This window comes from Hetaerina americana, unplaced genomic scaffold (assembly GCF_022747635.1).
Source record: "Hetaerina americana unplaced genomic scaffold, ioHetAmer1.1.p SCAF_11, whole genome shotgun sequence".
Lineage (NCBI taxonomy): Eukaryota > Metazoa > Arthropoda > Insecta > Odonata > Calopterygidae > Hetaerina > Hetaerina americana.
In genome coordinates, this window is record NW_027286181.1 from 31,127,101 (window position 1) to 31,271,279 (window position 144,179).

General features: G+C 37.4%; 3 protein-coding genes and 6 non-coding genes across 9 annotated transcripts; 3 read left to right on the forward strand and 6 right to left on the reverse strand.

Moving 5' to 3' along the window:
* Nucleotides 1-373: 373 nt before the first annotated feature.
* Nucleotides 374-31,916, reverse strand: Sec63 (translocation protein Sec63). The gene is made up of 16 exons (XM_071599553.1): nt 31,745-31,916; nt 31,365-31,467; nt 31,156-31,270; nt 30,957-31,062; nt 29,404-29,534; nt 25,125-25,217; nt 24,293-24,454; nt 21,429-21,657; nt 19,768-19,913; nt 14,566-14,713; nt 14,233-14,426; nt 12,451-12,600; nt 11,219-11,320; nt 10,517-10,648; nt 9,984-10,187; nt 374-7,159 (listed from the first exon to the last, which is right to left on the reverse strand). The coding sequence occupies exons 1-16, from the start codon at nt 31,866-31,868 to the stop codon at nt 7,019-7,021; spliced, it is 2,280 nt and encodes a 759-aa protein (XP_071455654.1). The 5' UTR covers nt 31,869-31,916; the 3' UTR covers nt 374-7,018.
* Nucleotides 31,917-38,615: 6,699 nt separating this feature from the next.
* Nucleotides 38,616-83,087, reverse strand: LOC139701116 (ionotropic receptor 25a-like). Its single transcript, XM_071599692.1, has 16 exons — nt 82,806-83,087; nt 75,317-75,532; nt 74,379-74,545; nt 74,009-74,245; nt 72,373-72,555; nt 70,350-70,616; nt 68,301-68,495; nt 67,485-67,584; nt 66,387-66,564; nt 64,952-65,135; nt 63,180-63,301; nt 54,064-54,211; nt 53,136-53,305; nt 45,228-45,349; nt 40,317-40,558; nt 38,616-39,002 (listed from the first exon to the last, which is right to left on the reverse strand). The coding sequence occupies exons 1-16, from the start codon at nt 83,026-83,028 to the stop codon at nt 38,796-38,798; spliced, it is 2,961 nt and encodes a 986-aa protein (XP_071455793.1). The 5' UTR covers nt 83,029-83,087; the 3' UTR covers nt 38,616-38,795.
* On the reverse strand, nt 60,537-60,608 carry TRNAD-GUC (transfer RNA aspartic acid (anticodon GUC)). Its single transcript has one exon. It is a non-coding gene; the product is annotated as a tRNA-Asp (tRNA).
* On the reverse strand, nt 61,371-61,442 carry TRNAD-GUC (transfer RNA aspartic acid (anticodon GUC)). The gene has a single exon. It is a non-coding gene; the product is annotated as a tRNA-Asp (tRNA).
* TRNAD-AUC (transfer RNA aspartic acid (anticodon AUC)) lies at nt 73,251-73,322 on the forward strand. The gene has a single exon. It is a non-coding gene; the product is annotated as a tRNA-Asp (tRNA).
* Nucleotides 80,033-80,104, forward strand: TRNAD-GUC (transfer RNA aspartic acid (anticodon GUC)). Its single transcript has one exon. It is a non-coding gene; the product is annotated as a tRNA-Asp (tRNA).
* TRNAD-GUC (transfer RNA aspartic acid (anticodon GUC)) lies at nt 82,189-82,260 on the reverse strand. The gene has a single exon. It is a non-coding gene; the product is annotated as a tRNA-Asp (tRNA).
* Nucleotides 83,088-90,495: 7,408 nt separating the features above from the next.
* On the forward strand, nt 90,496-90,567 carry TRNAD-GUC (transfer RNA aspartic acid (anticodon GUC)). The gene has a single exon. It is a non-coding gene; the product is annotated as a tRNA-Asp (tRNA).
* Nucleotides 90,568-97,550: 6,983 nt separating this feature from the next.
* LOC139700999 (knob-associated histidine-rich protein-like) lies at nt 97,551-118,645 on the reverse strand. The gene is made up of 5 exons (XM_071599554.1): nt 118,342-118,645; nt 112,623-112,872; nt 107,056-108,005; nt 103,569-103,721; nt 97,551-100,170 (listed from the first exon to the last, which is right to left on the reverse strand). The coding sequence occupies exons 1-5, from the start codon at nt 118,363-118,365 to the stop codon at nt 99,988-99,990; spliced, it is 1,560 nt and encodes a 519-aa protein (XP_071455655.1). The 5' UTR covers nt 118,366-118,645; the 3' UTR covers nt 97,551-99,987.
* Nucleotides 118,646-144,179: the final 25,534 nt, after the last annotated feature.

The following is a 144,179-nucleotide window of genomic DNA, read 5'->3' on the forward strand; positions in this document are numbered from 1 at the left end:
ATTACTGTGTGAATGGTTTTTTTATAATAATGAAACAATGAGTGTACTCAAATTGTCCTATGACGACAGTTGAAAACACTTACCTCCAGATTCTCCTCTTCTTATGACATTAACACAGTCGACATGCAAACAGAACTAGAGTCTGAAGTAGGCTGATGGACAAATAAAAAGTTGAAAGGATTTAAACTGTCAAGTGGGTGGGATAGTCAAACAATGTCTTCAACCTTAGGAGTGAAAGTAGAGATTTACAGTGAAAGAGATTTACCTTTCTAATTTCAAACCAGATTGATGAAAGACATTTTAAAGTTAGCAGTAGCATAATTCCCTCCGACAATGTTTTGTCCATAGGAATCATTTAAGAAATGATGACATCTGTTTACAAATCATATTTATATTAAAATAGACAAGAGTAACAAATAAATACCAATGATGAATAATTATAAAATTTGGGTCAATCGACATGCCTTTCCAAATTATTACATCTGGAATCAAGATGCTACTTAGAAGCACTTAATAATGATTGACTCTCCACTCTGCAAGATTCACAGTTGAGTCCTGGTTTTAAATTTCAACAAAAATAATTTGAAAACTTTGATCATGACATAAAACTCTTAGCACAGTTCTTCTTGACTATTTTTCTTGTCTTCTTGACTTCACAACTCACTAAAAAATTAGACATCACTCTGGTATGAGAAACAAAAGACAGGAGAGAGAAAGTGTAATAATGATAACAAAATATGCTTCTCTTAAAACTGACCTTGGGAATCAGTGGTGTGCAAAGAGATGTCTGGGTTTTTAAATTGACATACCATATTTACTCATGCTCCATTTTCTCCAAAACAACTGTCAAAATATAGGCTGTGTCCTCCATTTACAAGAGGACAAAAAATCCTCCTTTTCACTAGTTCCTCTCTCTTTTGCGATGCATCACTAGTAATTTTTATCAGCAATTAGATTATTTTGTAACTTTACAGGGTCTGTCCAAAAAATGAGTAAAAATAAGCACATTGTCTTTTCCAACTCAAAAGAAGCCATCCACAAAGAGTTTGTGACTTGGGGACAGATAGTGAACAACAAGTTTCATTAGGAAGTCCTTCAAAGGCTGTGGAAAAGAGTGCAATGCATCAGGAAGGGGATGTTTGCCAACTGGAGGCTGTACCATAACAACATCCCATCCCACACCATCTTTACCCAAGTACCTAGCCAAGCACAAGGTGGCAACCCTGCCCCAGCCACCCTACCACCCTGATATGACACCAACAGACTTGCTTTTGTTCCCTAGAATAAAAAGGAGCTAGAAAGGCAACCATTTTGGAACACCAGGTAACTGGGAAGCATAAAAAGGCCATGACTAGGTGTCTGAACAACCACAAAGCATACCATAATTGGCAGAGGTACTCGCATCATTGCATCAATGTAAAAGGGTGCCATTATGTAAAGGTTCTTTGATCTGCAATACATTTCCCCCTCAAATTCATTCTACTTACTTTGGGGAGCTTCATTGTATGCTTCACATTTTATGATTTACTCCCTCAAAATTTATAAAAGATCATAGGAAACGAGGATTTTCACTTCTGGCTAGGGACTTCAAAATACATAATCCATAAAAGTTTGGGATATTAAAAAAATTAACATTTCACCCAAACGTGCATTGAAAACGCACTGAATTTTGAATATATTCATTTATAACCTCCCTTGATAACAACCACCAACATTTTAATCCACAACTTTGCAAATCATTTTTATTCACAATGAGCTTGAAAAAACTGAAATTTCATTTCTTTATTTTTATTGATCATTCAGCTGTTTCTCTCATGAAATGTTGCATTATCATAACTCTTTTATGTTCCATGCATTACGATTAGTGAAATTTGCCCCTGAGAGTTTTCAATATTTGATTTTGATACAAAACTTCTTTGACATACAGATTTTTTAGACATTCTATCACCTTACTACCGTTAACACTCATTTGCCATCTCTATATTTTCAAGTGCCCACCCAAGGAGAAAAATTGCACCATCATTAAAAAAACTGCGGGAGATGCCCCAACAATAACTTTGACAGAGTCATCTGTTAATTTGCATTATGCCAAAATTTCAAAGGGTAAAAATCATTTGCATTGATGTGGATTCAAACCCTGATCACTCAATATCCAGCAGGGAGTTTTAGATTTTTAAGCTCCCTCTAACATGGAAATATCTGAGTTTATAAGGATGTCTGTAGGGGAACCTGTTTGAGGCACACCAATAAAATATGTAGCATATGAAGCATTCCTAAAACAGGATATTCTTTCATACATAAGAGGGGAGATCCAAAAGTAACAGGAATTGGACTGAGGTGGGGAGCGAGAGTGGGGGAAGCCTTTATTCAGCCGGTCGTATATCAGTCTCACGCAACCTGCATCAGTACGTGCAGCGCCGTCGCTGTGACTGAATCGTTCCATCCGTGAGAGCTGTTTCAGTGAAAAAACTTCTTTCATTTAGGCAAAAAACGTGATGGCGGATTATCAAGAGCAACGTGCTGCAGTGGAAATTTGTTTCCTGTTGGGGAAATCGGCCACCAAAACTATTGTAAGCTGCCCTAAGCAAAACCAGAGTCTACGAGTGGTTTACACATTTTAAAAATGGTGAAATGCCAATTGAAGACCAACCACATTCAGGCCACTCTTCAACATCAAGAACTGACAAAAACGTCAACAAAATCAATGCCCTCATTCGAGAAGATCATCGCAGAACCATTGATAAACTTTGTGAGATTTCTGGAGTGTCATGGAGTTCAATTCAGAGGATTCTAGAGCAGATCTTTGGCACACAGGCGACTGGTTCTTCCATCATGACAACTCACGGAGAGGGCTCATACCACCCTCTCCGTGATGCAGTTTTTGACAAAAAACGACATGACATCAATTATCCACCTCCCTACTCACGGGATTTAGCTCCCTGTGACTTCTTTTTGCTCCCCAGACTCAAAATGGACATGAAAGGAAAGCATTTTGATACTGTGGAGGTGGTAAAACAAAAATTGCTAAAGGCCTAAAGGTCATCGCGATAAATGAATTTCAGAAATGTTTCGAACAATGGAAGCATCGTTTGGAGAACAGCATTATGATCAATTAGGAATACTTTGAAGGTGAACAAATTCAATGTAAATATATCGAGAACTAAAGAATCTATAACAACATTCCTGTTATTTTTGGGTCCCCCCTCGTATAAGTGATTTAAGATAATATTACTATGGCAGTCCCCATATAAAGAGATTAATCAATGAAATGCAATCACACAGAATGAAGTAATTACCAAGAGTAGCACACATCCTTAGGAAAGAAAAATTTGGTTATCAAAACACTTTCGCACCAAATTAGTTTTCCTATTTCATTTACCCAAACAAGGATATTCAGCCAATCATAGGAGAATTGATGCATAGGTAAATTATTATTAATTGGTAGTTTATGATTTAAGGAAAGCTTTGGATGGACACAAACTTAACACACCTACATTAGTATATTGATGAGCATATCATTCCTTGCACGAGTAAATATGGTATACTTTTTGCTTAGTGTAGCTGACAATAATTTTTAAATTTCACACCACACCACTGAAAAATATCATGTTCACTGGGCATTATAACAATTAGAAATGTGCAAGACTTATTTCTTTGGGTTTTCAAGTTCCTGGTTAAGTTAACACGAGAAACAAGTCTCTAAATATTGGGAATTCTGAAATATACATGTACGTACAAGCTTTCAGGTGTACCATAGAAAATATGCATCACAAAACTGAGCCTTACATTATTGACCTCAAGAAGAATTTCTCTGCCCATAGCTGGTAACCTCAACTCTTTGTAGCTTCTTTATAACTGTGGTCACGTAAACCAAAAGGTAGGAATTTTGAATTATTTTAATTGGTATATTACTTAAACTAAGTAAAACATCATACAAGCAGGGACTGTAAGAATAAAAAAGTGATGCCTGTGGATTTTAAGAAAATAATTCAGATAAATAGAGGCTAGACAAAAAGAAATACATAAGATTTGAATGAAAAATGTGAGTTTCATGGGCTATAAAGGTAAAACAAATTTGGAGAGATAAGAAATGAATTCTCTGATCACATTCACCAAAACCAATAAGTATTTGAAAATGCAAAGAACTCAAATACTTGGCTTGCAAAATGCATCCAACCTGACTTACTTACAGGTTCCAAGTTGGCTAGTTTTTATGTGCCTTAATTTTTGTGTTTTGATGAACTTGTTATTAAAAATTACTGAACCACTGATGAGAGGAATCAGTATCAATATAAACCTTGAATTTCCATTGCGATATGCAATTTTCATTTGCATTTATCAATAGCAGATTGTATTTATGAATGTGATTACAGTATACCTTGTCCTTATGTCACATATCCACCACAAAAAATGGCAATCAACATTTCTTGGCTAACCTGATCTGGGTCTAAAACAATTATTCTTAACATCGATATAACCATAGCCATTGGATTTCACAAATAAAAGTAACTGAATCCCTAACACCTATTCAGTGGAACATGAATTAAGGAACATCCTGTGGCACCAAAATAATTACTCATTTTATCAAATTCTCCTTCAATAGGGTAAACGCAAGAAGAAATGCCATAGAATACATAATCTCTACTTCCTCTTGGAAAGTACAGTTATGTAACAATTCTCAGGCATTTCCCTTAAACAAAATTTATTCCAATTAATAATTGATGACACTGCAGAAAGTGACATGGAAATGTTGCCCATCAAATATCTAGATGAATATTCGATGTTATATTAATTGCAAAACAACATGCCATGGATATTGAAATAGTCAAGAATGTTATTTTAACAAATTTTAAAGAAAATAAAGTTTATTATAAGACAAAGTGGCTATCAATTTTTCATGACTTAACAATCCATGCATACTCTTGTAATAGCAAGCCTAAGGAATAAAGAGAGCTTCACAAAACAGTAGGGCGCAGCTTATGATGGGCTAACAATGAGATAAATTCAGTATTTTAAGTGCTCTGTGAAAAACAACTTCACAATTTGAAAAGAAGCACTTGTGGTGTACTTAAATTCTCACTGATTTAAATCTTGCCAAATCAGTTCCACTATTAACACTTTATAAAAAGAGTTCACTCGATTTACAGGAAGTTACAACAAACATGTCTTTCTACGCTAATCTTTTCATCTATCCAAAATTGAAGTTGCCTACCCATACCAACTAGATCATACAATTACTGGATTTTATGAGGACTTAAGCAGAGAGATCAGGGGCAGCCCACCAAAGACTGTCTCAAATCTCAGGGACAAGGTAATGTAAAAATGCATTAACTGTACCCTTAAATTTTCTAGGAAGGGATTGTTGATTGGCATAAAAATTATTAAAAAGCCCCAATATGAAGGAAGCCAACTAAAAACAGAACTGAGGATAATTTTGCACTATCCCAGGGCAAGACTACCCACATTTTGAAGAAAATGAAAACATGGGAACATTAACTGAGTGTGAATCAAAATCGTATTACCCTTATGAAGCATTGAGACAATGCAGGAATAATATATGCTTTACTCAGATTTTAACTTATACAATATCTTCGTTTTCATTTATAAATCAAATCCCTTATGCTTATGAGATGTTAAATCCATCATGCCACCATTTGGTCCTTTTACTTGCATTGAAACGGATGAAAACAGGAAACAAAATCCAATGAAATGTAACACGCAATCTATTATTTATAATTCAATATCAATATTAGCATGATGTGATAATAGTAGCTCGTGGAGAACCATTAAAATCATCACAGGAGGCACTATAAAAGTTCATTTTATTTAGAATATCCAGCCACTACTATCCCCATTTCAGTAAAATGTAACAGTTCATGCACCATAAACTACCTAAATGATGTTCTGAGAACATACTGCAAAAGTAAAAAAGTACGTTTTATAAAACTATTGATTTGTGGCTCAAAAAAAGCTCACCTGAGATCGGGTTTACATAAGCTGGGCTTATACAAGTTGGGAAGAGGGTTTGATTCCAATTCCATTACGCATAATGCATAGTACAACTTAATACAGTATGGTAAAGTATGTTCCTTTGGCTTGTTAACCACCATTCAGTTCTACAATTCAATTTGAGATAAAATCTTGAGGTGTATGATATGAACCACACCGTTATATTTCCAGGGAAATGTTTTAAGGTATGAAAATATGTTTGCTTTCATCCCACAATTCAAAGTTAAATGTTCCTCAAACAAAAACCCAAATAATCATGTCTTGCACACATCTAATAAAAATGCATTTCACCTTCTGAAGCACCTTATGAAAAACCATATTTAAAAATCATGTTAAATGCATAAATTAAAAATCCATAAGTTCAAATGGGCGTTGACTATAAACAACCAGATTTGAAAAAAGGTCACACATGAGGTCAAACCCATTTTCAACAATTAAATAAAACCATTAACTTCGCCAGAGAGGCATAACAATGTAGCATTATACGCATGCTCATATAAAATCAAAGAACCAAGTCGGCCGAAATAAAGAGGTGTGCCATGAATTCACTACATTTACACAGAAAACAACTAATCCAAAAGTAAAATATTTAGTCCATTCTGTACTGAACTGATAGCTTAAGTATAATTTATGAGCTCATATTCTGAAGACCAAAGTTCAAAAAATATGCCAAGATTTCCTCACATACAAAATATATAATATAATGACAGGATGTGTTGTGTCAACTTATTAAAGTGAATGGAATGATTTCACTTAAGTCTGTCCACAGCTTTTGACTGAAGCCAGCTGCCTCCCAAGTATGCAGCGATAGCTGTCCCACAGATGAAACAAAAATTTTCCCCCCCCAAATTGTCTTGCATCCCTTGCACGACTGGCCTCTACAAGGGAAGGCTCATTTGACCACTAGCAAGATGCACAATGCATTCGAGCTCGACGAGTCCAAACAGCATCATTTGCAAAAACTCACACAACATACTTTTGCAACAGCCACAAGTTCGCAGTGACCTCATTACTCTTGCTCCTCTTCAACATCCTCATCCGTAGTGAATTCGGACGGATCGCTACCCTCTCCCTCCATCTCTTCTTCCTCTTCAGACATGTCCCATTGCGGATGCTCTGTGGGTACCTCTGGGGCTTCCTTCACATCCAACTGCAATGAAATCAACAACCTAAATGAATAATATCTACTCATCTACATTAAATTCTCAAAACTAATAAACATTTCCAGCATACGAGGCCGGTAAATTAAGTAATGGGACTGGCAACGTAGCGTTCTCGCAATACTGGAGGCACTGGGCTTGGAGGGGCGGCTGGAGAACACATGTGATCCGCCATCAATATGGGTTTGAACTCGCTCGAGTTATTTGGTTGCCCGTAGCGATTTTTTTGTGAAAGTTTTTTCTATTGTGTTCTAAAAATGAATGACATCAATTTCAAGCAACGGTGTGCTATCAGGTTTTGCTTCAGACTTGGGTACAGTGGAAACAAGGAAACTCTTGCTAAACTTCAGCAGGCCAACGAAGATAGTGTTTTGTCGAGAGCCCAAGGTTTTTCAGTGGTTAAAGGTATTTTCAGAAAGAAGAGAGTTGATTGAAGATGAACCACGAAGCAGAAGACCTTCATCTTTAAGAACCGAAGAAAGTATCGACAGAATCTGGGATCTTGTGGGTTCAAGATAATCTGTTGACAGAATGACCGGGGAATAGTTGAATTTGACTCACTCCACTGTTCATTCATTTTGACCAATGAATTGGGGATGGGAAAAATCTGAGCAAAAACCTTTCGCAAGACCAAAAGGACCAGTGGTTTTTGGCCAGTAGAAACATTCCCTTGGCTCCTCAGCCTCCTTATTCGCCTGACTTGAGTCCTTGCGACTTTTTTCTCTTCCTGAAGTTGAAAAACACCTTAAGGGAACTCAATTTGGGACGGATGAAAACATTCAAGCGGCTGTAACCTACCAGCTGAAGGCTATTCCAGTATCGGAGTTCCAGCACTGCTATGGAGTGAAAGAACTGTCTGCAGCACTGTGTGGCTTCAGAAGGAAGTTATTTTGAGGGTGACAATATAAAATTGTAATTCTATTTGAATGAACAAATTTAAAAAAAGCCTGAAATGCAGGATATGACAGGAACAAAATCTGTGCTATTATCCAGAGAAAGAAAGAGAGAATTCTTTTACTATAGCTGCTCTTCCAACAAGAGGGGCATCCCCTTTCTTGGGGTATGGTGCATGCATGCTCAAAAGTTGTTTTAAGGGCTAAACATTATTGAATAGGAATCAAAACTTTTACAAATCTATATTTTTACACATTTCCTGGAGAATTCAAGAAAAGTGAAATAATATAAGTTAATTTTGATGAAAATTATTTACCCCTAAACATATTCTCCACTGATTAGAGAAAAGAGGCATACAGTTAAACAATAAATGAGCATAGAATAATGGGTATACTTGCTTTATTTAGTCCCACCATTATCCATGCTACTTTGTTATGAAGTTTTAAACCCGCCCAATGTTACCAAACCCTTAATCCCTCCTTAATTTTTAAAGTTTCTATGAATACTATATACATTAGGTGGTATGAAAGCTACATAATACAAGGAAAGGCCCAGAGGTGCCCGGCCTAACTTAGAGATGGCGATAGTTGTTTGAAAAATATCAGTTTTATTAGAAAGTATCCTATCGATAAAGCAGATGTTTCAAGTTTGAAATTGCCATGTTGTTTAGTATTTGTTTGGCAGCCATCAATAGCGAACGTTTTCAGTGAATTTGTGAAAATGCAGAAAATTGCTCATCTTTATGTGATACAATACTTTTATTTGAAAGGCCTCAGCCCAACCAACATAAAAGTTAAACAGGATTCTTCTCTGGATGAGTCTACTCCTTCGTTTATAACAGTAAAATATTGGGTGGCTGAGTTTAAAAGAGGCCATACGAGCTATCAAGACGAGCATCGCATTGGTCGACCAAATGAGGTGACGACTCCAGAAACGGTGAAGAAAATCCACAAAGTGATACTGGATGATTGTTGACTAAAAGTGCACCAGCTAGCTGACAGTCGGCATTTCAAAAAGTGCGGTATATCACACATTAACTGAAAATTTGGACATGAAAAAGCTGTGCGCAAGATATGTGCCATGCTTGCTCACACTCAATCAAAACCAGTGTCGTGAAAATGTTTCAATTGAGTGTTTAGCAAAGTTTCACAGTAACAAAGCAGAATTTTTGCGCAGTTTTATAACCATGGATGAAACATGGGTCCATTACTTCACACCCGAGAATAAAGAACAATCAAAACAATGGATTCAACATGGAAAACCAGCTCCAAAGAAGGTGAAGACCGTATCATCTGCAGGCAAGGTCATGGCGTCAGTTTTTTGGGATGCACGAGGGATAATTTTCATTGACTATCTTGAAATAGGAAAAACTATCAACGGTGAGTATTAAGTGAACTTATTACAATGTTTGAGCAAAGAAACCAAGCTAAAGCAGCCGCATTTGGCTAAGAAGAAAGTGTTGTTTCATCAAGACAATGAACCAGCTCACAAATCTGTTATTGCAATGGCCAACACTCATGAATTTTAAGTTTATTTGCTACGTCATGCACCCTATTTGCCAGATTTACCTCCCTCATTATTTTCTGTTTGCAAACTTGAAAAAATGGGTCGCTGGTCAAAGATTTTCCAACTGTGAAGAAGTGATGTCGGAAATTAATGGCTATTTTGAGGAGCTAGGAAGTTCTAATCGTAAAAAGGGTATCGAACTTATTGAACATCAGCGGAAAAAGTCGTAAAGCTGAAAGGAGATTATGTTGAAAAATTAATAAATTTTTTTCCAAAATTTTTGTGTGTTCTTCATTAGGTCGTGTACTTCTGGGATTACCCTCATACAAGGAGGTTTATTTTTTTATCATATCAGACATTCTAGCCATCTAAATAAATAGAATAAATACAAAAAATTAAAAATCCTTCACATACCTTAATATCATGACTCTGATCAAAACCAAAATATGAATCTGATCGAAGCCAAACAGTAAAGGTATAAACACCAGGCCACCGAGGAGCGGTGAATTTTAACTGAACTTCTTCATGATCAACAAGGGCAGTAATGTGACAAGGAGCTGTGAGCAGAGTGCGTGATTTCCGATCACATATGTAAACCCACCAATACTCTTGCTTATCCTAGAAAAAAAACAGGGCAATCAGTTTAAAAGATTCAATTGACTTTATATTGAATCAAAGTTAAAATAATACAAAAAAATTGTCAGCATACACACTAAATTGCCATTTAATTCCAATTTTATGGAACTCCACGACAATTAAAAGATGAGTAAAAGAAATAAGATATTTTAAATGGTTAAAATGAACATCTTGTCTTCACAATTACTGACATCAGGTCATTAGTTCAGAACTGACATTCAGTTTCTACATCAACAAAAAAATGTACATGCTTACTCATCAAAAGAGAGGAGTAAATGGGCAGTTAAATTCACTACAGCATATATACTTACGTCTGCAAAAAATGGGCAGTGTACACTATGAGACTTCTTACTCCTTCCCTCTAATACTTTCTCCCTTTTGGCTAGCCTTGACTGAAACTTCTCCCACTCAGTGTCTTCATCATCTATGGAAGAATTTCTTCCCTATAATAGAATTAAAAATTTATTAAATCAGACCACAGAAACCATACCTGGAGAGAATTGCAGTTCACTAAATTCAATAGTTTGAAGGAGCATTACGGGATTCTTGCAGTATCCATTTAAATATAACACTTAAAACATAGCTTTTCTTATTTATGAGTTTACTAAATAATTTACTAAATTAATTAACAAAAAAAAGAAAATCCCTGTTTAATTACAACATCAATATGCCAGCTTTAGATTACCTTAATTCTCTATAATAAACTCACAATTGTAAAGTTTCTAATATATTTGAAGTAGTGTAGTTAGCACTTACTTAAAATGCCAAACCCTATCGAATATGATGTCTCTTTACCCAGTAGTGCATTATTTTGGTTAACTAAAAATAATATCACCATCGCATCAACCCTTTCCTGTATTAGATTTGTAGCATAAAACTGCACATTCTATTTGCTTTCATAGAAAAGCAAAACATAAAAAAATGCACTAAAAATGGAAAAGTGAATAATTTATAGCAATAATGAGCATTAGTACAAAGAATCAAAATTGCACATTTGTTCTAGCTAATTATACCTTCTTCTCATCCTCGGATTCAGACCTTTCCCCTTCGTCTTCTGAACATTCACTGTCATCTACAGCTTCAGCTTTTTCAGGCTTCTCAGCCTTCTTTGGTTCCTAAATAAAAAATTGCACACTGATATAAGAATATCCACTTAGGGCATGAATATGAATCAAGCAAAAATATCAATTTCCATTAATCAAATACTTTTCCAATTAGGTAACCAGGGTAAATCACAAAACAACGTTTAGTGACCTACAATATTGTGGCATAAGTTTACTAATTTAAATTATTTGCTTAATTTAATTTTAAGTAACTTAATCAACATCCATTAATGTTCCAGAAATATTTTACCAAGCCTTTGCCACTCGTAAAATACCAAATACATTGAACACATGAAACTTGTAAAATTGAAGTCTAGATTTCAGATTAACAATACCATAGCCACATACAAAAAGCCATACCTACAACAGTTCTGACATGAAGAAAGGTTTTCTTCACAGATTCCAATAAAAATATTTAATGATCTATGGTAAATTTTTGTTAAGGTTCTTAAATTTCTCTTTTTTATTTACAAGGCAAACATATCCAAGAATTACACTACGTATAATATAGTGAGGTGATAGTAACCTAGAATTAGGTGTATTAATAGAAGTCATCAGAATCGGACAATAAACATGGAATTCCACAAATGGGAATAGAAAATAGAGGGGGAAAACATAAAAGAATTCTTGGGTTGGTTAAGTAGGTTGAAAACATTCTTGACTTTAGTAATCAATATAAGACATTCAAGCCACAGCAGGTTTTTGGTAGTTCTCCGCTAACAGGTTTTTCACATTTAAACATACTATATCTGTTATCTACAAGTAAAATTTGCCATGGCACTTAAAGCATTAAGTTTGTAAGTTTTAAACTGTAGTTTTCAGGTTTGTCATTTAAATATCAGGTTTGGAGTGATAAAGAAAGAGGAAAAGATAGAAAAAATTTTCTACCAGATAACAAACACAGAGTGTGTGTTATGAGAGAATCTCATATGGTCATGTCTGGCTGATAGAAATTCAATTAAGAATAATCTCAGACTTGAAAAATTATTTGATTTAATTTACTAGTAAATAATCATTAAACATTTATTCATAACTTGATTTGTTGCAAAAAAAAGGAACTTTCTCCATACTCATCCCAAAAAAAATGTTCTATGATTGTGCTAAAAAATATTAAGGACTATATATGTGAGCTAATGTGTTACCTCTTTGACTACACCTTCTTCGGTACCTTTCTTGGGGGGAGGCAGAGGTTTTGAGGGTTGGGAGGCAGGCTTCTTGGTGCCAGAAGGGCCTTTCTTACCCCCCTTTTTCCCTTTCTTCTGCTGCTTCTGCCAAACAGGCCTTTTAGAAGCCTAAAAACAGACATAGATACAAAAACAATAATATCATTAAAACATGCCTAAGACATGAAAAGCATGCTTTCTTCAAGTTATGTACCATATGAAGGCAAGACTTGGAGATACAGGAAGGCCAAAAGGAGGTCACATATCTTACATTTATCACCAACAAATAAAGAAAAGAAGGGTTTTTCTCTGGATTCAGCACAAAATATCAATAAAAATTTTCTAGTTCACCGTTAGAATGAGAGTATGAGGTAGTTTAGCAGATAGAGCTTTGGGTTACAGACCTGAGGGCCTGGGTTCGATTCTGGGTAATTCTCAGGGTACCCTCAAGCTTTGCCCATGCTGTGATTTTTTAGGGACTAGATTTTCCATAGGAAACCACAGGCAACACAGGTAAAGGAACTGACACCCCTCATACCCTCTTAAGACAATGTTTACATACCATTGGTCTCAGTAAAAGTTAGGCTCTATCCTCCAAACCAATCTCAGAGTTGATTACTGTGGTGGTGATTATAATGAACATATTCAGAGTGTATGTTTTGCTCTGACAGCTGATTCAATTTTAAGATAGCAAATTTGATCAGCAATTATTGAAAATATTTTGTGGTGGTGTATTTAGCTGAGAAAATTAAAAGTACAATCAATGATTTATCCAAAAATGACAAAAATTCATAAAAAATGGAATTGTTTCACCAATAATTTGCACATAACCCTCATTTTTAATTTTAAAAGAAAATTTTCATCAAAAAGTACATTCATTTAAGGAATTCTGGTATTTATTTCCAGTGTTAAATGGAATAAAAAATTGGAATTTTATCATACATAGAATAGACAATGATATTATTACTTGGAAACAATCAAAATCTAGTGAACCTTTTCAAACTTACCTATACAAATAGATACTCACTTTTGTAAATAGTAAGTATCAATTTTGTAAATAATAAGTAACATGGGTATGAAATAATAAACTGTTTTAAATCACAAATGCTTAGCCAAAAATTTTTAAGATTTTACAAACTACTACATTTGAAATCACTAATGTGGCCCACAACACAAAAGGATAGAGCAAGAATCTCTAAAATTATTTAAAAAAGTTTAGATTTGAAGTTGTGCTTGCTAAAATGAGTAAAACACATGGTGTATAAATAACACCTGGAGAGAGCTTTGGAGGAAATGTAAGCCCCTGGGAAATTTACAACTCACAGTATCTAAAAGTTCGTACAAAAGATTCAGAGTTAATCTTTAAGCCTTTCTCAAGAAAGGTTTAAAGATTGAAGCACAATTAACACAAAGCACACTACAAAAATCAACCTTAAATGAAGTGGACTCTGATCAGGATGCTCTCTGATATCACGTCTATTTCTCCAGGTCTCCAGTTAGAAGAGAAGACAACCATCAATTATTTGTCAAGAAGCCAGGAAGTTGCCCATCCTCACCCAAAAATATTTCTATCCACCTCTTTCATTTTTTATTATTCCCTTTCTCATCAAAATTCCTATTATGCTATTTCCCAGAACAGAGCATCTTCTGACTGAGCTTCACAGCCTTGTGATAGAACACTGGTTAGTATATTCCAAATTCTATGCCATTTAAAAAATATCCTAACAAGAGTCCACTGAATATCAAGAATACAGTATGTACCTGCTGTTGGTCTTCCTTCTTTTCACCTTCAACACCCTCTCCTTCCTCCTCAGCTGGCACTTCCTCTGTATTTTCAGTCCCTGATGAAATAATCTTCTTATCAAAGAGCTCACCCATGTTCCTCCTCACTAGGGAAACTGTCACTGTCACTATGGCTCCCGCTGTGTAGACCGTTGGAGCTTCATCATCAATTACTGTGGATTATTTAACATATAATTTTCTTCAATCACATATGATCACAAGATGAACTACATAGCAATGAGGGCACTTACAAAAAGGCTTGAAAAATGTTTTTACGAGATGATCAAATATTCTAAAGACAAACAAATTTACCTTCTGATCTCACTTGGAAGTCAACAAGAGGCATTCTTCCCACAACTTTCAGTACATTTTCATACTGTTCATCAGACAAGAACCTAAGGCATGCTCTACGATCATCGGCTTTCATCTGAGCAAACTGCTGTATGCTCTTTATGTGTCTCTGAAAGAAAAGAATATTAAAAGATTATCCGAGAGATATTAACTCAGGGGCCTGGCTTCTAGCCAATTGCTTCTCTCATGTACTTTTTTTGTAAGTTTTGAATTGGAGTTTATGGAAGTTTTTTTGAATTTTCACTGCCCTCTTACATGCATTCAAAAGTGATAATTGCCTTAATTTAAAAATTTCTGCGACTGATGTCTGCTGGGCTGAGAATCTACGATCCACTAATGAAAATTTAGATCAGGTTACTACAAGAGCCATTCTATTCTAATAATGCATCATAATGATGCAGAGGTGTTCCGTAGAATGCAGGCCAAAATTATTATGTAATTACATCAGAAAATTCAAACACTGGCATTTGAACATCTAAATTGTTAACAATAATAAGCCACTCTCAAGGTACTTGGTTTTGAATTTATCACAGAACAGATAAATTTAATACTCTAACTGAATTTTCTATTACTTCACCACAATTTACCTTTTAAATAAACAAATCAAATGGTTATATTATACCTCACCAAAATTGCCATGAGTTGGCTCAAGGAAATAATCAAGCCATAATGCTCTGTTTAGGGAGTTTCCAAGCTGAGCATTATTTTATCAATGATGAAGTAAAAGAATACATATGCATATTCTTCCAAGAAATAAGGAGGTTTAAATTCAACCTAATGACATCTAATTAAAGCCATATAAAATACTTGTCACAAGGTACTCAGAATTAGTAAATTCTCTTATGAAAGGCTTAAAAATGTAAATATAACTTTATTGTAGGAAGTGGTTCTTTCGGGTTTTCTTCCGCGTGTATCCATTTTTCGGACGATATTTCGCCAACGTTCCAGTTGGCTTCCTCAGGTCCACTGAAGTGCCGATGCAGGTTTTGGTCCAATATATATACCCTCCGTTTGGCGCCTATTTTTAGGAGGTGTGCTCTGATTCGTTGAAATCCTTGAGGACACGTTTCCACGCGCTGGCGAGGGGGTAGCCGTCCTCGCGGTTGAAATTTCTGGGCGTTTTTGCAATTTCAATTGCCTCTCTGATGATCCTTGGGTAGTAGCGGCCTTCTTTATTCAATAAAGTGGCGTTGTCAAACTCAATATTATGTGTCGGTCCACTCCAATGATGTTCAGCCACCGCTGACTGCTGGAACTGTCTATTTTTTACGGCCCTTCTGTGTTCTTGGACTCGGCATTTCAGCGCTCTTGATGTTTGGCCGATGTAGGAGTTGCCGCAGCTGCATTTGATTTGGTAGATTCCTCCAGAGATGTCTTTTGGGAGGCGGTCTTTCGCGTTGACGAGGATATTGGCCACTTTGGTTACGCATTTGAACCTGGCTGAGACGTTGTGTTTCCGGAGGGCCCTCGCAATTTTTTCCGTTGTTCCGGCGACGTACGGCAGGATAGCGTGTGCCGTCGCCTTTTCCTTAGGGCTAGTCTCGTCGGTCCTCTCCAGGGCCATCCGCTTCTTTCCTTCCACCCTGTGCATTATCTTCAGAATGTTGTCACGCCGGAAGCCATTCATCTGGAACGTTTTCAGCAGATGTTGTTTTTCTTTTCCAATGGAGGCAGCGTCAGAGAGGGAGCATGCTCGGTGGAGTAAGGTTTTAATTACTCCGGCTTTTTGTTGAGGGTGGTGATGGGAGTCTGCATGGAGATATTGGTCCGTATGGGTCTTTTTCCGAAAAACGGAGTGTCCCAAAGACCCATTTTCTTTTTTCTCGACCAGGACATCCAGAAAGGGCAGTCGGTTGTCCGTTTCCATCTCCATGGTGAATTTAATAGCACCATTTTGTGCGTTGAGGTGTTGCAGGAACTTCTGGAGTTCTTCTTTTCCGTGGGGCCATATTACAAATGTGTCGTCCACATATCTCACAAAGAGTTTGGGTTTTTTGCGGAAGGATTGCAAGGCTTTTCGTTCAAAAGCTTCCATGAAAAGATTGGCGATCACCGGTGAGAGTGGGGACCCCATTGCAGCGCCATTTGTTTGCCTGTAGAATTTTCCGTTCCACGTGAAGTAAGCGTTTCTCAGGCAAAACTCCACCTTCTTTGGGATGTCTTTCGGGAGGCCGTCACTCGTGAGTGATTTGATAATCTCTACTGCTTCACCGATCGGGATGCTTGTGAAGAGAGAAACTACGTCAAAACTCACTAAAATATCCTCCTTGCTTATTTTGGTCTCTTTTATAATCTCAATGAAGTGAGCGGAGTTCTTCACGTGCGTTGACGACTTACCAGAGAACGGTAAGAGTTGCTGGGACAAATATTTGGCGAGTTTGTGGCATGGAGAGTCTATGGCACTCACGATGGGTCGTAGAGGGACACCTGGCTTATGGATCTTAGGTAGGCCATATAATCTAGGTGGTTTGGGAGCCGATTCGACGATCCACCGTCTCTCTTCTGGAGGGATCGAAGACTGTGTAATTATTTGCTTAATCTCTTTTTGGATCCTGGAGGTGGGATCCCGTTTTTCTTCCGAGTAAGTCTCATCGTTCAGGAGACTGTTGATTTTTCTATTGTAGTCATCCTTCTTCATCAACACCGTTGCGTTCCCTTTATCCGCTGGAGTGATTATAATGTCATCGTTCGTCCGGAGATCTCTCAAGGCTTTCCTCTCCTCTCGGGTGACGTTGGGTTTAGGAGTTTTAGCATTGAGCAGTATACGGCTTACTTCTCCTCGAAGTTCCTCGGCCTCTTCCTTAGGTAGCTTCCGGACGGCGTATTCGACTTCAGTCACTAGTTCTTCTTTTGGTAGGCGGGCGGGAGCAACGGCGAAGTTCAGTCCCTTGGAAAGTACGCTGATGGCGGCGTCACTCAGATGAATGTCAGTTAGGTTCACGACTGTACGGTCCTTTTTAGGGCCATGAGACTCCAGTCCAGGGTGTTGAAGGCCATGGAGGCGTTCGTACTTTTTCACTTGTTTATCTCTAGTTGAGACGAAGGCTGTTGTAGCGGAATTCCACGTAATTCTATCCAATGTGTCCCAATCCGTTATGTTCAAGACTGCACTAAGTCTTAAGTGCAACTCGTACAGCTCTTCCGTGCGTGTTTGGATGGTCCATCTCGTGTGCTGCACCCTTTCCCTTAGGAGGGCTGTGCTGGCTCTCCGGAGAATCCTTAGGGCTTTCTTCGACTGGATATGGTGTTTCACCTCGACAAAAGACGGGATGGTATCGGAGTCTCTGCAACGCTCAAGAAAGGCCAGAGAAGAAAGCAGCTTGTCCTTCCTCTTACGAAGTTTCTCGAACCTTCTGCTCTGCCTGGCAATTTCTTCCCCGTAGAAATGTTTAAAGTTTCCATGTAGGCTTCCGCGGAGATTATTGATGTAGGAAGTGGTTCTTTCGGGTTTTCTTCCGCGTGTATCCATTTTTCGGACGATATTTCGCCAACGTTCCAGTTGGCTTCCTCAGGTCCACTGAAGTGCCGATGCAGGTTTTGGTCCAATATATATACCCTCCGTTTGGCGCCTATTTTTAGGAGGTGTGCTCTGATTCGTTGAAATCCTTGAGGACACGTTTCCACGCGCTGGCGAGGGGGTAGCCGTCCTCGCGGTTGAAATTTCTGGGCGTTTTTGCAATTTCAATTGCCTCTCTGATGATCCTTGGGTAGTAGCGGCCTTCTTTATTCAATAAAGTGGCGTTGTCAAACTCAATATTATGTGTCGGTCCATTCCAATGATGTTCAGCCACCGCTGACTGCTGGAACTGTCTATTTTTTACGGCCCTTCTGTGTTCTTGGACTCGGCATTTCAGCGCTCTTGATGTTTGGCCGATGTAGGAGTTGCCGCAGCTGCATTTGATTTGGTAGATTCCTCCAGAGATGTCTTTTGGGAGGCGGTCTTTCGCGTTGACGAGGATATTGGCCACTTTGGTTACGCATTTGAACCTGGCTGAGACGTTGTGTTTCCGGAGGGCCCTCGCAATTTTTTCCGTTGTTCCGGCGACGTACGGCAGGATAGCGTGTGCCGTCGCCTTTTCCTTAGGGCTAGTCTCGTCGGTCCTCTCCAGGGCCATCCGCTTCTTTCCTTCCACCCTGTGCATTATCTTCAGAATGTTGTCACGCCGGAAGCCATTCATCTGGAACGTTTTCAGCAGATGTTGTTTTTCTTTTCCAATGGAGGCAGCGTCAGAGAGGGAGCATGCTCGGTGGAGTAAGGTTTTAATTACTCCGGCTTTTTGTTGAGGGTGGTGATGGGAGTCTGCATGGAGATATTGGTCCGTATGGGTCTTTTTCCGAAAAACGGAGTGTCCCAAAGACCCACTCTTTAATATAATAATTTAAATAATTTCCCAAAATATATTGATGTCGACCAATTGCCGATTTGCATACTAGATCAGCCATGCTCACACCTAGTTCCAGATTTTCAATGATTTTACTTTTCATTCCTACAGTTCTTTTTATTTTCTCATGGCTTTCTCCTTACGGATTTTTCTCCAGCGATTATTTTTAAAACTATGAACAAAATTTTATTAAACTTTGGACAAAAAATCAGCAGTACCGTTTTAGCACAAGTTTGGATCACTAGTAATGTTAAGATGCTGGTAGAACGAGTGCTAGAGACAAACTGCAGTAGAAGACACACCATGAATCCAAGAATTACCCTCTCCTCTTCACTTGCTATGGGAAAAGTTGCTCGTAAAACGAGTGGTTTTTGAGACCAATACTTTGACTAGTTATGCAAACTGCTTGCTGTGGGTAGTACTCATTAAGTGAAGTTCCACTCAATAAGTAGACTTCAGAAAATCTAAACCTTCATGTTAACTTCAATGTTCATATAAGCGTAACAGTTTCAGGTTTAACTATGTGGAATTCCTTCATGATAGGGTAAAAAAAGAAAATTTGCACTTCAACATAAAGATTTAATTCTTCAAGGCATCATCATCAGGTCACCTGATGATGATGCACAGCATTGAAAACCATGGTCGTGCAGTATTAAATCTTTATGTGTAAATGCAAAGTTTCTTTTTTTACCCTCATCTTCAATGTTCATACCTGTGGCCATTGTTAAGATGCAAGCAAAAATGGTGAATATAGAAAAACATTCCTAGCATTTAAACCCACCTTTTTGGAAATGAAGCATTTAATGTTCTCTTCATTGATGTACGGTAGCTGAAACAAGGGGCCTTTATGCTCCCAGAGGGCCTGTACCACCATTGGACACAACTTCATGCAATTCTCAATTGTTTCTATGTTGGGTAACCTGGATACTGGAAAAAAGAAAGTTCAATTTGAAAGCTATTGCATACTAACATTTCTTAAAGGAGTTATCAAATTAACCTTTGGGAGATCATATTTGACGATATACAAGATACACTGCCAAATAAGATACAACCTCATTTCAGCAGGGCATATCATACACAAGAAAAAAGTTCCAAAACAGTCTCCGCAAAAGTGCAGGTTATTTATTAGGGTAATTTTTTTCAAATGAAAAATTCCACTTGGTCAGAGTGCACAATATTTTGCTTTGATCAGTTTCAATAAAATACAATCAAGTTAGTGTGATATCTCTATTGCACCTCTTTCAACATCGCAGAAACAATCAACGGAGTACTAACTTCACAATTTCATACAGCTTAATAATAACAATCCCAACTGTAACATACTGCAATTGAACATCAAATATTATATATAATTAAAGATAATGATCTAAATATAATGGATAGGTATTACTGACCAACTGGGATAATTATAACATTCAGTGTTGAATGTTAACCGATTGAGTTCAAACTTTCACTTATCAGAAGTAAGTGATACTTTGAACCATGATTTTATAATAAGGTGCATCTTATATGTCATGAAATAAGGCATATAAAATTATTAATAGTGTGAGGAGACCTTAAAATTTTTCAGTGCCTATTCTTGTGCACTTTGTTTGAGGATTCCTTCACTTGACTAAAAAGACTAGCACTCACTGGAGGCTGTAAGTTCCAACACCATTTACATGATCCTGCAAAGTCAGCCATAATACTGCAGACTTATGAGGAGATATGACTTACAACATAATCTACTCCATACTAGTCTCCTTTTATTTATCCATTCAATAACCACAAATTTAGTAACTCTAGGTAGTATTTGAATTAGAACATATAAGTATTTTCTCCACATCATCCAGTTCAGGAAAGCCAACCAATTTCGCTCACAGATATCAAGTTCTGATTCCATTTCATTTTTAAGATTATAAACCATTACAATTATAGTATGGATATGATATTTTATATTAATTACTACAGATGTGGATCTTCATTGAAAATCAAATGGAAACATCAGTATTTGAAGCACAGAAAATGCATTTAAAAAAATACAAATGCAAGAACCATGGTCTTGTAAAGAGGGACAATGCTGAAATTGGTGCCAAAAAATATTTCTTCCATTATAATACAGGGTGCAGCAACATAACTTCCTTTTTTAAAGGATTTTGCATTTGAAAAAAGGAAGCTATGTTTCCGCACCCTGTACAATGAACGAATAATCTTAATATCATAAGGGAGTTGCAGAAGGAAGGGGCATTAACTTCTGGAGCAAACATATCCTCTAGGATGCAAAACATGCTCGACGAAATATTTGCATTGCCAAAGCTTTGTAACCAAGGATTAAGAGAGAAAAATATTCCAGGTCACACTAACTTAACTTTCCAGGAGTTCATCCTGAAACACTGTATTTCTTGAGTATACGATTATCTTCCCCCTTGTTCTACTTAAAAAAGAAAGTATTAATCAACTTACTGCGCCTAGCATAGGCAAGAAGAATGAGCTGTGAGACACAGTTGACCATTTCTTGAATGAGGTAAGGGCACTTCCGCACCACTATCATCCGATCCTTGTCTAATGTTTCTCTTGGAAGTACAATGCGGGAGAGGTGAGCATGAAGTAAAGCACGAGCCTTGATTGAGTAGCCAAAACATAATGGCCGCTCCTTATTCTTTTCACCCAAATTAGTGAGCTGTTTCATAAGCTAGAAATGAATAAGTACAAAAAGGAATATTTAAAATATGCCTTAACTTATTTATAAAACATGTGGGTATGATGTTAAACAAAAACAGTGATTTAATAGACCAAAACATAATATCTAATGAACTCTTCGATGAGTGTACTGAAATACATAATATATATTTTCAACATTTACAGATTAATATTTTAAATAATATGTACATGCCAACCAGAATTGTATTGAATGAATGAAAAAAAATTCAATAATATGTTTACAATACCACATGCCTCCATCAATTTGGAAGTTGAAAATGCCCCAATAGTCAATCAATTATAATTTGAAAAAAGCTATCTGTTGAACTTTTTCCTTTAACAGGTATTTTTACATGCATGCCCTTAAGGGCATAATGCTTTAGCACATCTTCTGGAATACTCATTAGCTCCTCTGTCAAATTTGTCTTTCTCTCTTGAATGGTGGCGAATTTTTTTCTTGCTTTGGGTGGGGTGGTTTGGGGAACTGGAAAAAGTCACATGAGGCCAGGTCTTATGAATAGGGAGGATGAGGAAGCACAGTGGTCTTGTTTTTGGCTAAAAACTCACGGTTTCAGAGAGACAAATGAGCCAGTGTGTTGTCGTGGTAAAAAAACTACTCATCACTCCTCTTAAGTTCAATCTGAATTTTAAATACATTTTTGCATGATTCTCTCTCTTAGGTGTTTCTTAAGCCCCAGATAGTCCTCCGTGTTGACTGTCTGGCCTTTAGGTAGGTATCCTAAATGCACAACCACATTTACATTGAAAAAAAACAGTCAACATCACCTAGATATTCCAGCCAACTTGTTGAGCTTTTTTGAGGCAGGGGGATGTTTAATCAATCCATTGTGAAGATTCCACTTTTGTTTTGATGTCATATCCATAAACCCATGACTCATCTCTTCTCATGATTTTGGAAAAGAAGGTGATATCTTCTCCTGCTCGATCAAACATTTCCTGAGAGACTAGAACTTGACGTTGTTTCTAATCTGCTGTCATCGGGCGAGGCATGAATTTGGCGGTGACTTGATGCATCCTCAATTTTTCAGTCAGGATTTCAAAGTACAAACCAATTGACATGTCACACTTCTGTGAGTTCCCTCAGTCAACTGTTGATGGGCATGAATGAGATCATTCACTTCCTTGACATAGGGGTTATCAGTTGATGTTACCGGTCTTCTGGAATGCTTGTTTTCCACCAATTACCACCCCTTTTGGAACCAGGTAAACTCATAATATGCAGCATGTTTCATAGCATCCACACCATAAGCCTTGTTAATCAACTCGAAAAATTACCGTGAAGGATTTACAGAGTTTCACACAGAATTTCACAGAACAATGCTGCTCCTTCTAAGAGAGCATTTCCGTGGATCCAATTTTTTGTCATACTCCACGAACAATCCTTCGCATAAATGGTCGTAACTAATCAACAAAACCAGATATGAACGAAGTGGTTGAAGGTGGTTATTCTGAAAGTTTCCATGGACACAAGGCCTCCAAGCAGATACAAAATAACAAACGATACAAAATAACAGACTGGAGTTGCACTATAAAAAGTTTGGGAAGGATTCGAATAGACCAGATACACTTGAAAAATGTATGTTTATGACATGATAATTTTCCGTAATTAATTCATGAAGGTGCAGTATTGACAAAAAGCCTAATCAACCCCAACATGAAAATTCTGAAATATACATGCACATACATTCTCTTATGGTTTCATGTGGTCATGAAGGTAACAACATTGGCGGCTAAATTTATGGAATTATTCACTATGATGAGGCTGCCACCAGTTATTGATATATTGAAGCAAAGAAGTAGTTTTAGTACAGTTCAATTTTACTGTAAGCCCTTTCTACTGTAATTCTTTAAAAATTATTTGAATGACAAAAAATTCAATGAAGAATTTTGAATAAATGAAACAAACAAGTAATATGACATATGAAGTAATTTAAAAACATAATTATGTAATTAAAGATTAATGAAAGACAAAAAATGACCATTTAAAATAAACATGAGCTGAATTTTTGAAGACATGTAGAAAGATTAAGCTCAATACTTTTGATAATTATATACTGGATGAGTAAAATTATTGCATTGAGTTTTTGAGCATGAAGGGAACCTTGCTTGGAGGGTTTCTGAGGAGAGAGATCCCGGGCTCATATCAGTTCCAAAGGAATTAAGATAGTGGGATTTGATAAGTGAGGAGACTGCCGGTGACTGTTGGCCACCAATGCAATTCAAATCATGAAGCAATGCCGGGATACCAGAGTTGTTACCCAGGTGGTGTGACCCAAAGGTAACAAAGGCTCTCCAGGGAACACAGGCAATCAGTAGTTGGTCAAAAACCATGGTGTAAAAGGTGTAGAAGTTGGTGTATACATGTTTACTGCACAAGATGGAAGGGCACACCGGTATTCTTCTCTCATTCTACAAGGTCAAACACCAAGACGTGTTTCATAATAATTTTTTAAAATACTTGTTTAATATTTTACATAGCGTGTTTCCCAAAAACTTAAAAATCATAAAATTCCACATAAGAAGTAATTACAAATATGAAAATATTAATAGAAAATCGCCTGTAAAATGAATAAGAAAACTATTTAGTATTAATAAAACCAACTTACAAATGGCACTTCAGTGTTGTCAGTTGGCCTTTCCTGAATTTCACTATTGTGTTTTTTCTCAAATTCAAGTGAAGCCGCAAGAATCATTATGACCCTTTTCAAAGTCATTGATGGAGTTTTATGGAAGAAGAAGTAATATATTTGAGTTGTATCTAGAAGAACCTGAAATAAACCAATGGTATTGTCAACACAAATGTTTATGACAATTGAATCAAATATACTCAAAGAGGAACAGGACATCACCAGAAAGCTTATACTCGGTTATGAAAGATTATATGAACACTAATGACAGTATAAATATGTGCTATTTTGTGGTTCAGGAGTGGGATTCACATAAAAAATGCTTTTAAAGATCAAATTAAGAATATTCCTAACAATGGAATTTCTTCATAACAGAATTAGAACTGTGAAACCCTAAAAAGTATTTTCCACTGAAAATTTAACTGGCAGGGAATAGACCTTTGAATTAATTAAATTACATATAAAAATGTTTCCATGGATTTGACTTATCTAAAATTTAATGTTTTGCCCAGGGAAATGTTTTACCATTGTCCTCACAGCTGATCTGTTTAAACATCCATTTTTTGCAATTTATAAATAATTCAGCAGAAAAATGAATCATGGAAACTACATTAGAAATAAACCAAACACTGAATGAGAGAGCCATTAAAACATAGAATATCCTATAATGTACTAAGAGATTAAAACCTAAAACGAAGAAAAGATTTTTGTAATTAATGATTAACATAACTTCCAGAAAAGTCTTATAGCATCTAGTGAGTACATTTTTCTCAAGTTTTACAAAGATTGCATTGGAAAAGTTAATGCTCACCTGATCTCCTGAGTATCGTATTGACTTGTACCACCACATTCCTACTACTGTAGGTAAAGCAACCATAAAGACTAGAGCATATAGGCCCAGGACCTAAAATATCAAAAGAAAAAAATATGCGCTTTAACTAATTGGATAAAGGAACCAAGTGAAAAATTTTCAAAATAGGATACCTATAAAACTCATGGCGAATAATTATTAATCTAAGTATAACCAGCAATATGACTGGGAACAAAATACAGACTGAATCACACAGTGAAAGGCATAATATATGGCACAGAAAATGTAAGGGTGGATGGATTCATGCAGATAGGATTTAAATGTGGCAAAAGCTCATGCCACATTTAAAATCCAAGATACAAAGCCATTTACCATATCTTACCAAAGTAGTTCTCTCTCATTTCAAAGGAAATACAATCAACAAAGCTTACGAAAAGGGCTTTTATTTTGATTTTTGATTAATGGATTACTAAAAATCTATTCAATACCAATAAAGCTGATAATTATAAATGGAGAATCAAGGTGAAAAAGGATAGTTTTCAATGTGTAGGAAAAGAATATACAAAAAAATCACAGCATACCCAAGTAAAAGTGATCGGGAATTGTGTGTTTGAATGAGATTGAATTTGGGGAAATAATGGTCACAGACAAAAATGTGAGTTCCCTACTCAAGCAAGCCAAATTTGCCCCAACATATCCAATGCAATAGGATGACGCATAAATGTGCTATGGAAAACTTATACCCCACTGCATATGCTGGAAGATGGGAGATTCCTTGCCACAAAGCACTGTTTTCGTACAAAGTTGTAATGAACTAATAGCATCTCGAAAAATCAATCCATAAAATTACCATCAGAAGCATTGCATCAACTATTAGTTATTTTAAAAACCCTGATATGTATGGTTGACATGGTCTCACATTAACAAGGGCATTTAAGCACAATACTTTTTCCACCTTTCCCTAACCCATTTACTTTAGTTTATCACAGCAGTTTTAATTCCTATACGCATTCACATACTCTAAGCTACTGCAGACCTGTATCTCTGAGGTACATTGTGACCATTCATGTAACTTTATGAATATTCCCTCTAGCTTATGGAATCTTGCCTCCTCACTTCACATAAACCTAAAATAACTATTTCCTATTTCCATCTCTCACTTCACGTTCTCTTTAATTTTGCAGTCCTCAATATTGCCCTAACATTCCACGTTCCTATTCCAACCAATTCGGTCTCCTCCTACATCTTCTTTGCTCCTGCTGTCAAAATTGCTGGTCTAGGGTTTGTGAGATGATGACTATCGAAGCCTTGCCTCTGCCGCAGCTGGGCACGGCACATGGCCGATTGTGCTGAATCCTGTAGTTGCCAGGACTCATTTTCTCTGTAATGTCCATTAAAGTCTTGGGAATAATAATTGAGGTGGTTTCCATTGCCTTCCTCAAGTGTTTTTAACTTGACACCATCCCTCAATGGCCAACCCACTGGGTTCAGACACCTCAATGCCACTTACAGACACTTAACAGCCACCTCACTGAGGAACAGATGCTGCGCCGACTACTTTTAGTCTGGCTCCTATCCTTCTACCTATCTGGCATGGGTGACCCTACCAGGAGTAATTATTATTGCTCCCACCAGCACAGCTCCAGGGATTATCAGAACGCACAAGCCCTTCCACCATGTCAAGCTCGTAGTTCATGGGAGAGGTTGCAAAAAATATATTGGCTGAAATGTTACTTAACCCTCTTAGTGCGGCGGGCCGATATATCGGCTTTCGTATCCCTGGCGAAAAGTGCGGCGGGCCGATATATCGGCTCTTGCGTAGGCTATTGTTTAAATCGCTGTAACTTATGGTTTTTTCTTTAATAATTTATGGTTTTTGTGCTATCGATAGGTTGAATTCCATAGAATTACGTAACTAATTTTTTAATTTTTTATTAGCAATTTTAAATGCTTTTCAAAAAGTATAATTCTTACTATAATTTTTCGTTCAGTTTTGTACATGTCGGGAAGCTCAGCCTAATTGTTTGCTCGTTTTTTTTTCTGAGTGGTCTTTCCACTATGAAAAGCCACTGAAAGGATACTAATCTGTTTTTATCTGTAATCTCTTGAATGTGTTGTGGTGTTGATATATAGCTGCTTATTCAGACTTTGTTGAGACGATGGAAATACTGCTTTGTAATCATTTTGGTTTCTCTTGCCCTAATTGCGCCCCGTGTAATTGATTACATTGTCAGCAGTTCTCTGTGAGTTAGAACTTGGTTTTTTTTCTGCCTTTAGATTGTAAGCACATTGCCGCAGACTCAAGGAAAGGGGAAAAGTCCCAATTTGACTCAGTGAGATCAGCCTTTTCAACAAAATCGAACTATGCAGAAGCTGACAAAAAAATTTGCAATTCACTGGTTTTTCTTTATTTATTTATAATATTTTCTGCATGTCTTTTTGATTCTTTATTATATTTAAATATCGTAGTTTAATTGAAAAATGTTTTTAAAAAAATATTAGTTTTGTGTCTAAAAATCGAAATAAAATTGCTAAAAAATATTCTTCAAATTTATTATACTGTAGTAATTAAATTTATTTTTCAGATGATGTAAATGTATTACATCATTATTAACTACAATATTATATTTTAAAATAAAAAAACTGCACATGGATAGCTAAACAAATAACTTCATAATGTTTTATTTTCTAAGGTGATACATTTTCTTAAATTACCCTTCGCACTTCTCACTAGTACCCCTGAAATCCCCGCCGCACTAAGAGGGTTAAACTGTTGTGTGGTATTTCTAAATAAAAGGTAAATTGAGGAATCTTATATAGCAATGTACCTGCCAAAAAGAGAACTATATCAGGCCCAGTGAAGTTTGTTGTCTCAGGCGTAACTTTATGGAATTTGCATAACATATTGCAATGAAATGAAATAATACTTTGTAATTCCACACTGAAGGTGTGAAGGTCATCCCCAGTGAAGGTGGCAGCAATAAGGGAAAGAATTGGATCTAACTCAAAGTAGGAAGTAAAATCAGAAATGGGAGACCAATTAAAAAAGTCAAGTATGATAGAACATTTCCCAATGAATTACACAAAATTAAAATTAGATTGGCAGAATATTTGTTTTCTTACCCTTCCTTGGAAGTTTTAAAAAAAAATAATCATTTGGAACATCCTTACTCAACATCCCTTTCATCACATCCCTCATTGTGAAACCTCTTTGCTGATGCAAATCATCTTCTTATCCCTACTAATTTGACCATTTTCGCCCAGAACACTTCCAAGATGGGTTAATTGTTACACCGGCCCTAATTTTTGTCCTCCTGTCTTAACATTTAGATAAGCCTTTCTCTTTCACAAAAACCACATCTTTTAAATTTATTCTCATCCCATAACTATGACAATGACCTTCTAATGCACTCAGCCGTGTTTACAACCCCTTGGCTGGCTGACAAATGAAAGCTTGGTCATCTGGAAATTAACCGATTTCATGAATTCCCTACCGATTTTCATTCCTACCTCGTTCTTTCCATGGCTCTTTTAGCATTTCCTCCACTAATGCTTTGAAAAGCAGAGGTGATTAAGGACACCCCTGTCTTAGTCCCTTTACTAACATTGCTTATCCGGATGTTCTATTCCCCACTCACACCCAAGTTGTCAGTCATGTACATGTTGCAGATAAGTCTCCTTCCCTTCAATCCACTACTCTTTTCGGAGATAGATACATTTTGTCTACCTAATTTAATGATATCAAATGCCTTTTGGAAGTCTACATAACCTACAAATACATCCTGATTGCATTCCATGTTCCTCTCTATTAGTGACCTCATTACTGCTATCACATATGCCCTTCCTGAACTGATCATCCCCTAGGTAATCATTTAACTTCCTCCCTATCCTCATGTTGATTATTCTTAGCACCACTTTAGCTTTCAGCAAAATCAAATTCATTTGCTTAAAATAAACAAAAATTTGAGTAAAGTGAGGCAGTTACTATGTGTTGATGGGTTTGACTAGTAAAAGTTGCTTGAATGATGGACATAATATATTTCAGAAAATTTACAAAATTAAATTAACTTACAATTAACAAGCTGCTTAGTTTAAATGTAGTAGAGCAACAGACATGATTCTATTAACAAGAGTGCTTGTTGCATATTTAATTTCAGAACTTTTTATGGGAAAATAAATGAAAGAAAAAATTTATATTATAACATATATATCTGGTTTTAAAATTTAACCCATGGAAAACTACAATTATTATAGAATGAAAATAAAAAAATTCACTCACCCACACCGAGTTTTCTTTCTCTACAATCCATGACGGTAAGGCTATGCCAAAACTCATAGCACCAGGACCATCTGGATTCCCATATTTTTCCCAATTCCTACGAGCATCTTCATCTGTCAGTGCTTGGTAGGCTGATTAAAAAAACCCACCAGTAACAAAATTAAAGAAAAGATTTTACATAGTACCCAGGAAGTACATTACTGTCTATCTACATGACAATATACTGTAATTAATTATAACAACATACAATGCAAGAGAAACGAAATCCACAAATTAAATTATTTTGGCATCGCTTGGTTGACTCCTCAAATAAATATGCTTAATTCTACAAAACTCCAATGATGGTATCAGATACATCCAAATGTGATTTACAAGGGCAAGAAACTAATAGGACGAGCCAATGCCATTGCCAAATAAAAGGTTGGAGACAGTTGAAATGAGATATTCTGCCAAATGTAAAGAGTACCTAAACATTTTATGTTTTTATCCCATTCCAAAAATAAATAGAGGGATACAAGTTGAACAGGTTTTCCCATGTTTTCAGACTTAACTTTGTGGACATCCACTATCACTGAAATAAAAATAACAATGAACCTTTCCGCTCAAATTTATTCGTTAAAACTAGTTTCGACGCATCAGCAGGTACCTGCAGATGACGCCGATGAAGTGAAACTAGTTTTACCGAATAAAATTGAGTGGAAAGATGCATTGTTATTTTTACTTCAGTGAACAATATTTCTTTACAATGGATACTACAAGACATTGTATTCTACATGTGACTTATGTGTAATAAATAAAACTCAATTTCAAACACAACACACGCCTGGAACATATAACAGACTGGAGGATGATTCCAACCATCCTGGAACCAGAATGTAATTCGACAAGTGGAAATGTACGTCACAGTTCTTAATTAATTATACTGTCATCAAGTATTCCTTTTTTATATTTCACATTTGCTGAGGTTAGAGACTTATCTCACGGTCTGGTGACAATTTGGACATGGGAAATGATTTCACGCACAACTACTTCTTAAAATAAGCTCTTTATTATGCAATTCAGAATCGTGTATTAGTGTAACTTCAACTCAATTGACCTAACAAGGGGCAGACCAGGCAAGTGTGGTAGCTTTGGCTGAAACTTGACTTTGAATACATTTAATACTTGATTATATTTTCATCAAAAGACTTCAGCTTTTATAACTGGTTAGACCTATTTTTAAATTTATCATTGCAAAGATAGCAGAAAACTGTCCATTATTATAAAGTATTACATTTTTCCCGATAAATATTTCCAGCAACAGTTGGTACTGGCTAAAACGTACTATGAAACAAGGATTCGTTAATATGTGCAACAATGAAAAAGAACTGGTGAATGAAGCCTTACACAGTGAAACCATTCATATAACGGTAAAAATATTTGAACCAGCTTTTACCAATGTTAAAAAGCATACTTTGTGCTGGTTCATATTGGTTATATAGTTGAAAAATATGACCCTACCAGATCATTAATAATTCAAGCCTCTAATGCACCCATTTCAAATCAATTCTTACCCTTCGTAAGTTTCATAAACGCCTTCTCATTCCCAGTCTCCTTATCGGGATGAAGTATTAGAGAGAGTTTCCTGTAAGCTTTCTTGACTTCAGCTTGTGAAGACCCCTACAATTGACGCAGTATTCAGGAATTTTATTGCATGTTCACATTTATATCAATTTGATAGGCATAATGGTTTATAAAAACATTATCACTCACCAATGGAATCCCCAAAATTTCATACGGATCGAAATTGGCATACTCATAATCAAACTGCGACACTTTATAGGCCAGAAACAGTAGTATAATCCACCCTCCGATGAGAAGAATTTTTCTAAAATTTTGAGAGCATGAAGAAAACAATATTAAATGTATTAAATATTCCGGAATACGGCAATTTTAACTCTTAAGACAGTTTAAAGACTTACATAAAAATTTGTTTTGTCACTTTCCACGGTTCGTTTGATTGTAATATAAGTTTCTTTTTTAGACAGTTGTCACACTGACATTCTTTGTCAACGTTCGAAGGATCTGTGAAATGTTAAAGTCAAAATTATCCTAATGCAGTCTTAGTTCTTACTCTTGAACGAGCAAAAGTATTTGTAGCATAAATTCCAAAACAGTTACCCTACACTCAAATGTCATATAAAGCAAAACTAAAAATGAAAAAGTCAATAAAATGCAAGGATGAAAAGTAGGAAGGAATGAATTCATTGTAAAAATAAAGCAAAACTTTTAAATCATCATACTATGGAATTAATTGCTACTATATACAAGATTATTCTCGGGACCGGGTAGGATTGCTTACCATTTTTTTTCTGGCGGGGCCACCAATAATACGTGCTAGGTATTAACAAAAGGGCAAGAAACGATAATAAAAAATAGAAAAAGGTGCCCCCACTCTCATCATATTGAAATTTTTGTCCTCCCATTCTGACAACTTTAATCTACACTTCGCCACATAACGGAACGTTTTACTGGACGACGTGTTCCTTAGTGACCAACGTTGCCACATCAACGATATTTCTGCGAGTCTTTCATTACCAATACATTTTCGCCCAATGAGTTACAATGAAAATAAAAGATATCTTTGACTTGTATTTGCACAATTCTCTTTTATTTGATGCATGATTGTAGCATAATCGCTTTTTGACATCATTTCATTTAAAGTGTTTTGAGACGACAGAGTGGCATCTGAAGTTCTATCGAAAAGACGGAACTAAGCGACTTAATCGAAAGGCCTCTCGAGTAAATGTTCGTGGCTTGATGTTTTAGTAGTTAGCAGATTCACATGATTTGGACGAGGAGTCCAGGGTTAGACTCTCATGTGGGACCTAATCTTTCTTATTCGTTTTACCAATTACTTTTTATTTTGCATTTTAGCCCGAGGGATGATATGCTTTATTTATTTCGTGATCGAAACTTGTTAAGCGAAACAAATTTCTTTCATGGAATAACAAACGTCTTCATTTGATTATACTAGGTTCAAGTAGTGGACTATGATTGATTTGTGCTAACTGTATAAATCAGTACACTGTAAATCCTAAATGCGAAAAACGCCGATATTGTTATAATTTAACTACCCTAAAAGATCATTTTTTACTCTAGGTGATGTACCGTTTCAACGATTTCCCTTAAAACATGGAGCATTTGGCTGGAACGAAAAATTCTATGTACGGAGAATAGTATTCAGCCGGTTATGAGTTAATGTTCAAAAATATATTGGGACAGTCTGACACTGGAAGAATTTATTGCGGTCCCTTTGTATTTGCGCGGAATCTGTTCGGTCTTCTATTTCCTATCTTGCGGCGAAACATTCGCAGGACAGAAAAACATCTGCGTCGGGCTTTATATTTTATTGAACGGAGGAATGCATGCAAGTTCAATTAAAAAACACAAATTATTAATTAAAAATGGACTTCACGTTTATATGTATATTTTCACAACAAGTCTTACAAAAGAAATGCCAATCTTGGGCAGATAGCACTAAAATCTTCCAAAGATTCTTCCTCATTTTTTGTTCCTGGCTCTACGATAAAGAGGAAGAATTATGTTAGAATTGTGGTCTTATGAGAAATGTACATGAAATCTGATCAATTAGCAATTGAAGAATTTTTTTACTGAATACTTCCTTTCTACATTATATTTTCGTTTAAATTAGAGAACAATACTGGGAATTTAATATGACACATTTGGAGTAATGTCTTAGGTCTTGATACACTTACAAGTCAGGCACAATAAATAATTCAGACCAATTTTCTGTTGTAAGTTAACAAGTATTAGTGCTAAGAACATCGCTTCTCTCCAGATTAACTTTCTTATTTTTTTAAATATATTTTTATCATTTTAATTATAACTCTAGTAGTATAATCTTCATCACTTATGATATACAAAGAATTAAGACAATCAATGCAACGTATAATTACAGGCAATCTTTATCATGTACCAGCGTGATATGATCTTCATAATATACAATAGTTGTATGCATTAAAAATTTATACATTGAATAGTCATCCTGGTCCAGCTAAGCCAGTCAGTTCTGGTTTGACAGCAGGTGTCACGTAAACAAAAATGAGAACTAATAGTGTATGCAATTAATTATAAGCTACATATTTGTGTCACATTTTGTTCCAAGCTTTCTTTTCAATAATTTATGAAATTAATGACTATGATTGCTGCAACCAACATGAAAGTAATTTAAGATGACAGCATTATAGAAAAGTTTTAAAAGCAAATATTATAGCAGAATATTCCACTAACACCCAAGAGATAGTCATCTTGGCAGTATTTCTCTTATTTCGCAGGAAAAAATGTGGAAAAGAGATCCCAAGGAGTCACATGAAAAAACCTTTGAGTAGTGCCAGTACATTGTGTACTGCCTAAATAATGTGATGGTTATTAGCCACCTATCCTGCAAAGGAGGGTGGCCTGCCTTTTTCTTTCCCAGGAATTCTCATTGCCTAATTTTGGCAAAGGCTGATTGCCAGTGATTCATATGACTCTCATTCATGACAGCCAACTTCAATGGTTTCATGTATTGGTTGTCCATTTAAGTTATCAAAAGGACAATCCACTTCCATCAGGAATTATGCTGTAACCAGCTTATCTATGCCCAAAACACCTATAAGACCACAAGAAAGATGTACATGAGGGTTAACTCTAATAAATTGCATTAAAAAAGGAAATAAATTCTAATAACTCACCTCTTCCAATTAATAATGTATTCCTGTGGCAACATTATTACTAAAAATTGGAGCCACTAAATTTACACGTATATTCTGGAATGATGCTGGGGACAAATTAACCTATGTGAGGTAAAAGGCCCTCCATAAATTAAATATGTTACATTCATCAAACACAAAGCTATTATTGCTTATCAGATTATAATAGCAACGGAAGTAAATAATTATAAAATCAATTTTGAACCATTATACCATAAAAAAGGCTGCAGGATGAATTGATTAACTTTTTCAAAGCTCATTAAAATCACATGGACAACTTAACAAAAACAAGTGACACTCCAAATCTGCTAATATTTATGTATATATATATATATATATATATATATATATATATATATATATATATATATATATATATATATATATATATACAATTGCACAATTATGTGTGGGTCCAAGGGTGTACAGAAGTCCAGGGGTAGAGCGTTGGACTGCTGACTGGAGGGTCCCGGGTTCGATTTCCGGGTTTCTGGTCTCTGTCACCTACAGCTCCACCCTAGCTACATATGTGATTTTTCAGGTACCAGATCTTCCTGGGAAACCATTACTGGCACAAGGAAAGGAACTGGCCCCCCTACCCTTATATGTGAATTTCACACGCCATCGGGCTTAGTACTGAGTGAACTTTACCATCACCTACCAAACCAACCTTCGGGTTGATTACTGTGTTAAGGTTATATATATATATATATATATATATATATATATATATATATATATATATATATATATATATATATATATTTATTTATTTATTTATTTATTTATTTATATGTGTATGTATGTATTGTGTGTGTTTATCTGTACTTCTACCCATGAAATAACTTTTGATTATTATTAAAGCTGAAATTGATTCCATACTTGACTGGCAACATGTGCACATGAGTTCACTAGGCATGAATCTCATTATACAACTTACTTACCTCTAAATTACCATCAGAAAGTTCACCTGTTTTCCTCCTCTTGAGTCACAGCCCAACATTCAACACCTTCTAGGTGCCATAGCTGAGGTATGCAGTATTCAACAGGATAAGATCACAGAAAACTCAACTTCTTTTGAGATTCAGTTTGAAGCAAAATTGGATCCTTTCCCATGAAGATGCTACATCCCTCCCACCTCCTCATTTTGGAGGTGGGTGGTCTGTTGGGTTCTTTAGTTGGTAACCCTCTTGCAGATGGCCTGGAATAAGGCCGAAAAATGGGCAGGCCACTGCCACTGGTCTGATTACCACTGTAGTAGAGTCATCTGTTATCTGTCAGCAGATGTTTAATTATCTTGCTTAAACTTTAACTGGTGAAATAATTGAGTTAAACCAAATTGTTCAATGTTATTTAGTTTGAATGTGACATGATGCAAAACAACCCATTGACATAAGAATTGTTATCATTATTTATTAATTCATGCAGGATTAAAATAAAGATAATCTTTATGTTTATTTTCAATCACATGCAAATATCTTTTAATTTTAAAACAAAGAATTTTGTTATGCCAGAATTGACTTCTGACTGGTAAAATCTTCAAAATATTATCAAAATAAGTGATTATACAAAGGATAATGCCAAAATTTACTATATCAAATATAAGAATAGAAGTAGTTGCATTCCATTTTCTGTGTTTAGCTTTTGATCTTCTCACAATTAGTATTTATTACAGTAGATATTTACTTTTTCCATTTTCATAACCCCTGCATCTCGATGTCCTGCCCTTTATTTCCTATTTGTAGTTAAGAAGTGCAATGCATGCATTTGTTAATTTTTCTTGTTAAATAGATTGCAAAAAAACTATAAGTATAAAATTTAATCATGCACATACATATAAACAGTTAATGGGAAAAGGAAAAAAAAAACACTACAAACAACACAAGGTAGTGGGGAAGGTAGAAAGGTGTGAGTTTACATTGAGGTTTATGCAACTTAATGCCCAGATTCTTGGACCAAGGTATGGTTCTCAAGATCTATTTCATCCATATCAGAAAAATGGAAGAAAATGACAAGAGGGAAGAGGAAAGCAGTCATACCTTGTCATTAAGAGTTGGTATGGTGCATTTAAAGACATGCATAGCCAGAAGTTGGAAATTAGCCATTTTGGCCAACTATATATGCAAGTACGAAAATCCACCAAAAGACAAAAATATATTCATACATTCGTATAGGTATAGGGGAAAAGGATAGAAACAAATAAAAGACAGAGCACAGTTGATGGGGATAGTAGAAGGGTGTGGATTCAAAGCAGTGAAAATTCTAGAACTATCATTGAACCAAGAAAATCTCAATTGTCATACATTTTTTCAGTAAGTTATAAGCCAGTTACTTGTCAATCTTATGCGTGAATTGCTCAACTAAATTTTGATAAATTTATTTTTGCCAGATGATTGGAAAAATGCATCATACCTTTTCATATTGGGGAGTGGATGGAGAGTAAGAAATATAGCTCTATGGACTAATTTCACAAGCAATTAGTCTTTTGAGTATTCTTTGGATATCCTTTGGTAATATGCTGATTTAAAGAGTTTTGAAGATAATATTGGACAAAATCTGAGGATTTCAATTTGAATTTAAATGCGGTAAGGAATGATTGAAAAGTCTTTTTTACATTTCAGCCATTTGATACTGGGTAAATGTATTGTCATGTAGGTTGGGATCATGGCTGTTCAATTTTATTAATGGAAAAAAGTTTGAGAAATGATTACAAGGGTAAAGTTTCTGAAGGATTGCAGATAAGAATGTTCCTCAAACCACGTTAAAATGTTAAGAAAAATTTAGGGTAAAATTCCTAGCTGTTTAGCAAAATTAAGGTGATTTTCTTCAGAATAATTTCTTGTTAGAGTGTATGTTGGGTAATATACTTGGCTTAGTTTATAGGTTGCAGACAGTGGTGATTGGATACGGAAGAGGCAAGTATTTTTGCTGTTGTAGATGGTTTCTCAAGTTTCATTTAAATAATATCTATGCATGTTTGAGAACTTGCTGTGATGTGAGTGGACATATATTTGTTGTGCACAATTTATTACAATTTTATATAGACATAAATTCACTTCCTGCACCTAAATTTGGCAAAATGCTTCGATTTAAGTCACCTGTCATTATGAAACATTGATTATGGGAAGGATTAAACATTCTACCGAGGAGAGAGTTCAATTTTTTATCAGGAATTTGACAAAATTTGGGAAGGAGATAAATACACTGATGCTATGAAAATGAGAGATTGGCTTTATTTCATATCCATCATCCAAATATTTAAAAATTCTTTCTTTAATCAAATGTAATTCTGTGAAATATAGTATGCTTTATTTGCTGACATTGTTTACTAGCGGCTGCCTTGTGAGAATTAATACACTAAAATTTTTGTATATTGAGTGGCAAAAGATTCCCAAGAGTTCATACCCAGGGATATTAACTAGTCTCACTTCATATTTTTGCATCCAATGTTTACATTAATACTCAAAACTTGGCTTCTTTTCAGTAATAATTAATTCTAACTCCAATAGCTAATTTTTAATAATCTGGATATTTAAGTGTAAAACTGTTGGTACACTATCCGTTGAATACTTTGGAATTTATTCAACTTGAGCTAGAAATATCAATCTTATTTCTGATAAATCTAAACAGGTCCAAGCCACATTGTTTGACCATATTGCAGCATTTAGAAGTTCATTACTGAGTGAATTTTTGGCTGTGATTATGAATGGTAGAGAGTATGTAGAGCTAAAGAATGATTTATGTAGTCTATGGTGTAAGGACATTTTATACCAGGGTAGTTAAGATTAGTAGTCTGTAACATCAAGACTCTTCAAAATCATACCGTAAGCCAGTAAACTAATACTCATACAAATAAATATTAAATGCATTTCTTGAAGGGCTTATTTCTGAACAAAGTTTACTTAAATGATCAATCCAAGGGAAAGCTAAATTGAGGTACCATCCTGTAAATCACAATGTGCTTCTTTCAAATATTTATTGATTTTATTATTTACTTAAAAGTGGTGGAATGCTTTTAATGGATTTTATATGAATTTTGGACCTGGATATGCATCCCCACTTAGAGCAAATGATGAATTATTATACCTATAGCAACTCTCCCAGCACTTCCATTCACACCCTATTCTTTTCAGCCTCTGACCTGACCACAGTCTGAAATTCATATGAAAGTTGTCAGCATTATTTGTCTCTGGCTGCCCTGAAGAGGCATATTGCCTATAGCAGGGCTTCCTTGTCAGTTGTATTGTTATAATTTATAAAAATGTTACTGTAATCATTGTTACTGATAAAACTATGTACAACTGCTTGGACAAATAAAACACCTTTTGAATTGAATTGACTCCGGCATACCTATCTTCTTGATCTTTCTAAAGTAAAAATTAGTGTTATGCATTAATTATGGTGGTACATAGCATTTAAAGGGTAGAAAACATTAACTTAAAAGATTATGATCATTTTTTTATTGAGATCTAAATAACAACTCTTATTACATAGAATAAACCTTATTCTTCAATTACTCTTAAGCAAACATAGTTTTCCTACACAGTCATTGGTAAGCAGAATATACATAGTCTATGATTATTTACTATATGTAACTATAGTTTAATTATACAATAGATAAGAATGCCCTTAGTGCTCTTACCAAAAATAATTATTTGAATTATATAGATTTCTATTTTGTCTTCTATCATAGTAATCCTGAAAGACAGGCTCATTTGAAATTTGAGTGAGTCGATTTCGTGCTGGTTGAACATAATTACCATGGCTAAAATCATAATCTAATTTGTCTGGTTTCTCAGTTTTTTGGTTAATGATGGATATTGCAGGAGCTGGAGCAACACTTCTCTGTAAAGGAAATTAATGAATTTAACTAAAACATATGGGACCTTTATATGAATATATTAATAATTATTATACTGAGTCAGGGAACTAGAGCAGTAGTCTATTTTTAGTATTATTGCCAAATTAAACTTGTTTATAGAGAGAAAATCACATGCGGGCCTCTATAAGTTTAGATATAAGTGGTTTTAAGGTACTTGGGGTCCTTATGAGGATCTGTTGACTAAAGTAAGCTCAGTGATTTATTGATTTCCTTCTAAACTGATTAATTAGATAAATTTTACATGGATGACAAAAATGTCCATCTCTATCAGAGGTCCACCCTTTTAATTACCTAAGGTAATTTTTGACTTCTTTACCCCTTCCTTTATAAATATCCAAATATCTTAACCTTCCTCATCCTCTTTTGTAATTATTGACACTATCATTAATATCAAACAGACACATTTTTCTAAAAAAAAAGAATGAATTGTATCAATGGTATAAAGAAACATTTTTCACTAAATTACTAATTAGTTTGTGAATGTGTTTGCCTTGAAATATACTGCTATTGGAGAGATTTAAAAATATTTTTTGGAATTAATATACATAAAGTGGAATTAAGCAACTTTTCAAAATTCTTTTATCGGTTGGTAGATGTTTAAGTATATTATTCTGAAATGAGAGTTTATCATTTATGTTGACACAATGTCTTCTTTGATGAATAAGGATTGATGTAATTTTTTCTTCATTGACTAATGGCTAAAATAATGCAGAAATAAGCCAGATTCAAAATGAATCCCATGAAAGGAAACTTAAATAATGACACCTTCGTTCCTCTCTCAAAGAAACTTATGTAATTAAAGGACAGTAACTAGAGAATGCCATTTCCCAGAGGGAGCTCTACTTTAAATGCAAATTCTGCGTTAGTGGCTAATTTTTGTCATTACTTTGATGGTCATTAAGAAGTGAAAGAGGTTAACGACAGTGTATTTTTAAACACTTATATAACACTAATATAAATATAGGAATTATTTTTCTCTAGGAATCGTCCTAATTCAATAATGTATTTGAGAAATTTTAATAATACTCAATAGAATGCAGTTACATGCTTAGTATAAATCAGTTGCACAATTAATGTAATGAGGTAATTTTAATTATAGTTAGACAGATGGAGAGCACAAGATCCTTTGTTAAACAATTCACGTCTGTTATGGTGCTAATGTGAATTCATAGCTTTTGGATGATTAAGAAAATGTCAAAAAATAATCACACATGACTAGAAAAAAATCAATGAGTGATTATACGTTTCAATTGGAAGTGTTGGTTGTGTTTACTGACCTTTCTCTTTCTGTGCTTTGATGCAGCTCTCTCTTTCCACAGCTGTCCCAAAACTTTAGTCTTCGAGCCACCTTTGTCGTTTTTAACTTTTACTTTCTTAGCATCTCCCTGTTTTGTAACCCATCCGGCTTGCTCCAAAGTCTTCTGAGCAAGCGTTCTCTTTCTCTTATAATAAAATATCTCACCTGCCAATGTAACCATGGCCAAGGCCAATCCAAATAATGTTGCAATGAAGACACCACCTAGAGTAATTGAAAATACAGGTTTCATCTTCTTTCAAGACCACATAAAAGAAGTTATAAACGGAAATCTTTATTTATGGTAAATATTATTCCTAGTTCATTTCTTAATGGACTGTAAAGTTTTGCAATGGAGCTTATTTTCGCAATTGGCAAGAGAAAAGAGGAAATAATCTTGACTCTATGGTGCTTTGATATTGAGAGCTAGTTATTTGTGGAGAATTCAGGAACAAGCACTTGATTTTTTTATTCCATATAATAAAATATTATTTATTATATTTTATTATTGTCTTAAAAAAGTTGAGTTACTTTGGTCAATTGGTATAGTTGCATTGAAATTGGTTGGTATGGTTATAGGTATGGTCGCACTGAAATAACATAGAAACATATTTTAAGACATTATAGACATCCTCCGTAGATGCGAAAATACAATAAATGCATTAAAAAATGGCAACTTATTTTTTCTATAAAAAAAGGACAGCAAACACGTAATACTAAAAATAAATTAAGCTAAAAATAATCTAAACACTTGGGATAAATGTAAGAGACAATTTTTCACTGATGGTGTATTACATAATTCGGAGCGAACTTAATAATTAAAAAAACTGATATACTCACATTTACAGACTCCTAAATAATGAGAGTCAAAAACGTTGGAAATAATTTAACACTCCAATGATTTAATCATTGGGGTAAACTGCGCAATACCGTGCAATAAATTACTACTACGAAATTCGATGCATTTGTCTAAAGTACTGCAAAATCGCGTGCCCACAAGTAATATTTATTGTACACTAAGGGATCCTCTCTGCAGAGAAGATGACTATGAATGGTAATTGAATTTGAGAGTCTTACTGCAAAGTTTATAATTTTAGTCCTCTTGAATTGAATTATGTTCTTCATATGGATGCATTATATGATACAGGTAGTTACTGTCCTTAGATGCCAGGGAGCATAGGGAACGAACACTTTTTTAATTGTCGTGGAGGACTGGAATTCATAAAAAATCGTATCCATAATGTTAGGCACGTTGGTGGTGCATTCAAGCGTGACGTGTTGCATAACACATAATCTTACTCGATCGTTTCTGTACCTTCATGCTTGGGAACTGATTTTTCAATCAGTTCCCAAGGCGAGACGCCAGATACAGGACCGTCAGGAAGTCGGTTTCTCGACTTGCAAACCTATGGATTTTAATTCAATGTTATCGATTTTAAAGTATTGGTCCTTAGCGTTTCTGTTGTATTTAGTCACTGATATTTCATACAAATATATTTTATATTGGACAGTCAATTGAACATTATTTAAATATTTAGATATATGAGTAGTAATGACGCCATTAATGTTGTGTCTGATTATCAGACTGCATAATTGTAGATAGCTAATGGAGAAGAAAGATGGGTAGTGCTAGTTATGGGGTGAGACAGGGTCGTCCATCATTTCCCGTACTTTTCAACTTGAATACGGAGGAAATGGCCAGACAAGTTGGAAAGGGCTGGGAGAAGAAGTAGATTTGGAAGTAATTAAGAATTTCGGGTAATTATGCAATTTAAGCATTGATTAGATAACCAAATGATTGCACCAATTGTTTAGTTCATCATACAGAAGGAGCGTGGTTGGTATGAGATGAGAATCAGTCATCGGAAAACGAAGATAATGAGATTCTCAAGAAATAAAAAGGCTAATATTCAAGGAAATTAATGTACAGGTAATAAATTAAAGCACGTCGAATAGATCATCTATTTAGGGAGAGTTTTAGAATGAAATGGGCAAAGTAGTGAAGACATTAAAAGAGGAAATGCATTAGGGAAAGACTTTCACAAAAAGGAGTCGGTTGATGACAAGGAATATGGGAAAAGAAAACATCAGAGGAAATTTCGAAACGTCGCTTAGTTTTATATGGCACTAAAATTGAGTTCTTAAGGCAAGGGAATGAATATAGATTGGCGGGTCCCGATATATAATGGCGGAGAAGAACGGAGAAAATAAAATGGAAGGAAAGGAAAACAAACAAGTAAATGAGGGGTGGGATAAGGTGGCTAAGAGAAATTCGAAAAAGACAGTACAAGTGAATGCGGAAGGTAATGAAAGGCAATGGGATACTGAAGACTGCAATAGAGAGAAAGTTAAGAAAGAGGGGGGAAAGTGAGGAAAGAATAGGCATTTTTGATGGAATTTAGGTAGGGCTAATGTATTCGGAGCTAAAAAAAATTTATTGTGATATATAATACTAGGCTTGAGTGTATTAAGTATCGTGCTGGGCAGGCCTTAGAAGGATAGTAATGCGGAATACCCGAGCTCCTTGAAAATCTAACCAAGCTGGTGGACTACTAATAATATTGTCCCAGCTATCAAAAAATATTGTTTATTGCGACAGTCGTCTTGCAGAACATTTCAGATCATTCCCAAAAGAAATCGTTTTAAGAATTAAAGGGCATATATTTGAATTATTTTTGTACAAAATAAATGTCATAGTTTCCATTTCACATTTTTTCGCTGACAATATATATTATTTTCTCTCGAAAATGAGAACTATACACTTTTGACGAGTACATAGGTACGTACCAGTTTTTCTCATCACATTGGTATTTATTGAGGACGGAAACATTTTAGCCAGAGAATTAAAATAGCTTACAATATAGATGCGTTATTTTTCGAGAATTGTTTCAGAACGAAATTAATTGTTGCTCAGTTATAAGAGAATTTTGAATGTTTGCCCCTTAATTATAAAGAGAGTGAGCTAGACTAATTAACTTCTCCAAGAATATACGAATAATAATAATGTCCAGTCATTTAGTGGGCGAGTTGCCCTCGAAGTTGATTTTCGATTATTATTTGCGAGTCTACCATTTAAGATTGGTTTAGAAGTTACACAAATATATCATCCCTACTTTATTTTAACATCTACTGACCAGACCACCTGACTTCATTGAATGCGTTATAACTGTCATCACTTTTCAATGCCTCTATCCCGCCTTACCCTGAACTTCACTTCACCCTCCCTTGATGTATCCTGAGAGTTGACCTTCTTTTAACCCAATGCCTCATCCGCGTGGCTTATCTTAACCCCTTTCTTACCCTCGGGACCCCCTTTCCCTACCTTAATCTCTCCCCAGATTCTCAATCTCCGATATCCTCTGTCGAGACATCAATTGGTTAAAATATATCACTGGGTATATTGAATAGCAAGGATGTTACAGCGTTGGGCCACGCGAAGGAAATTAGCAAATATATAGCGATGCCACTCCTTCATTCTTTGCGTTCGTTATCCCTTCTTTAAATATCACCTAAGCAGTCTAAAATACCTACGAAATTAACTCTATGGAATGTATCTCGGAGCTGTGCCCTTGGAACAATTTTTTATGCAATGTGTCTGTGAAATCAAGTACATTTTTGGATTTTTTTGCGGTTAATCACGCCGTCATGTACTCATTGCGCAAATATCGGGGCAAATTGTTCAAATGCCAGATTGTAAGCAAGAAGTTGGCTCATAATTTAATAAAGAATTGAGGTTTGAACACTTTTTGGAGTTACGTCTCCTCCGAGTCCAACCCGGCCAAACGGCCGCATGTCACAAGTCCGTATTTTCTTCAAGAGCATATAAGTGAAATGTCTGTATGCAATGACATAGTTTTTGCGACCAAAGAGATTGTACATCACGGTCAGAACCCGAGGATTTCCGGTGTGAAATTTTTTTTATGCCGAGTGAAAGTCAAGACAAGGTCATTGCCACTCTTGGCTGAGCGATGCCAGCTGTGTAGAATACTGGCGTAATGGTAGTCTTGGTGATTAAAAAAAAGAGTGAAATTAATAAGAAGTTGAGAATGAAGTGACTAAGCGTAGTTATGTATAACGGGGCGTGTTCATGAGCTTATCTTTCGTCCACCTTTAATTAAAAAAGATGGCCAATTTAATCATTTCTCTGCTATTCACGAGTTTGATTTCGCGATCTGACCATATCTTCTCTTCTCTAGCTGACATTTGCGTGCGAAATGAAATTACCATTTCAAATTTTATATAAAGTCTATTTAAATTAGGATAAGAGCAGGAATAGGAAACTTATTAAATACCACCTCGGATGGGGTAGGACAAAAAGGAACAATAGTATTTTTACTGGTAAAATATTGGAAATTAGTGTGAAACTTCGTTTTTTGAAACATTTTGTACTTTGGTTTTCCCTTTCGCATCTCCCGCGGCAACCTTAAACTTAAATAATGCTGTTCTTACTTACAAATTATAGTTTTAGGACCGATTTTATCGAGAGAAATGAATAAAATATATAATATTCAAAATAGAAAAAAGCTTAAGAAAGGCACTATTGAAAAATTATTTGAAAAAAAAATATTTTTGTGCATAAAAATTTGGAATCGGAAATCGTTTGAATTTTGCCCGTAATAATTTCAATGTAAAGACTGGAAAGAAAACTAGACCCCTTAGATGTAACAATTTTTTCCAATTAAAGCCTTTCAATATTTATTTCATATTAGGATTTGAATTACTATGAGCTCATGCTTTCAATCTTTGTACAATAAAATCCCAGGTTTGTCTTCTAATCCTTGCTCCGTCATGTTTGTTCCAGAGTTGGGATATAAAGTGTAATTTTATTAATCTTTTATGGTGATAAGAATCCTAAAATATATCAAGTTACGAGTTTAACAATTTAATATATTACCAAGACTCTCCAACGTTATTCCCTCCGTGTCGTCTGTATTTGGGCATTCTCCTTTTGCCGATGAGTTCCAATATTTTCTCGTGATTCCCTCAAAGAAGCGATCTTTTTGTAGGTCAAGAATTCTGAAAAGTAAAGAACAATAATATAAAAATATAGTTAATAATGTAATCCGTCAACCCAGTTGATATCATTCAATTCCCATACTACTCGATGGCGTCATTTCAAACTTGTAAGCTATATCATTCCAAAATTGTTACTCTTAAAGGAAGCTTTACGCTAACAGTTATCAGACTCCACTAAATCAGTGTTTTACGTTAGACATAGAGAAAATTGTTTCAATTGAAAGTCTTGAATAGTCTTTCAATATACTTCCAGTATGGTACACTGAAGTATAGTATCCAGTATCCTGAAGTTCCAGTATCTGAATATTTACTTTTGTGTCTTTATTTCACGAACGGGTACTACTTTCCGGATGACCCTCGTGTGTGTGTGTGTGTGTACTACCTTGATCAAAAATTTCCCGGAATTTATTCAGAAAATTAAAAATACAAGTTTATTCATCTAAATCTATATTGTCCCCTTCAAAGTAATCCCCATCGACTGCAACACACTTATGCCAGCGCTTGATCCAATCCTCGAAACATTTTTTATATTCGGTTTTCGGTATGTCCATCAGTGCTTCCTGCGATTTTTCCATTACTTCCTCTCGGCTACTAAAACGCGTTCCCCGTAATGGTTTTTTAACTCGATTGAACAGAAATAAGTCACAGGGAGCCAAATCAGGTGAATTCGGTGGCTGTTGGATGGTATTTGTTGCATTTTTCGTCAAAAAATTACGAATAATGATAGCACTGTGCGACGGTGCGTTATCATGGTGCAAAATCCACGAGTTTTCTGCCCACATTTCTGGTCTCTTTCGGCGAATTGCTTCACGCAAACGTCTCATAACGCCCAAATAATACTCTTTGTTTACTGTCTGGCCTTCTGGCAAAAATTCATGATGCACTACACCGTTGTAATCCATGAAAACCGTCAGCATTGCCTTCTTTTTTGACTGAAAACGACGTGGTTTTTTTGGTCTCGGCTCATTTGGTGAACGCCATTCACTTGCCTGATGTCTGGATTGCGTGTCGTACTCATAAACCCACGTCTCGTCTCCAGTAATGATCCTTTTGATGAATGTGGGATCGGATTCAGCCTCGCAAATCATGTCTTTTGCGACGTCAACACGGTCTCTTTTTTGCATGAAATTGAGGTCTTTTGGCACCAACTTTGCTGCTACACGACGGAAACCCAAATCATTAACCACAATGTCTTGGGCGGATCCATAGGCAATGTTCAAGTCCTCCGCTATTTCTCTGATGGTTAATTTGCGGTTATTGACCAACATTTCTTTTACTTTATCAATTTTTTCACCGACTTTCGATGTCGATGGTCTGCCACTGCGTTCATCACCTTCGATTGACTCACGACCACTTCTGAACCGCTCGTGCCACTGGTAAACGACCGTTTTTTTAGAGAATCGTTGCCGAAACACTTTTCCAACATTTCCAACGTCCGTGCGCCACTAAATCCGTTTTTTACGCAAAATTTAATACAAGTTCGTTGTTGCAAATTTAAATCCATTTCTGCAATTGTAAAAAATCGCCAACACACACAGAGATAGATGTACTCTTGGCTACGTAACTTTTGCAAATGTCAAGTTATGACACTAAGATTTAAAGGGAATATCAACAACAGATGTACCAATTTAACAAAAAAAACAGAACTCAAATCGGAACGATGGGAGCGCCACACGGTGGTTATTCCGGGAACTTTTTGATCAAGGTAGTATATATATATATACACACATATATATATATATATATATATATATATATATATATATATATATACACTTAAACATATATATATATATATACACACTTAAACATATATATATATACACACTTAAACATATATATATATATATATTTTTTTAATTGTGAGTGTGTGTGTGAATATATGTACGTGTGTGTATGTATAGTATGTTCTGGTGTACACGTGCGAGGTGTATATATATATATATATATATATATATATATATATATATATATATATATATATATATATATATATATATATATATATATATATTATTAGGTAATCTACCAGTTAAGGTAGGTTTTTGGATGGACATAATTACTAATAAAATAATTTTTGGCCCCTAGCAAAACACAACATCCTACTTTACATCAGGTCCCTCTTCAGCTCTTAGTACTTTCTTCCTCCTTTCATCCCCTCCAACATCCCTATCCTGTTCCTTCCCTTTCCTCGTTTGCCTAACATTCTCCCCTCTATTACAGTCTTCAACATCCCGCTGCCGGTCAATACCCCCTTCAGCCACTTTTCCTGCCTCCATAGGATTGCTCCCAACAAACCCCTCTCTTCGCCCACCATACGAAGTACTTCCTCATTTGTTTTCTTCTCTGTCCAGTTCACCTTCTCCATTCTTCTCCACACCCACATTTCAAAAGCCTCCAATCTACGTCTATCCTCCTGCTTCAATGACCACGTTTCCGCACCGTACATAGCAACGCTCCATATCAAAGTTTTTACGAGTCTTTTCTTAACATCCTTACTCAAGGTCCCCGTCATCAACTCCCTCCTCCTTGTGAAAGCCTCTTTCCCTAGCGCAATTCTTCTCCTTACGTCCTTACTACTTTGACCATGTTGGTCCAAAACACTACCGAGAAACGTAAACAGTTCTACCTGCCCTAGTTTTTGCCCTAATATTTTAACGTTAAGCTTAGACTTTTTCTATCTAGAAAATCGCATAACCTTTGTTTTATTGATATTGGTTCTCATCCCATACCTGTCGCACTGAATTTCCAAATCACCCAGCAATGCTTGCAACCCCTTGGCTGACTGACAAACTAAAGCTTGGTCATCAGCAAACCTAACTGATTTTACGAATTCCCCACCCACTTTCATTCCTACCTCCAGTGTTTCCCATGCCTCTTTGATCATTTCCTCTGCCTACAGGGTGAACAGCAACGGTGATAATAATAAAAACTTCGTTGCAATTTTCCACAGTTAAAACTTGATTTCCGACCATGGTTTCGATACACTGTATCATCATCAGGTGAGGAAAAGTACACGGAGAAGGGATATATATATATATATATATATATATATATATATATATATATATATATATATAACTTAAAACGTTAAAACTTGATTTCCGACCATGGTTTCGATACACTGTATCATCATCAGGTGAGGAAAAGTACACGGAGAAGGGATATATATATATATATATATATATATATATATATATATATATATATATATATATATATATATATATATATATCCCTTCTCCGTGTACTTTTCCTCACCTGATGATGATACAGTGTATCGAAACCATGGTCGGAAATCAAGTTTTAACTGTGGAAAATTGCAAAGAAGTTTTTATTATGTTTCGATTCCACAACATCACGCCTGACTCTTCACTTTTCGTAAGCAACGGTGATAATGGGCAACCCTGCCTTCCACCCCTTCCAAACACTGCCCATCCGGTCTCCCCGTTTCCCACCCGCACCTGAGAAGTCTGAGACATGTACAGGTTGCGGATTAGCCTCCTTTCCCTCCATCTATTCCTATTTTCTGCAATATACTCATTAGTTTTTCCCAATTCACTCTATCAAACGCTTTTTCGAAATCTACGAAACAGGCAAATACCTCCTGGTTGTCAATTAATAATCTCATTACTGCAATGGCATCACGCGTACCTCTCCCCTTCCTAAACCCAAACTGATCATCCCCTAAGTAATCATTTGCCCTACTCTCTATCCTTTTGTTTATGATCCTGAGAACAACTTTAGCTGCGTGGGATATCAAACTTATTGTCCTGTAGTCCTCACATGATGTAGCCTTTACCTTTTTCGGAATAGGAACTAAAACTGATCTCACAAAGTCTTCCGGCCAGATTCCTTCCTCATAAATACTACGATTCAGCCCATATAGCCTCTTCCTCCCACATTTTCATAGGCAATTTAAAAGTTCCACGGGAATTTTATCCGACCCCACGGCCTTATTTAGTTTCATCTCCCTTAATGCGCTTTCTATCTCGTTGTCTAGTATGCCTAGATCTAAGCTATGTTCATTGATCTACGTCATGTTCATTTTCTATGTCTAACTTTGTTGGTCTAAGCTCTTTACTATACAGTTTTTCTATATATTCCTACCATCTCTCTTGGATCTTTCCTGCGTCAACTATTACCTTACCCGCCTTATCTCTAACTGTTAGCATAGATCTCCCTTTCCTAATTCCCGCTAAAGATTTAACTTTGCTGTACAGCGCACCGATTTCACCCTTCCTCTGCAGACTTTCCATATCCTCGAACGGCGTCTTCCACCATGCTTCTTTTGCTTTATTTGTTGCCCGCCTCAATTTATTGTTCAATTCTTTGTACTTAATTTTGCCTAATTCTGTATTTACATTCTTCTATTTTCGCCACTCATTCATCTTTGTAATCATCTCGTCGTGATCCAGGGTTTCCTAGTCCTTTTAGCGTTAACGGTTCCAATAGTGTATTTTGCGGCTTTCGACAACCCTTTCTTGATCCTTTCTCATTTTTCTTCGATAGTACTTAGCTCTTTACCATCCTCCATGATTTTCTCTACCGCCTGTTTGTATTCCTTCCTTTTCAAACCATTTAATGCTTCTACATTCCATTTTCTAACTCGCCGCCCCTGCCTTATCTTTTTGAAACGTACCCTACATTTCATAACAACTAAATTGTGGTCAGAGTCCGCATCCGCTCCCGGGAAGCTGTGCGAATTCATCACACTGTTCCTAAACCTGTGTCTAACCAGGATATAATATAGCTGATACCTTCCTGAGTCACCTGGCATTTTCCATGTATATCTGCGTATTTTGTGGTGTCTAAACCAAGTGTTGGTGATGACTAACCCCTGTCTCCTGTAGAACTCAACTGCTTTCTCCCCGCGGTTTATTCCTCGTGCCTAAACCGTGGTTCCCGACCTCGTCACCATCTCTTCCTTCGCCTACCGTCGCATTCCAATCCCCCATCACTATCAAATGTTTCCCTGCAGGAACACACGCGATTATGTCCTCTAACTGTTCGTATATCCTATCGACCTCTTCTTCCTTGTGGTTGCTCGGTGGCATGTATACCTGTATAATAACCAAGTCCATCGGTTCTGCTTTTATCTCTACTAGTAGTATTCTATCAGTATCTGCTCTATGTTGACTACGCTTCTTCCTACCTCTTCATTTAATACTATGGCAACCCCTCGTTGGCTCTCGTCTCCGCCGCTGTTTATTATTCTATACTTACCACTCCAGTAATCCCCACTATCTTTCCATCTCACCTCGCATAGACCTAAAATATCTATATTTCCCCTTTCCATCTCTCGCTTAACATTCTCCAATTTCCCTGTCCTCATCATTGTCCTAACATTCCACGTTCCTATTCTAACTAATTTGGTCTTCTTCTCCTGCGTCTTCTGTCCTGCTTCTGCTGGTTTTCCCTTGCAAGGGTTATATATATTATATTATATATATATATTATATTATATATATAATATATATATATATATATACGAGGGTCATCCGGAAAGTAGTACCCGTTCGTGCCGCATGAAGTGCTGACGACGCGAGTAGCCGCTGGACGAGGTCAGATAGCTTCAGTGGCTTGTCTGCCTTCTCTGAGCCAAGTTGCGTGACGCTAGCATTGCCTGTGTTGTTTCTGTGATTGTTTACAATGTTTAAAAAAATTGAGAACGCCGCCAGTTGTGAAGTGAGGGCAGTGATTAAATTCCTCAATGCAAGAAACGTTCGCCCATGTGATATTCATCGCCAATTAAAGGAGGTGTATGGAGACAATGTAATGGACGAGTCGTCTGTTCGGCGGTGGTGTCGCAACTTCAACATGGGGAGGGGGAACACACACGACGATGAGCGTTCGGGGAGACCGTCTGTCATTACAGACCAACTGGTGAGCTCAGTTGACGAATTCGTGAGGAACGATCGGCGCGTCACAATTGATGACATCTGTGAGCATTTTCCCAATGTTTCTCGAACAATTGTTCATGAAATTGTTAAACACCATCTGCATTATGCAAAAATTTGTGCAAGATGGGTCCCTCGCGTATCTCAATGAGCTGGCGGCGAAGGACTATGCAGCAGGAATACAGAAACTTGTCACACGTTATGACAAATGCCTTAATTTGCTTGGAGATTATGTTGAGAAGTAGTTTAAAGTATCCTCTTTCAAATAAAATTTTTTATGTTTGTTAATATTTACTTTTGTCTTTTTATTTCACGAACGGGTACTACTTTCCGGATGACCCTCGTATATATATATATATATATATATATATATATATATATATATATGCATATATATCCCTCCCCGGACTACAACCTTGACGTGGTGGAACGGCTTGTGCGTTTCGATGACCCCTAGAGCTCTGCTGGCAGGAGTAATAATTATTGCTCCTCATAGGGTCACCCATGCCAGATCGGTCGAAGGTTAGGAGCCAGACGAAAGGTAGTCCACGCAGCGTCTGTTCCTCGGTGAGGCGGCTGCAATGGCGTCTGACCCCAGAGGGGCGGCCAGTAAGTGATGGTGTCACGTTAAAAACACCATTGAGGAAGGCAACGGGGAACCACCTCAATTATCATTCCCAGGGAATATACAGGGTTCGTCCGGAAAATAAGTGTACTGACTGCTGGGCTGGGCGCGCCTGGAGCGGCGCACCCAGCACCGCTCTGACGGGCTGCGATTGGAGGGGGGTATGTTGGCAAGCGACGCTGAAAAAGGCAGTCGGCTCTGAGCTGTGGTGTAGTGAGGAGCTCTGTTAACGCGAACCTCCACGCTCGACCCACGTCACGGAACACGATGCCGAAGTTTTTGGAGCAGCGTTATTCCATCAAATTTGCGGTAAAGCTTGGGAAATCGTCTACCGAAACTGTCGGTATGATTAACCAGGCTTACGGGGAGTCAGCCATGTCCAGAAACATGATCTTTCGGTGGCACAAGATGTTCGTGGAGGGCAGAGAGGAGGTCAACGACGAGTCTTCGAGAGGTTCCCGATGATGCCTTCGCGGGAGCGTTCCAGGAATGGGTACGACGCTGGAACAAGGGTACCGACTCACAAGGGTCCTATTTTGAGGAATATTAGCTTAAGATATGTAAAAGTATAATAAATTTTTTTTTCCTGAGCTCAGTACACTTATTTTCCGGACGAACCCTGTATGATGGACTATACAGAGATTTTGAGTCCTGGCAACTGCGGGGCTCGGCCCACTCGGCCGTATGTCGTGCCCGGCAGCGGGTTAGGCAAGGCTTCCGCGGTCGTCATCCCATGAAACCCTTGCAAGGGAAAACCAGCAGAAGCAGGACAGAAGACGCAGGAGAAGAAGACCAAATTAGTTAGAATAGGAACGTGGAATGTTAGGACAATGATGAGGACAGGGAAATTGGAGAATGTTAAGCGAGAGATGGAAAGGGGAAATATAGATATTTTAGGTCTATGCGAGGTGAGATGGAAAGATATTGAGGATTACTGGAGTGATAATTATAGAGTAATATACAGCGGCGGGGACGAGAGCCAACGAGGGGTTGCCATAAATGAAGAGGTAGGAAGAAGCGTAGTCAACATAGAGCAGGTAACGGATAGAATACTACTAGTAGAGATAAAAGCAGAACCGACGGACTTGGTTATTATACAGGTATACAATTTCGTTGGTCCAAATTCACCCCTGTGTAATCACATGGGTGACACAATGCATAGTTGAAACTGGTCTCAAGTACCTGTATATTTGGATCAGAAAATGAACATTGTGAGCGTCTATAGGAAAACAAGTCACTTCCGTAGGATAAGGAAACTTGCCTTCGGCTGACTTCCTCTTGCAAATGTGATCCGGTTTGAACTGCAATGGCAAAAGGCTGTTCGGCAAATAGCTCTCCTACTTCTGTCAAATTGCAATTCCGACTGAGTTCGTACTTCAACTGAGCTGCATCGTGGATGAACGCAAACTCTCCCGTTTCGCTGGCAACCACCTAAATGGACGGAAACAACCAGATTGAATGTCGGCTTAGTGCTATGAGATATTTTGCGAATGGTCATCATTAATTACCATTAGTCATTCAAAAAGTAACTTGTCATACTGTGTGGAGAAAATTAAATTTTAATGGATAAGTAATTATTATATAGTGTCAGCTTAAGGATAAATCACGATGAAAGTCGTCAGGGCGAAGAACTGTTAATGAATGAAGAGATAGGGAATTTTAAGGCTTGGATACTCCTAAAAATCCATCCTGGGATTAAGCAACCCTTGCTATTGATGAGTCAATTATAAATTTTTCATAAATAATTAGACTGTTATAATTAATATGTAACATAAATGAAATAAAGATGGAGCAGTTGCTTTTTTTTTAAAACTTTTCCTACCCATTTTCCATTTATTTATCATTTTTCAAACCATGTCTTTTAAACTGAAATATAAATGCTGGCAGGTCAATAGATTATTAGCAAATATTCAAAACAACCAATACAAATCATAATTTTTTGCCTAAATCAATGTTTATCGTAGTTATTGTGTTGATTATAATTTGAAACAGTTTACCATAATACTGCTACTTGGCATGGATTATATCCTTAGTTTCCTATTAATAACCAAAGTAGGTTTCAAGTTTTGATATATTTTTCTCTTTAAAAGTAGGTCAGAGAAGAAAGGAATAATAAATATCTCCCAGATCTATTAGTCTATGTTCAAAGAGATACACCATTTTGAATCAGCTCTCTTTATTCCTTATACCTTTTTAATTCCTTCCGCAACAGAAGATACGGGTCCTGTTTGTTCAATAGCCAAAAGTATGTGACCATATTGCTCCTTAATTGGATAGTCCCAGACTCGATAGCGACTGAGATCATTCGTGTTGTTCAAAGTTAATTCCTTCCAAACCCTGTAAAAGAAAAATATAACTTAATTAACATGAAACTTAGCTGTGATCATGTACGTACCGGAAGAAAACTAGGATATTTTCTAGAAATATTTGTCCACAACTTCAGGTTCACTACCCATCTAAATTACATTAGCATGGGCAGAATTTCTACATTTTATTCAATAATATGGAAAACACTCGTTTTTAGTATTGTTATTATTGGTAGTATACTGCTTAAGATAGGTTTCGAAGGGAAACGAAATGATCATCGCGATACTTACTCTCCAGCAAGACAACCTGACACCCCACGAAATAAAAAACTTTCTTCGATTCCGCATACTTCCTTCCTCCCTTATTCCATCAGACAATAATATCCTTTTCCCCCCACTTCCTCGTTTGTCCAACGTTCATCTCTATCACAGTCTTCAAAAGAAGACTGTGATAGAGAAGAACGTCTAAATGTATCCTGTCAAAATGTTCTGCATTCACAGTTCCTGCATCCTTTGGATTTCTCCCAACAATCTCCTCTCCTCCCACACCTTGCCTAGTACTTTTTGGTTTGTTTCCTTTCCGTCCGTTTGACCTTTTTCATCCTTCTTTACAGTCATACCTAAAAATATTTCTGTCTACGCCCATCATCTTGCTTCAATGACCCAGTTTTCCAGCCACAAAAATGAGTCATGCGTCAAAGTTCTGTTTTTTATGACTTTCTGGGCATTTTAACTTTTTGGGAAAGAAGAAAGCACCTGGAAACGAACTGAGCCTTCCGGTTCATATGTCAGATGCGACCTTTACCTTTGCCTATCGAATCAAACTATCTGGCTTAATCCTGTGCTATGATTAGCACAATTTTTTTAGGTTTTAGTCATGGTAGAAGTGGTATTTTAGGGTAGCCAATTGATTGGATTATTACAAGATGATTAAAAAAACCACGTAAGTGCCGAAAATGAAATATCACAATTCATAAATCAAACTACGCCGGGATTCAATCTCGCGATGTTTGGATTATTCTGTAATTATTTAACGGATTGAAAATATAAAATTGTGCTTAAAATTGAAATACAAAAGCTATTGCAATGGTCATGATTCATGTTATAACTCCATACTCGTTGAATATGTAGTCTGCCGTGGAGCAAACATCAGGCATTTAACTGCGACCCTATTTTCCAGGTATAAGATATTGTTAGGTTGACGAATCATTACCTCGTAACAATAGCGTAAAATATGTACAATGTAATTAGCCGGATGCGTTTTCAAAAGTATTAGTTGTGTACCTAGCTCTATATTGAAAGTTGAGCTTAATGCGTGGAATATTGTAATGTCTTGCTTGATAGTAAGAAACGGTTCCGGGCAGACAGCCCAATGAGACGTGGGCTGTTACATCTTTTGGAGAGATAGAAGTATCGTTCATCAACGTGAATAGAGAAAAAGAGAGACGCAGAGATTGGAAAAAGTCGGACCAAGATACCTTGCCTCATAAAAGATTTTCCACTTGTAAATTTTGTCCCATAACTCGCCTTTTGACTTTCACTTCCTTGCTCAGCACAAAAAGTTCTCGTATCTCAAAAACCCCCTGAGGGACACGAGCTGTAAAAAAAAGGTGAAAGCCGAACTTTCTTCAGGGCAATGGTGATTCGACATCCTCGTGTTCATGAACATCAGCACGCGCTTTTGAGCGATGGAGAGGATATTTAAATCTCCTGAATGGAAAAGAACGTACTATTAGCTTAGGCACCTCCTTTTGATTTTGCACATTTACGCTGTTTCCGAAACTGAAATGTTAATGATAACATACGTGAAGTTATGTTCTCTTCACTTGATTCCATTGATGGAATAGCCATTCTGTCGGTAATTTTTTTAAGATATTCGCATTGTCAAGAATTGGATAAAATTAGTACTTTAAATCCTTGATATTATTAACTGACACTCCTTGTGGTGGAGCCAGAGTGGAAAAATATTCATTGGCAGTTCAGCGTGGGCAGCATTAACTCACGCAAAAGATATAGGAATGTGCTAACGAGTAGAATAGAGGACCATATTCATGATTAAAAGGGCGTGCAGAGGAGACTTGGGACAAAATTGACACCTTAGCTAGGTGTTAATTATGCAATTACAGAAAATTTACTGAGCTAAGCAATGCATACTTGAAAATTACTAATGGCAAAAATAAATCCATATAATCCCATTGGAAATATTCGAAACATTCATTGAACTGTACTAGACACGTGGGTTCACTTTCAGAGCTGAGGATATAGCAGAATAATCATCTGTTACGTTAGTCCATGAGCCAATAGAAATTGGTTCTTCTTCTTATGGGCCACTCAAAATTACTATATTTAAAGCCTGGCAAATACGAGGGTCATCCGGAAAGTAGTACCCGTTCGTGAAATAAAGACACAAAAGTAAATATTAACAAACATAAAAAATTTTATTTGAAAGAGGATACTTTAAACTACTTCTCAACATAATCTCCAAGCAAATTAAGGCATTTGTCATAACGTGTGACAAGTTTCTGTATTCCTGCTGCATAGTCCTTCGCCGCCAGCTCATTGAGATACGCGAGGGACCCATCTTGCACAAATTTTTGCATAATGCAGATGGTGTTTAACAATTTCATGAACAATTGTTCGAGAAACATTGGGAAAATGCTCACAGATGTCATCAATTGTGACGCGCCGATCGTTCCTCACGAATTCGTCAACTGAGCTCACCAGTTGGTCTGTAATGACAGACGGTCTCCCCGAACGCTCATCGTCGTGTGTGTTCCCCCTCCCCATGTTGAAGTTGCGACACCACCGCCGAACAGACGACTCGTCGATTACATTGTCTCCATACATCTCCTTTAATTGGCGATGAATATCACATGGGCGAACGTTTCTTGCATTGAGGAATTTAATCACTGCCCTCACTTCACAACTGGCGGCGTTCTCAATTTTTTTAAACATTGTAAACAATCACAGAAACAACACAGGCAATGCTAGCGTCACGCAACTTGGCTCAGAGAAGGCAGACAAGCCACTGAAGCTATCTGACCTCGTCCAGCGGCTACTCGCGTCGTCAGCACTTCATGCGGCACGAACGGGTACTACTTTCCGGATGACCCTCGTATAAACAATCCAACCTATTAAGGAGATACCTCCGCGGAAATTTCCAAATCATGTCTATATAATCAGAAATGGAATAGTGAAAATGCATCACGTCTTATAAAATTGCAAAATATGGAAAGATTTCGCTTATTGGCACCTGGAGTAATTATCCCACGTTGATTTGGTTTCCAGTGCCTTCTTCCTTCACCAGCCCTTTTAACATACAATACATATATTTCATTTTATCGTGTACTTTTTCTCGGCTTATATCAATTTGCTCAATTTCGTACCAAATTTTGCTTTCATAGTCAAATGTGAGTTTGCAAGAGTGTGGATAAAGAAACGCATTTCTTTCCTATGAACTCCTGTATAGCTGTCACTGTTCACTTCGAAGAAACTAATAAAATCTTTGGTAAAATTAATATTATGAATTAGTTAGATGACGGTAATGAGAATATATGACTTTTTTCCTCAGGACAGAAAGTTGTTGGAAATACGTGTGTAATGGTGAAACAAACCCGAGGGCACTCTTTTTTAAAAGAAGCCATGGAAGGCTGCACCATAGTGCACAATTTATATAGCTGCCGTTAGGAGGGCGAAGTGCCGGTGCCCTCAGCATTTAAAATTGCGTCGTTTAGTGTTCTATATTAGCGTGTAATCATCCGTTTTCTCCACTTGCGTGGTTTTAACACTTATCGAAATTCATCGCCAATTGAGCGAGTCATGCGGTGATAGTTTTTTACATATGAAATATGCGCGTTCGTGGCTGTGACATTTAAAAGAAGGTAGAACATCGCGTGAAAATGAACCCAATAAGTCCCAGCCCGCTGGTTTTTCCAGTGGGCAAAAGGTACCCTTACAGAAGCATTTTCAGCGGCCGTGGCATTATTACCTGCAAAAATATTCGAGTCCTTTCCTAACAGAGTGTATACTTTTAAGAAAAGATGTAAGGAATATATGTAATAATTTGATTGATGTGTGCTGTATTTCATTATATGTAACAGCTTAATTTTTTTAATTTATCTTTTTTTCTTGCTGATTGATTGATGTAAATGAGATGGGGATTCTCTTGTTTTGTTAAAGAGATTTGTGTTTGGAAGTTTCCTTTGAGTGTACTTTTGTTTTACTGACTGATTTTATCTAATATCTTTTATGATTACTTGGGACTTGTGTGCCACCTGACACTGTCTATCAGCACATGGGTATTTTTAATAATTACGTCAACATCATAAAAAAAGTGAGCGTCCACAGGGAGATTATCGAGAAGTAACTGAAGTTTCATATTTCTGGTATATTTAATTATTTGGAAGGAAATTAGGTGACGTTAGAACTGCAATTCACCTCGTTAAATAACATTACGGAAGTAAAGCAAGAAAGCGCGGGACGGAATGTCACAAGCAGGCTCGAAAGAAAATGCCTCCGAGTGAATGTTCTTCAAAGGGATGTCGAGAAGTCCTATATCAATCCGGTACACCTAGAATTGCGAGATGCGGTTAATGTTGAAATAAGGAAAATTCATTTTCTATGTTAGATGGAAGGAGAGGCAGTGTTACAGTTCAACGAAGGGGTAGTTATTGCCTTTTTGGAATGTGCTACTGGAGGTTGAAGCGGTGCTCCTTGTTTTGGAAGACTACACCCCAATCATGGGCGTGACGTAGGGAGTCTATTAGAATCCGCAAGGCATGGTGAATGTTGTTCAATCAATGAAAACTGGTGTATTGCTTCGCTTACTCTTATTTACTTCCTGATTTCTTTTACTTCGCAGGTTAGAATATTTTTCTGAATATTGTTTCAAGCGGAATCGCCTCAATTTTACAAAAAGGATATAATATTATTTTAATTATTTTTTATTTAGACATCAGTCCCACTAATACTGAGAAAATAATTGCACTTGTTACCATTTATAATCCTCAACCTATCCTTTAGGTAGTCAACAAATCATGAAATTATCATACGAATTAGAGTGAAAAATGGATCCTAAATGAAGACAGTTCGCGAAAAAATCGACTTACTATCTTATATTAACTTGCCAAATTCTGAGAAAAAACGACAAATAGCTCCCCAGCAACAAACGTAATCCTTTTAAAAATTAGAATACTATAAGGCTTATTGCTCTTATAAAGGATTTTGTGCATTTTTACATGTGAACGTCAAGTAATACTTTTTACCTATCAATGGTTCATAGACGGTGAAATAAAAATATAACTTAGTAAATGATTATTTAATCATTGCTTAATTGCTGAAGAAAGTTTTTGATACAGCCTCAGTCGACTTTATTCAGCAGTAAAATTAACTTCTTTCATATTTTGAAAGAAGTTACTCGACTGATTATTTCATTTTACGCTAATCTATCAAACCAAACGGAATACTATCGTTATGCGATATTGTGGTATACGGTATTAACCTTATTGCGACTGAGCCAGCGGCTGCTTATTTCATCTGGGCATCGAACCCGACCGTGAGCGATATTGAACTCGTCAGCGGTTGTGTATTAAATGCTTACGTAAAAATCGAACTTCAAACAGTACCATTCAATCACTAAGGGGTGTCAGAGGGAGAAATGAGCATCGCAAAATTATGATATTCGATTTACAAGTCATTGATACTACATGGGATATTGTCTGAACATCGCACTAAGACGTTCATATTCGAACATGGCACACGCGTACCTTTTTAATTAAAAAAATGTTGAGGCTAAATTTCTCTATCCAGTCTTAAAAATACCTTAAAATAACAAATGAGAAAATTTCGACCATAATTATAATACCTGAGCTTAGCTATCAAACGTTTCGGGTGCAACTGACCAAGGTCATCATACGACTATCCATGATTGAGACAAGGTTTAGTACGATCAGGTCAGGTTGTAAAATAACTCGTCAACCTGAAAGTTAACTTTAACCTCCGGTTATTTCATGACCACTAGTTTAGTTTAAAACCGACTGTAAAATAACTTAATAACTGAAAGAGGATGATATTATGGTTACAATGTTCACATTAATTAATGACCAATCTTATTAGTTTATAAAATCGGATTTGTCGGTAAACTTCACGTGAAGGTGACCTTCACAATAAATTACGACTGGATTTCGGTTATCATCATGACTCAAATCAAACATTTTACCAATTAACGTTGTAGCTGAGCAAAACAAAATTGATTCTATAAAAGCAACAAAAACATGAGCAATGCTTTTTTCTACTAGCATCAAAAAAAGGCCAACTAAACTAAAGAACAAAGAACACTCTTATCACTAAAAATGTACCTCCCCGGCGGGGAATCGAACCCCGGTCTCCCGCGTGACAGGCGGGGATACTGACCACTATACTACCGAGGATGTTAATGGACATACAAGAAGCAAACATTTGATATTGTGTTTTCGGTATAGTGGAGATTTCCCAAAATGTTCTGTACACCCTCATTTACATTGTCATTCTGAAAATTCACTGATATAATATCAAAGGCATATTATGATAAATTAATGTAAATACGTAATATTGCATGCATACATTTCTCTTGCAAATTTCACTACGAGAATATTTAACCTTCTTACGGCAAGGAAACTGTATAAAATACATTTTGCCAATATACTATCGAGGATATCAATGACGCACGACATTAAAATACTCCGTTAGAATATTTTACTACCTATATTGAAAGTAGCCACAAGAGGAAGGATTTAAAGAGCGTATCGTGGAGAAGAATGTAGAAGAAGCGAGGTAGATAAAGGAAAGGAATAAACTTTATATGCAGCATGAAGCCTAGTAGACGCCAAAAAGAAATTGAAATAAAACAAGAAGAAGTAGAGCAAATGAAAATGAAGTGATACGTAAACAGTTATGGCTTTATTTATTCTCATGATAGTCAATTGGTGTTTAAAATAAACGCTGATACCTTTATATCAAATAAGTGAATTGGTATTTCATAACATTCAGAAAGTACACTGAGCAGTAGACCAAATTAAATTGAAGCAAAAAAGGACGAGGTTTCTCCGAATAAAATGTTCTCGTAACCCCTTGCATTTAGTATTTACAAATAAAGCGACGTTCCTAAATCTAAACTGTCCTGAACAAAAGCTTCCTGCCATTACAAAAAAACTCTCCCCGGCGGGGAATCGAACCCCGGTCTCCCGCGTGACAGGCGGGGATACTGACCACTATACTACCGAGGACTGTAATATCTTCCGGTGAACTTAAGGGTAATTACTTTTAAAGATTTCATATCATCATTGAATGAGATATCTTTTTGTATTTATTAAACTATTTGCATGAGAGTCATTCACATATTTCTTGCAAAATTGACTGTGAGGATTTTTACTCTGCACATCTGGAAATAGTATGTACTTTAAATTCTCCAGTTTCCGAGCAATAGAGAGTTTTCCTATCAATTCTTCATTAGCACAAATTAACTATGTGTAACCTTACAGAAATTAAAAGCCAACATACCAGTTGCCTCTCCCATTCCGAAAATGCACCTGTTGACCTTCTGTGAATCCTTTTAACGTCAGGCCAGTAAACGATCGTCAATATTGCTCGGCACTTAATAAGTATTTTGCTACACGGGCATGAAGTTGAGGCCAGGATATTTGCAAGGAACTTGAGAGAAACCGGCAAATCTGCCTCACTTACATCTGCCTACGCTACACCAAGTAGGCCGCTGCAAGGGCTTGTGGCGGAGGGTTATCGGGCACCAACTCCTAAAACACAACTATTAGATCATGCATAGACATATTTGGCACTACGCTCCCTGACCTTCATCTGAATTTACTTTGAACGTCCTTCATACAGGATAATAAGTTATTTCTTTCGCATCCTTATTTTCCTCAGATTTGTGATTGAATTTAGCAAGTTGATCAAACGTTGCATTCGATTTCAAGACTTCTCCCTTATGGCAACTCTCTTCGCTCATCCTAATCATAAGTAAGTCCTGCGAAATATATATTTACACAGAAGCAAAATGCAAAAGTTTAATATGATGGCCGTACATAATGTTCTAATCGGTGAATAAACATAGTGTGCTCTTTGAAGCTCCTGCCATCCTCCTGGGATTCCGCGCCTCCTGGAAGGAAGACCTAGATGCCTCCACTGCAGAGTTAGTGTATGGGGAGCCTCTCCGCCTTCCCGGAGAATTCCTTTCACCAACCTCTCCATCGCAGCCAGCTGACACCACCTTCATGTCCCAGTTGCGCGAGCATTTCCGGGAGTTGAGCCCTCGCCCCGCTGCCCGCCACGGTTCCCGTCAGGTCTTCATCTTCAAAGACTTGCCGACGGAGTCCCACGTCTTCGTCCGGCACGGCCCCCCGCGGGGTTCTCTTCAGCTGCCGTATGACGGGCCGTTTAAAGTTTTAGAACGGAATGATAAGGCGTACAAAGTCCGCTTACCAAACCGTGATGTGTTCATTTCTCTCGACAGGCTCAAACCTGCCTTTACGGTATCCAACCTACCAATTTATAACCACCAGGCAGCCCTACCGCTTCACCACACCGCGCCACAGCTGGAGGCAGCAGAATCGGACGAAAGATGGCATGCTGCCTTTACATCGCGCCCAGCTACGCTGCCTGCACCGCCAGACCCTCAGCCCCCAGGTGCTGCACCGCGCACACAGCGAGGCGAACGGACAACCCGATCTGGGAGACGCGTGCGCTTTCCGTCGCATCTTGAAGAATTTCAACTATAATTTTCTCTTTTTCTTTCGTTGTCTTGACTTCATTACCTAACCTGTCATGCTTCCACCACCGCTACACCCTCCTTCCTTGCCCGCGCACCCGTTATCACCTCCTGTTTCCACAATTTTTCCAATGTCTACTAACCACCAGGGACTATAGTGGGATATTATAAAATAGGAATACATTTTACTCTTTGCACAAATTTACGCAAATAAAAAAACCAGAGGCCATGGTATACATACCGATAGAGTGTTTCTTCGGCATTCTTCATATTTTTAAAGTACTGATGAGTCGTGGAATTTTTTACAACAGTGTAATGTATTCTCGACTGCCGAGCAAGCTGATCCAGGGATTGAACAGGAGACTGAAAACATGAATGATGAAAAACAACTGTAATCAGAAAAAGGATATTTTCGTGCTGCAAGAAAAGATTTTACCAGAATAAGGAAGTAGCTCAAATAGTGACGGATTAAACAAGGACAAGTTTACATGTGCAAAAGCGCATCACATGTTTTAATGCATCGTAATAAATACATCCTAAAGCTGGCCCTAACGCATGAAAATATATTTCCGACATCGTATCATAGAGTTCAGATATTGTATATCTAGGCCCAGTTGCGTTGACTTAAGTTATAACATTATGCGTTGATAATTTTCATCCTGGGCAACACCACTAAATCACTAATTTGCTCTAAGAGATGTTTAATATTGCTACGAAGCATGCAGTTTAGTAGTTGGCAAATGGAATATATAATGTGCTTTAATGCATTTAGAAAATTACCCAACAGCAGTATTGCAATTATACATAATGGAACATATGTAACATAACTTAAAAGATGCATTCATGTAAACATCGACAGAAGTAGTCTAAAACGATATCCCCAGCAGAAAAAGGAATGGAAAAAAGCTGCAAATAATTTTCTAAGAGTTTAGTTTAAGCCATGTTAGTAAGACACGTGAAAACGGATCAATGTCGTCAAAAAGTGAATTCAGTAGCTGGAAGAAAAACGAACGTAGGTCGAGTGATATTTATCTCGGAATGGGCATATGGAAGAATGAGTGCCCTCTTGATGCCACTTTGAAATGACGAGAGAAAATATTTCTAGAGCCAGTGTAGGAGTGCCATACATAAATTTTAAATAATTCATAACCCTAATTGGGAGTGGTCGAATGGAGAGAGAAAATAATATGGCATAGTGGACGTATTGCGAAAATGGGGAGGTGTTTCACTCTGTATTTTTAAAGTGATAACATTTTTGACGAAAATATTGTTAGAGATACGTACGTATGGAAAATAGAAATAACAAAGAAAAACCCATGCAAATAAAGAACTCACCACCTGATATTAAATATTGTTTTAAACTTTAGTCTTAAGTTTAGTTGCGCCTTCCTGAAAATTATCCAGGATATTAGTCCATAGTTTTTCTCACGCTTAAATTAGATTGCCCATGATATACCTGTTAATAACTAGCAAATTGAATAACATTCATATCAATTAAGTTTATTTATATTATTATGCATAAGATTTTCTCCTAACGTTTTGAGGTTATGCAAATGATTCTAGGGCATATGAAATACTATAGTGAAAGCAATTTTTAGTCTAATGCCTCCATTTCTATTAAAGTGTTTCGAAAGTTGTCCAAGTCGTTGACCAAGAAATGAGTAATATTGTTTAGGGTTTCAGATTAAGGTAGTAGTAGTAGTATTAGAGGAGGTTACCGACAGCTGAGGTACTTTTCATCACTAGGAATAGATATGCGATTTAGCAGAGGTGGCATTTTCGAGGGATTAGGGCAGAAATGAGAGAAATCCGGCGTCAGTATTATCCTAGTTTCAATTAATGGCACCAAGGGTTCACATAAGTTGTCTCTTCCGAAGGACGGCGTTAAGCCCACTTGAAGTACTCTCCATAAGTGGGGATATCTCTGAAAAATTGTCCCACCACCTAGATTAGAACCTGAGTCTTCGTGGTAGTAAGCCGTTCTACTCTACGTATTACATGTCTTAAGATTACCTGCATCCTCTCGACCGTGAGGAAAGCGGCAAGATTGGCTGTGAACGTCGCAAGCATTAGGACCACGAAGAGCCAGTAGGCGGCCACCAAAGTTCGGCTGGACAATGCCTTGGGCGCTTCGCCCCCTCCTTGCGGCGTGAAGGAAGTCAGGGCGAACCAGAAGGACTCCTTCAAGGTAAATGTCCTGTATCAATGAAGAATTATCTCAATAAAACAATTTCAAAAAGTACAACAATTATTCGCCTGGACCAGGATTCGTACCGGGATCCCCTCGATATCCAGCCGAGTGCTTTCAATCAAGCTACTGAGACGTCCAGATACACTGAAATTTTTTGGACGCCTCGGTAGGTAAACAGATTTAATCACTCGGTCGGATATCGAGGGATTCGGGTTCGAATCCTGGTCACAGTTAATCATTTTTACACTATGAAATTCCTGCATAGCAACGCACATTAGTGGATGAATACATTTAAGTTACTGCCGCGGCATCACATGCAGTTTATCTGAAAGAATTACTTCGTTGAGGAAATCGAGATTTTGGCAATATTTGTACAAGTATGGCTTGTATTTTCAACTATTTATATTGCAATATACTCTTTATCATAATAATTGTCCCAAATTTGGTTCTCGAGGCTAAAGGTCACATGTTGGTGACCGCTAATTCAAAGATTAAAGCAGAAATGAGGGCATGGATTAGGGAAGGTGGAAGAGTTCGCATAATTTGGAATAATTTGGGGGAAAATAGAAGTGATTGACTGTACCTATCGATAAATACATTTATTACACAGATGGGTCGCACTTAATGATTTCAGGTGTCCATTGGTGAAATTTCTCCATCGTAGAATGATGGAGAGATGAAATGATAATCATCAAGATTTTATGATGTCGCCTCGAGACGAAACCCGGTTCATGAGTTATTATATTGTTATTATTAAATACTAATTTTTAACTTTCATATCAGAAGACTCGCAGTCGAGTAAAATGATTGGGTTAAATTTGTATGCAATTTACGGCAAGCAGACGTGATAAAATAGCTCCAGGATAAGGTTTCAAAAGATGGCAGACTTCAGTTTGTTAATATACCCCAAATACTCACGGATGATATTTAAAATATTCCCGTAAATACGTATTTCAATGGTATCACTCTATTGCCAGAAAAATATCGTTTCGCATTTAGTAATGGGATCATATATGCATCCTCTTCTTCCTGATTTCAGCAGGGAAAATAGCAAGATTTTTAACAAATTCTAAGAAATTACGACAGATGCCGCGACATTAACATTTAACAGAGTCATTTGCTAATGCGTATTACAATGCGACACTTTCAAATTGTAAAAATAAATCACCTTGATCGGAATTCGAACTCGGATCCCTTTCAAGGCGTATTATTTTTACACTTTGAAAGTGTTGCTAGATTTCAAATGTTTGTACTCACCTGCAAGGGTATTGGTACATCTTCTTGTTGTTCTGGGCACTATACGGAGAATATTTGTCCAAAAACCAGATCATTATTCCAGTGACAGTGAGTGCTCCCACAATGGTCAGCCAAACCTCCGTTCGCAAAACCGTCATGAACTTAAAAAGGGACGTTTTCCGCACAGGTTTACGCATCACTGGAGGAAAAAACATGATTGGATTAAATGTTTATGTCATTACGGCAGATGGTCGTTATAAAAATACTCTAGCATAGATTTCCACATTAAATGGTTAACTTCATTGGCTTGAAACTACTTTCAGACATTACCAGCTGGTTCTTGTTCCCTAAAAATAGTTTGCCTTTGGTTAATATTAGTTGATCTAATAAAATACATCGTGTTGGTATAATCGTGTGCATTAATTAGTCTAACCTTTGTTATTTCTATGACCTTTGAAATTAATTTGAAAGTTTTATATTATATAAAATCATTTCAAACACATCAGCAACTGCCCATTCAATCAGGTCCTGCATATGTGTTTAAAATCTTTCAGATTTTGTATCTTATATTATGCTCACATATTAGATGTTTGAGTAATTTCCTTGATTTCGATGTATTCCGAGGATATTTTTGCAATATGACTTATTAAGTGTAGGGATTGCAATTGTAATTATTGAACAGGAATAATTTTCATAGTTAATTCAGGGTCTTCACTTCATGTTAAATACTTTTACTGATTAAGAGGGCATTCTGCTCCTCGGATAAACGCGTCATGTAAGGCGAAATAAAAGTTGTAAAAAAGCATGATTTAAAAATATGACGCATACTCCCTGCCTCCCTTCATTCCGTCCAGCAAACCTAACTTCTTTCCCTCCTATGAAGATAGAAATAAATGAACTAAAGTTAAATTTGACAACTCAATGCCAATACATTGCATATATTTGTCCCCGTTAAAAAAATACAAATGTCCTCTAGTCCCTACGGAAGGAAAAGGAGTATATGAAATTTGAAGTAACCGCAGCTATAGTAAATTTCTCGCGACCACCCTCCAGTACTTTTCGCATAAATATGAGTGAGTAACCTAACTGGAGCCGATGTGTAAGGAACTATTAACTAACCTATGGATATCCCAGTCAACTCGAAGTATGGAGCCACGAAATCGATCACCTCTTCTCTCTCCGACGTCATCACCGTTGAAGCCACCAGAATGTCCGTTTCCTTGAAATCGTGAGCGAGTGAAGAAAAAAAATAGAAATTGTTGAACTCAGATATCCTATGAAACGACTCCTAAGGTGATGCCTTTAAATCTAGTGTACCAGAGTGCATAAACACCAAAGTAAAAAATATAAACGATAATTAGTACCTGTTAACATTTTTTAATAACTCCGGCTGCAATCTGTACGTTTGCACTCACTAAATTCAATTAAGTTTGACTCCTAGTTACTTAATTTTCAAGCATGACTAATCCATTTATTTTAGTATACTATTCTGAAGGAAGGATTAATGTTCATAACAAGGCACATATTGAAACTTATTGATCGTTATTTTTTTTACATTTTTATCTCGCATGCCATTATGACTTCAGACACTTTTAACGGTATTTTATCTTAGAACAGACTTTTTTTCGAAATTCATCACATCAGCCTTGAGACTCACCAACGCTAATATCTAGAGAGAGTAAGGAGGGATAATAATATTGATCGCCACTATGAATAACATATGACCTTCAAAGGTCATTTCTGGAAAGATTTGGTACTCTGTTTTAGTGGTTAGTGTGTAGTGAGAGCGCATGAATATAAAGTTATTAGAATCAGTTATATTGCTCAAAATAAATATTAACTTTTACTTAAAATTTTATTATGCTTAGACTCTCGTAAATAACTCTCAACAAGGCATAAAACCGATTAATATTATAAACAACATTCCCGACTTACTCCCCTCGATAGATCTCCGATGGCTCCGTCCCAGGTCCCGTCAGCCTGTCGTTCGCCGAAGTTGCCGTCCCTGTAGGCGATCAACTCGTAGTCCACATCCAATCGCTCTGCCAGGGCCTTCAGTAAATCAACACAGTATCCAGTCCACTTTCCACCTCCGACTGGGTCGTCCTCCCAATACGCCCAAGGTATCATCTGTTGGATAATGATACGTTAGCTTCTATTCCATCGTTGATGTTACCGTTTTAATGTACAGTATTCGAGTCGCCCCTTATGTGTGTATTATTGCCAGATACCTGGAATGGCTAAATTTTAGCTTAACTTTCCGGCCGAATCAACTGAGAGTAGTAAGTGCTACAGTTATCAACCCGTTGGTTGGTTTGATAGGTAATGGTAGAGTTCACCCAGTGCCAAGCCAAACTGTGTGTAAAATGCACATATCAAGATAGGGGGACCAGTTAATTTCCCTGTGCCGCCGATGGTTTCCCAGAAAGATCTGGTATCAGAAAAATCACCGTTTGCATGAAGCTGACGGTGTCCAGAAGCGTCCCCAGAAATCGAACCCAAGTCATCCTGTTAATACTTCAGCGCTATATGCAAAATCACGAACTCCGCCAGCTCGTATAAAGTACAGACAATCACATACTATAATTTATAGGGTCTTCAGGGTGATGTATATTTTTAAATGAAAAATTACTGTGAGAAATGGTAGCTGGCGTTACCCTGTTTAAGTCTTTTCACGTTCAATTTGATAAGTTAAAACTACTAGGTAAATTTTCATAGTTCATTTATTTTACCAACCGTGACTCTGGCACTGTCTGCCATAATCAAGGTGTCGGATGAGGTGAGTGGTCTCCTGTATACGAGTGTAATAGGATGATTAATCTTTGTTGATTAAACAAATAAAAACTGGGAATATACCTGGAGACTTTAATTTGTTATATTCTGTTTTGAGTGTCATGCAGATATCGTTTTATGACTGGCGGATATACGACAACACTCTTTGGAGAAGCGATTAGAGGGCCAGTGTTGAACACTCTAAATGGTGAATGTAGCGTGGTAAGTGTACCTTGAAATTTACGTGATTGCCCTATGTCTTCCAGAATATGGATACCTATTTTCTGCAAGTCTCCGGACTGCCGAATCGCCTGGAAGAGCTCCTTCATTGACTCTGAAGTGGCATAGACCTCTAATTGGAACAAGACGTTGGTTTCGATATCTCGCCAAATATTGCCGGAAATGTTCCAAACTCTTCTGATTTGAATGTTTGGTTCCACCATGATTTCCTGGGCTAAATTATTAAGATCGTTTACAGCTACCTTCCAATGTGGCACCATCACTTTAAACGCCCATCAACGGCCAATGTGGTCAGACACCTTTGTAGCCGTCTCATTGAGAAAAGGTCTTGCGTTGACCTAAGCGTAGTCAAAATCGGAAAGGAAACATCGTTTTCTCAACTCAGATTTTTCAAGTTAAAGCCCTTGCTTACCAGTTCAAACTTGGTCTAACCTTTCCCTTGACATCGATTCCTTATTCTGTGCGGTGGTTTACTAAGGTTAAAGTGTACATATAATATGGTATCATGTCTTTACTCTCACACCCATTGGGCTACTCATGGTTACTTCCTTGTGCCTTTAGAAATTTGCTATAGGATCTACAACTATTGATTAAAAATAGGATCGCTAATTTAATTAAATAAGATCATTAAACTATAATCAATCATAATTGATCAAGTTCATAGGATTAGAAACTATAATCATCACGTAACTAAACTGTGTATCAATTTTTAATAATAAGCATTCTTGCTAATGTACTGAGACTACAATTTCAACTTAGGGTTGCCTTAGAGAGAGTAAAATTAATTGGTCTTAAAAATCATGTCTGGAACTGAGTCGTGTTGATTATTATTTTGACGTCTGCATACATGTAATATACCCCAAACCGCCAAAGTACGATTGGAGAGGGGTGTATTATGGTTTTAAGTTGATTTATTCAAGAGGTTTAACATTTAAACACTTTTATAATACTCATTCTTCGGCGCAGACTGACCTCAACGATCCCCATTCGCAGGTACGACCTCTGCGGTGGCAGGTTTGCTCGTTTTTCGACCATGAGGCCGGAATCTCCCCAGGGACCGAGGGCCGCGGCGCCGTCGGCCTGCCACGTGGCGACTTTGTTGGGCGAAGATGTCATGCCGTTGAAGAGTTGCACGTCGACGGTGAAACGCGGGAAGAGGCAGAGGGCTGATGCGGACGAGTTGTCCCAGATTTCAGCTGGCACCTCGGATACTCCTACTATTGTCGAGGAGGCCGCCATCTTGATACGGAGGAATTGGGGGATTCAATGTTAAATGGTCAGAAGTGAAGGTGCTCGAGTGTGTGTTAGTGTAAATATAATAGTATATATTTACGTCAGCTGCTAGGGGTTCACAGTTTCCCTCTTCCTTCCCCGCGAACCAGATGCGAAGGTTTAGATTACCAGTCATTTTTGGTAATTATTCGTAATCACTTTGTGATATTCTGTCCAGTTCTTATTTTTCCAACCGGTTTGGACATCACAAATTAATGTTCAGCGTAAAATTAATATGTTTGCCTGAAAACAGTCCTTAGTATATTTTGTAAGAAAGGGTAGGTGAAAGGTGTGCAAAAATAACATAATTAATTATTAATCGTTGTATTTTTACCTTGAAATATTCTAACAATAGTGAATTGAGGAGATACTGAAATTCGGTCGCCAATGAGTTAAAAAGAGAAAAATGTTTACGTAAGAATATAAAAAGGAGTAAGTGTAGGCACATATTTCATATAATCTGAAAGATGTTAGTGATATTAGATGCCGAAAAAGACAGCAGCATAAGAGGGCTAAAAATTTAAAATAAAATTATAATAAATAGATAAAAGATTAAGCAGATATTTTTTAATTGATTTCGATGGAATGCAAGGGATTTAAGGTCCGCGCAATACCTCTATGACGGGAACTCTTCAAATCCTCATGTATTTTTTACAATTTTTAAAATTTAAAACTTTATAGGGTACACGTTTTAATACAATAATGTATTTTTTTTCATGCAATGAGTTTGTATTTAAATCCAAAATAATACCAGTAGTGGATCAGAAATCAAGCAATCTAAATTGTTCAAACAAAAGTTAAGTATATACATACACGTATGGTAATGGATTATAGTTGTTGTTCAGGCAATTAGAATGGAATTTGAGCGTGGTAAAGCGTTAAAATTATTAGTTTTATGGATTATATTTTTTTGTAAACTTTGAAAATCGTATTACACTTGGGTTATTTCGTCTGAAATGCAAGAGAACGAAATCATAAATTTGATTTAAAATCCACGGAAAAGTGAATAGTGGGTCCAACTTTATTTCTGACGGGCAGTTTTTTCTAAAATTTAGGTACACACACTCTTAGGATCATGTCCACGTATTGGCCGATGCATTTAAGATGATTCATGTAATTCTGAAATTTTACAACCCTTTTTGTCACTAATCAATTCAACCACATTTCATGCAGGGACTAGAATCAATGTTCAAGGCACAGGATTGTTTTGAGGCAAGGCCGACCTCACGACGACTTCACATATACGGTGAAGTTGAAACACAAACACATAGTCCACTTAGAATATCAGGTTGCCCCATGGGCCTCATATGGGAAAATATGGGTGTAATAGTTGATAGTAGGGTATGAATCTATAAAATAGTAATTTTTCCAGTAATTGTGCATTGCAGTATAGGCAGAGCTAAAACACGACAACAAAACGTTTATTGAATACAAACGCATTGAAAATACTAAGAATTGATGCAAGGAAAGACGTTATACTGAATGGGTAATGAATGAGAAACAACGTTAAAATGCAGGGAATTGATAATTGACGCGAGGGCTAGTACGAAAATATAAAAACAGAATATAATCTCTCCAACAGAGAAAGGAAACTTTTTCAAAAGATGAAAATCATCATCCGAAATCATTATTGGAAAACGGACTGCAAATCCTAAAGCTAAGAAGAAGATACCGATTTTTCTCTTTTCTCCGAAGATGGGGATCTTATTTTTATTTCCATTACCCTTCCCACTGCCGCATAGAAGTCTCGGGGCGACAGGGAAGTAGTGCAGTTCTCCTGGCACTCAGGGTCGTCAGACAGCGCGGAGTCCGAAGCGGACGACGAGGAGACTCGGGAGGTGACAGCTAGTGCGGCGGCCGATCCAGCCACTAATTCCGACACACGCTCCGCAAAAAGGGATTCTATCTGAGAAAGGTCGGAAGGAAAATTATGATTATGATAAGGACTTTGAAGAGAGTGATTACATACATATACTGTATGATTCAAGGGATTGATTTAGGAGATATAAGACACAGGATGAGTGTAGTTAGGCATCGATCATGAGATGAAACGGTTGTGGGTAGAAACCAGGTATCGCACAAGAAGTGTAAGGATGTGAGTATACTCTGAATGTTTATGAAGAGGTCAGGCTGGCGTGTACGAGGCCAAAGTTTTACGGGAGTTTTATTATGAAAGAAGGGCATTTTATCATTTAAAAAATCATAATTTGAAAAACATTCCAAACAGTATCATTTATGACTTTCCCTCATTCAAAAATACTTAAAATATTCCGGAAAAATATTGCCGTACTTCACCACAAAAGACAAAATCTCTTTACGAGTGCACTAAAATTGTTACAGTTTAAGATAAGAATGAAAAAAAACATTTTGCAAACAATAGCAATGCAGTGTAGGAATCAAAATGGTAGTTGGTCGCATTCCAAACCTACCTTAAAATGGTAGATTGCCAATAATAATAATTGCGGGTTAAAAATCTTACAGTGAATTTGCGAAAGCAATGACAAATATGCAACATGTAAAATAAATATAGATCTCATTCAACTGAGATAAGGAATAATTAGTGTCACAAAATATTGATTAGCATCCTGAACATACATGAATTCCTCGGTAGTATAGTGGTCAGTATCCCCGCCTATCACGCGGGAGACCGGGGTTCGATTCCCCGCCGGGGAGATATTTTTGTGGTATCAGAAGGTAAAATTTTGTTATTAAATTCTACAATGTCAGTCGAACCATTTAGACGTTTCGATAGGTGGTGAAGAGCCAATGGTAAATTAATTATTTTCAGGTGTAAAAATAAAAAAATAGCGAGGACGTTGGGGTATGTTTTTCAAAAAGTAAAACGATAGACAGTAATGCCAACCACCCACATGCCAATTTTAGAAAAACAAATAAAACTTGAGATCTTATTTGTTTTACAAAATGCGTACGTGGTTTAATTTATTTTTTTAATTGGAAGAATTTTATAAAGGTGAAAAAACTTAACAAGTGGTTTGCATATTTTCAGATGGGACCACCATTGACAGAGTCGTTCATTTTGGCCAGAGAAATGCTGCCATTACATTGAAAAATAATACCATTCTACATGGAAAGTTTATGTTAATACGTCATGCCATAATAATGAGAATAATAGGGGAATTAGTTTTTCAGAATGTTATCATATAGTAGCAAATTAATTTTTGGCAAAGAACGAACCTCCTTAATTATTTACTGTCTATAAAACGTGATTCAGAATTGCCATATTGAAATTTTCAGATGATCTTACTTTAGTGATGTTGAATATATGCGCGCGCACACTGGTTACACAACAGTTTTGGCATTAATAGGTATTCGGATTTGGGCATTTTGGGCTTACTTACGTCGGATCTGCAACCGGACCTTCCGGTGCCTCCGCTCCCCGCCCCGCCCGCCCAGTCGCCCCCATCTCTGCACACCCCGCTGCCACACTCGCCCTCAGGAAGGAAGGCACAGCAAGAGTCTGTCGAGGGCGACAGCGTCATGAATTGGCGGCTCGTCACGTTGAGGAGTGGGTGGCGGAAGTCCCTGACAGCCAAGATCCAGCGGTCGTCCAGTGTTACCAGGCCCCCAACAATCGCCTGACCGACGATAGAGCATGGGATTGGTTATGTTTGAGTGCACGTTTTTTTATAAATGGGTGCCATTCACAAAACGTGAGGCTGACTCAACCGTTAGATACTGTTTAGGTTTACCATTGATTTGAATTCTCACCTCTCTGAAGAGTTGCATCAATTTAATCGAGTCGGAGAAGATAACGAAATAAGATGGGGTTGGTCGCATGCGAAGAAGTTTTCCCATCGTATCTCCTCCCAATCCGCTAAGCACGAGAACCCTTAGGAGTGATCTTCCCAGCATGATGAAAACAGCTTCATCCACTTCTGCAAAGTAGGAAATAATTGTTCATCTATGTATATCTGGGCAAAACCGCTTAAGGGTGTGTGGCAAGATGTTTTACGATGTGTTAGGAACCGATAGCTTATGCATTATTATGAGTTTAGACATAAATATGAATACATATTTACTCATATATACAATACACGTACAAATACACTGATAAATGCGTGTCCACTTAATGCATACATGGTTTCATTTGATGAAATTCACATTGCTTTTAAAATTAATAGTCTTAGGATAATCAGAAAGAGGGAATAGGAAGGCCAATTATTATTTTCAGGTGATTATCAGTTTGAGTCCAGGAAGCGGAGAGGCAAGCTTGATGCCATCATAGTATTGAGGTCAATAATTGATAGAGGCGTAGTTAAAGCCAGGGACAAGCGTGTTTCACTGAATGATGAAGTATTTATTCACAAAACTTTATTACACTACTTAAAATACCAAGTTTAATTATTCAGTGATCATGAATTTTCACAAAGTAGAGCCTGAAACCATCGAATTCATGCGTGTGTTTGTCTCGAGATAGCGATCGATGTAGTGATTTTGGTATAGTTAATGAATGAATTCCAGAAACAGTAGTAGATTGGAGGGATAGGTAACCTGTATATGTCTCTGACTGCTCAGGTGTTTAAGGTGCCTCTCGATTTATGCACAGACTCATCATTTACATGATACAAAATATTTGGTGGCCGTAAAACGATACCTGAGTGAGGGTGACATTTATAAATGGTTAATTAATCGCACTCCAACTCTACCCTCTTCGCTGGCAAAAATCATGGCCGCGTCTGACGCTTCCTTCTTGGCAATCACCGCTTCGGTCGCCCTTAGAAACGAGGCCATCACGGCCTCCACCCTCACGTAGGGCACTCCCGCGGAAATAGCAGCCTTCCGCCCTCTGCTCCAACTCGTCCACGTGAAGTCAATCACGGCAGACACCTTGGATTCATTGGACTTCATCAGTTCACGGGACACTAGTAGGGAGAAAAATAATATAATTCTTTTTCATTGCTATTTTTAATGAGGTTACGACTGAGTTAATGCTCTTTTGTGATGCGATTACAGAGTAAAAGTAATCGAAACAGTAATGATTCCGTGTTTTATACTAGGCCAATTTGAAGATTATATTACTTATCTTACCGTTGCTGTAATTTTTCATTTTATACATTGATACACTTGGATAATACTTGCATTTCCCCTCTGTCGCGATTCCTACCGCTTTTTCACTTGTGCAATTTCCGTCCTTAGGCTAGTGGTCTTTGTGATTCCCTGCTAAAATATTCCGTAGAATATAAGTAATTCCAAAGAATAAATTCTATGAAATGTTCAAAGCTTCCCGTAAAGCAAGCTTCCTTTTTTACGGAATTATAAAGAAAATACACGTAGCTTGTCTTAAAGAATTTTGTAGAATTAAGGAAAGTCAGGGAAGTTTTCCTCGGAAATCTTCCCAGCAGTCCTCCCTCTTTAAGGAAAACATAGTCGACCACCGAAATTCTCCAGAGGATTCAATAGAACCCCTACTGCAAAGTAGTTATTAATTATTTAACCATCAAAATAATCTGTATTCACACAAGGGCTGACAGAACTACATGTATTTGAAAATAGCTCAGCGACCTATGCTGGTATTCTGTAGCACGCACACCTGAATTCGTTTTCACATTTTAAAAATCTTCCTTATGAATTTGTATTAAGGAAAAAATATTTTTCTGACAGAAATATCACCGAGCCTCCAATTCTATTGTCAAAAAATATTTTTTTTCGCCCAAAGATTATTTCATCGTCGTAAATTAAAATTGACAGTTTTCATTATAAATTAACAGTTTTTATTTTTATAATTTCTCCCATATAGAAGCAATGAACATCTCCAGCGTTCACTGATTTTCCTGGATTTTCCAAATAGCCGTATGTCGTACGAGTTATCCTGGATGGATTTCTTCTAGGTCTTCCAAAGGACTATGTGGGACCGATAAACTTCCTTTTTTATTCGCATGATTATGAGTGAATTGAAGTATTTTGGGAAAGGTACAATCTGCCTATTTAATTTTTCTACTTGAAATATCTTAGGAAAGCCAAGTTGAAAATTATGAGCATGGATTGAAGACTTTTGAGTGGTGGGTATCGACAAGAATGCAGATAATAAGCGGGACAGGGAGGAAGAAAGACTAAGTAGAAAGTATGGTGGGCGAACAAAGGAAGTTATCGGGGAAATCCGAAGGTGGTAGAAAATTTGGGCGGAGGATTAAATTGAAAGGTGTTGAAAGGATGCTCAAAGTCGTAATAGAAGGGAGAAGGCATCATAACCTTCTTGCCTAATGTTAACTTTATCAACCTCGGTAGTACAGTGGTCAGCTCTCGCCTGACACGTGGAGACCGGGGTTCGTTTCCCCGACGAGGATATTTTTTTAAGGTGGCATAAGAAATATTGTTTATCAATAATGAACTTTAAATTTTGTTAACAAATTAGTCCAGCTTGTTTAGTTAGCATTTGTATATCGGTAAAATATTAGTCATAAATTCACAAGAAAATTTTAGATGAAAAAATTATGTATTTTCATTTCATTAATTCTACAATATAGTGACAGATAATAAGGAATACCTAGATTAATAGCAATTGGTCTCTGTTTTAACCATAAAATTTTGAATTAAAATCACACATCATTTGAACTGTGGATGTCAAAAGTTCAAAATACTATTGTAGAAAATTTATAGCACCAATATTTTTCAAGTACATTTATTTCCCTTCACGCCCTGTATGTATTTAGGCTATAGTAAAACTTTTAGGGTGGAGAAGAAAGATTACTAGCTTATTACTTAACAATTCTATGAATAAGAGTAATCAAATGTACTGAAAACGGGATGGCCGTAAACTTGATTGGCACAAAGTTGGAAGGAGGTGGGGGAAAAAACAAAGTTACAAGTAAGGGGTGGGACAGGGAACACACACTAGGTTACTTGGGTGTGTTTAAGAAACAGTGACCCGCGTATACCTGAATAACACGCTAAGAAAACACGCAATCAAGTTTACGGTCTCGGCTATCCCGTTTTCATTGCTTCAAGACCGTAGGTACGTTTATTTTATATTTAGAAATCAATTGTTCGTTGAAATCCGGTATTATTATCTGAGTTCACCAAAAATATTCAATAAAATTGATAATTGTCTAATACATATATTCAGTCATGTATGTGCACTGTGTGTAATGATTAATATTTACGCACGTTTGGCCGGTGTCTTATCGCACCCGGACAAACACCTTTGCGGCGGCTTGTGTGCTCTGGACTAGATACGTATAGATATATACTACCTTGATCAAAAATTTCCCGGAATTTATTCAGAAAATTAAAAATACAAGTTTATTCATCTAAATCTATATTGTCCCCTTCAAAGTAATCCCCATCGACTGCAACACACTTATGCCAGCGCTTGATCCAATCCTCGAAACATTTTTTATATTCGGTTTTCGGTATGTCCATCAGTGCTTCCTGCGATTTTTCCATTACTTCCTCTCGGCTGCTAAAACGCGTTCCCCGTAATGGTTTTTAACTCGATTGAACAGAAAGAAGTCACAGGGAGCCAAATCAGGTGAATTCGGTGGCTGTTGGATGGTATTTGTTGCATTTTTCGTCAAAAAATTACGAATAATGATAGCACTGTGCGACGGTGCGTTATCATGGTGCAAAATCCACGAGTTTTCTGCCCACATTTCTGGTCTCTTTCGGCGAATTGCTTCACTCAAACGTCTCATAACGCCCAAATAATACTCTTTGTTTACTGTCTGGCCTTCTGGCAAAAATTCATGATGCACTACACCGTTGTAATCCATGAAAACCGTCAGCATTGCCTTCTTTTTTGACTGAAAACGACGTGGTTTTTTTGGTCTCGGCTCATTTGGTGAACGCCATTCACTTGCCTGATGTCTGGATTGCGTGTCGTACTCATAAACCCACGTCTCGTCTCCAGTAATGATCCTTTTGATGAATGTGGGATCGGATTCAGCCTCGCAAATCATGTCTTTTGCGACGTCAACACGGTCTCTTTTTTGCATGAAATTGAGGTCTTGAGTTGGCACCAACTTTGCTGCTACACGACGGAAACCCAAATCATTAACCACAATGTCTTGGGCGGATCCATAGGCAATGTTCAAGTCCTCCGCTATTTCTCTGATGGTTAATTTGCGGTTATTGACCAACATTTCTTTTACTTTATCAATTTTTTTCACCGACTTTCGATGTCGATGGTCTGCCACTGCGTTCATCATCTTCGATTGACTCACGACCACTTCTGAACCGCTCGTGCCACTGGTAAACGACCGTTTTTTTTAGAGAATCGTTGCCGAAACACTTTTCCAACATTTCCAACGTCCGTGCGCCACTAAATCCGTTTTTTACGCAAAATTTAATACAAGTTCGTTGTTGCAAATTTAAATCCATTTCTGCAATTGTAAAAAATCGCCAACACACACAGAGATAGATGTACTCTTGGCTACGTAACTTTTGCAAATGTCAAGTTATGACACTAAGATTTAAAGGGAATATCAACAACAGATGTACCAATTTAACAAAAAAAACAGAACTCAAATCGGAACGATGGGAGCGCCACACGGTGGTTACTCCGGGAACGTTTTGATCAAGGTAGTATGTAGGTGTATCTTGAGGCAGGATTATAGTGTCTCCGAGAGTTCTTGTAAAATTAGTCCTTTAAAATAGCCGTAAATCTACCTCGAACTCGTTCAGCAAATTTACATCGGGCAGTCGAGCCAGTGTGGATGATGGTTTATTGACATGACACTGAAAGGATTCACATGAGGTCAAGAGGGTGTGATTTTCGGACTAGGGACGGCAGCTGACTCCTTGCTTACATGTACTTCCAGATGCTCAGAGGTTTGCCTTCACTCGTATAATGATCCGCAAAGAGTCTTAATATAAACGTACAGACTTATTTATTAAAGATTTCCGTTTACATCTAAATTGAGGCTTTCCTGAAGATTAACTTTTGCTCAAGAGCTGAAAGTTTCTGACTTTGTAAACTTGTTGCCGTTAAAGATAATTTTTGAAAAATTAACTCATTATGGAAATTAAGGCTGTGATTTTTAGTAAATTAGAGAAAAAATAAATGAACAAGAAAAATATTCACGTGGGAGCAATAGAAATTCAATGTAGGAGTAAACTTGTTGGTATTTTAAACATTTTCCCATACATGGGTAAAAACCTTAACTTTATTTTGCGAGATAAATGTGAATGATACTTATGCAACGAGTGCAGTGAATACGAGCTCAAAGATGAAGTACAATACTGATAGAAAAACGTAGCGAACTATCACGCTTTATTTTTACATATTTCCAGATGTGCAGAGTAAAAATCGTCGCTGTCAATTTTACAAGAAATGTGTGAATGACTCTCATGCAATAAATGCAAAAAGATCTCACATTCAATGATGATATAAAATCTTTAACACTAATTAGGCATAAGTTCACCACTCCTCGGTAGTATAGTGGTCAGTATCCCCGCCTGTCACGCGGGAGACCGGGGTTCGATTCCCCGCCGGGGAGAATTTTTTAAAGTAATAGCAAAGTTTTTATTCACATCAACTCAGATTTATCAACGTACGTATAATCATTCGAATTAATGATACCGTATGCGCTTGCTATTTTAATGCAACTTGACATCAAATCCGCCGTTGCCATTTGCTTGGCTCGATTTTTAGGCTGTTGCCACAGAATGCACCACTACTATGTAATCCAAAACTGTTTAGCAATAAAGATTATGAAGTATGAACCGAAATCTATCAAAAGAAAAAATATTTCGCAAATCCTTTAGGAATTATAAACGCGCTCATTGGTGAATTTTCCGTTGCACGGAAATGACAGCTATAGCTCAGTGGAATTGGTTCTGACCTAAACGTGTGAATTAATTCAAAATTGAAATGCAATTTAGAAATAAAATGAAAGGTGTTATACGAATGTAAACATAGATTTTACAAGTTTTGTTCAAAAGGTACCGGGAAAAGTTTAGAAAAATAGATTTGCTTCAGATAGTGCTACTATACCTCAACATTCTTCAAAGTATATCCCTTGATACACTTTTGGCAGCGACTTTTCCAGAACTCGAAGACCCCCTGGTAGGCGAATTCCGGAGGATCATTAAAGGCAAGCGTGCAAGCTTCTTTAACATCACTTAGGGTCCCATTGTGGTGTCCTTTGATGAAGGATTCCATATATGGGAATAGTAAATAGTCTGCTGGTGCCAAGTCGGGACTGTTAGGGGGTTGGGGAATCGTCGCGATGTCGTCGAAGAAGGTCCTCGCAAGCAGACAGTCGTATCTGCTTTTTACCGTCTGTCAAGACCTTCGGCACGAGTTTAGCGCAGATCTTTCGCATCGCCAAATTTTCAGTAATAATGGTGTGTACTGTTATCTCATCGATGCCAATACGGTCTGCGATCATGCGTACACTTTAACGACGGTCTAAATTCAACAATTCTCGCACATGTTGCACGTTCTCGTCAGTTCTTGACATCGACGACCGTCCAGCGCGGGGCTCTACCTCCAACCTCTATCTGCCATATTTGAAGAGCTTATGCCACTTCAAAACTGCAGTGATGTACTTTCAACCTTGAGCACTTGGCGAGTCATGCCCGTCTCGATACCCGATTTCCCCAGTCCGACACAAAATTTGATGGCGTGTCGCTGTTTAATCGTTCGTTGCATTTTTCGCTTGCACCGAGTTCCTCGACAGGGGTTCCCTTAAAAAGCGATCTAGCCTGAACGAACACTCGCAGGCTATTAGCGCTTGGCCCGCGTTGAAGGTCAGACTCTCCTCTACCGAGCTTACAACTACAGTCACGTCAGGAAAAAAATGTTCCCGATACTTTTTATAGGAACCTTATAAATATTTTCCCTGTCATAATGACGGTAAATATTTTCATAGTGAATTTTGCGAGAGAAAATTATGCAAAATATGCAATGAGAGCGGAAAGTATGGAAATATAATAGATTGCTGATAAAGCAAGATATAAAGAGCTGTTTGATGTAAAAAATTCCCATTACTTTCCATCTTTTACATTCTCCTTCCCATTACGACCTTTGAAATCTTTCCCCTTATTACCCATTAACAATTTATGTAGTAATATATTGTAATAACACAGTGAATTTTCCAATGAATATACAAATGATGGGTGTAATATGCAGGGAATAAATCTCTACTATGTCGATAGCAAATTATTAATAGTTTCTTAGGGTTTATCGATTTCCAAGATGGTATAGTTATCAGTATCCCCCGTCTGTCACGCGGTAGACTGGGGTTCAATTAACGTAAGCAAGAAAAAATACTACCTATGCGTTTGCCTTTTTAATGAAATATTTTATAGAAATAATTTTGTGTTTGTCTGGTAAAACGTTATTTGGTGGATTTTTAGAATTGGGTTAGAATGACAACCGAAATCCAATCGGTGGTTAATTCTAAGGTTACCTAAATATTAAACAAAATAGTATTACACCAATGAATAACAAAGTTTCTCAATTAAAAATATCCACGTAGATGTAGATTGCATATATCAAAAGTTTCGAAATGGTAGAATGCTGAAAGGTATTTCATGTTGAATAAAACGTCTCCTATTCTGCCACCACAAAAAAATTCTCCCCGGCGGGGAATCGAACCCCGGTCTCCCGCGTGACAGGCGGGGATACTGACCACTATACTACCGAGGATGTTGAAGAAATTGTTAGAAGCAAACACTGATAATTTTGCTATCAGCATAGCTGATATATCTTACGATTATCGAGGATGTTAATTGTATTTTGTAACGCAAACGCAATATTACGTTGGACTATCGGAATGGTGGAGTTATTATCCCTATATATGCTTTACTCTGGCCTTAACATTTTCACTGGAAAAGTCACGGTTAGAACATTTGTAAACGTACATTGATTGATAGTGGGTAATAAGGGAAGATATTTTAAAATGCCTAATTTGAAGGAGAACGAAGAGGAAAGAAAGTAATGGACTTTATAGGCAGAATGTAGCCTATTAGAAGTTACCAAGAAATAAGGCGGAGTAATCAATGAATTTCTTGTGATTCGCTCACAATGATAGTCGTTATGTACTGCCCAATACCTATGCCTTTAATAGGTAGAATATGTTGAATGAATCTTCTTGCGTTTATTGCCGAGTGGAAATGTTTTGAGAGATAAGCGATCTATGATATATGGCATTTTAATCCAAGGAGAAGAAGGTATATGTATATCATACTCACGACTCTGCATGGCGTCTTCTTCGACGGAGTTTTGGTCGCCATCTGTCCAGTTGTCCGTCCGTCCGAGGAAGATCACGGTCTCGGAGAAGGAAACGCCACTGAGACTGGACTCAGCCTGGCGGAGACCGCATGTAAAGGCGTTCGGAAGTTTCATCTGGGAACTAGCACTCTCCAGGATAAGGACTGGGCCACAGAAACGGCGAAAGAAAAAATAACATGTCATTAGCGAGTTCCATGAAAATAAAAATTTTTAAGTTTTAAATTCACCCAAATCCACATTAATGACCTATAGAGGGTTTTTTTTACTCAATGTGAACATAATTTTGTAAAAATCTATTCATACAACATTCACGCTCGTATAGTGATTCGAAACACGACCTGGTTTCAAGGAAAACAAATAATCCTCAAGACTTATTGCCTAACCTTAATTAAATCGAACTATAAAGTTGATTCCGCTAGATGTTTCAATTCAGAATAAATACTTTTTGGAGTGTACATCCATTACTATGGATTTGTTTACATTACTATAACGATATACGAGTTAAATTTGAAAAGTTCTCGGAAATGAATAGAAATAAACGACTTACCTTAGTGAAACCTCGTAAATGAATGTTTGTGGCGTGTAGAAAGGCTGTAATTAGAGATTATATACTTTTCGTCACGTAAAAACTGCTATGGTTCATTACGCTGATGGAATCTAATGGATTGACTCATCGAAATAATATATTATTTTCAGTGATGAGGAGAAATTGCTAATTATACAAAAGAACCATAAATATAGTTTTAAACCCGGAGGACAGTTTGATAGGTGATGGTAGAATTCACCCCATACCAATGGGTTGCGAAATTCAAACATCAGGGTCAGATCTGACTCATCACGGAGTCAGATCCTTTACCTGTGCCATATTAGTTTCCCAGGAATTTCTGATGCCCGAAAAATCACACTACTCGGTTGAAGCTAAAGCTGCCTATAGGCGTGGCCGGGAATCAAACCAGGTCCAACGCTCTACTCTGGACTACCACGACCCCCGACCTTATGAAATTTACAGTCAAAGCTCAGGTTTTTATGTTCTGGGTAGAAGGGTTACAAAATAACTGTGTTAACTAAAGGAACTAGACAGGGACACCACATTTTCTACCACCCATTTCTTCAACCGATGAGCCAAATGCTTTATTTCTTCTCTCTCGATGACAGTCCCCGTCAACAGCAGTGAATTACATTTCTGCTGCACCTTATTTTTCAAACAATTCACCCGAATTACTCGTCCGGTGTGACGCAGTATCTGATTCACATCTTTCCAGAAAATATTCTCCATGTCCCCTCATTCTTTCCATGTTGTAGGTATACTCATTGCTTCAACTTCTCGTGAATTTCACGAGGTGTGAAAGACTGCGGCTTAAAATGGTACCAAGGTCCATGAAAAAAATTTGTAGGGAATAGTCTATCGCAAACTCGGGTGAAAGTGTGAAAGTGTTGAAACCAGGTTACATACCAAGAGTGGAAAGCCAGCTCGTGGATTTACCTGTGTGAAATCAGTGTCGCTACTTCAAATACATTTTTGATGCATGCAAAAAAATCAATATTACTTAAACGAACGAGATGTTGGGAAGTATTTTTAGTTTCACGGGTGGTGGTTAACCTACATTTATTCTATATCAGTTTGAAATTGCTATGCTCTGGACAATCTGATACCCAATTCAACAAGGTACAACGTTCGAGAGAAGCGTTCTTTCATTTCATACATCAGGCGGGAATACTTTGAAAGCAGATAATAGAAGACTCAAGAGAGCAGGGAAGGTATTTTAGAAACCTGCCGCTGGAGGTGGATACTGAAGATCAAATGGACTGATAATGTGAGAAGCCATTGAGTAGGCGGACGAAAAAGAATGCTAGAGAGAGTCTCAGTCATAAATTGGTGAAAACGTGACAAAGTCATATTAATTCAATCAAAGTACTCCTTAATTGTCATAATAACGCTAGAATAAAAGATCGGAGTGTAAATAACTCCCATTTTTGAGTGTTGACACTTGATTTTCATTGTCGAGTGTCACCTTGCAAATGTAAGAACCTTGTTTTGTTAGTATCAAATATCCGTTTGAAACCTAACACGTGTTTCTGAGATCATTAAAGAGGAAAAATGGATTTGCCATGAGCGTAAGAGAAATGAATATTGAAAGAAAGCTTCTATGAGGAATAAAACTGTTTCTGGCGTCACTTGGTGGAAAATCTTCTTATTGAAATTGAAAATAACCAACTTGGCTTTTCCTCATAGAAAATTTTATTTACGATCTAGGTTTCGTTATGGTATAAGATGAAGATGTTATACTATAACGAAACCTAGGTCGTAAATAAAATTTTCTACGTGAAAAAGCCAAGTTGGTTATTTTTAATTCCAATGAGGCAGACAAAGCGGCTAGATTATACGTTGAACAAATGGAGAGGGATGTAATAAAGAAAAGCTGTCACCAGGACAAAATAAGCCGATCGAACTACTGAGCCGAATCTGTCAATATAATATGGGTCCATTATGATTCCCCCGGTATCGCAAAAAAACTTGGGTATCATGCACATTTGTAAAAGTGTCACACCTGATCTTTAAGAGAATCAAGTGGTTCCAAACTAATTCCTCCAACGTGCCCGTGATGCAAATCCTCTTCTCGTAGCAATTTTAACAAGCCTAGGGGATTTTTTTCTAAACCCAAAGCAATACTTTAATCAATCAACGGTTTCACCCATGGATCTCAGACACTTACCGCGCATTCCCAACGTGACTGAGTGAAAGCGTGAAGCGAAGTTACTCCTCTCTCGTACTTTTTCATTGCATTTTCCTGCCACTCATCTGAAGAATCCTGGATCCTTTAAGGCTGGCCCGCATATTCTTCTTTTGTGTGTGTCTCATTAAAGGCTTGATGTAAATGTAACAATCAAGTATTTGATCTGTCTTGAAATGCTGAACTCGATTCCAACAATTCATTTGCGTCTAATTTTTCTTTTCTTTTCCTTTTAAATTAAGTGCTGTACACTTTCTGATACTTGATTCCAACTCCCATTCTTTACATCACTCCGGTATCTCGTCTAAATAGTTGAAGAGCAGCAGGTAATCTTCTGGTGATTTTCCCATAATCATCATCAACCCCATCACTAGGTCGTCTGCAAATACGAGCAGCAGTTCGTAAGCTAAGATTTCTGCCAATTGCCACTTTCTTCAAATTCAAGTGCTTTTTTCAGTCCATTGCGCAAAAAGTCTTAATTAATTTTCATAATAGAATGCTCATAAATAATGTACTTTCAAGGTCTATTCAAGATTTGTTAGTATTTTTGTATGCTTAGTAGTGCTACACGTATATGAGCTACACGTATCTGAACTGAGAGAAAAAGGAGGCGGAAAATATTTTATTGTAGCAGGTGAATAAAAGGGCGTGAAGATAGGATAAGCATGAGTATAAAAAGTAACGAGATATTTACCTTCCATGGTTGGGTTAATTGCCTATAATTTAGCTAACAAAGTAACTGTAGTGTTTATACGATATTTAGTAGGGCGTGATATTCCACTGGACCCCTGACCGGAGGCCCGGGTTCGGTGGGTTGATATGTCTTTGAAAGTCCATTTTCTCGTCATCTCTCGGACCCGTCTACACTGGCGATTGAATTTGGCGATTTGAATCAGTGAGCGTAGCATTAGATGAACCCCACTCTTATCAAACAAACACGATACAAACGTAGTACATGGTGATTGAGACAGTAAAAAAAAATCCTCCGTTTCATCAATAGAGGGACGTGCAATACAGTGAGTAGAGCGCTGATCTACTGGCCCAAAGGCCCGGGTTTGATTCCTGGGAACGTCTCTGTGCACCCTCAGCTTCATCGAAGCTAAACAATTTTCAGGAAACTGGGATCGTTCTGCGAAACCGCAACTGTCACAGGGTAAGGAAAAGGTCGTCGTACTCTGAATATGTGTATTTCATACGCCATTGGGCTAATCATGAGGTGACCTATCAAATCATTCCTCAGGTTGATCACCGTGGCCATGGTTAATGGTCTCAAGTGGAGGATTCCTTGGACAGAGGGATTATCACCACAGCACGGTGATAAGGAAATTGCGCTTAGTTGGAGAGAAAACAACAGATATTTCTCGACTCACATTTAATGATTACACAAATGAGGAAGTTTTACAAATGATTTGAGGAGGGGGGAATATTGATAGATGAAATTCGATGTCATACAAGATGGATGGAATAGTGAGGGAGGTGTTGAAGGTAGTGGGAGAAAGAAGACGGAAGAGACAGGTATTTTTCTTTTTTGAACGCTATGAATATAGTTAGTGTATATGAAGACTTGAAAAAAAAGAGAGCAATTAAAGGAAAGCAAATGTTTAGGAATGATTAAGTCGACGAAGATGTTTAATAGTCGTAAGGGAAAATCTAAAACCTACTTCCGTAATATACGCACATATAGTGACACGATAACTATTGAGTGCCTTTCCTGGAGAACTAACCCTCAATTTTCCTGTAGGTTAGCGCTGATAATCATCCTTTGAGCTCACTCTAAAACCTCTTTTTTTCACCAATGCACACATACTCAAAATGCGAAGAATAGATAGAGGTACGATGACGTTTTGGTTTGTGCTTGTGGTTTATTTTGTATGTTCCTTCGTCGCCTTTGAGTGGAAACAGTTAAGCAATATTTGATCAACGGATGAAATGATTTTTTTGGCAGCAGAAAGCAATCGGGGTTTCACTCACCGAACCTGTGTCGCGACGAGAGTTGACATCGGCCCATCCCCAGTAGAGCGAGGGCGAGCAGGAGCCTCGCGGTGAGGGAGTCGGAGTCAGCTGCCGGATGCATCGCTCGAATCGTTTTTCCGTCGGCCGACTGAGAGTTCGGAGCATTTCAATTCCCTTTGGCCCTTTTCGACGCCCCGTTCTATTGGGACTCGGGGCGACACTTTTGAGGAGAAAACGGAGGAAGAAACAGGGGACGAATGGGTCGCGAGGTGAGTGAGAGGGTCAGAGGAGCTTTGGGGGGAGGGGGGGAGGGTTTAAGGTGGCGGGCAGGTGAAGGAAGAGAAGGGATGGCCGAATCGAACGTGTCACGCCGTCGCCACTTCCATACAGGACCTCCTGGAAGTTCTTCCTACTCCCCGTAATTAATGGGCGAGTCGGTAACTCAAGGCGACGGGATTTCCACGGCTGGAAAAGGCTTGAGAATGGCCGCGTATGAATAAGAAATTTGGTGTCGCCGCTTGAGTCGCCTCCCTTTGCCGTATCGAGCGCCCATTGATTTTCATGTGAATCCTTGCAGGAGGAAATATCGTTTTTATGACGACGATCCAGTGGTTAAAACCCAACCTCACGGCGGGGATGGAAGGCCGTTCATATTTGTATAAGTATAACACTACCCGCACAGCACGGTGTACCAGAAGAGAATTTTTATTTCGCTTTCGTCCATACTTATGACACACTAGTAGTGCTCTCGGTACAGGTTCTATCTTACTTAAATTCATTTCGAAAAAAATTGTAATCCAAGTTATTTAATATTCATTAGTTCATAATGTAAATATTTGAATAATGACTCAGTTTTATCAGAGGTGGGGCAAAGAAATAAAGCATTTGGCATAGGTGACCATCTAAAAATACAGGTCTGACCTGTATCTTGTCCGGGATATTAATCGTAATAATAATAGGTAATATTTAAGATACGCAGTGGTTGAGCTTAAATACCGATGGACTTCAAACTATCTCCCCAAAATTTCTGTTAGCCAACCTGTTTTACACCTCTATCATTCTATTATTAAATAATGTTTTTCAATTTTTGGTCAGAGGAAGTAGGGAAATTATTCTCTATTTCTAAAAAATGCACAAAATTAACCCTAAGGACTAAATCAATACTATTTATACCAAAGAAGTATGCGCGTCCCGTTGTTGACCTACGCTTAACATATCAATTGAAGTGCGTGAAGAGTTAAATGGGAGTTAACTGTGTGTCTCATTACACAAATATTTGTCGCATGAATTTCCTCACATTATATTTACTCGTATAACAATTGTTTCCTGAGTGCGTGAATTAGGTGACGCACAATGACGTCTAAATTATATAAAAATCAGTTATCATACTTAATAACATAGAATGATGATCACGAATCTGAGTGGGGCGTGTCTGGTTTGTGCAAAAATATTTTTAGTTGACCAAATATTAGTTTGATATTTTTCAACGCCATAAGAATGTGGGATAAAGATGTAAAAACTAACACAAACTGTGTTCCACTGAAAAAATATTTTTCAAAAATTATTGAACAACTAATTTCACTGCACTGTAGCATCTTCAGAACTGGAATTTGACTTTAAATTTGACAGAATTGGAATAAACCATTAGTCATTGAGGGTACCATCAGGATAAGGTACCTGGAGGACCCCAAAAGGGTACCGTTAGTCCAGAAGATGTTACGGAGTATCGAAACTAGTTGATCAATAAATATATTTCCTGTGTAATGCAAAGTCTGTGGGACTTTTCTATTTGCAAAATGGTATTCCGCAAATACTCGACTTCAACTATCTCTCAGAATTTAATGAACTTTGAATTTATTTATAAAAGCACTGACTTTTGACAATTAATTTGGAGGCAGTTGAAGCTACCAGTTGCTCTCGTCATTGAGGTAACGAAGGGGAGGAGTTACTAAAAGAAACATTTTATCGTAATTTATGTACGAGTATATCCAACAAAAGGAGCACGCATTAATTCAAAGACTCCCAACACAAAAATCTAGGAATTCAAGTAGGTACTGAAGGAAAAGTCAGTTAAGTCAGAAGGAAAAGTCAGAAAAGTTACCTGCAGTAACCGATCTCGGGGGCGTGTCACAACCCTAATTTTAAGCTCACCGGAGTTCAGTCAGGGTGATAATTGAATCGTCGCTCATTCATTAATGTTGCAATCCAATGTCTTAAGCTATAGAGTTTAGGGCATGGAGGCGATATCAACTCACCTATTGAAACCACTATCGGATTGATTACCGCGGCTGCTGATTTTTTTGATAGGCGATAGGTTCTCACTATTTAAAATAAAATTCTACGAGAAGATATAAATCTCAGCCATCAGAATGGTTTATGAGAGCAAATATAAAAAGCTACCCCACAACACTGCGGATATTGAACCTCATGCCAGTTGATGAACTCACTACTCACGAAGCGAGTACATACGGCCATTTTTAACAAATCAGTGGATCAGTGGATACCAGACTTAATGCATAAGGGGGTATCGTGAAATTTTAATCATTAATGCAAAGTGATCGAGATAGAAACATAATTTTTATGGTTTATTCCTAAAACTTCTATACATAGCCGACATCAGAGTTATACATTTCTCCCAACGATTCTTGATCTACCAAAGGCCGTCATTGTAAAAAAACCCGTTATTTTCTTTTCTCTACTTCGCTTCCTCGATTTTCTCCTGCTCATTATGGCATTTTAATTCCTTCATATCTAATATCAACATGTCTATTTAAATATTCGAACAGTTAATTTTCCTATGAAACAGTTAATGACAGAGTGCAGCATATGCAGGGAAAAGATCTCCACCATACCGATAGCAAAGTACAATATTACGTTTGCATCACAAAATACAATCAACATCTTCGGTGATATATGCTATGCAGATGGCAAAATTCAATTTCTCTCCTCGAAAGTTTCTTCAACATCCTCGGTAGTATAGTGGTCAGTATCCCCGCCTGTCACGCGGGAGACCGGGGTTCGATTCCCCGCCGGGGAGAATATTTTTTGTGATGGCACTCTTCTTCACATTTTTCTTTCTTCTGGTACACATCGCTATGCTTTACTTCAGCAATTCCCTCAATTGGTCGATGTTTTGGATAAATTGAAGTACCTACCTTTCCGTTTGTCGGTCAACAATTTTTAGTCTTTATGAAAAAACCCAAGTTTTCCCGATAAAAATTATATTTAATTTATCAGGAATAGTTCATTGTACCAATATTCATCAACAACTATCGTATTTGTTTATATTAGCACTAACACCTTAGGAAAAATATTGTTGAGTTCGGAACGGATACTATTTTATTACTAGACGATTCTATAAATAAGATTAATCTATTGTAATATCCGTCTTTTTTCTATAGCTATTTCAATTGGACGATTTGAGCATTTACTTTTACCTGAGAGAGAGAAAAGACGGATTGCACGTACACTTGTAGTTCTATCGAAAAAGCTAGAGGTAGAATATATTAATCGGGTACTATTAATATTCTGAAAAATATGCCCGGAAACATGAAATTCCCTTTAATCATTTATCGATAGATTTTTGCATTACCGTGAGCCATTTGATTTTCCTTTGACATGGAGCACCTTAAGAGCCTTAAATTTTCGTTCTCTTCGGCGTGCGAGGGGTGCTCTTCACGTAATTACTCCTCACTCTTGTCAAGAATGAATTCATTGATTTTCAATTCCTTTTCAAGGCAGACAGTATGAGGGAGTTTCGTAAACTTATATTTATCACTGCAAAATAATCAAGATATAAACTAAATTTTAATTTGCTATTCTTAATACTTCTTTTCGTGCATACAATTTTGATTGAATTGCAAATTACAATTTTTAAATTGACTTGTAGCTTTGAGAAGCGGGTCCCTAGTGGATATGCATACATTTTATGGAAAAGAAAGTAGGCGTTGAATAGTGAATACTCGAAAATGAAGCTACAAAATGGAAGTTAAATCAGTTTAAGCGCCAAACTGCGCCTGATAAATTCACTATATCTGAATCATTTCTGTGTTGAGATTGCAGTCTCCTGTCAGGTTAGTAACGTTTGTTCTTTTCGTATAATTTTCATTGTATAAGATATTATACTAATAATACTTAAACACTTGACCTTTTACGGCTTAAGAAAATATTATTTAATATAATAAGTCTAAAAAGAAGCCATAAGTAGCTCAATTTATCCTTTCCAATTAAACATTTGTTTCGCAATGAACTTTATATTTCAATTTACTTAAAATTCCGATGAAATATGCTACTTGCTAATTGATAAACTTACTGTTAAACGAAGAAAAATCTCAATCGTTTTATCATTCGTTATTTGTTGGGGGAAACGATACGTTTGAGGGAAATATAGTATAATTTTGAGGTAAGCAATTCATCAAGTCCCATACTTTGCCCGGAAAAAAGTCCGTATTTTCAAGGGACGTTTGCTTACTTCGAGGCAGTGATACTGAGAGGTAATAGTGGTGTTGAATACAGGGGAGTAGAATGTTGTTGATCTCAATGTAGTCTTTTCAGCGACTTGAATTTTGTGAATATTGCTTCCTTGACAAGGCTAAAATATTTTGATGAATATTAATGTAGAAGTCAAGTCATGGGTTAGCAAGAATGTTTTAAGGTTGACACGAAAGTAATTCGTTCATTTCGATGCTAATTTTTTTGGAACAAAACAGATGATAAAGGAGGAATGCTGAAAAATCGAGACAAGAGAGAAGAAAACAATAGATATTTTGGATAAAATGTATGTACATCTAAATTACGAGGTGGTTTAAATACGCAGAATGAGGTCTATGGATACTAAGCGTAATTTTAGCTAGGCTTTAGATTAAAATGGTACGTGGTATCAGGGTCTATGAAAAACGTACTCCAATCCGGTAGACTAATCCTTATAATAATAGCATTGGAAAAGTCAGTCGTATATATCTCGGACGGGAACATATTTAGTTTCTAATGGATCATTTAGGTTTTTAGGAATATTAGTAACTTACGCACGCATCATATATTGTCAACTGCGGTTTTACATCGTTAACTATTCCACTTTACATTCTAATGCATTTCATTCTTTAATCATTTTCTCGTGTCCTTAGTAACTTCCCGCTAGCACGTATTTCTTCCTTAGTCTTGTTCAATTTTCCGAACTTATGTTTTCCCTTAACTCGAGTTAACTATTTAAGGAGGAAGGGGATATATTTTGAAGAAAGCGAGTAATTTCCTACTATGCCAGTGAATCAAAATGACCACAGTGTAAAGAAAACAAAAGGCAGATTCGTGTTGGGAAATAAATAAGTCACCAAATAGATTATATCGATGACGAGAACTCATGAATAGGGCCCGAAATAAATGATTGTCCATATTTAATGTAGGGCGTGACGTTTGTTTGTTTTGCTTTTGAGGGAAGGGGATTATAGCCTCGATTGGATACCTGTTAGATAAAGAAAGGTATGAAAAGATACAGTTGGGAGAGATTTTTTAGACGAAGAAGATAATGCAGAATATTGAGAGGGAGCAGAATGTTGTAAGACGGTGTAACGGACAAGATAATTTTGCTGGTTAGAGTAGTGTGACTATGGATAGGAGGAAGAGAGAACAGATTTTGTGGACGTCGTTGAATAAAGGTATGAGAAAATTATGAGAGGTTGTAGAAGGTAGGTTGTGTCAAAATATTTCCATTGCGCGGGATTGTTTCACAAGCAAGCAAGAGAGGAAGCATACTCATATACGTATCTTTTTAGCCTTGATTCTTGCCCTACTTTTTCTTCTTGGTCTAATCAAATCGGCTTCTTTGGTTTACCTTTCCGATACTTCAAGGGTCAGAAGGTAAATGGTATTTGAAAGATGTATGACAAAGTACACTTTCGGAATTTCTGGACATGAGCCAATCTGTAATTACTCTTCACTTGCGTTTTGCAGGAATACTATATTATGTCAGACATGCAACGATTTAGCCTGTCGTGAGCATTATTTTGAGCGAATTCAACTAGGGGTCACATTAATTCCTTCATGTATTGGCCACTTGCAGTTTTGCTACAGAGGGAGTGATTTTGCCGTCATTACGCATGGATTTATTATTATGTCCAAAGTAGGTTTTAACTTGTTGTGCAGTTTTAGAATTAGAAAATCATTGTTGACTTTTATTTACTTAGTTGAAAGTGCCTTTTTAGATCGAGGATATCTCGAATCCTTTCAGCGGCTTGTTTTATGTGAATATTTCTTCCTTTAGCGAACATATTTTGATTAGAATTGATATCTAAAGCAAACCCTGCGTTAGCAAGACTTTTTTGAGGTTGACGCGTAAGTAATTAGTAAACAAGTCATTTTGTATCACAAAATATACTCGACGCATTATTCTCAAAAGGTGAAAATTATATTGAACACGGAAAATTCATATTATTATCCTAGATTATAAATGAACTCAGTCATTCTCTAAAGCAAGGTTGCAAAGACCAAACTTTCGTCCAAAGACAAATGCTTACCTCTTTCTGGGATATTACGAATAACAATGACCATGACTAATAGCCTTCTATAACTGTTTATTTATAGAAGCAATAAGTCTGTACGATTGGGAATTTTCAGGGAGAGATTATTGAAATAAAATAATTAATTGCAAATCCCAGCGAGGAAAAATTTAACACATGATTTCAGCTTCGCCTTCACATTTGATTAAAAGTCTTAAAGTGGTCAAATATTGAATAGAAAAATTTACTGGTTTCACGAAAAATGCAATGTAAATTTACCAGCAGAAGATAAAAAGTACAGGCGTAAGTCAAAGTGCTCTTTGACTTACGCCTGTACGCGTGTCGGTCTGATGCGCCACGGTCGGATCTAAGCTGGGACCGTGTGTTACGGTCCTTGCTCTGGGGTTCGAGTCGTCACGCTGGGGGCAGCTGTCGTTACCTTCCATATCATTCTGTGAATTGGGTGGTGGTATGCCGAAACCCAGCGGCCGAAATTTAACCGGGTCTGCTGAGCTGAGATCTTTTCAGTGTTGTTAAGCACTAGAGCGCTCATAAGAGGCCAAGTGACCCCGTGAGTTGGGGACGAGATGGAAGGTAAAGCGAAGCGGAAGAAAATATGTGGACAGCATAACGTTGGATGGAGGATTACAATGGTATACTGTATTCGAGCTTAAATGGGGTGTTACTTTTTCTAAAGGAGTTCTCATCGTGATGTTTTGTACAAATGCGTTATTTTGATAACATTTTCTGATTTTGTAGTCTCAAGTGCATTCTATCAAACGACTTTGATAAAACATGATCTTCCAATCATAGCTTTTATTGAAATTGACATCTAAAACCCAATATTTTTTCCATGCTTTCATGGCAGTAGACCCAGCAGAAGAAGAATTGAAGGTGGATACCACCAGAAGAATTATGGATTGAAGGTGCAGAATTACATGTCGTTCTCACGTAAAACTAGTATCACGGGCGCAGTTATTTAAGAGTTGTAACATTCTCAGCATAATAGCAGAACGTACTCGTCTTAGTTAAAATGAAATTACTTAATTTGTGAGAAGGACGATCGAAATCACACAACTTCGAGAAACGATGCCTCAGAACTAGCTCGAAATAAATTTTAGAGCACGTTTAAAAAATTAATTAGAACCTTGGAGTGCTTAAACCCTGTACAATCATTTATTTTTTACCTTTAATAATGTTTATATGCAGATATTTAGTTTAAGAAATTTTATGAAGAAAGTTGAAAGATCTTTTTTTTATGAAGAAGTTCAGAAGGAAGTTTTGAAGAAGAAGAGTTCATCAAACTGATCGCACCGATGTTCTGAAGTAAATATTTTTTCGCTCTGGGGACAAAATGCGTTTAAAATTAGTGCCGGGAATATAAGTAATATTAGTTTGTATTTTTTATTGAAGCCAAAATATTCCTCAAGAGGGTAATTTCCCACCCCTTCCCCCGACATTGAGAAATGATTTTCCACCCAAAAACTTCACAAAACGGATACAAATTATTCATCTGTTTTATTTTTGGATACATAACATGAAGATTTTATCAGTGGATTTGTGGAATAGGATTGATTTAGATAAAATAACACTTCCTGTTTCGCTTAGAGTATTTTTGTTTGACTACTGGTAAAGGATGGGACGAATAAATTCGGCACCTGGTTAGTCGAAACATTTCATTTGGGGTAATGAATATATTCTCTCCGATGAGCTCCGCCACTTCACTGCTACTCCGGGGAGGGGATCCGACAGTAGTCTGTCTGGAGACTTTACATAATTTATTCAATGTTCACAGCACCGATGAAACAAGACTCTGAAATAGTAATAATGGAGGACACCTTCGTCACCAGCTGCATCACGACATGGCGTTGAAAAGAGGTTCTCACGGAATATAACGCAGTAAGGAAGAAGGGGTTAGAGAAGGACTTTTTAGTCCCAGAAATTAGTACGTGCTCTCCTTCGAGCACCGTGCAATCGATCAAACGAACGGAATCTATAACTGCAACAGAGATAGGTGCGTTTTTCTTAAATGCTGGTCTTATACAAAAAACTCTTTACTATATATATGCAAAACATTTGTACACGATGCAAATTAACCTGCCCTAAAAATTTAGTGAATTCTTGTATAATTTCCATTTTCATCACTAGTAAGCCACTGGCAGCACGTATCGGTACGTTAATTTATCAAGGGGTGCATTCGATTGCGAGTCAATAAAAAGATGTAGTACAAAAGATATCTTTTACGATTTCTGTGATATTAAAAAAACTCCAAACAATTCTCTAACATCTTCTCCAGCGCATTATTTTCTTTACTTGAATCCAAATCGATAAGTGTTGAATTGAAGCCGTCAGCTGAGTTAATTCTGGCATCACTCAAGTGTCAGTTTTTATTATTTCTAGCGCATTTCTTACTGCGGTTTTCTTTCACGGCGTTGACCGTTTCCCGCATCTTTCACGCCGTCAAACTCTCATATGAAATTCATCGTAGGATTTATAATTAAAATCAGGGTTCTTCGAGAGCTAAGATCATTTTACACCACTGTCATGTAATTTGAAAACCTCTCATATCTTTAAAATAAAAAATAGATACTTAAAGTCAATGACCTAAAACAAAAGACCATTTCTATACGTACAGGTATTTTGCTCAATAAGCCTATTTTCCTTAAAAAGGTTTGAAGACGCCTTATTCAAGTCTAAGATGGATCCTAAATCTCCCTCATGTAATTTTCGGCAAAGAATCCCTTCCTTCACTCCTTGCTCCAACGTTCTTCTTGGTCATCCTCGTCTCCTTCTACGACTTCAAAGAACTGCGGGAATTGTCGCGACAGTTATTTTAACGGAGTCATGAGCCAATGTGCATCGAAATGCAGAATTACGTTCCCATTCTGCCTAGGAGATTCCCAATGCCATATTTTCGAAGGACTTCATTCCTCATGAATTCTTTGTAGCTGTCCATACCAAGACAAATCTCTTTCCTCGTATTCACTCTAACGTATCCTCTTCGTTTGGAATATATGCTGTTATCTTGGAAACTCGACTACGTCTCTAGGCATTGCAAATTGACTATTAAGTCTTTTACTCATCCTTCATGCTCGTATTTTTCTAAATCTAAATTTGAATTGATTTATCATTTAAATAAAGCAAATTTTCTTTTATTTCATTCTCGTGGGCAATAGTAATCACATTACGGTGGATAGTCTCAGAAAAATGCTGAAAATACTCCCTTGAAACCTAAAAGGGAATACTATTCTGCTTCGAATAATATTCTGGGTAAGGCAGTCTTCAACCCTGGGAACAAAAAAGGGGAAGAATGAATAAGTGGCCAGCAGTTAATCTAATCAAGTCTTAAGACACTAAAGCAAGTTTCATTCTTCGTTACCTATTGCTCCCGAGGGTAGAGTTTGACTGAGAATTTTCATAGTAATCGCTTATGTTTAATATGAAACCCTGCCATCAATTTTTGCCCAATAGGTCGTATCACCAGACTGCGATAAAGCACAAAAAACAATAAAATAAATGTATAACTGGGATAATATTTATTTAAGTTTAATTTATAAAAAACAATTAATAATTATGTACAAACAGTTTCAACGTAAAACATTATTAACCATAACGGGATTCATAACATAAATGGAGAGTTTTATTCACTTGATTGATAAATTAAAAAAAAATATAACAGTATTAATGTACGATTCACTGCCAAAGAGATGACTCAGCTTTTAAGTTGGACCCTTATAAAGTCAAGGCAATTATCAATTGACTTAGTATATCCAACACACCGTATAAAATATTTCATTGGTTGCAATGGTTAGATGAATATCGGTTTATACATTAAGGAAATAAAGATTTTCTTTATACTTGTATAGGGGTAATGGATTATTGAGTAGACTTCGTAATATGCGACAGGGATTTGTCGCAATCGGGCTGCCAGATTTTCGAGTACTAGCGGCCATATAAGTCAGACAAAGATCAATAGGTACTCTAGGTACACAATTGGAAGTTATATTTTAAGACTTGCCATTTTTTATCGTCGCATCTTTTACCTGTCAATGCATATGATACGCTAATTGGAAAAGTTTCCGCAGATGGAATTTTTCCTCGCTATTTCAAATCTTTTGAATTCGGAAAATGTATCCATTGTTTCCATAACGATCTCTTGTTATCGCTAGTGGGGTGTCCTTGTTTTGTTGTTTTTCTTTCTAAATTTTAGCACTAAATTTAGCGCCTAGATTGTTTTTGGTCACTGCTTGACCGACTGTCACCATTGATCTCAAATCTGCGTGTTCATTGCATTTTTCATTGCAAGTATCAACACTTGAAAATATGTACACACCTACCAATTATGACACATTAAACTCATACAAATGCGCGATCAATCCATCTTTGAAGCACGACGTTTTGGGTGGAATCTCATAGTTTGTTCTAAGTTATCCATTAGACAAAACTGAATGTGAACCGGTTTCCATTCCGCTCACTTATAATCGGTTCTAATTTAATTTTTTTTTTGCCTCCCGATGATTTAAAACCACTTTAATTGACACAAAAAAAAAGGATTTCGAGAAACATAATTTATCACGCGTTTCTGAGAAGTTGTAATTACGAGTGGAAACACTTTGAAATCTGGATTTAAGTTCGCACAGAAGATAACTCCATTCGGGGAGCATGTGTCATTTTTTTTATCCAAGAAGGAAATCAATAATAAGTTTCACTCCGTCACCGGAAATGACCAACATGGCGAGAGCACAAAACTCTTCTAAGATTTCTAAATACTTCCCTTAGCCAACTTGGGGCCTAATTTCGCAGAAGGTGGGACATGAAGCGTAACGGAAATGCCGCTTTTTTTATTGAAAACGTTCTTTGTCTCACGCAACTGAGTTTTTCACCATAAAAATTGCTTAACGCGTTTTAAAATGTTTGTGTTTGGGTGTGTGTGTGTGTAAGAGAGAGAGCTAGAGAGAGAGCTAGAGAGAGAAATAATTGTCGTCAGATGCCAATGAAATAATGGGTACGTGGGAGGAGCGTGCTGCTGAAGGAGATCGAAGCTCATTGATACTTTACTCTGTTTTACATATTGAAAAAATACACAGCTCTGAGTGGATGGACTACGTGACTCGTTGTGTGAAGGACTAATTGTTGACAAGACGAAGATGTTAAGTAAACGCCATACTTTTAAATCGAAAAAGAAGTTGCCGCCGCAGGTCATAAACACTACAAGAAATACCTCACAAGAGAGGAACTCTTTTTATTTCGAAAACAAATCAGACCTTAAAAACGCGACAGCTCGTCCTGTTAACGAATAAAGTTCTTCAGTTGTAAATTCTCTGGTGAACACGGCAGGTGTTCAATATACGAGTATAACATAAAACAGAACATACATGCATGCATAACATAAACATTGGATAAGGCTATGAATATTCGTAAATGGTATATTGCGACGGTACCCTGGCTTCCGTTCCATTATGTCCTCTCAGTACGTATTCGTGAAGACATAGCAAACGAGAATCCCATAGCATGGATAGTCGTAAAGTTGAGAAGAAAAAGAAATTAATGCAAAAGAAATTAAATATCTGAACAGATTTAGGTCCACACGTTGTTAACATGCATGCCTCTTTAGTATCAACTACGCAGTAGGGATAACATTTTTATTTACACCTGGAATTGAATCCCTACAGTGAAAGTACTTAAGGGAAAGATCAAAAATTGAATGTACGGGTTCATTGGAACGAATGCAATGATGTGAGCCTTTATAGAACTGGAAAACTAGCTTCGAGCTAGTCTCGTGTAGAACCTAGTGGGTGGACAAGATTCCCGTACAACTGCGCGCGAAGTTCGATGCTCATTATGAGAAATAGTCAAGGCTGAGATTTGCGATTCTCAAGTCAGTCCCTCACTGAAAATCGTTGTGATCACCCCATGACGAATTGCTGGAGTGTCCAGCGACACCCGACACGACCGCCATCCGGGGCCTAATGGCGGTGACTGTGCTTATGCTCTAGGTGAACAGACTTCCCTCCCTTGTCACCGTGGTCTTCCTCCTTCTCGTGATGTTCTTCTTTGCCTTCCGACGAGACGTGACCGGATGCTTCGTCATGGTGCTTGGCGCTGTGGGTCTCCCCTTTCTTTCCATGATGATCCTCGTGTTTGGAGCTCTGAGAAAGAAGGAAACGCAGCAGAATTTATGTGCTTCTCGAAACTTTGAGCCAAAATAATTTTTGTAAATAGGTAAACGTGCCTCTTTATCATATGGTAAATCTGCCCGACTTCAGAGTTAAGCTGTTCGCGTACGGTTAAACTCCAAAGTTACCATGTAGACTATTAAGGATACCACATATTGCATCATGTTAATGTACATATGGTCATGACTACGTAATTGTAATTTGAGTCGTATGGCCTTTCATTACCAGATTAATAAAATTTTTCAAGCTTATCTAAACAGGATTTCATTCTTTCACAAATGAATGAGTGTTAACATACTAATGTTTCGCATGCGCAGTTGTGTAGGGAGTCTAAACTTCACTGTTCGTTTCGCTAGACATGGTGGAGGAGGAGAGAGATTCATTGGAATAAATTCAAAGAAGGCAAGAAAGGAATATGCAGAGCATTTAGCTAGTTAGCTTTAGTTAGCTAGTTAGCATTGAGCAAGAGATTGGCGATGGAGTGTGGAGGACTATACTAATGGGGAGAACGTTAGGGTGGAAATGTAGGGGGAGGAAAAGGATAGGTATATTGGACGTAATGAGAGGAGTTAGAATGTATGCGGAATTGAAGAGGGGTTTACTCTTGTGTAAGGATGTCGAATTGTTTCGTGTTAGATTGGACTTAGAAATGCAGCGGTGGACAGTCTGTGTCTCCTATCAAAACATGGGTTAAGCGTTAGACTAGCATAACGAATTATTCATTTATTCGGTCCGAATAAAGTGTCTCTTTTAGAATCCAACAGATACTCTACCAAGTGATATTTATGATTTTTTTGTCAAGTAATAATTCTAATTTTTCTCTGTTAAAAAATATATTTATACAAGTAATGGTGATCATCGTAATCATCCCGTAGCATTTGATTATCCTCGTATAAGTTAAAACAGCCAGGAGCATGCTCGAGAGAGAAGTCGGAAGAAAGATTTTAGGTATTTGCTACCGAAGGTTTGACCTTGAGGAGAGAGCATGCAGTTTAAGTGGGCAGTGGATTATTCCTTAAAGTGTTCCGGAGAAGTGTTTCACAGGACGTTACCCTGGTGTGGTCGGGGTCAAAATTATGGCGGAAAATTTTCGAATTGGTCAACCGACTCAATTTCTTTTTTTGGCAATGCTTAGTGTTTTGAGATATTCTGCGAGGGTGAGAAAGCCTGAGTCTAGTAGGAAGACTTTTTCGTACTAATTAACTGAGATGGGAACAGTGAAAAGTTTCTACAAGGGTGGCGATTCAATCTGTTTTTCAATTATGGTATCGACATCAATAATGGGATAAAAAAAGTTAATCAGTCGTAGTCAATAATTAGATCCAGCACTCTCTTCGACTTTTCCATAAGATAACATCTTTATGTGTACATAATTGTACACTTTCTTGGCAGTCGTATGTATTTCGTACGTCCGAGGAGTAATACTCCCCGTTCACTCAGTCTCCTCAAAATGTCCCAAACCTTAAACCTTATTTGAACCTCAGTCATCGCGCTTAACATTTTTCAATTCCTATACATTTCCTTTGCTTCTATTCTTCCCTCCTTGGACGGTATCTCCCCTAGTCTATGAAAAATTATACTCCCTTGAGAAAATGCAGACAAAAAGGATACTCGTATGCATTGCTGGATCAGAACTTAATAAGTTTTTATTCTAACAACCCTTTTGCTAAATTAAAACGCACTTCTTGGTCCATCAGTATCATTACCTTTAACTTTTGGGAAGAAAGTTCGTCATCTCTGAGATTCAAAGGATCAGGTAGAAGAGTTCCAGACATTAGGGAGTATTCCTTGTTGGGGTTATGAGAAGAAATTTCATCCACAGATGTTTATTTAATTTTTCTCTCGAAATTAACTTGTTTAGTAGCCGGAATGCCCATTTTTAAAGGGAAGCAATATATTTGGCAGTCTACCGTTTAAGGAAGGTTTTGGATGGACATAGACAGTTAAATGCAACATTTCTTGCCCTTACCTATTAAGACAAAATCTGGCACGTCACAGTACAATTAACTGTTCTTCAATTACATATGCATTCTATCTCTCTTAATTTCGTTTAAAGCGAAGTGATTATTTTTCTCTATGAAACATTTTTTTGCAGAAAGATATGAGATCTACGCTAAAAGATTTATACTCATTTATGGAAATACTCATTTTTTTTTTATTGTTTTCACATTTCAGAAATTTGATTAAGCAAGGCATATAATTTCAGTATTTTCCTCGAGTTCTTCGCTCGTAAAATGTTAGTTACGATGCTGTTCCTATGGATTCCACCCTTTTCCAACTAATAAATATTTACTGCGTGCTAAATCTGTCTTTTTTGCATCGATCATTCACTGAACTGCGAAAAATTTATGCTACTAACGCTCATTTGGTAAAAGTGCCAGATTGCCCATGCACTTCCAGTAGAGATTAAGGGGGTGGATGATTGGAGATGTTCAATATAGAGCATTCATTGCAGAGTGTAGGTAGTAAATTTTGTTTAAATATCTTACAAAAAACTCATTTTACTGTTACCATTCATGTGAGAGACTGGCGTAGCATCAAGAAGTATGTATTTGACGAACCATAACATTATTTTTGTTGGTAGGTGTGAAAGAAATAATTAAATTTTAGATTGAATCTAACGCTAACGCATGATATATATGTTTACTTTGATGTCTATCGAAAAGTGCACATAAATTTTGGTTCATATTTTTGCAAATGGTCTCGCTGGGCTATTATAAATTCATTTAAGTACGTATACTGGCAATTTAAATAGTTCGAACAGCATTCATAATGTTAAATCATAAACTTTGATATTTTTGTAGTATTCGTGAATGGGGATGGCTAATTCGTAAGGCTAAGAGAATAAGAAAAATTTTGGCATTATTATCAAAACTAACATTCGAAAAGTTATACTGTATTTTACATAATTCTGAAAAAATCAAGATGTATGCTGTATCACAAACATGCCGCAACAATAATTCGAATTACTTACCTGGTCAGAGATAAAATATCATCATTGTTTCCCAAAATTTTGAAATTTTGTTTTATTTTATTTCGATGAACTATCGTTATCTTAGGTCAACTGAACGTATTGAAGCGTCATTTACCAAGTGCACCTCGTCTTGAAAGGCACGTACTAAATTCTTTTCGGCCGCTATATCGACCTGATTATTGACTTGGTCTTTGATTTACGTAAATAGAAAAGCGTCCCACTTCACCACTCTTGCATGTGTTGTAATATTTAAAACGCTAATTTTAACATTCCTGGTTAAATAACTTACTGAAGAATAGATATGTTTTTTCGTGCATCCATACTTTCTGTCGTTTTTCATCTTCTATTATTACAAAAAAAAAGATAAGGGAAAGATGAAAAAATTAACTCCGCTCACTTCATGCTTTTCTCCCTCCTTCTTGATGTGATGTTCTCCGTCATCGTGCTCACGGAAGTCTCCGAATTGCTTATGCACGCCCTCCGTGTGGAAGTTGTCGTAATAGCTTCGCAGTTTGTGCTCTTCGTCGAAGTGGTATGTCTTCTGGAATCCCTGTTCAAAAAAATTAAAAGAAATCCCTCTTGAAAATCAACCGTAGTCATGACCAAGACATGCCACCTACGAGCCAATGTCCTCGACAATTGTTTGCCTCGCCTTATTGTTCATAAGGCCAAAGGTATTTTACATCAGGGACCAATTTGGACCATTTGTAGGTGTGGGTGTGTGTGTGTGTGTGTGTGTGTGTGTGTGTATATATATATATATATATATATATATATATATATATATATATATATATTTATATATATATATATTTATTTATTTTGTTTAGTATGAAGTGAGCTTTATCGTGAGCAATGACACCAACCTTTGAGTTAATTAGTGTGGTTTTTTACCGATAAAAGTATTGGGAAAAAGTGTTAGTTAATATTTCTTATCAGTAAGTACTGTTTAAACCAGCAAAAAGGGTCTGTGGATAGACTTTTGGCATGAAGAAACGGACCCAAGAGCCGCAATGATCCCAACAAAGACTAGATTTATACGGCATGTCGATGAGACGGCAGTGGATTAACGGTAGCTGGGTTTGGGTAGGGATATTCTCCATGCGATCCTTTTAAATATTTCTAATGCTATATATTATATTTCCCCGTCATGATAATATGTCATTAGGTTATTTTCCCATAGTTTTTGATTGCCGTTATACTTCAATCATTTAGCCAAAGACTGGAAAAATTCAATCATAGTTCCCATCTGCAAAAACTGGTCTCGTGCAAGTATTAGTGAAGATTTCTACCGATGTTTTTACATGCATTCGGCGAAAAGTAATGGGACACTTGATTGAAAAACATGTTAAGGAAGCCTTGAAAAGAAAGAGTTTGTAATGGGAGAAAAAGCATAGCTTTCGGAGACGGTAGTCATGTGAGGGCCAATCAGAGTTTCTACACCAGGACTTAGCGGATGGTAAGAAAATGGTTTAAAAGAGTTGGTGCTAATCGATTTCTCAAAGGCGTTTGACTGGGTTAAACTTGAAGTTCTTATGAAAAAGATAGCCAACGTAGTGTTAGATGGGGGGGGGGTAGTAAATGGGAATAATTCTTTTTTGTCGGGTCAATCACTAAGGGTTAGAGTCGGCGATGTTTATTCGGAAAAAAATAATGCAACTTCTGGTTATCCTTAAGGGAGTGTGCTGGGACCTTCGCTATTTATAGCTTGCGTGAATGACATCGGAGAACATATAAAAAAAACTCTATCAGGACGTTTGCAGGTGATCGCATTATTTACGGAGAAATAGAAACAACTTATTGCATCTTTATATTACAAAACGGCCTATATATTTTGATTTTGGGAAAATGAGAACCGAATGGTCATCAATGCTAGCAAAACAAAACGAGTTATATTCCATCAAGGTATGACTCCTAGATTGAACAATTACTGCATATGGGGTGAAGCGTTGAATGAAACGAATTACTGCAATTATATAGGAGTAACCTCAAGTAGAGATCTGAAATGCGAACCTCATATCGAACGCAAAACAACTGGAGCTTTTACAGCTAAACACTTTGTGATGAAAATTCCATTAAAACAAAGTATTTCACCTTTAAAACATTTGTCAGGCCCATTTTAGAACATAGGGGCGTCAGTTTAGGGTACATCTCTTGCCGGTGAGATTCAACAATTGGACAAGGTCAAGGACTAGCCGTAAGATTTGTAAAGGGAAATTTAATAACAAAGGTTAGCGTTACTGAAATTTAAAAAATGGGATAGGAATCGCTCGAATCTAGGAGGAAGAAAGCATGCCAGAAGTGAAATGTACCGATCACCATTGGGAATGCTGCGTGGAAAGATATTTTAGGAAGGTGGGAAAAATCCTATCTGGACAGGAAAGACCATTGTTTTAAGATAAGAGCCTCGAAGGCATTTTCCAAATACAGGAAAACATTTCTTTATTAATCCCAGAATAGAAGATTTGAATGTTTTGACCAAAAGTGTTCTAAAGCCCTTCCCAAGTAACTCTGGAACATTTATGACCATGCTGAGAAAAAATTATGCTTTCTTTTGTGACAGTATGTTTTTTATGTCATATTTTTTCTTTTTTATTTCCTGTAATATTTGTATCAATTATTTTTCATTACCTCATGTTATAATCCGACAAATAGTAGAATAGTAACTCTTGCATTAATAATAATTATATAGATCGTTAACATATAAAATGTAGGAAGTAACTAGATGATAAATCTCAATTCCTTCAATTTAAACACGAAAAATGCATTTTATTCAATCAATTCAATTTTCAGCGGTGAGAAAACACGGCGGAGAAATGGGAGGTAAGCCCGCTCGACGTAACAGGGATCGAAGATTGCCATACGCTGCTTAAGCTTTAGCCTCGCACTCAGGTAAAAGCACGTCTAAGATTTGACCCTTTAAAAGAAAAATCACACTTTAAAATGAATATGAAAAGGTAGCGTGATGCTATTATTTTTCCATTTAAATTACGAGAGGTGCGTTCGTTCCAAAATTATATATTTAAATTCTTGGGACTGAGAATAGATTGAAAAAAGTGGTTGAACTCAAATCACTCGGGCACTATTTATGAAAGCAAGACATAGATGGCTGCACCGCGCGGTAGACAGGGATCGTACTGCTGCCGCTAGATAAAGAAGCGTTTTCAGCACCTGCGTCGAATAGGGTACGCCTCCGTTTTCTCCTATTGGGTGGTTTAACAACAATGAAATCCATTTTCAATTTCAATTCGAATGAGACTTGAAATGATGACGTTATGTGTGTAATAAGTCTACGTTCACGGGTGCGGTAGTTCAAAGAAGGCCAAATGCCATTTGAAAACGAACCCAAGAGGCCACGCACCATCAACAATTTTGTACTTGGCAAAATGGACCCCTACAAAAGTGTTCTCGACGACGTCATGACACCATGGGAGTCATATACCACGGGAGTCATAACGTTGGGGTTGTGAAAAATGTTTGCATCTACAGGGAGATTATGTTGAGAAGTGATGGAAGGTTCATCTATCTATTTCAAGTAGTTAGTCAGAGAAAAATTAGGAGACCTTTTAGCATTAATGTACCTAGTATATTTTGAGAATTCTTAAGACCCCAAACCTACGACAACGTCAAGTATCGCGGTGAAACGTATGGAACCAAAGAAAAATTCTTTGTGTAAGTACGCTGTTCCTTTCTATTTACATCTCACAATATACAACAAAGTGAAGCCTGAACCCACTGAATTTATTGAACGTGAAAGTTGATTATTGATTTGAAAGAATGGAATCAAAGAATGATTTTTGGTACTAAAGCCTACTAGTCCACTTAATCGTCCCTTTTTGCTTTCGATCACATCGATGGCAATCCCTTTTCTCCCTTCCGCTCACCTTCGCGTCCTTGTACTTCTTGTGCTTTTTGCCGGATGCCTCCTTGGACCCCTTGCCCCCGCCGTGCTTTTCGTCGGAGTGACCTCCGTGTGACCCCCCGGAGTGCGAAGCAGCCTTCTTCCCACCGGACTCCTCGTACTCCTTCTTGTGACTTTCATGGCCGATCTCCCCCTTCTTCCCGCCCTCCTTCGAGTGGTGCCCGGCCCCCCCGTGGTGCGCCTGGAGATGGTGGGCTGCCTTGTGGCCCCCATGGTGTCCGCCACCACCGTGATGCCCCCCTCCCCCACCACCGTGGTGCTGTTGCTGGTGATGGTGTTTGGTCGCATGTGGTTGGTGGTGTTGGTGCACGCCTTGGCTATCGCTGGACTGCTGCTGGTAGTTTTGGACCCCGGCCTGGTACTGTGCGGGTTGCTGCTGGTAGTGGTGGTGTCCAGCCTGGTGCTGGACGGGATGTTGTTTGTTGTGGTGGTGGCCAGCCTGGTGCTGGATGGGATGCTGCTTGTGGTGGTGGTGTCCAGAATGGTGCTGGGTGGGTTGCTGTTGCTGGTGGTGGTGGTGATGGTAGTGGCTGGCCTCGCGCTGAGTTGGCTGTGGTTTGATGTGGTATTGTTCAGCCTGGTACTGGATGGGTTCCTGTTGGTGGATGTGGTGTCCAGCTTGGTTTTGTGTGGACTGGGGGTGGTGTGGGTGTTTGTATTGGTGCTGCTTGGATCCCGCCGGTTGATATCTGGTGGAGGGATGGTGATGGTGTTGATGGTGAGTCACATGAGGATTGTTGGCACTTTCCTCGTACGTGCTCCGCGGCTGATGGTGCTCGAAGAGAATCTGCGGGTGCGAACTGGGCTGGATGTATACAGCTGGTTGTTGCTGCTGCGTCCCTCGTTGGTACTGATCCCCACTTCTGATATAGACCACTGCCTGACGCGGGTATGATGGCAGCCTCAAGTACACTGCACCCGGGAATAAGATTCCCATGAGACATACATGTATTTTCGTTATCCAGGTGCCCTGGTCCCATGCCGCGAAATCTTAAACCTCGAAATTATATAATATTTCGTCAAGACGTACCAATGGGACATATTCCTCCACGGACACAATTGGTACACTGATAGCAACCAAGAAAAAAATTGAACCAATGAAAATTTTGTGTGTATACGCACGCAAAAATATTTTTTACCAAACAAAAATTTTGTCTGAAGGAAACTCATTACCTTTCTTGAGAATTGTGCATCAGCCTCGCGACTTAACGTCTATTTTAGTATTAACGGCGATGGGTTTTGAAACATGCGCCAATAATTCACATTTTGGTTAGTGTTCGGTAAACTGTTCCTTCGAAGCTGTTATACTTTAGCATCCCACGGAGACTAGGTTGAGCTAGGTCTATGCGACATTGCATATTGTCCAGAGGGCATCGATACTAACTTTAATGTTGACCTGTCGTCACCGATTTACTCGTAAAGTGTCGTCGATGACATGAGCAATATTGATGTCGACGCCGATATTGATGCCGAGGTGTTAAAATTGACATGGTCATCGACGTTGACATAGGCAAATTTTCTGTTACGACACATTTCATAACTGCGAGAAAGAAACAAACAGCTTCGAATATTTTGGTGGTAAAAGACAGATTTGCAACATATTTATGAATTACCCTTTAGGATCGAGGGATTCCACGTCCGTCAGTGATGGAACCTGCCTGAATTCTGCCGACCATGTTAAAGGTAAAGGAGATATTAAAGAAATGTAGAATACAATAGATTATAAAGAGTACTCCTAACCCTGTAGGAATAATAATTTTGGGATTGTTCCATGCTTCCTTCGGGAATTACCGTCGCGTAGGTTGACTTGTTGGACAACAGTTTCGCCTCCAATCCTGGAGGCGTCTTCAGGTCGAAGTGATTTACGCTGATTTAGATTTTTAATTTTTTTTAAATTTTATTTCCGCCGCTGTGAAAAGATACATTGAAAGGAAGAATAAACTCTGAAGTGAATAATTCATAACAGCATCCCCGTTTTAGGATGCTGTTCTTCGGGGTAGGAAAACAACATACGTACAGCCCATAAAGTTAGCGGTGTAATTTTGCCGCACTGTATAGGAGGTGCTGGCTACCTCGGAACGCTCTGATTGGCTGAACCTTGATGTTAAGGTTAAAATACCCTTTTCCACGTCGAAAACAGGGTGTAGCCGTCCCCACGGTTGAAATTATTATTATTATGAAATTTATTATTATGAAATTATCATAAGGGCTTTTCATTATTTCTACCACTTCTTTTATGTTTTTCCCTTGCCAGCACTTCTGTTTATCCGAACTTAATTGATTGCTCTGGTTCCGATCGCGAATATTTGGCATTTGACGAGAGTTAGAACTGTTTATTTTCTATCACCCTTTGGTTCTCCTTAATTGAAACTAGGGAAATACGCCATTTCCCGGGACTCATAAGAGAAGTAGTGGAAATGATTAAAAACCCAAATGATTTCAGCCGAGAGGACGGCTACACCCTGACTTCGACATGGAAACGGGTATTTTCATCTTACCACTAAGGAACAGCTAATCAGAGCGCTCCGGGGCAGCCAGCGTCTCCTATACATAGCGGCAAAATTGCGCCGCCGTTGCCTCTTTCCCTCTATTCTATTGTAATATCTCCACCCCGAAGAGGAGTTTTTTTCGTAAAATGGGGTTTCTTTTCTTTTATTGTTATTTAACTTCAGAATCTATCCCTTATTTCGCAGTATATATGCATGACGGAAATAAAAACCTTCAAACTGCATAAACAGCGAAGATCACTTCGACCTGAAGACGCCTCCGGGACTGGGGGGCGAAAATGTTGTCCAACAAGCCAACCTACGCGACGACAATTCCCGGAAGCAGCATGGAACATCCATCAGATAGACGTCGTGGAAGCCTTCAGATTAATTTAGGGATGAGTTTCGACACGTACGCTTTTCGAAGTTGTTTTAACTTAACTTCAACGCTGATGTATTTAAACGGCCGATTACACAGAAGAGAGATTTGCCAGTGTCGACGTAACATTGAATTATGGAATTGATAGTGTCGGAATTTTCTATCCCGTCCTCGACATGGTATTTGATATCGCTGACATTGGCATATCGAGGAGAGGTCGACATTTAAATCATATAGTGTCGCGAAATTATAAAATCCAATGTTACTCACAACTAAGTTGAGTTCAACTTCGGCATGATGCTTATGCTTTCAAGTAATATTCCTGAGGTTGAACTTTTCTATGTATTTTCTTTTCTATATAGCAACTAAAAATCTTCTCGAGCCAATTGAATATCATAAATACACAAATATGTTCATAGTGTATCGATTTAGAAAACCATGAACCAACAATGAATTGTTGTTAAGCCAGTGTTGTCTCCAAATGTGGCCCGATAACAAAGATGTGCTCGCCACCCGAACAGCAGTCGATGTGATAGTTCATTTAAATTTTGCCTATTTGTTACGCATTATTATTTGGTGGTATACCGTTAAATGTAGCTTCTGGCTGAACACAAACGGTTCACTTCTACACTTCATAGTCTCGTTTAGGAAGAAAAAAACTTGACACCACACGATAAACCCTTCTTTAATTATGTATAAATACAAGTACTACCTCCCATATTTCCAATATAGCCATCTTATTTCTTCTCCTACCTTGCTTGCCTAACGCACTTCCCGCTATAAAAATCTTTGTCATTCCATTGCCGGTCAAAATATTTTACATCCACTTGTACTGACTTCTATAGATTTCTTCAAAAATCCTCTCACCCGAGGGAATTGAAATCCAATAAGACCGATGAAGGAGGCATTGCCGCAGTACTACTTAAAGGTCGCGGAGAAAGTGAGAGGCAGATTTTTTTACGGACTAATTTTTAGGATTTATGAAGGAGGCATTTCGTCAGATCTGTGTCAGTTCCTAGCCCCAAAAATTGGAAAGGTAATCATATGTGAGGACTACAGGGCAAAATAAGTTTGATACCGCACGCAACTAAAGTGGTTCATCGAAACATGAAAATAGGATGGAGATCAGAGTAAATGATTACTTAGGTGTTCATCAAGGGTTCAGAAAGGGGAGTGACACGCGCAAAAAGCACCTTTGGAAATGGGTATGAAATTTGCTAAGGAATTCTTAAAATCAGATCTATTTATAGATAAACATGCTTTAGTTTGCCAGTCTGCCAAGGGTTTGCAAATATTGCTGAGCGCATTGGAGCGTAAGTGAGGATTTATGAGGGAGTGAAGTGCACATGTCTCAGACTGCTCAGGTGCGTGTGGCGGATGAAAATTCGGACGTACTAGGAAAAGGAGTAACTGAGGTATGCCCATTATCAACCGTGCTTTTCAATGTACACATGAATGGAGAAAATGGCAAAAGAAGCATGGCAGGAACTGGGGATAGGAATGAAAGTCGGTGGGGAGTTCCTGAAATCAGTTTAGTTTGAGGATGATCAAGCTTTAGTTAGCCAGGCTGTAAAAGGTTTACAATCATTTCTGAACGTATTAGAAAATCAGCCTGGTATAAACAGGATGAATATCAATTCAAACAAAACAAGGGTTATGAGGTTTTCAATAAGGAGAAATGCCAAAATAATAAGGAAAAAGGATAGAGGGGATAACGTTAGGCAATGGAGTTAGGGCTAGGATAAGAATTGTCTTGTTGGGGAGATGAAGGTAGGATGAAAGTATGCGAAATTGAAGATAGGTTCGACCTCTTAGTTTGGGGTGTCAGCCCCAGCCCCATCTTGCTAGGAAATTAGAGCTTCCACGCGAGAGTTAGTGCGTTTTGACGCTTAGCACTGTCTTCGGGCCCATGCACATTATCACTAGAAGATGATGCTTACCTCCACATTTCATTTTTATTTTTTTGGCAGTTATTTTTAGCAATATTTATAAGATAAAATTCACAAGTAATGACAAGCCTCACACAAGGGCAAGCGTATTTACATAAGTAAATGCGGTCATGAACGAATATTTCCAATGATTCTTGGAATTAGCTTATACGAGTCTTAATTCATTAAAATTAACCTGAATAATGTCGATTTTTTTGTAATTAATCAGTTTTCATATAAAGATTTAAATAATGAAGATTCTAGTTATAGTGGGGAAGAGAGAGAGGATTGTTGGGAGAAATCATTAGGAGACAGGAAAAGTGGACGCAGAGCATATTTAGTGGGATGTTGAAGACTATGATAGAGGGGAGAATGTTAGGAAAAAACGGAAGGAGCAGAAATAGGATAAGGATGTAGGATGGAATGAAGGGAGCAATGAATTATACGGATATGAAGAAAAGTTTGTTGTAGAGTAGGATGTTGTGTTGTGTGTTTTGTTAGGAGAGACAAGAGACTTATTCGGTAACTTGTGTGTGCATAATTTAAATATTACCTATGTTATTCCCGAAATGAATTGCTTCACGAATGCTCCTCCTCTCTCTCTCTACTGCACTAGGAGAAAGTATAAGGGCTAGTGGGGTGTATGAGCTGGGCACCAAGGGTAGGAGTTAGGTAAACCGGCCATTTTATAGTTTGTCGTATAATTAGCGATCTAGGTCGGCATCTGATTCCGTACCCGTGTGTTCCGTTTCCAGGTCGTCGTCCTCCGTGGTGGTAACTTCCATCCCTCCTGCGGCGGCCGGTTTTTCTTCAGCACCCCTCTTCCCCTTGGCAGGACTCACCCCCGCCTCAGCCTCATTCGCCGGCGGCGACGGATCCGCCCCACTTCCGGCGGCATCCTCGACGGCGGCCGGCACATCTCGAATCCTCGCACCTCTAGCATCGGAGGCAAGGCAGAGAAGCAACAGGAGGGCGATGGCTACACGCTAGGGACAAGAAGGAAGGGAGATCCGTCAAACCCCAAAACCGTTCGTTCATTTCATCTATGGAAGGTTATCAATCTCATGTGTATTTTTTTAATTTACGACATTTTTATGCAGTCTGCCGTCGGTGGAAGAAGCATTAAAATGCGGGAGGCAAGGAGAAGAGTGTGAGCATTCACTCACACAAAAATCTTCCACGAAATATATAAACGACGCGAGCGCAATGGCACCATCACAAACATGTGCGTATGTATAGCGGGAGATGAGGTCATGTGCGGCTCTTATGCACAGAAGATTGGAAACTCACGTGCACAACATATATATATATATATATATATCCATCGCAGTGTCCATCAAACCGTAGTAGTATCATGAAGCATCTCTTTTAACAGCGACCATGTATTTGACAAAGATCGTTTCATGGTGACGATATAAGTATTTCTAAAAATATCCTTCTTACCATATTTTACGGTGTACAAGACGCACCTGAATATAAGATTCAACCTCATTGAGCACTTGGGGTTGCAGGGCACACACTAGAAAAAGTTCCAACAGTCCTTCAAAAACCGCGACATCCCACCAAATTTAGTTGTAGTTTGTTGTTAGTCCCACGTTATTTTGCTGAAACCAGTTGTGATTAAATACCATCAAGTTCTTTCGATATCTCACCCTCACCTCTTTCGAAATCGTAGAAGCGACCAACCCGATATTAAGGTCACATAAAAGCGATGAGCTTAATAATAACAATCTCAACTACAACATTCTTCAGTTTAATAATAAATATCATATACAAGTAAATTGAATTATATATGTACAAGTATAATGTAGTCAAAATAGGTAGTACTGACCTTCCTAGACTCTGGCACCTTAAACATACTTAGGTGTTTGGTGGGTTGGGTATGTATTATGCTGGGTAAGTATGCTGGGTAAACGTTTCTATGAACATGAGTTATCCATAGTGCCCAGAGGTGTATCCAGGAATTAAACCTGAGGACACCATCGCATCTGGAAGCCCTTAAATATACCTATATTACCTCCATCTACCGATTGATATTCTGTCTTTCCTCTATCGTCAACATGGGCCTAATGTTCCTCGTGTAAGTTTTAACAAGAATGCCACCGTGTTCCTTATTTCATAACTTATTTGTTAATATTTATGCCAAATGTTTCTAATATACACTTTAGGTTAAATACCCTTCTTCCTTTTAACCTTTACTCAGGGTTACATGAATTATTGCCCGAATGAAGACGTTTATCTATCTATATATCTTATCTCCCTCCACTTATCATGTATCGCTTCAAATTCGCCGACAAAGCCTCCGCCAACGCACTTATATCTAAATCGCCGCACCCTGCCTATCACTCATCCTTATACAAACACCCCTACGAGTCATCCGACGCTGATAGCGTTGAACCTCTGAACCAAATATAATCGAAACAGTATTCCACAAATTTACAGCCCTCCATACACAGATCCTCTTGGTCTTTTCCCTGCCATCGATCACCATGCAAAACCTACTCACTCATTTTCTCTATTTCCATATTCACCATCACCCAGAAGTACCACCTCACTAATAAATTTGTCAAACAGTAACTACACTTTAAAAAACGTCGTTATATACAACACAGTGTAACCAGAGTCCCTATGTTTACATAACTGAATCTCTCCTCTTCTCCACCCACATTGACGACCACAGAACGTCTTCCTCTAAATTTACCGTTCCAAAACATACCGTCGAAATTGTTTTTCCGTTTCTATCCACCATTTTCTCCCTTACACTGTGCGCAGCTCAAAAGTTTTCTGTATTTTGGGTTTTTAAATAATTTTTCTATCAAAGGCAATCTGTCATGGACGTTCGTGCTGAATGAAATTATCCATCTGCTTCCTCAAAAAATCCGAAATATTTTATTTGACTACCTCATTCCTCATATCCCAATTAGATCTCACTTCTTTTCCTCTCATGATTACCTATCCTCTCCTTTTACCAACGCACAGTTCTCCTCACCCATCCTAAACTGTGTTGTCCATCTCTAAGTGCCATCCAGAATAGATCTGTACACCAATACACTTTATGTGTAGAAGAAGGAAGATAGTTTTTATGAGAAGTTTAGCTATAATTAGTTACAAGTATTAGATTACACAGAGAAGGAAACTATTTTAGTTCACTTACTGTTCCTTGGGGAAATAGTTGAAAATGGTTTTCCGTAAAATGATTATCTAAAAAAATTACCTGAAATAAGTTATCGGTTTTATTTTATCCGTCATGAGAATGATAAAAATGAAATAAATAGCCTTTCGGTCTGATGAAGTATGTGAGTTGTATTTCATCATATTCTGTATTTGGAAAGTGCACCTTTAAAGAAATCATTCCGTTATATCTAGAAAGCTTTTGTGATTTCTAAATATGTGTCAGTGTATCTCTGATTAGATAAATGTCTTCCAAATGCACTCCGTTAATATGTGACGGCCGGAAATGGAATATTCCCACCCTCTATACCCTCGGGACTTTTAAATTTGGTGAAGTTTCTGAGAAATATATACCATTAAGGTTGTAACGTCGTCTTCATTTTTAAAATTGACAAATAATGTTTATAAACGCTTCATCGTCTAGAGGAAAAATATTCTACCGACTCGAAAGAGGTAATTTCATCCGAGTCAAAGAATATTCTTCCATGGTTTAATTTGAAGAGATGCATTTTTCATCTTAATGAGGTATGATTTCATAAACTATTATATTAAAACCACCCCGAGAGTTCCAAATACATCTTGGAAAAGTACGCAGTGTTTTTTTATAGATACTTCTCCCTGCTCGATAATACCCAGCTCATTCTAAGGTTGCTCGGAAATTCTACCGACATTAACTATAAACATTGCGAATAATAACTATAAACTCGTAATATATATTTTTTCGGTATTTCATTCGACATTTTAAAGTCCATTTCTGCTAGTCAATTTCCATTGACTAGCAGAAAAATATGGCTCACAAAAAGACGATACATATTTTCCACTCAGTCACGATCTGGTTGGATGCCATGAGTTTCGAAGTGTCCTCGTAATGTGTTTGCAAATTATGTCAATATCAAGGGCACTTGAAGGCAGATAAAGTACGTAAAATTTTTCCTTTCTTGTATGAGACAGGTTTTACGATGAATAAGTAGATGATACTCTTCCGAATTAACTTTGCTAGAAATTATTCTGTAAATTGTGGGTGTTTATATTTTTATATAGCATTATTTGTTACTTTTCATAAAAAGTTAATTGATGAAAATAACGATAATTAGATTTAATTGAGATTCATCAAGAATTTAGGCAAGCAGAAAAAGCTTATGTTTCAATTGAGTACTTTAAAAATGGAAAACAATCTATTTGTAATTCCGAGAATAACTTTTATACAAAAGGAATCATTCGGGTAAATTTCATACTATTATTTTCACATCACTCTAACCGCGAACCACTGAGAAAACAAAAGGATTCCCAATCAAAACTTCCTTTAACCATATCCTGAAAACTATTTTTTGCTAAAGAAGATGGAAGAAAATACATCTATTCTCTCATATTCAGCTTTTCAATGCTGTTAAAAATTATCAGTTTATTAGCAGTGGCATGTTTCTCCAGAGGCGTAAAAGGGTTAATAGTAACAGCGTATTTCTCCCGGGGAATGTACGTACTGAAACATCCAGCTTTCATTTCTCCAATTGACCTAAAAATACCAATTGTTTTCCAGCCCCGATGAGCCGGAACCTCCAAAATTCTTAACACAAAAAAATGTACTCCCTTTCATCCCATGCATTTTTCTCCCTTTGCATCGGCATCTTTCCAAACGCTCACTTTTCGCCGAGGAATGAAATGAAAACCATCTACGTAACGAGCAATATTACGTGAGAAAAGAGAATATCTCATGCCTAACGAAATATTTGGGGTGGTTTGATGCTTTTTTCATATGAACGGGTAAAGCGGCTGGCTGCTGAACTTGGTTCGAATCTGCGCACTCACTCTAACAGACACTCTTACATCTACGTCATACCCCGAAAGCCACCAAGAGGAACTATGGGAGGGACTATTAGGTCACCAGCCGTTAGAGTAATTATAAGCGTATGTGTCATGAGTTACGCTAACTATAAGTGTAGCCCCGAACGCTTAAGCCATTCTGCTGTAAGTAGGATGGTTATGAGGTGAGCACTATCATCTACTAACTGAACTCTACTGTGAAATAAACTGCGAAACGACGATCGCGATTTTAAAACGACGAAGTTCCCCGAAGAGCCGTCGAAGACCGAATCCTTCAGATTGCGCTGATGAGAAGAATTGGGTGGCTGATCGCACCTATCATGTTTTTCAGATGCTTGATGATAGTGAGTTTCCACGGGAGGCAAGGATTGTGTTCAATCTTTAAAACTTTCGTTCTGGGATGCGAAAACATAGATATTAATTTCTCGAACGGTCACGCACAATAAATCCTCGGGAAACACTTAAGCACATCAGCAGAAACATAGAGAGGGGCTATGGAAGACGACATATTCCACTATTTAGGCAAGAGTGTGTGCCTTCTTTTAATTTATGCGAATAAATTGGTAAGATTAATCAATTAGAACAGCTTAGAATGAAGAAATTCCACAAAAACGACCATATACGAGGGTCATCCGGAAAGTAGTACCCGTTCGTGCCGCATGAAGTGCTGACGACGCGAGTAGCCGCTGGACGAGGTCAGATAGCTTCAGTGGCTTGTCTGCCTTCTCTGAGCCAAGTTGCGTGACGCTAGCATTGCCTGTGTTGTTTCTGTGATTGTTTACAATGTTTAAAAAAATTGAGAACGCCGCCAGTTGTGAAGTGAGGGCAGTGATTAAATTCCTCAATGCAAGAAACGTTCGCCCATGTGATATTCATCGCCAATTAAAGGAGGTGTATGGAGACAATGTAATGGACGAGTCGTCTGTTCGGCGGTGGTGTCGCAACTTCAACATGGGGAGGGGGAACACACACGACGATGAGCGTTCGGGGAGACCGTCTGTCATTACAGACCAACTGGTGAGCTCAGTTGACGAATTCGTGAGGAACGATCGGCGCGTCACAATTGATGACATCTGTGAGCATTTTCCCAATGTTTCTCGAACAATTGTTCATGAAATTGTTAAACACCATCTGCATTATGCAAAAATTTGTGCAAGATGGGTCCCTCGCGTATCTCAATGAGCTGGCGGCGAAGGACTATGCAGCAGGAATACAGAAACTTGTCACACGTTATGACAAATGCCTTAATTTGCTTGGAGATTATGTTGAGAAGTAGTTTAAAGTATCCTCTTTCAAATAAAATTTTTTATGTTTGTTAATATTTACTTTTGTGTCTTTATTTCACGAACGGGTACTACTTTCCGGATGACCCTCGTATATGAAAAATTTGGTGCTGATGATCAAAATTGATGATTGAACCTCATTGACTCTGATCATCTGAACCGTCTATTTATCTCACTCACCTCGGCTTCGGCGAGGAAGACCATTTCCGAGCGGTGCACGAAACAATAGCACAACGAAATAAAGTTTTCGTAATGTATTCGCCTAGTCAAAAACCTTTTTCCACGCCCCCCAGGACTCCTTTCGGCGTGGTCAAACGCTGTCTCCTCCGCTTCACCGTCAAATAACGTCTCTCTCAAAGTGTTGACGGCAGACTAAAAGCCGTCCCCGCAGAATTGTCCGTTAAAGCGTTCAAGTGAGAGTGTCGGCGGAGGGGGCGGGGAGAGATAGAAGGGGACGGGAGAGGGGACGGAGGTTGAGGAAGAGATCGAGAGGCTACTTAGGAAGGGGAATTGAAGGAGAGAGCGGAGCGGGATGGTGACAGAACGGTGAGTGACAGTAAAGAGAGAGAGAGAGACTCGCCGATGAAGCATATAAATTATCCAGCGAGGTCGAAGAGCGTGGTCTGATCGTGTCGGAGACCACTAACGAACCTCCATGATGGCTACAATGGGACCGTTTATAAGATTGGTTTAAAAAATTATCATTATTAGGAGAGGCAACCGACAGCCGATGTCATTTAAGGGTTAGGTAAGTATTTTGGAGGAGGTTTAGATTTTCAGGGAGAACGGGGGAAGGGTGGAGAGAAACGGTATAGATCTACTCATAACGAAAGCGGCCAAGTTGTCACGCTTGTTTCAACGTCCCATCCGACAGAGTGAGTATTGCACTTGCAAGCCCTCCCCTCATGGTCTAATTATGGACTGCGTTAAAAGCGAAAAATTCTTTAGTCACCGGGATTCGAACCCGGGCCATTGGGATGTGAATCCAACCCTTAACTATTAGTTGATGGGACCTCTAGGAGAAATTAATGGAACGATTTTGGAACGTGTCAAAGAGGTCGTGACGAGGTATCTAAACGAAGTTCCCGTCCACACCTACTAGGAATATTACCGCAACTGGAAGAGGCGCTAGCATTAGCGTGTCAATGCACAAGGGTGCTATTTTAAAGAGTTTTTAGTGATTTGTACTTTCATCTTGGATAAATTTCTCCCGAATTTCTTCGGCATATTTTTGGGACAGACCATGTAAAAGCATCGATGTGTCCCTCGAATCATAAGAGGGTAGGCTGAAAACTAATGCACACATGCTTGTAGACCACAAACAAAATGACTTTCAGAAGCACTCCTGGTGGCATGTGGAAGTAACATTCCCCTCAACACGCATGCGCAGGTTAAAGGTCGTTTCATTCATCCAATGTATTTCGAGAAGCGGAAGTATGGAAACGTGTTCTAGTGCTATGTCAACGCGAGTTTTAATAGCGTGCATGCACCTTGCGATTTTTATTTTTTTCCTCAACTCAAGAGACACCTCAAGGGTAATCATTACACCTCGGACGATGAGGTGAAGGCAGCTATTTAGTCCTGATTCGAGAAAAGTGGAAAGAGTTTTTCAGTGATGGAATGAAAAAACTTGTTACACGTTGGAAGAAATGTGTTTGCCTTAACGTTGACTGTGTTGAAAAATAAATATATGCTTTGAAACTTAAGAATTGTACTTTAATGTTATTTTTTCCCGATCATGCTATTTGTTTTTTGTTCACGCTCTACAAGCATGTGTGCATTACTCTTTTCAGCCCACCCTCTTATCATGAAGCATCTCTGTTAACACCGACGATATGACTAATAAAGGTTGCTTAATCGTGACGATAAAATTACTTCCACGTTATCCTACTTAATTAAAACTATTAGATTGATTTATTTTTATACAATATGGTTCCTCACTAGACTCTGGTACCATATACGCATTACTTATGTGTCAGGTGAAAAAATAGCTCTATGCATATTGAACCAACGTTTCTTTGGCCGTCAGTCATACATAATATCAGCAGGAGGAATGAAATAATTTGAGGCCAATGAAATTCTGTGTTGCAATTCACAATAAAATCACGTTGAACAGGTTGAGGGGAGGTAGAAAGTATGCGGAATTGAAATAGTTCATTCTAGCGTAGGATATCATGTCGTGTTTGGTGAGGATTAAAGTTTCAGCAGTGGTCAGGCAGTTTGCCCATCCTAAAAATCCCTGGAAATGAGTGCTATCATTAATGAATAAAAAAATGAGTCGATTTGCTACCTACCACCCCTTTTCCGCTCCCATTTCGCTACCGCTCACTGTATCATCATCTACGGACGATGTTTATTTTTTATTATTTATATTTTTTATTATTGCTATTAGATAGTACCTTGCAAGCCACCGCCAGGGTGTGTGGCAGAGGGTGTTTACACACCAGACTACTTATGACCCAAAATACATTTCCCCATAACGCGTCCTACACTTAATCTCTCTTATTTTATTGACATGATCTCTCCTATCGTAGCACGATGGGGGTAATAACACATTTCCGTATCACTCCTAAAGAAACCTCCTTCCAATTCATGTAAGAACTTCAATCTGTAATTTAACCTTCGCTCCGAGAGTGATTCCCAGCCTAGTTCCTCTAATATTTTGGATACGCTTCTAAGTTCGTCATAACAACGTTTTACTAATCTAGCTCCTCTACGGTGCACGCGATCATATGCGGCAATCAATCCAACTTCATGTGGATCCCATATATTGCTAACATATTCTAAATGAAGCCTTACCAGTGAGAGATTACATAGCTATTTAACCTTTTCGTAATATTTCCCCGATACTCTGCGATTAAATCCTAATTTTTTGTTAGCTAGTCCATATATTCCCCGTATATGTTTCACCCAGAAGAGGTCGTGAGTGAGTATTTAGTCGAGTCTTCACTTTCTACGCATTTCGGTATTACTGATTCAGTTGGTGTTCGGTAGAGAGCTCCTGTTACGTATTAAAAAAATCATAATTTCGCATTTTTTTTAAGTTTGATTCTAATTGCTAAGTGTCGAACCAACGTTTAGTATCAAAAAATACGCGTGCGCTAGTCTCCCGTTCTCTTCGTCGTCTTCTTCTTATCGTTCAACCATTCCGTGAAACGCACAGCCAATCTTCCCAGAACGTCTTCTCCCACTCCAATCCCCTCCTCATTCTTATCCTTACTCGGTTTGGTTCTTGAATGGCATTCTTTTTGCATCCATATAGCTACCTGGCATGACTTCCTGCTTTCATTCTGGGTATTCATTTCCTCTAACTTTTTTCATGCATATCTTTAAATGTTATTTTTTTCTGCCGCCTCAATGTTCTGTTTGGCTGTCTTCAAACTTTCTTTGTATCTTTCACAGCTATGACTTTCATTTTTCTCGGAATCATGATCGCACTATCCCCGTTCTTTCTTTTTCTATCTTTTCTGGACTCATATTCGAGTCATTCTTCGTTCTTCACTCTCGTTCCTTCTACTACTGTACTTTTGCGGTTTCTTCTGCAGTCTTTTTTTTATTTCTAACCATGTTTTTTTCGACTGGATCATTCTCTACCAAATCTCATAATCTTGATCATAATTTCCCACCCAATATTGGAGGACAAACTCTGACTGCCGTAGCTATTCTACATCCCACTGCGTTATCCTGATTCCCGAACACATCCTCCATTTGCGAGACTCTCTCTAAACCGAGCCTTGAGGAAAAATGATCTCTATTACACTTAGAGCCATGTGCAGACCGAACGTCAGTAATCGATGCTTTATGCATTCTGGCCATCGGGAAATGATAGATTTAATTGATAACTCATGTGCCTGTCATGTTTATTTTTCCTTTATGCTTGTCGTTTATTTCAAATCGTGCTTGTAATTATCAACCCATTGTATTCTGTCAACTAAATTAACATTCCATCCACTCATAACATTCTTTCCATTTTCATTTGTTTTATCATTTATGGGTTGCGTACGAGCAACATGAGTCAAGAAAACTTTTCTTCCAATTTTTGCAAGTAATCAAGGTGAATCAACACATAATGGGGTGCCTGTCTATTTTCTCTATCTAATCTATTGTAGGATTAATTTTTCCACTAAAGACGCATTGAGCCGAGACGATGGATAAGTTTCTTAATCGAACATTTTCCAATTCCCCGAATCCAAGGTAGGTTTGTCTCATTCCACTTCTGATAACAATCTTTTGTTCCAGACCGGATGCAATACATAGAGTAGCTCTTTTTATCTACTCTTCCATTGTCAATTCCTGTCACTCACAGCAACTCCACTTCCTCTATTTCATACCTCATTCCCTCTTCTGAAATCCCTGTCATTTTTCCTGTCTGCAGCGTATATCTTACAGGTACGTATATTCGACGTCGCCAAGTCGAAGACTGTAGAGCAAGCGAGCTTTTTCCGCAAATTTGACAAAGAAAGTTTTTCGGTGCAGTTTGTTAGCCCCGCGTTCATCACCCAAGCTGAAGGATCGCTATTACATCTTAGATCTTCCCGACATGGGTAAACCATCCAGAAAACCTAGTTCCAAATGGCATAAGCCTTACGATTCCTCGAGGTTTCCACACTCAGAAAAATATACTATATTTTGCCTTCTTCCGGAGGCTTCCGATACTTAAATTCGAAGAGCTTTGAAGGTTTCTCGGGTTTTCACCGAGACCGTTGGCATAGGTGTACAGCAGTCACGGCAGCGTTCAACCTGACTTCTTCAGATCGAATGTAGCCTTCTACTTGAAGGCAACCTTTGACCGGAAAAATTCAGCCGAAACGTTGGCGAAATTTAAATGCACTTAAGCCAACAAATTCGATAAATACCCTACCAACCTTCAGAGCTCACATTTTGCCGTATATATGGTGGCGCTACATTCGGGAGTAACGCTTGACCTCTCTTCTGGTATACCTGTAAGAAGATATAAACTTCAGCTAATGCCTTAATAAATTTCCTGCTAGATGATATCACTTTGTTGCGCATATGCCAAGTATTATTTGATTCCTCGAAAATCATCATCAACTATATTATTTCTAATTCTGGTATTTTTATTGACATTCACATGTCCGCACATATTTTTCAACAGGGGTGCTCGATTCTTAAAAATTTAGGCGGAGAAATTCGTCGTTACTTGGAGAGATTTCCCACAAAGACTCAGGAGACACGAAGGAGTCCCGCCAAAAAAAAATTGCCATTCACTTCGTCAAAACATATCTGGGAACCCCGCCCTGTTTTCTCCTACTGCGCTGACTGTTGTTGGAATTGCTTATTTCGACGTGTGTATAAGGAATTTTAAACCACATTTAAGGCGAGAGAAGCCTGTGCCAGTCACCGCAACGCATTTTATGTAACATAATACGCAATAACGCATATCGTTTCACAATAATATGTGGAGTTAGACCAATCGATCAGGAACAATAATTACCTTTCACTATTCCTGAAACTTGATGTCGGAACTCTACCTTCTTAGACCATCGCAAATTGACTCTACCTTTTTTGTGTCTGTTTAAAACAACCATTGCATGAGGGTTACCATTCTTTATCTTTGCTCTAAAGTAATAAAATTTTACTCAAATTAGAGATAACAGTCTATCGATTCGATACTGATAGGAAGTTTTTAGTTTTAGATATTTAGAATTTTTATTTTATGAAATTGGAAACTACTTTTAGTTTTATTGAATTAAATTTGATTTTAAACTCGTTAAGTAACTAATAAAATTGTGTTAATACTAGTTTTAAAGTTATTAATCATAGAAACGAACAGATACTCTTGTTTCCGATTCGTGAAAATTGACGTATTTCATTTCATGTTTCATTTCACATTGCACAGTTCAGGTACAGCACCGGTCGGATTAATCCGTATGGAATTGGTGATTTGAGATCTATGTCAATACAGTTCCTGTTTTAAATTATCAGCGGCCTGGGTGGTTTTATATTACAGTTCGTCGCATTGTAATAAGGAAATAACACTTACCAATACATAGAGCGAACAAATGCTTTTTATTAAATTTATCGCCTTAATTATTGTCATCATCATTGACGGATATCGATCCCAGGATTGTTTGAGACAGCTTTCAATACCCATATCGTCTTAACTTCTTCAAATATACATAATTCTTCGCCTTAATGCCCCACATTATCTAGTTCACGCAACCTTTCCAGCATATTTTACTCCATTCATTCCGTTCGCATTCTTCCTAGACACCAAGTAAATTTAGCCGCGCTGTTTATCCAGATTTGTCCAATGAGATAAGCCTTTCTTTCTAAATCCCTTTCCCTATTTTATATTATACTTATAAGAAATATGCTAATATCAAAAATGTTTCGTCATGTCTGTAATTTTTGGTTTGATTAAATGTAACATGCGAAATAGAATAAAACGTTTTCGCTTTACGATTGCACCGCTACATCTTTCGGACAGTTTGGAATAAAATTTCAAAGTTTCATTGATTGATGGGAAACTTTTACAAACCTGAGTCACAAATTGAAGAAAAAGTTTCCCATCGACCAATATATTTTGTCAAAGTTTCTCATTATGCAACACATTGTAGTGGATTTCCACAATGTTTTGAAGGGGCGAGTTTTATTTTTTATACAAAATAATTCAAGCAGGTAAGAATAAGATTGACATTACGAAATAATTCAACAGAATTATTTTTATTACAAGTCCAAAATATTGTCATATGTGTCTCATAAACCGTTCTGACGTTTCTTGATCGTGGTTTCAATGTTTGCGGTTCCGTTCATCTATCGAAAACGTTTGTGTTCCATTCTTTGCAAAGTACTCTGTAAGTAGTATGCATAATTACATTTAAAAAAAAAATATATCTCACTGAAATGCACTCGTACCTATAATATTAAATCGAACCTGTGATTCTCAAAGCGCGGGAAGTAGAATGATTTAGAATTTGCATCACAAAGGGTGATACGAGTTTCAATGAATTGGGAACAATAATTCTAAATAGGTTCCAAAAATTTAAGGATGTCCTCAATTAAAAAAAAATCATCTGAATTGTTCGGACTTCATCCAAAATCAAAATTTGGTGAAATTCGCGGTGACGAAAGTTCTTAAATATATGTTTTGTAGCACTGATGATAAAGTTAAAACTTTTTTGGGCCTTCCTATGGGAACATTTTGTAATGATCCCGTAAAAATTGATCGTGACTCGTTCCTCTCACTCTGGTACCCACCACATGATAGGATAGGCATGAAGGCATGATACCATAAAGGTTACTCAATTCAGTGCCTTAAGTTTTGATTTGATGGCTGACCATTAGTATTCGCCTGCGCGGTTACTTTTGCACTGCGGCAAATGTGTTAATGACGCTGTAAAATCCAGTGGAATGAAATAAATCCTGCGAATCGATTCATTCATCGACAGATATACCTGCCCAGAGACTTTTTCTTTCTTCTTTAATGGTTAAATATTTTCAACGAAATTTCATCGAGTCTCTCTGAAAGTTTTCATTTTAAAACCAACCAACTGCCTAATAATCAAGCCAGTTTCCCCACCATCCCGCCCGTCGCCAGGAATTCCAGTGTCCACGGGCCACTCTTTTACTATCTTTGCGCTCGAGTAAACCTTTCCGCTTTTACTGCACGGATGACTGCTCGGACATGTTTTTTCCACCGACCTTCCCACCGAACGTCAATCAACCGTTGGCGTCGACTGATTCTTCCACACACCGTTATATTCCCATCTCGCGTCGGAAATTTTCTATCGCTCTACCACTGCTTCGCTCTTGGGTCGGGTTCCGTGAACATGTTGTGAGCCAGTTCCCGTTCGGTGTTTACACGACAGGATTGTGTTTCCTTTGAAGAGATTAGAACCGATTAGAAAGAGAATTTATTTTGGCTCCGGGAATGAAGTCCTACAGTGTAAAGGTAATATACGTTAATATATCTCAGTCAATGACTGAAAAATAGGGGATTGTAATTACGTGTGATTTCTAACCAAAGATGTATGTATTCGTTTGTTTCACATATTATTAGCTTATGTTGTAACATAGGCCGTGCCAACGACTTCGGATCAAATTGAAGTCTCATCCAGCTCAACGGTGTTGTGACCCTTCGGACAGTGAGTTGCAGGCATAGTGTCATCTGTTATTTTTTTAAGTTAACTTTTTTCTATACTACATACCTGATCAAGTAATCACATTGAACAGTTTTTATGATGCTGTCAACCCTTGATCTCAATCAGGGCACCAAAATAATCGTGGTATTTAACATATCTAGGATTATGAAATAGTGTATTTTGCTAATACCTTCAATACTTACGATTGGTCGCTTATGCTGACCCGCTCGGTAGTATCATTGTCATCCTAACACACGTTACATAGAAAGGAGATATTTGGGTTAAATGGTGGATGGAATCCATCAAATGATATATGATTCACGAGAAACAAAAACTATGTTTTGAGTAACCATTTTAATTTCAGCAGCTGATTTTCGGTGTATTTAGCATTAAACTGTTCACTGAAGGTCATAAATAAGCAAACAATATAAAAATCTTGCAAAAACGATCATGACCAAATTAGAAACGAGTCAAAAATCTATTTTTATCGAGTCAAGATTCAATTGTCTCAAAAAATGAATTATTTTCCAACCTTATTCTAATCGTTGTGTGTAATTGGGCGCAGTGGATATCCAGAAAACCTATTATTTACAGATAACATCTTATCTTCCTGCCGATAAGGAAGATCTCATGTGACCATTGCTTCAGTTTTCCAGTATGTGACTAGCCCCACTCGTCACGTTTGGAAGCAAACTGAATGTTATATAGTAGTTCTCTTTGTTATATAACATTTGAGTTACCTCCATTAAGAAGAAAGGATTTATCGAGATTTACTGACGTACTCGGCGTAATTCTGCAATCTTCTCTTGTATGTATCTCAGACGCCAAACATTGGTTGTGGCGAACTCGTGTTATAAAATTACTGAAAAGACCACAATTGGTGCCACAGGCGAAAGCGTGATTCGGCCATTAAGTGACCCACTTTAGGACGTTTATAACATCCTGACAAAAATCCTATACTACGGCCAAACCATATATTTTCATCCTGATACTATATAACTAGGGTGTTTAACTGTATCCAAATTACTAACAACGAGTCAGAGTGCAATTTTTATGCCTGCCTGGTAGTTAAAACTTAAAAGAGACATTATTATTTATTATTAACTTATTAATGAAAAAGAGTCATAAAAATTGTCTTCAATAACCTTTGAATAAGGTTCCATTAAGCTCACCTTCAACTTTCAGTTTCATGTTTGGAAGTGATAGGTGTGCGAGTGCCATGGCAATCAATTAATATTTATGGCATAATGTTTATGATGGATAACTCTTCCACCAGGTAATTATGGTCGTGGTTTCGAGCCCTCCCTATTTCATGTGCGTACATTGCGTTTTAAATACGATGTTTCGGCTCCAAAAAACGCTGATAACGTGTCAAGGAGACAATTTTGTGATCGGAGGGGTACAAATCTACCAGGAATGTCCGAAAAACGTAAACAAATAAACATCCATTTTTCAAGGCGATACCGTGCGTTCTACAATTCTCAATAAATTATTGTTTATATATAATGCTAAATAAAATATATTTTATGCTTAGAAAAAACGACAAGAGTGCAAATTAATTCAAGAATGAAGTTTTTCCAATGGAACTAATATATGACAAATTAAAAGAACTGCGACAGATGCAACAACAGTAAATTCTCGAAGAAGTAAGGACGGAGCAATCTACTAATGTGTAGAATTTATGCATTTCAAGACACTAATAAATACTTGCGTCTACTGAAAATTGTTGATACATATCGAAAATATTTGAATGGGAATAAATTTGTGATAGAATCGAACTGACATAAACGGTTGAATTTGTGAGCGATGAAAAAACACGGATCTAACTTCCGAGATCAAATGGGCGCCATCTATTGTTTTGTTATATTACGGTTTGAATGCTGATTTTTTTCAGGTAACAATTTTCTTCAGTTCAAGTAGAAGCAAGGGACGCCGCAGAGAAAAAGCTGACCACAAATATTAAAGCCACAAGAAGCCAGACGTTGGCTTTAGCTTCCGCCAATCCGTACAGCAAAAACGTTTCTCCCTAAAAAAAACGAAACTCGTAACACACCGTAATATGAGATACCACAGTCGTTTTGTTACGGTATAACGAAATGAAAATAATCAACCTCTCAAGAGTTTTGGAAAAATATCGTTACAGGATAATAGGCTTTTTCATTTGTCCTTTCTCCGATGGTTCTCCCGGCGTAAAATTCCCAAGTTAATTCCATGTGAGGTGCAGGAGGATACATTTTTTGTTTTACCGGTCCCCTCAGAATTTGATCAATTTAATTTCATTATGAAGTCGTAAGCACCCACTGAAGTAACGGGTGATTTGATTTTTCTGTGTTGCATTGTTCTTCATTGAGCACTTTTCAAAGCACTGGGTTAAACGCACGCCTGTATGACATGCGTGAAAAAGTGTAGAAATGAATGAGTCTCAACCTTCAATTCGAATTTCAAAGTTTTTAGAATATATTTTAAATAATTTTGAGTTCCACGTGTAGTTATTTTTTATATAGTAACAAAGAGTACGATTCATATCATATTACTATTGCGCGAGTTTTAAATAATGACGTAACTAAGCTAATCTTTTACCGTTTGACGCCAAAACGACATTTTATTTTCAATTTAAAATGGTCGTATAAGCCTCCAAGCAATACTTAAGATGCATAATTTTTGTTTGAATCATAATTTTATTCAAAGTAAAGATGTTTTGAGTTGTTTAGCTCCCCATATCCACTTTATATACCATGCTATGATTTTCCTTCGAGGCGGTAAAGGCAGGCAAGGCAAAGACATTGTACGGAATTTAGGGAGGCCGGAAGTGTGTGAATTTAAAGAATGGTTTCGGATCAGGTTTATTCAAGGTAAAGAAGGCTTTAGATTATTTATTTAGTGCCTTGATAGACATGGCTTATAAAAGTATCAAAGCTAGCAGAGTATCGGATCCATCTAAAACCAACCTTGACCGGTAGATTATTTAGCGATAATGATTCGTACATATAACATTGAAACTGACTTTAATGGTAGCCATTGCTCAGGTAGTTTTATAATTCAACATTCTTCTGGTATAACCATATCCTGCTCGGTAGCAACCTACCTCATGCATTCAAAATAAATCTCAAGAAAAATCCGAATGATTCTGAAACATACTGCCCGAAGGGGATAGTCGGATCAATTTTTTCCTCCATTTCTCTGCCGCCTTTTTCCGCATTCTCGGGAACATTTCATAGTGGGCAGAATAGAGCGATATTTTTTGCTATGGCAACGGTTTCCATTATCTTACAGTCCACTGTCTTCTTGCCGTAAACTTTTCTTCACTGTCCCTCCTCGCGCTAACTAAGGTACTTTACTGTATTAATTAATAGCCTGCGTAGCCTGGGGTCACCTCGTATCCTCATCGAGTTTCATCACTAGGGCGTACCTACGGAGTCAGTCTCTCAACCTATTGAGGCTCAGCTTCTCTCAACGGGCCATGGACGATGACAGGAGAGGAGAAGAGACGATTGAAAGAGATGAAAATGTGAGGTCACGACTGAAGGAGATCAAGCGGTCGGGTAACCAACAGAGAAATAATGTTGGAAAAGTTTTTCAGTGTGTGTGAAAGGAAAGAAGACTGCTGGGAACAGTGAATGGGAGGTTAAGTGAAATTATAGTTCGTATTTGGAGATGTATGGGCATGATAAATCATCGCTTAGAGCACAAGTGAGCCCTTATAAGAAAATCTAGTTGGTATGAAGATATGAAGTGGTTGTAGAGAGAGGAGAAATGAATGAAGGGTTCTAGCAAAGCTATATTCAGAATTGATTAGCTCAGTTACATGAAACTTCATTGAGTAAATTTAAAGTCAGCGCAAGGAGCGGGATTCGAACCGAGGTTGTTTTGTTAATAATGATATCATGTTGATATCTTTAAGCATTTCCTGTAATTCAATGGATTTCGTTTAATGGAAAGAATCCGATATGATGCATCGAAATCCTTTGAGGTAATTCTTTGTGACAAAGGAATCACGCAACTACGTCACGAACGATTATATATTTTCATGTAATGTTCAAATAGAATGGCCTCGAAATATCATTGCTGATAAAATACATCACAGTAACTCAAGATCTAAACCAAGCAATCAACTAACTAAAAATCATCAAATTTAAGAGAGAACGTAATTTTCCCTTGACTTTATTTGGATTGGTACAGTGCGTTTCATCGTTATCCTACATCATTGCGTACAAAATGTTTAATAAGATATACAAGGTGTACAATTAGGTATAGTGTAATGGGTGGGAGTAAGTTGGAGCTCAAAAGGAATTGGTTGGTTATTTCGTAGGAACTAGTGCCCAATAGGATGTAAAATTGTAGTAATTCTGTGTACAAGTAAGTTCTCCTTTTCATTTGATGGATATGCAAAACTTCCACGAAGTGAAGCCTGACCCTATAAGGTATAACTAGAATAGATAAATTTCCGAATGAATTCAAAACTAATTAACTAAATAACAACAAAAATTACCTGCCGAATGTAGAAGATACCTCAAAATAATGTATTAAGTGAAAACAATAAGACGCAAATGAACTGTCTCTTCGGTTCTTAGGCTCTTCGTCTACAGTTTTGAGGATTAGCTTTTGATTTCCCGGAGTTGTCTGGGATGGCAAAAGTATATGGTCCATTACAAGTTTAACTAGGCATGAAAAACATGGCATATTTATTTGATTTACCTTGCGTTCCTTCAATGTTCGCATTCATATTGACAGTTTTATAGGATTACTAGCGTTTTCTTAAGATAGAGAATTGAAAGTTCACCAGGGGCGAAAACTTTGAGTTTACGAGAAGTATTAAGATTCCTACGTGGCTCTCGAGGTTACCGTAATACGACCTACCTCATGCATGTATTTTACATTCACAGTATGTTCATTACATTTCTTCTCATAAGATTATATGTGAAAGTTTACAATGATGATCCATTTTTAATTTCACCGCTCTTTCTATTATTCTGTTTTTTTAATGAGCACAGAAGGCCTGCAGAACCCAAAGGAAACATTTTTTTTAAACGTACAAATATCGGTCACCGCGTCTCCAGATCAGTTTGTTCTGTTTGGGTGTAGGGTAGCAGTTAACCTAAAACAATGATGGCAAGCATCTTCAAAGATATAAATATGAGAATGTAATCTGTCAAAGTATCATGCAAATATTCAAGTTCATTAATCAAACGTAAATGCAACCGTTCATGATAAAATAGCCTTGGTAGAGTTTAAAATCTAGCGAGTGACGCAGTATCTTACTTTTGGTAAAACTATTAATTTACCAATCTAGGCAGTGTTTTGGATCAAGATAGTTATATTAGTGGGAAACCAAGTAGAGAATTGCGTCAGGCAAAGAAGATTTTACAAGAAGGAAGGAATTCATAACCGTTGAGTAAGGATGTTAAGAAAAGACTCACGAAAACTTTACTATGGAACGTGGTTTTGTGCGGCGTGGAAACATGGTCATTTGAGCAAGATGATAGGTGTAAGTTGGAGGCTTTTGAATTGTGGATATGGTGAAGGATGGAAAAATTTAAGAGGGCAGAAAGGAAAACAAACGAGGAAGTGCTAGGCATGGTTTGAGAGGAGAGGGAATTGTTGGGAGAAATTCAAAAGGAAGCAGGAGAGATGGATGCATAGTGTTTTGATTACCGATGGTATGTTGAAGTCTGTGATAGAGGAGAGAATGTTAGGCAAGTGAGGAAGGGGAAGGAATAGGATAGGGATGTTGGATGGAATGAAAAGAGGAAGGAAATGTACGTAATTGAAAAAAGATTTACTGTGGTGTCGGGTGTTAGGAAACTTACGATTAAGTCCACGTCCATCCAAAAGCTGCCTTAAACGGTAGAACACCAATAACTAATTATATAGGTGCGCAGTCGTAAGAATTATACTTTAAGGTAGCGGGAAACTTAAGTTTCGAGTTAGAAGGGACAATTTTATTATAAGCGGGGAGGTAGGAGGAGAGGAATGAGCATTTGGACGACACAGATGGGGACAGAAGGACTGAGAAAGAGGAGTAATAAATGGTGTTGCGCAAGAGGTTTTGATCTTGTGCGGAAGTACTTTGATAAATTAATGATAGAGAGTGAAATTTCTCAGGGATCATCTAAAACTTACCTCTAAATAATAATGTACTTATGCTTGACGAACATGTGCCGACAAAACAATTTTAAGAATTGTTTCATTCCACCTAGAGAGAAATCTTTCTGATTCGATTATCGTGTATGTTTTGGTCCCGAGCAAGAAGGATGGCGCTACAATGAGCATGGCATGTCAAGCAATTAGGAAGAGAACTGAAAATAACATGCATTTAAGTCGGCCCTGAACACGCCCACATTACTTAGTCTCGCCTAACAAGACAACCAAGCGTTACAACAAAAAAACCTTCTTCAAAACCTCAAGCATTCATTCGCTCATAATTCTGTCAACTATGTCTATTCTTTTGCTACTCCATCCTTGCCTGTCTGACCTCTGACCTTCTCTCCTCTCTCAAACTCTTCATAATTCCATTTCCCAGGGGATCGAGATGGTGCGGTGGCTATCGGGCCCGGGTTCAAATCCCGGTGGTGTTGAATATTTTTCAGAGGTATCTCGATTCCTACTTGAGGTGTTTTGTGGAGGGCACTTTGAGTGAGTACGCCGTCCGTCGGATGGGACGTTAAGCTGCGGACTCCTTGGCGCCTTTCGTTAAAAGTAGGCTAATGCCGACGCCGGGTTTCTCTCCACCCTTCATTCTTTCCTGTTCATCCCTAATGGCGCAAATGATCTCAGCTGTCGGTCGCCTCCCCTAAATACTACTACTACTCTATTTCCAATAAAATGCTCTGCATCCATTTTTTCTGCTTCCTTTGAATTTCTCCCAAATACTCCCTCTCCTCCCCCACCATGTCTAGCACTTCCTCGTTCGTTTTCCTGTTTATCCGTTTCACCTTTTCCAGCCTTCAACTCATCCACATTTTGAAATTGAAATTGAACCACTGGGTTTTTCCTTTTAATTTCAATATCAATTTCAATATGAAGATTCTCCACCAAGTTACCTCAGAAACTGTTTTATTTACATCCACATATCAAAATCCTCCAATATATGCCTATCATCTTGCTCCAAAGACTAAGTTTCCGAGCCGTACAGAACAACGCTCCATATCAATTTTGGAGATCCTTTTCTTAACATCCCTACTCAAGGTCCCTGACATCAATTCCCTCCTCCCATATATGTAAAAGAATATATATATATGCATACAATACCCATGTATACATACATACATGCCCCTCATACTTAGATCGTCTTGGACCAAAAAACTTCCAATTTAAACTGTTCCACTTTTTTAATTTTTCCCCTTTTTCAAATATTTAATTTAGCTTTCTTCTTTCTTGGAAACCTCATAACCTTTCAAAAAAATAGTTGGCATAACTTTATGGAATTTGCATAACATAAAAATGAAATTATTGGCATTGTAATTTCATACACTTTATTTAAAAACACCGCCTAGGTTTCGAAGTTGAACGTCATCATCAGGTGTTACCTGTAGAAATAATTTCATTTCATTTCTATATCTCATAACCTAAATGTTTACATTGATTCTCATCCCGTATCTATCGCAATATAACACTAAGATGTGGATAAAGATGTCTAAAAACTTAATTATGAATAATAACCATGTATGAACATGAAACCTGGTTTTTGAAGCTTGAGGATGAACGTAGATTTGGCGGTGAATGGAGAAAATAATTTGGATAGAGGGAGAGGCCACCGACTAAGTTTTAAATGTGGGCGATTAAGAGAGGAAGGTACTGGGTAAATCTTAAATAGACAGAGAAATGTTAAGGAGGAAATATTGAAATGTAGGGAGACACTAAAAATGTGAATGATGAAAGGCATAAAGAATGAGTAAGCGAGGTAGCAGAAGGGATAGAGTAGGCTTTTTAGACAGAATGAAGACAAATAGGAGTTAGACCTTAAACTGTTAGAGTACGTCGAAAGAATGCAGAACGCTTCTTTTAGTTGTATTAAGTACCCTGTGAGCCACCAATAGGGTGTATGGCAGGGGGTGATTACACACCTGACTACCCTTGACCCAAAACACCTTTCCCTAATAGCGCGGTCGGACAAACGTTATTTCATTCTGATCCCTTATTTATTTTATTTATTTTTTATTTATTCATAAAAGTCCGAAAACAGCGCATTCTGGCCTTTACATCGAACTATTAACAACGAAAACAATGATCACATTTACAAACACCCAAGCCCTAGGTGGAGGAAAACTCACCCAGGCGGGAATCGAACCCGCGACCCTTGGAATGGCAGACGAGGACGTTACCCCGCCGCCACCGGGGTCGGCTTATTCTAAATCATATTCTAAATGAGGCCTAACCAGCGAAAGATAACGCTATATTCAAACTTTTTGTCACATTTCTCCAATGTTCTCCTAATAAATCCTCATTTTTGTTATCTTTTCCAAATATTACCCTTATGTGTTTCACCCGGGAGACGTTGTCAGAGAGGGTAACGCCCTAGAATTTTTCATTGAGTCTACCCTTTAAATTTCGGTGTTCCTGATGCAGTAGGCGTTCGAGAAGGAATTGCTTTTTTTTTCAAAAAACCATTACTACGCACTTTTTTAAGTTTAATTCTAATTTATATGTGCCGCACCAGCGTTGTAAAGCATATACGAGGTCATCTGCTAAAGCTGCTTTTCAGGAGTTTGCAAATCTTCCTTGCTCGCACGCAGAATGAATCTGAATTACTATGGTCATATTCACTTTCCATTGGACGAAAGTTCTAAGAATATTTTTGAAATTCCTCCATCTGGTAGAAAGAATTAAAGTGCATAAAGACTTATTGACCAAGGCCAAATAAACACTTTCACAGTTGTTTTCTCTTGCCGCCGTGTATACTGCACTTGCCTGCATCTCCGCCAAACCGTAACAATGCCCACACCGAATTTTCGTTCGTTTCAAAATGTACATCGCTGTCCCCAAACAGCGCAAGTCACACCTGATGGTCCAAATATTTCTCCATGCCTAGCCTCCTCAAGGACGTTGGCCGCTGACGATTAACTAATTCCTTTCTCCCGCCAGTAATGCTTACAAAATGTCGGTTAACGGCTTCGAGTTTCGAATTTTCGTACGAAATACGATACTGATGCAATGGTATTTCTTTCACAAATTTCGTACACTTCGTAACTGAAGTAAACGGAGGGAAGAAAACGACTAAAATACAAGTTATGCATACTGAGAAGTCTAAAGAAAGAAATTTAAATAGAAGATGTCAATCAATAATCGGAATTATAACGGTGAAGAGTTATATAGGGACTTAAAAATTGGCAAAGTTGGATCGTGCTCATTTCACAATCAGTGTAAGATTTAATTTAAAGGAGATTGAAAGATTAATTTGTCTTAAGGCGAAATTTGTGTTCAGAAACTAAGAAAAATACACACGGTGAAAAAAACTCCAGCCAAACAAATACAAAAAATATATTTATAGGTAATTATTAAATTAGTCCCCAGGGCACAGGTATTAGTAGTTGTACAGTTTAAGGAACAGGTTACGTAAAATTAGAAAATGGAGAGCATAAACATATATCAGCATAAACACATAGACATACTGTAAAATTAGGTAAAATAGCGGATTTTTAAGGCATCTTCAAATAATCCTGAGGGAAGTTAGAAGAAAGGCAAAGAGTACCGTATCATAATTACCGTGATATTGCTAAGTAACGCGTCTAAAGAAAAATCTTTCTTAACAAACAACATAGGATAACATTTTTTATTGGGATTCATCGTTAATTTCATTAAGGAAATGTCAAGGTTACTATAAGAATTGGAGTTTGAATGAATAAATGACATGTTTGCTTGGAGGGACGAGAGCAACGAATGTCTTCAGACTTTTTATTTGGTAGTTTTGGGTTACTTCGTTCGACATAATATTCAAATAGAAAAGCCCAAATCGATCTGATACACTTGCAAGTTGCATTCATAATTCTGAGTTGTTGTGAACGTCAGTCCTTCCATATAGAACTTTAATGTGAGAATCCGAAGAAAGACGTACTTACTGTTTCCCATTACGAATCTAAAATTCTAATGAAGAATCCAAATACTGCTGTAATTACTCTGTTTTATGCAACGTTCTGAAAAAAGAGCCTTCATTAAGTCCCCCGTATATCTATGAGGAGATTTATTTTCTTCGAATTAATTTCCGAGATATCAAATTCTCGCGGATGCTAAGATGAAAATTGAGTAACAAAGATGGCTAAAAACAAAGGCCAAAAATCAAAATCCTAGGCCAAAAACAAAGAAAATTGATCGGAAGAAGCCCACAAACCACGGAGGGAGCTCGTCTCTCTCTCTCTCTCTATGCAATGTAGCCAATCGAGAGAAAGTATCTTTTCTTTGGCCATGAGGGTAAGGAGCGTCGTGACGATACGTACAAGGATGTCGTAGCCCTATTGTCTCGAAGAAAGCTGCTACTTTCACTTGTTTTTCTCAAAGAAAATCGAGATGGTAAGATTGGCCGTAAGGACTGCGATGAGAGTGAAATTCCAACATAAAATAATTTTTAAAAGCCTTCTCGCAATGTTGGTAAAAATTGCCACACAAAAAAAACAAAATTAGTGACACGCGTGAAATTGCCATATTTTTTTCAAAGTGACGCGAGAAGATGCGACTGGAGCTAATTGGGAATCTGAACTTCATTCGTACCAGGCTAATCCCGTGAGAAGAATGATGCAGCGGACCGCGACGTACCCGTGAGCTCGTGACACGATGAGCTACAACATCGCCGCCTCCTGCATTGATCGTCTCAAACAAAGGAGCGTGAAATCGCCATTGTCAGGTCGGGGAAAAAGGACTTTTAAGCAGGTTTCGTAAGTCTTTCACTTCATTGCCTTATTGTGTACCGCGTCAAGGGAGCGTATCTTCCCGTGAGGTGTTGCACACTTACTTCGACCAATGCAATTGGTGTTTTTCCTTCGGCACGTGCATAGATGTGCATGTACTGACGTAAAATTAGGTGATTACCCTTTGATGTACTTTTTATACAGTTTTACAGTTCACAAAACCAGTTATTTTACTATATCGACGACGGTAAAAAAAACATTCTGGTGGCGACGGGAAACGTTAATCATGAAATTGAAGGAGCATCCAGGAAATTGTAAAACTAGAAGAAAACGTTTGTTGGTTGTCTAAGGAAAATTGGCATTGGAGAATACGAAGGCTGTTGAATAGAGAGATCATAAATCTTTTATTAGCATCATTAATTGCGCACAAAATTGATTTTATGTTATATTGTTAGTCTAATGTGTTCTTTATATGAGGTATCAGTTCAAATGATTCGACTCCAGTATTTCATCCAGATTTTCCAGCGTTTATGCTGGAGTAAATGGTTAAAGAAGAATGTAAAGAACTGTAGATACGAACAAAGTCTAAGCGTAATTCATAAAATCAGTTAGGTTTGCGGATGATCAAGCTCTAGATAATCGGTCATCCAAGGGTATCAATCACTGCTGAATGCATAAGAAAATTAGTGTTAACTACTATGGGATGTAATGAAGGATGTAATAAGGGATTAATGTAAACAAAACAAGGATTCAAGGTTATCGAAAAAGATGAAGGCTAAGTTAAATATTGAAATCGGCGGGAAAAAAATAGAGCAGGTGGAGCAGTTCACCCATCTTTGGAGTGTTTTTAACCATGATAGTCGGAGTAGTAGGGAGATAGGAAGAAGAATTGCGTTTGGCAAAGAAGATTTCGCAAGGAGGGATTTGATGACAGGGACTTTGAATGGCGATTTCAAAAAAATACTAGCAAAAACCTAGATATTGAAAGTGTTTTAGTACCGCATAGAAACATGGTATGATATTCATACACATAGATTGGACACTTTTGGTATGTGGTTGAGGAGAAGGATGGAAAATGTGAAATGGACAGAAAGTTAAACAAGCGTAGAAGTATTAAGCATGGTGGTGAAGGAGAAGGGATAGTTGGGAAAAATCATAAAGAGGAAGGGTTTTTGGATGCAGAGCGTTTTAATTGGCGATGGAATATTGAAGAATTTGACCGAGAGGAAAACTTTACCCAGGCGATGTAGGGGGAGGAAAAGGATAGGCATGTCGGACGGCATGAAGGGAGTATAAAGTTTGCGGAATCAAACTGAACAAATCATTAGCCGAGGCCTATTTAATGCAACAGGAAAATTATGGAGAATCTGTACTTTCCTGTAGTATCTAGAGCTAGATTATTGAAAATGTTTAAAGAGGGAAGACTATCTATTGCAAAGAAGATGGATTCTGAGCTCTCTTTAATACCCATGCGGGAGTAAAAAATAACCCTGCTCCTCCCACTGTGAAAGGAGTTCGTAGAATAAGTTTAAGAGCATTAATAGGAATATTGAAAACGTTGGTAACAGAGAAATCATATGATTCGAGGTGATGTGCGGTGAATTCCGAGGCTTCTTATCACCGAAGAATAGGGCATTTGCGCGCAAGTTTGTCCGCGGATGAAGTTGATAGAGTAAAACGGGAAGAAGTGGGGTTTCTTTCTAAGGTTATCACTGCAGATGAAACTAAGCTGCATCATTTTGATCCTGAGAGCAAAAGTAAAAGTTTTGCGTTGAAATCTCTGGATTTACCAACACCAAATAAACAATTAAGTGGTGAATTCTTCTGGTAAATTTAATTATATATATATATATATATATATATATATATATATATATATATATATATATATATATTTATTTATATTTAGGGAATGATATATCAGCAAACCAGTACATACAAATGTCACCGGAGCATCATATAGAGAGGCGCTAAAAATTCTCCAAGGCCATATCAATCACAAAAAGCGGTCACATTTCAAAGCAACAGGCTGGATGCTGCACAACGATAATGCCTAGTCTTGCATCGCGAAGGTTTTTGCCGAATCTCTCGAAAAAATTTCAATATTTAGTGTGTTCCTCCTAATTCCCTAAAATCATAGCGTTTTACATCTGAAACAAGCGCAGGCAACTGAATCAGTTTTAAATGGCAACGGATTCCCGCTGATGAAATACTGGAGTCCAATCATTGAAACATATGACTCATACGAGGGTAATCCCAAAATGAAGATCTCCAACTTTGTTAGAAATATACAAAAACGTTTACTTTCAATAATTTAGGCATTGTATTGAACTTTAAATTATTCCCCCATTTTTCTGCATAATTGCTATTTTATTTAATGTATTTTTGTAGGCATTGGGCCAGGTTTTGTATTCCCTTGCATACCAACTCGCCGTTATGTTGTTGAGGAAGCGTTGGATCTCACCTTTTATCTCGTCATCTTCGCTTGTTACAGGTTACAAAACCTGGCTGTGTTCCACTTCATGCCTTAAACCAAAAAGCAATCACGTGAGTGGTGGCATTCCTCTTCGCCCAAGCTGCGAAAATTCAAACGAACACAGTCTGCTGGCTACATCATAGCAACAGTGTTTTGGAACCAAAACCGAGTTTTGTTTGTCAATTTCACGGCTCCTGGTACCATAATAAACACCAACAGGTATCATGAGACACATATGCAACTCAAACGGGTGATTCAGAACCGGAGGAAAGGAATTTTGAGCAAGGGAGTAAGCCTTCTCCACGACGACGCTCGCCACACGCCATCCGTCAAACCGTCGCTCTCCTGAGACAACAGTTTGGATGAGATATCATCACCCACCATACGTGTATAGTCCGGTCTTGGCACCTAGTGAATACCACTTGTCTCCTAAGTAGAAAGAAAATTTTGTCAGAAGGCACTTCGGTGACGATGACGAAATTAAATATGAGGTCCAACGCTTCCTATTCAACGACGAGGTGGCGAGATGGAATGCATTGACACACAAAAACTGCAACTGCGCTTACATTAAGTCATTGACCGAGATGAAAACTGCGAAAATAAAGAGAAATTTTTACACTTTAAAATGGTAAATGGTTTATCAAAATTAAATGTTCCTTTCTATTAATAAAGCAATTAAATATCTTCCTTTAGGGATCATTATCGTATAAATTATACATTAAGCTAACAATATAATATAAAATTAAAATTTTTCACAATAAACAATGCGAATGAAAATGTTATGATTACTCATTATTGGACAACCTTGTAGAAGATTTGATGTTAGAATGTGAGAGATGGAGAAATAGAATTTTTATTATGAGCAACAGGAATGGAGGTTGAAACATTGAAGGCCGAAAAAAGTTGACGGTGGAATATAAATGCGTTTACTTCGTCAAGATGTATTTCAGTTGTCCGCAATTTGTAATACAGTAATTATCAGTTTCCATCTAAACCTGTTGGATGGCCTGTTTAGAGCCAGTAATCGGAACCCTATTAGCATTATAATTGATAGAAGGAAAAATGTTTTCTGTTAATATATATTAGACACCTCAAGGCACCCCGCCATTTGGGGTAATTTCACTATATTATGTGAAAATTTTGAGGCATGAGATTCATACGAATAGGCTAAGATATCAGACATCCTATTCTTTTCTGTAATAATTCATCGGATAATAACTTTAGTATATTGTTATGTGATTCTTCATAGTCTAATATTAAAATCAAGTTGGAATTCTTGGCTAACATGTGGTGTTAGCCCTTATTATTTCCACATTGTGGAGAAAATGAGCTCATAAATCTGTTGTGTATATGGTTGTAACAGGAGTTATTTTTTAATAAGATAAAAATTATACGAAATATGTTAACTTTTAAATGTATGCATTCTCAAAATATAGTTATTTTTATTGTTTTCACGTTTAGAGCATTTCAAGTTACAATGTAAAGTAATTATGGTAACGTCATCTGTAAGCCATAATTACAAGAAACTTGCTGGTAACAAAAATGAGAATTTTTGGGAGGAAGTGATTTAAACATAATTTAGATAATTCTGAGGCAGCAAAAGTTGAGACTAAAATCTTCATAACGTAAAGAATTGATAAATAACTTTTATTTTATTTCTTTGAGGAGCTGTGATAGCCGGCGTCACGAACTGCGTTAAGTGATAAAAAAAATATCGCAAACGGATTCGTTTGCATTGAAGTAAAGCAATGTAATTATTTTTTCCTGTCTCGATCTGTATGAGAGGAGCATCCAGAGGCCTCGCTGATAATAAATGTAAAGGAAAATATCATATTTACGGGTAACAAACAATTGGATTTGAATAAAACACCGCTATAGGTAATATACCTATAAAATTATCGCGCCCTCTTTTCTACCGAAATTTTCGCAACTTGTCAGATATCTGATTTGTAAAACCTTCTCAATTTTAGGTGACATTCTATCAGAATTCACGATATGTGATTTTATTCCAAAAGAATGAATCTGTCACAATGTTATAAAATAGCGCTTTAGGAATCATCAGAACGCATCTCTTCGTTTGTTTAAAGTGTTTCGAGTGCAAAAAAAGCTAATGCTTGCCAATTGCGTTTAAATATTGAAACTCTTTGTGTTCATTGATGTATAATTAGTTGTTTTTTCAGACTTATTTGCTTTTCCATAACTATGTCAAATGGATATCAGAGCAACACAAACTATGAGTTACCACTCTTTCTAATGTCATCAAAGAGATCATAACTTGGAAAAATTGTTGAACCACCCGTGCCAGTTCGTGATGTGAAGGCCACTTTTTTTAATGCCAATCGAGTAATGATGAACTTCTCCAGGAACTTTCACGGGGATATGAGGCATTCCATTGAATAAGACATGGTCAAAGCGCATATAGCTTTGGGATCGACCGTCACTAAAACTCTTTTTACAAGCTTATCTTTTTTTCCCTCTGGCGTGATTCTATGTGGCAATGATTTTTGTACGAGTAGCTCTCTGCTGATTTTCACGTTCTTCCATCGGTCTTAAACGTGAATTTCATGGCTAAATGACGACGCATAAGCTCCGCTTCAACATGAATTCTCGGCAGGAATGCCATTCCCACGCAGCGAATTCACTCTAAAAACACGATCACGTAAACGTCGTGATGGTTACCTGGCTTCTTAGTAGGTAGGAATGGAAGTTTTTCTCCATCATGAAGTTATTAGAAAGTTAAGTCAAAGGATACGAACCGTATTTTATAGCCAAAATTATTTGTTTTAACCTACGTTTAGAGTTTCCCATTAAGTCATTACCGAGCTCAGTTTGTTTTACTTTTCATACATGTATTTAGGAAGTCAACTACATTATAATAATTAGTTTCTGCTTTCCATTTACGTATCTTGCGTTTTACAACATTTCATCTTTCATTTTATCAAAAACACACATTTTATTATGAATTCGTTCCATATTGATTGGGTCTGATTTAAAATTTTTCATCTACATATTCATGAATGCATTGCTGTCTGGCAGTTTCCTCTCCTGTTGACATCAGCCATTCGCAGCCAGTACCGTGCAACAGGGTCAGTGAGCTAGCTATTCAGAGCAGGAGCAATATGAGTTTCGATTTTCCTGCAGGTCCTTTTCCTTTTCAATTCTCCAGAAATATTGAAGAAGAAGGCATTGCATATGGCTGAATGTATTTTTTAGGGTTGTGGCAGAATATGAGAAAACTAATCGCTGAATGTTCTAGATAAAATTGATTTTCTTTATGACAATGATGTTTTCAATTATTTGATTCCGATGCTAGCTAACCCTCTGCTAGCGAGTAAGTGATGGGAATTAATATATTTGAATATTGTTAGAAGGCATTTTTCGCCCTGGTGTTAATAAATCCAAGGAATTGCCACCAAGTAATGAGCATCAGAAAAAACTGCCAAGTCTATAATTGATTTCGCAAATAGTTAAAAAGTGGAACACTTGAAACACGTAAGTTCAGAATAGAGATCAAAGGAATCTGAATATCTTGATGCCGCAAGTCGGTGAAACGCGTCGTGCCGTATAATAAAATCTGTGGAAAAGTACGAGTCTTTCTTTCTATTTCAATAATGGTTATTTTATCAGATCAGTATTGTTCATCATTGAAAAAATCTCCCAAGATCTTCATGCTCCCAAAAAAACGAATTTATCGTAATCTAAAAAATTACGAGCCAATATTTGCTTCATCCTGAATTAATAGGCATCCCCAATTACGTCACACGTGCTCTAGACGATGCCATTACCAGTCGTCTTTTGCAAGATTTATAATATACACGTATACTTATAATGGACTGCGCACTTTTTAGTCTGTAATTGTACCATCAACTATTACCAGAAAGCAGCCTTGATGATCTAATTCTACATTTTTAAAGCTCATGTGTTACTGATTATTATTGTTATTTTATGATATTAAACCAAAAGTGACAACTTGTTATTGACCAATGAGATAGCGTCTTTAGTATCAGTGCTTAAAAATATCATAACTGCATCAATTTCATTGTATAATTAAAACTACTTCACTGAGCGAGCATTTTTAAGGTGAAATCCGATCTTAGTATTTTCATAAATTTTTGACGGAAAACACATTTATTTACTCTAAGATAGCGTCGCTTCAAAAATATCTCGAACTTTTAAACAGACCTCGTATTAATCGTCCTGTACTTTATTTAACATAATGGACCTTTTGCCTTGAAACAGCATAAATTTGTTCTCGTTTATTTTATTTAAATAACTCATTCTTTTACGTTTGTTTTTAACGTCCCATTCGAAACTGTAAAACATTCATAACGCACAAGAAACTTTATGCGGGATAATTTAACTATATTCATCATTTGTTTAAGCGTAATATTTAGGAGCTTTGTTGCGAAGTAGTTACTAGGACGGCAATTTTGGAAGCAGAGTTTAAAATGTCAACTTCTAATGGAATTAATTTAAAATTAATATCACGAATAGTACTCATACTGATGAATGCATAAAAATACTGATAATACAGTCATTATTAGGTAATCCGCCGTTTTAAGTAGGTTTTGGATGGAAACAACTACCAAATAAATATTT

What these genes read in the sequence shown, in the direction of transcription:
- LOC139701116 (XM_071599692.1), bottom strand. Translation starts at nt 83,028, where the DNA reads ATGACATGTTATTTTTTCTTTCGCCGTTTCTGTGGCCCAGTCCTTATC. An exon ending in GGTCCGGTTGCAGATCCGAC is followed by an intron (nt 72,556 to 74,008) that starts GTAAGTAAGCCC and finishes GACCTTTCTCAG; the next exon opens with ATAGAATCCCTTTTTGCGGA. An exon ending in CAAAGCACAGAAAGAGAAAG is followed by an intron (nt 39,003 to 40,316) that starts GTCAGTAAACAC and finishes TTTCCTTTACAG; the next exon opens with AGAAGTGTTGCTCCAGCTCC.
- LOC139700999 (XM_071599554.1), bottom strand. Translation starts at nt 118,365, where the DNA reads ATGGTCTTCCTCGCCGAAGCCGAG. An exon ending in TCTTCCTCGCCGAAGCCGAG is followed by an intron (nt 112,873 to 118,341) that starts GTGAGTGAGATA and finishes TCTTGTCCCTAG; the next exon opens with CGTGTAGCCATCGCCCTCCT. An exon ending in CCTGGAAACGGAACACACGG is followed by an intron (nt 108,006 to 112,622) that starts GTACGGAATCAG and finishes TCCCGGGTGCAG; the next exon opens with TGTACTTGAGGCTGCCATCA.
- Sec63 (XM_071599553.1), bottom strand. Translation starts at nt 31,868, where the DNA reads ATGGGAGGACAAAAATTTCAATATGATGAGAGTGGGGGCACCTTTTTC. An exon ending in GCCCCGCCAGAAAAAAAATG is followed by an intron (nt 31,468 to 31,744) that starts GTAAGCAATCCT and finishes AACATTTCACAG; the next exon opens with ATCCTTCGAACGTTGACAAA. An exon ending in ATCAGAGTCATGATATTAAG is followed by an intron (nt 7,160 to 9,983) that starts GTATGTGAAGGA and finishes ATTTCATTGCAG; the next exon opens with TTGGATGTGAAGGAAGCCCC.